Raw genomic sequence first — 125,889 nt, 5'->3', positions numbered from 1 at the left:
TATATATATATATATATATATATATATTATTTTTAGGATTAATATGTTTTTAATGGGATTTTATCTATGTGAATGGGTGTTATATTTTTATAATTAAAAAATTGGATCTCAATTGTTTCTAATTAATATTGATTGTCCTTTTATAGATAATTAATGTAATTAAAAAAATAAATATTATATATATATATATGATTTGTTAATTTATGTAGTTGACAAAAATATTCTATTTATAAAAAAAACATATTTTAAATATAATAATATTTTAATAATTTTTATTTTTAATTTAAAATAAAAATTAAAAAGAAATCATATATTATTTAAATACTTTTAATCTTAAAATTTAAAATTCATAACTTAATGTACTTCTATCAACTAAAATTTAATAAACTTTAAAAGAGTTATATAAGTTAGCAAATCCATATATATATATATATATATATTTATATATATATATAATATTTACGGAGAATAATTTTCTTTATTTAAGAGGTTGCAAGTTCACTTCACTGCTTCATAAACATTTTTGCATATCAATTAATGAACTAAAATATAGGTAACTAATGTATGAGTGATGCATGAGAGTTTCAAATTTGGATAATAAAAATGTAGAGGTTTTTTAAATTGGTTGTAAAGCATAACTAAATGTAAAACGTTTTTTTTTTTCAGTGTCATTTTTAAAATTTTCATGAATAAAAATTAAACTTTTTATATTTTCAAGCAATCACGGATTTTGAGATTATTAATACTGAAGGATCCAAAATAATATTATAAAAATTTATGTATTTAATCATTATTACTGAAATAATAAAAAACATAATTTAGTACCACTGTCACTATAAAAAAATCACTCTTGTTTTGATAATTTTGATTTCAAAATATGATTTTTATATTGTAAATGTATGAATAGGAAAAGTTAAAAAAGGTAAGATAAATTAAGTAATCAATAAAATAAAAAATGAGAAAAAAATTATGAACAAATTTATGTTTATTTTCTTTTAAAAACATAAAAGAACATACGAGATGTGAACACAGATAATAACTAAACCAAGAATTAGAAAATAAAATATAAAAAGTATCTCAATAATTTTTTAATTATATTTAATTTTATGTTTCACTATTTATTCATAGTATGACGTATTTTATAAAAAAAAATTAAAATATCCATCTTGCTCCAAAAACTTTAAAAGTTTGATTGGTTCAAAATACAACTAATAGATATGTGTTAGTAATGACTCATAATAAATGTCAACTTTAATTTATGAGGCTCTTCTCATATTTACAATTTTTTTCTTAATTGATGCCATTTTTACAACATAAACAATTTGAGTTTACGAAATTGATACTTATTAAAATAAATTTAGAGTGATTGATACACTCAATAGGTCATAGAAGAAATCAAGACATACAGAAGAAATCAAGGAGTTCAAATTAAAAAAGGAAATTTTTTGATATACATCAATATGAAAATACCTTTTCAACACTTAATAAAAAAATATTTTTTTTAATTTTCCTAGTTCATTTTAAATTATTAGTTAAATTAGTAGTTTGGTGGTTAAAAAAATTCAAGTAGGTAATTTTTTTTTGTCTCATAAGTAGTTTTTTTAAAATCAAATGATGTAATTAGGTAATTTCTATTAGTATTATACCAACTATGTTAAATACATATTATGTGTTAATTTAAGTTCATATGTTTATTCTTTGATTCAATTCAGTCATGTTTTTTTAAATAGACTAATGATTTCCTTATAAATCATGACCAAATTTATATTTTGTATAAATATTATATTGATATTTTATTAAAATTAACATTTTTATTAAATACTTTTGAAATATTTTTAAAACAACTCTAAGATATTATTAAATTCTATTTTCGTAAACTACTTTTTATCTTATAAAAAAAATGAATTAATAATATAATAGTTTTTAATACTTACTTACTCTTGAAACTTAAATTTATTTAATAAATATAATAATGTTTATAAATCATATTTACAAACATTTTTTATTAATAAAAGTATTTATTAATTAAAATGGAACAATTTGTTTTCAAACCTTTTTTTTCTTGAACTTAAAGTTTCGAATTTCTTCCTCCAAATTTCGAAAATATATATTTAGCTATTTTATATCTAAAATCTCAACTTTTTAATTAATAAAAACTTATTTAAAAATAATTTGCTTAAATAGAATCCAATAACAATATAGTTAGAGTTAATTTAAAAAATATTTAATAAAATTAAAAATACGAGGATAACATTTGTATAAAAAAAACTTTCAAAAACACATCAAATTATTATCCATCGATTATAATATATGTCATGCTCTTATTCAGATTTTATTGAATTAAATTAGATTTAAAATCTATTTACTAGTGTAAATAAAGTTTTTTCTACCTATTACGAGTAGGTATAAAGCAGTGGGTATAGAAAGTTTTCGCCTTTTCACACCTATTCTTGTTCTAATTTTTTACACTGGTTATATTTATAATAGGTATAAAAGTTGGTATTCATACCCGTCGTTCTGGGAGCAATATAAAAAAACATTAAAAAAAACTCATTTTTACACCTGATGGTTCGTTATTATAACAAGTATAAAAGTGCCGTTTTGTTTTTAAATATTTGATTTGTATGTGCTACTATCCATATTTAAACCGGTATAAAAATCAATTTCGTAATACAATCTAAACAATTAATAACTTGAAACGGTTATACATAGAAATGGAAAATTACATTCTTTGTAATCCAACTTAAAAAATTAACAATTACATTGTCTATAATTCAATAACTTGTCTTTCTAACAATTAATCACTTGGAGAATTTGATAAGCAATTTATCACCTAGACTCAGCTTCTTAAAGCGTGAATCATATTCTTCTAGTAGATCAAACTCAAATGCAGTCATGTTAATAGGTTCAACCAGGCTCTTATCACCCACTTTTCCATTTCCATTAGACCTTTAAATTGGAGGTAGAAATAAAATTATAAAAAAGCACCGAATGTTGATTCTATATATGCAAGAGGGTTAGAGTAATAAAACAAAACAGTAGAACAATATACGGAAAAAGAAAATTTAAAAAAGCATTATATTTTAATTATACATATTGAAAGTGTGAAGGTATTGACCTTTAAACCCTTCTGAAATGCACCAAAATATACATAGTCTTTTAACCAATTGACTATTTTATGTCGAACATCAGGCCATATAAGCTTCCTACAAGAAAAAGGATTGAGACATAAAATTAATAAACTAATATTATACTAAGGATGATAATTTTCCAAAAAGAAAGTATGACAAATTCCACTTGTTACATTTGTATTTGCAGTTAATGTATATGGTGAAATGTAAGGACCTAAATATTTTAAGGAGTTGTTGATAATTGGTGGTAGGGAAGGGTTCAGAGTGGGGCGGCTGCAGTTGAAGTAGTGGGCGGCTAGTGGAGCTTCAAGTGGGCAGCAGTGAATGGTAGTGAATCTCCCCACCTTGGAGTGTTCCAGCCACCAAGAAGTGCTCCAAGCACCATCATCACTTACCTCCATTAGTGGATTGGGCACTGAGGAAGGAGAGTGGGACGGCTGGGGTTTGATAGGCAGTGGAGTGCCCATTACTTTCTTTCTTAAGGGGAGAACCGTGAGTTTTGAAGAGGATTGGATTAGGCACTTGGAGATTCTGCAGAGGGAGAGAGAGAGCTTATTGCACGTGCGGGAGAAGGAGAAGAAGAAGCTTGCTGCATCCAGTGGTGAGGCAGAGAACGTTTGGAATTTCTACATTCTTGTTTGGCTAGGAGGTCTTCAAGAGGTAAGGGGAGTTGGATTTTTGGGATGTTGATAGTGGTTGCATGAGTAGAATGCTGGAAAATTGTGGTTGTATGTATGGTTGGACTGAAATTTATGTATTGATTCATGTATGTAATCGTATATGTTTTTGGAATTGAAGGAAATTGGAATTTCATAGCTTTTTAGTCTTTTGGAGAGAAAGTGAGGTAGTGATTTTGAGTATTTGGAGTCTAGAGAGTTATTGAGCCTTTGGAACAGTTTCATCCACTGTATTATGACTTGTTAGAGCCATCAAATTGATCAAAATAGGTGTAAAGTGGTAGAATTGGAGTTTGAGTATCTAAGTTGTTAAAATTGGTGTTTTATGGTTGAATTTGAGTATGAATCCCTTTAGAATTGAATAAGGAACGTTTATAATCAATTTGATAAGTCCAACCTAATATAAAACATGAATTTAGGGTGTTAGAAGTTAATAAAAAGGGTTGAAAATGGTAAAACGAGGTTCTGGCCTCAAATCTGCAGAATTCTGCATTCTGCAGAATTCTCGCCCGGGCGCCCCTGTCGCGCCCAGGCGCGAGTGGCACTGGAAACGCCGCGCCCAGTATGTCGCGCTCGAGCGCGAGATGCTGCGGAGCGCGTTCGTCCTTGAGTTGCAAGTTGAGCGTTCGTCCAAATAGTGAGTGAGCGTTCGTCCTTGAGTTGCAAGTTGAGCGTTCGTCCAAATAGTTGGCGTTCGTCCGAATAGTGAGCGTTCGTCCTTGAGTTGCAAGTTGAGCGTTCGTCCAAACAGTGAGTGAGCATTCGTCCGAATAGTTGGCGTTCGTCCGAATAGTTGAGCGTTCGTCCTTGAATTGCATGTGGAGCGTTCGTCCAAACAGTGAGTGAGCGTTCGTCCAAATAGTGTCCAGTGAATAGTGCTCGTCCAAATAGTATTTTACAAATATGTTGAATTTTAATTTTTCTTTGCTTTTGGATTGAATTATGTGTACCAATGTTTGGAATATTATCTATGACATGAATTATGTGAATGTATGAAATATGTTGGAATTGTTGGGATAATATGGTGGTTTATGAGGCACATGGTTCCAAAAGAAATATCATGAGTTTTAAATGGTGGGATTGAATCAGAAATTAAGATCTCTCGGTGGGATCGGTTACTGTATAGAATGAATGTAAGAGGCTTCCATATGGGGGGTTATCCCTACACTCCAACGGTCTTTCATTCTCACTTAGAGAGGATTGACGCGTGTGGTGGGAGTAGAGGGAGGTCCCAGGGTAGACGCTATCACTGGAGGTCTATTCCGCGGTAACGGACTAACCTTGTGTATGGTCGGGTGAAACCCCTCGGCAATGGCTTTGCAAAGCAGTAGGGACCATCACAAGTGCACAACCCGCCCCAGCTCTACATACATTCTAGTCCGGACGAGTCGGTTTATAAAGTAACAAGTCGGGGTATAAAGTAACAAGTATTGTAATGTTAGTCTACCTTGTTTGAATGACTTTTGCATGTCGTGTAAGTAGGTGAATTGTGGTTTAGTGAGTATGCTCTAATTGTTCTTTGATACGAATCTATGTATGATTACATGATTTACCTATGCCATATGTATAATATGTTTCTATATCTAGCTCACCCTTGCATTATTCTTGTTATGTGCTGTTTGGGTATTTTTTTTCTTTGGCGATGATCATCTACTTGGATGGGAGCAGACGTTGTCGAAGAGGTTTCCTTGGAGCAAGAGCTGGAGGTTGCTGATGTTGCGGAGTAGTCTTCTTAGAATTTCCCATCTGAACACGTCTAGTGTTCGACTCTTTAAACTATTTAAGTTTGAATTTCCGTTTTCTTTTATTTCTGGATGACTGTAATTTCACATTTTATTACACGTCATACTCCGACTGTTCTCTATATTTGGATGTTAACGTCTTTAATATATAATAATGGCTATTATATAGATGGGATGTTACATTAATGGTATCAGAGCAGTTCTTCCTTAGAAACCTGTAGGTTGTGGGTGTGATTCGTTTATGTTTGTGTACTCTGGTTTCGTGTTGGGAGTTGTGTTGGTTAAGTCGGACTGATAGTCTTTCTTTCTGAACAGCCGAGCCAGTCGTCATCTTTGAGTAACGTGAGATGCTATGAATGTGGCGGTCCGCACTACTGGTCTTCATGTCCCCAGAGGACTAATTTTCGGAGGTGCAACCGATGCCACAAGGAGGGCCACTATGAACGTGATTGCCCTATGGGTAGGAGAGCTACTTCCCAGCCGCAGCATGCAGGGAGATTTCAGCACAGAGGTGGCATCAGACCTCAGGCCACTGGACGCGTCTATGCACTGACAGGGACAGAAGCAGCTAACTCAGGTGATTTGATTTTCGGTAAATGTATTTTGGGTGGTCAATCTTGCATGGTATTGTTTGACTCTGGAGCGACACACTCTTTTGTGTCTGAGACTTGTGCTAGAGAGTTGGGGTTACCAGTGAGAGAGTTACAGTATGACTTGACTGTATCTACTCCTACTTCTGGGATAGTGAAGACATCTACAGTTTGTGTTAGATGTTCAGTAGTGGTTGAGGGGCGTCAGTACAAGGTAAACTTGATCTGTTTACCTTTGCAAGGTTTGGATGTCATCCTAGGGATGGATTGGCTGTCTGTTAATCGTATTCTCCTTGATTGTGGAGAGAAAAAGCTAGTATTTCCCAATGAGGAGGATTACACACCTCTGACTCCTGGTGTGTTGAGACAAGACCTAATAGAAGGTGCATGCTGTTTCCTGATACTATCACACATGGAAGTGAAGCAAGGAGATTCGAGCGTAGACCTCTCGGTAGTCAGTGAATTTCTAGATGTATTTCCTGAGGAGATTCCTGGCTTACCTCCTCCAAGAGAGGTAGAGTTTTCTATTGACCTTGTGTCTGGAGCAGGGCCTATCTCTATAGCCCCATATCGCATGGCGCCAGCCGAATTGGCCGAATTGAAAAAGCAGATTGAAGAGTTGTTGGAGAAGCAGTTCATCCGGCCTAGTGTTTCTCCTTGGGGTGCGCCTGTATTACTCGTAAAGAAGAAGGATGGCAGTTCAAGATTGTGTGTGGATTATAGGCAACTTAACAAATTAACCATCAAGAATAAGTATCCGTTGCCTAGAATTGATGATTTGATGGATCAGCTACATGGGGCAGTTGTGTTTTCCAAGATTGATCTACGGTCCGGCTATCACCAAATATTAGTTAAGGCTGACGATGTCCAGAAGACAGCCTTTAGATCTAGGTATGGCCATTATGAGTATGTGGTCATGCCCTTTGGTGTGACTAATGCCCCTGCCATATTCATGGATTACATGAATAGGATTTTTCGACCTTTCTTAGATAATTTCGTTGTCGTCTTCATAGATGACATTCTAATATATTCTAAGAGTGAGGAAGAACATGCCGATCATCTTAGAGCAGTGTTGAGGATATTGCGAGAAAGAAAGTTGTTTGCCAAGCTCTCAAAATGTGAGTTCTGGATGAGAGAAGTGCAGTTCCTTGGTCATATTATTTCAGCTGATGGGATTTCTGTAGATCCGGCCAAGATTCAAGCCGTGTTGCAATGGGAAAGACCAAAGTCAGTCACTGAGGTCAGAAGCTTTGTTGGGTTAGCAGGCTACTATCGTCGCTTTATTGAAGATTTTTCTAAGATTGTAACCTCTTTAACACAGCTGACTAGGAAAGACACTCCATTTGCATGGACAGACCGTTGTGAGGCTAGCTTTCAGGAGTTGAAGCAGAGATTGACTAGCGCTCCAGTATTGGCCATTCCTGACACAGGTAAACCTTTTGAGGTTTTCTGTGATGCTTCCTATCAGGGACTAGGATGTGTCTTGATGCAAGAAAGAAGAGTTGTTGCGTATGCCTCAAGACAACTAAAGATTCATGAGAGAAACTACCCTACACATGATTTGGAATTAGCTGCAGTGGTGTTTGCTCTCAAGATATGGAGACATTATTTGTATGGAGCTCAATTTCAGGTGTTCAGTGATCACAAGAGCCTGAAGTATCTGTTTGATCAAAAGGAGCTTAATATGAGACAAAGAAGGTGGATGGAGTTCTTGAAAGACTATGACTTTGATCTTCTCTACCATCCAGGGAAGGCCAATGTGGTTGCTGATGCTTTGAGCAGGAAGACCGTGCATATCTCAGCTTTGATGGTGAGAGAACTAGAGTTAGTAGAGAGCTTCAGTGATTTGAAGTTGAATGTGGAGTTTGAACCTGATGGTATAAGATGCTGCAAATTAGTGGTATCTAATGGACTCCTTGAGCGAATCAGAGCAGGGCAACTCTTAGACCCCGAGCTTCAGAAGTCAAGGGCGTTGATAGGTACTGAGCAAGGAAAAGACTTTAACACGGGTGCGGACGGTCTTCTACGATTCGGAGGAAGAACTTGTGTACCAAATAATGGAGAGCTGAAGAGATTGATATTGGAAGAAGGTCACCGGAGTCGCTTTAGCATGCATCCAGGCATGACTAAAATGTACCAAGATCTTAAGGAATCTTTTTGGTGGTCGGGTATGAAAGGTGATGTAGCTCGATTTGTTTCATCTTGCCTTACTTGTCAAAAGGCTAAGATAGAACACCAGAGGCCAGGTGGTATGTTACAACAACCTGATGTTCCTGAGTGGAAATGGGACAGCATTGCTATGGATTTCGTAACCCATTTGCCACACACTGTCAGAAAGCATGATGCCATCTGGGTAATAGTTGATAGATTGACCAAGAGTGCTCACTTCTTGGCAATTAATTTGAAGATGTCTATGCAGAAATTAGCTCAGTTGTACATCAAGGAAATTGTTAGATTGCATGGTGTGCCTTCCAGCATCATATCGGACAGAGACCCCCGCTTCACTTCTCGTTTCTGGCAGACTTTACAGAACGAGATGGGCAGTAAACTTCAGATGAGTTCTGCTTACCATCCTCAGACTGATGGTCAGTCAGAGCGGACTATACAGTCATTGGAGGATCTGCTTAGGACGTGTATACTTGATCATATGGGAGTCTGGGATGAAGTGTTGCCATTGGTGGAATTCTCATATAATAATAGCTTTCAGACCAGTATTGGAATGACACCGTTCGAAGCTCTTTATGGGAGGCGTTGCAGGACACCTTTATGTTGGTTCCAAGATGGGGAGTTTGTACTGACTGGGCCAGAAATAGTGCAACAAACGACTGAGAAAGTGAGAGTGATTCAGGAGAGGATGAGAGCCTCACAGAGTAGGCAAAAATCATATGCTGATAGGAGACGCAGGCCTTTGGAGTTTGAGGCCGGTGATCATGTGTTTCTTCGTGTGACGCCTACTACTGGAGTAGGAAAGGCTATTCGAGCTAAGAAGCTTTCTCCCAGATACCTTGGACCATATCAGATTTCTAGACGCATCGGACCAGTCGCATATGAGATAGCTATGCCGCCCCAACTAGCTAATCTCCATCCAGTCTTTCATGTTTCTCAGCTTCGGAGGTATGTCCCCGACCCTTCTTATGTGTTAGAAGCTGACACTGTACAAGTCAAGGAAGACCTCTCTATAGAGATGCAACCGGTCAAAGTAGACGAAAGGCTATCCAAACGACCAGATGGGAAAGCTACCAGACTGATCAAAGTCATTTGGGACGGTAGAACTGGCGATTCTACCTGGGAGAAGGAGGAAGAGATGAAGAAGTCATATCCTCACTTGTTTTCTGATATGTCCTAATTTTCGAGGACGAAAATTTTGTTGTTGGGGAGAATGTAAGGACCTAAATATTTTAAGGAGTTGTTGATAATTGGTGGTAGGGAAGGGTTCAGAGTGGGGCGGCTGCAGTTGAAGTAGTGGGCGGCTAGTGGAGCTTCAAGTGGGCAGCAGTGAATGGTAGTGAATCTCCCCACCTTGGAGTGTTCCAGCCACCAAGAAGTGCTCCAAGCACCATCATCACTTACCTCCATTAGTGGATTGGGCACCGAGGAAGGAGAGTGGGACGGCTGGGGTTTGATAGGCAGTGGAGTGCCCATTACTTTCTTTCTTAAGGGGAGAACCGTGAGTTTTGAAGAGGATTGGATTAGGCACTTGGAGATTCTGCAGAGGGAGAGAGAGAGCTTATTGCACGTGCGGGAGAAGGAGAAGAAGAAGCTTGCTGCATCCAGTGGTGAGGCAGAGAACGTTTGGAATTTCTACATTCTTGTTTGGCTAGGAGGTCTTCAAGAGGTAAGGGGAGTTGGATTTTTGGGATGTTGATAGTGGTTGCATGAGTAGAATGCTGGAAAATTGTGGTTGTATGTATGGTTGGACTGAAATTTATGTATTGATTCATGTATGTAATCGTATATGTTTTTGGAATTGAAGGAAATTGGAATTTCATAGCTTTTTAGTCTTTTGGAGAGAAAGTGAGGTAGTGATTTTGAGTATTTGGAGTCTAGAGAGTTATTGAGCCTTTGGAACAGTTTCATCCACTGTATTATGACTTGTTAGAGCCATCAAATTGATCAAAATAGGTGTAAAGTGGTAGAATTGGAGTTTGAGTATCTAAGTTGTTAAAATTGGTGTTTTATGGTTGAATTTGAGTATGAATCCCTTTAGAATTGAATAAGGAACGTTTATAATCAATTTGATAAGTCCAACCTAATATAAAACATGAATTTAGGGTGTTAGAAGTTAATAAAAAGGGTTGAAAATGGTAAAACGAGGTTCTGGCCTCAAATCTGCAGAATTCTGCATTCTGCAGAATTCTCGCCCGGGCGCCCCTGTCGCGCCCAGGCGCGAGTGGCACTGGAAACGCCGCGCCCAGTATGTCGCGCTCGAGCGCGAGATGCTGCGGAGCGCGTTCGTCCTTGAGTTGCAAGTTGAGCGTTCGTCCAAATAGTGAGTGAGCGTTCGTCCTTGAGTTGCAAGTTGAGCGTTCGTCCAAATAGTTGGCGTTCGTCCGAATAGTGAGCGTTCGTCCTTGAGTTGCAAGTTGAGCGTTCGTCCAAACAGTGAGTGAGCATTCGTCCGAATAGTTGGCGTTCGTCCGAATAGTTGAGCGTTCGTCCTTGAATTGCATGTGGAGCGTTCGTCCAAACAGTGAGTGAGCGTTCGTCCAAATAGTGTCCAGTGAATAGTGCTCGTCCAAATAGTATTTTACAAATATGTTGAATTTTAATTTTTCTTTGCTTTTGGATTGAATTATGTGTACCAATGTTTGGAATATTATCTATGACATGAATTATGTGAATGTATGAAATATGTTGGAATTGTTGGGATAATATGGTGGTTTATGAGGCACATGGTTCCAAAAGAAATATCATGAGTTTTAAATGGTGGGATTGAATCAGAAATTAAGATCTCTCGGTGGGATCGGTTACTGTATAGAATGAATGTAAGAGGCTTCCATATGGGGGGTTATCCCTACACTCCAACGGTCTTTCATTCTCACTTAGAGAGGATTGACGCGTGTGGTGGGAGTAGAGGGAGGTCCCAGGGTAGACGCTATCACTGGAGGTCTATTCCGCGGTAACGGACTAACCTTGTGTATGGTCGGGTGAAACCCCTCGGCAATGGCTTTGCAAAGCAGTAGGGACCATCACAAGTGCACAACCCGCCCCAGCTCTACATACATTCTAGTCCGGACGAGTCGGTTTATAAAGTAACAAGTCGGGGTATAAAGTAACAAGTATTGTAATGTTAGTCTACCTTGTTTGAATGACTTTTGCATGTCGTGTAAGTAGGTGAATTGTGGTTTAGTGAGTATGCTCTAATTGTTCTTTGATACGAATCTATGTATGATTACATGATTTACCTATGCCATATGTATAATATGTTTCTATATCTAGCTCACCCTTGCATTATTCTTGTTATGTGCTGTTTGGGTATTTTTTTTCTTTGGCGATGATCATCTACTTGGATGGGAGCAGACGTTGTCGAAGAGGTTTCCTTGGAGCAAGAGCTGGAGGTTGCTGATGTTGCGGAGTAGTCTTCTTAGAATTTCCCATCTGAACACGTCTAGTGTTCGACTCTTTAAACTATTTAAGTTTGAATTTCCGTTTTCTTTTATTTCTGGATGACTGTAATTTCACATTTTATTACACGTCATACTCCGACTGTTCTCTATATTTGGATGTTAACGTCTTTAATATATAATAATGGCTATTATATAGATGGGATGTTACATGAAATGCCAATCTCCAATGCTAAGGTGTTTCTTTCTACTTCAAGAAAATGTCCTAAGCTGTTATAAAATATTAGCTCGTTGCAGTTATCATCAAATACATGTTATCCAGGTAAATCCGAGGACAGTTTCAGTATCGATAGACACCAAGAGGAAAGGGGAAGTAACATTTTCATATTACTAATCAACCATAAAAAATTGGTTTAAATCATGAAAAGGATTATGAATATATATAGAGAATAAAAAGTTAATTATTGAGAGTGGTCTCTAACCAGGAAAGTGAAGGTGGATACATTTGGTGTTTGACATTTTTTTTTTAACTTTTAGAGATTGAACACATATATATTTTATAATAACTCACTTGTTCTATCTTACTGAATCCAATTTCATTGATAACTTTAAATAGCAGAAACTAGTGAACCCCAAGGAGATGTGAAATCTACATCAGATGTCATATTCAAGGTCAATAATATAGAACAAGTTAAAAATCCAGAACTATCATTAATCTTTTGGAATGTTAATAATCTCAGTGCTGCTTATTTTCTGATACTGCAGAAAAAACATCATTACTTCAGTTGCTCAACCTTACTTCCTCTACTTACTTTCTTTCTACCATTTGCGTGCTAAAAAAATTATTCTCAACAAATACCTTTATATGTATAAATTATTCTCAACCAATACCTTTATATGTAAACTATACAGATACATTAAACGAATGAAATTGTTGCAATATGTTATCATAATAATTTGTCTATCAAAAAGATGCAAAGTTTTCTTTACCTTAAATCAAGAAGATTAGTCTAAGCATACTTAAGATAGAAATGTGCAGATTTTTATGTGTAAATAAAATAATGGAAAATAAAAACAGAAAGAGAAATGAGACTAATTAATTGTCCAATTTCATGTGAAATATCTATTATGTTTTATTTAAAGATTAAAACAAGAATAGAAAAGAGGAAGGCCAGCTTTAGCCCATACGGTGGACAATGAAAGGAAAACCATGTACCAACTTAATTATATATTTTTTATACAAATTAGTACCTACATGCCAAGATCGTAATAACATCTTTAAATTATTTAAAAGTTTCAGAAGAACACTCATTTTATTTGGACCATGAACGATAGCAAGCCGTGTTCAATAAAAAAACTCTTCAGCATATACCACACGGCAGAAACCATTCAAATGCATCATAAGATGGAATGAAAAGACATCTTTTGCTAGCCTAGATAAACAACATATACACTTATCAAACAAAACTTCTAACAACAAAATGACTAAAGTTGTATGTTTGGAATAGAAGGAATAATACTCCACCAATTATTGCACCAAAAATATATTTTCTTAAACCATCATGGCTTAAATAAAATACGTTAATTAAACTTTTATGATTTAAGTTTACATAAACAATTACCAACAAAGAAGACTAACGTACTAAAATAACTAAATTAGATATTTAACAAATTATTATTAAAAACAAATACCCTCACGGCCCTCCCATGCCCTCCTTTTTATAACTTATCCAATTCTTTAAATACCAATCGTTTATAAACAAAAATATAAGGTGGTCTACCACTAACTTCTTATTTCCGTACCTAGTAAAATTTTCCAATAGCATCTAACTACGTCCCCACTATTTTACTCTAAATTCTATACCACTTAACTTTATCTCTTTATCTGCCTTTTCTAAAAGTAAGAAACCATATTCACGCTTCTGCAACTATCAAAAATTCCGAAATAAAACTCTTAGTCCCTACATCTTCTATAGGCAAATGAACTAGATGAAAACCATACATTACTTATTACATCTAGGTTCAACCAGCATTTATTTTTAAAGAGAAACATCTTCAAAAGTGAAAATACAAGTACCAAGACTGCTGAAATCAGAATATTCAAGCTTAAACTAATTGCTTTTTAGTAAGATTCAACAATTGAAGTAAAGATTTCAAGTACTCAATATCCTCCACATATTCAAGCAAAGAATGAACTATGAATCATACACAGACATGATTTGTAAAAAGATACAGACGACAATAATACAATGTAACTAAATAACAATTTTATACCAAATTAATCAGAGGAAAAACTATGGAAAGCAAGGAAAAAGGAACATACGGAAAAACTATGGAAAGCAGAGGAAAAAGGCCCCTGCTCCAGCTGCCGTTTTACATAATTTTTTCCACTATCACTAAACATCAAAGAATTTTAATTAGCCACAATTTTCAAATTAAAAGGAAAATAATAACATCTAGGCAGCAAAAATCAGTAATGTTACTATCACCACAGCATCATAATGAATTTCATTCACCTTAACATTCCAACCAACATTTCACGGCAAAAACCAGCGGCTTTAATTCCTTCTACTAGCAACATATTACCTGCTCTTCAAGCTTTACGAAACCATATTTCACAAAAAATGTTATTAAGATCATTGCTTCATATACCCAACTGAATCCCTCACAACACAATCACTGACCTAAAACCATTCACTCAGGGATTACAGTAAAAAAACATTCTAGTCATTTCGTAGCTTATAGCTAAGTAGATATCAAAATAAAGTCTACATCTTCCACAGCCATTGGCTACTTGATATTGCACGGAGAGTCACAGAATTACACAAATTCATTATAAAATCTCCAATTTTTACCGAAAGTCTTCATAAGCACATGAAAATAGCACACACAAAAAACCAAGTCAAGTAATTCGATTTCAACAAATCCAAACAATGTTGATAAATTATCTATGTGACTAAATTATCATGTGATAAAAAATTGAGGAAAAAATTCTTATATATATTACATACTAGTGCAAAATATATTTTGAGTCAACTTAACTGCCAAAGCTGCCACCTGTGAGGAATATATTGTTAAGTATGAATGTTTAGCATCATTAACATGAATTGAAGAGCTAGAATAATTATCTTCATGCATTATGAAATAGTTGTTAATCAGAGTAACAAACAATATTAAATATATCCATCCAGGGGAATGACCAAAACAAAAATTACAGAGCTAATTAAAAAAAAGTAGCATTAACTTTAGGCCACTTAGACATCATCACCAAAGAAAAAGACAAAATACAAGCCATGAATAACCAAACAAGATTTCCCAATGGATTTCGGTGTGCCATCAACAAGAATGAAAAGTAAGGCAAGCACACAAAGCTAATCCAACATCTTATACCCGACCCATGAATGGACCTGGATGTCCCCCAATATGTATTAGCTGCTCCATACAGCAATCAGTTCTTCAAAGTAAAACCATTTCCAACTGCAATTAGACAGGTAAGAAAAGGATCAGCAAAAAAACACAGAATATCATAGAGTTCACTTTTTTAATAAGATGTTCAATACAACATAACGAAAACAATATTAGGACCAACAATTGTCAAACTAATCCAAAAATAATTGACTCAATCAGAGTCTTATTCCTTTGTATAATCGCACACAACAAAATTAAAAATTTAAAGCAAAAATTGAAAATTGCATTATTATCTTCAACACATACCTTTTGGAAATAAGTTCCCAATAACTCTGGATAAATTACAACGTCCCAAACTCAATGTCCTAAAACCCCTTTGGCACACTCCTTCATATACCTGAGATTTATCCAAAATAAATCAACCAAACATAACAAAATTGCATCAAAGTAGGCAGAGAAAACGTATCAAAATTCGAAGTTGGATAATGAATGGCAAATCAAGGGGCGAGAGAGATGAAGGGTTGATCAATACAGGTTCGGCGTCGGCGTCACAGATGAATTTAGTGGGCAGCGATAGGAGGAGACTAACATCATCCTGAAGCTGCTTCATGCTCACGAGGATCCCGTCGATGGCGTCGCGGCACCAGAGGCGAAAGTCAGTCAAAACCTGATCGTTCCTACTTCGAGCGGTGTGAAGCTTCTTCGCAGGCTCACCGATGTTCATGTGCATGTCCTCTTTGTCAGCTCTCCAATTGAACTCTCCATTCTCAATGCGCCTCTCTATTTCCTCCAAACCTTCGAGAATGGAGTTTTTGTCGCTCGCGCTTTATCAAACCCTAAACAAAGAACAGTGAGTGTTTAGCTGAGCGTTGAATTGGAAGAGTGAAAGATTGTATGACTGACCTAGTGAGCGATCGACGCATGCGCTCTGCTTCCATTTTATGCCTTGCTTGTAGAGCTGCTTGTCGAAGGAGATCGACTCCGTAAACCTCTCCACGACGTCAGTTACACCTTCGTAGAACTACTTCCATCTCCACTACGAGAGCAACCACAACCCACCGGAGCAGCAAACGCAAACAGAACCTGATGCATCCATGAACATCGCCACAATTGCTGTAGAAGAGAGAGAAAGATGGAGAAGAGAAAAGTGAATCGAGAAACGGGATTTAAGATAGAATGTAAAATTTTTTATACAGATTATATTATCTGACCGGTGTAGAAAAAAGTTTTTCAACTTTAATTTTTGTACAGCATAACTTTTAAGTTTAATAGGTACAGAAAAAATAATTTTTTACAACTATTTCGAGTATAACCGGTACAAAATACTTATTTATTATTTTTTATTTCTGTTTTTAGTAAAATAGGTATAAAAAAATTTATTTTATTTACAATACTATCGCCGTATTAGTTTTTATAGCTGTGGATTTCAATTTAAAAAGTGAATATAAAATGCACTAATATTATTAATATGATTTCATAACCATATCAAAACAAATGATTAAGTTTTTATTTTAAAAAATACACTTATAAATTGAGAGGGAAAAAAAACTACTTAAACTATTTTAATAGATTTTGGCAGAAGGACGAACTTAAGTAAATTATTTAATATTTTAAAATGAAAATGTTATTTTGTTGACGTTGGATGAGTGTCGAATAAAAAATGGGATATTCGTATAACATACCTTAAAACAAATGTTCTGTTTCCTTTTTATACTTCCAAAATAGCATCAAAGTTTATAATCAATTGACAATGCTTGAATCATTAAAAGCTAAAGATTATGAAGAACCATAACCATAGTTTATTTCGAAGCCCTTAATTTGAATTTGAAGACTACCTACAAATTATACCATCCCCTTCACTTAATTCTTTTTTCCAGTTTTCTTCAATCCCAAAGACTTTTTTATCTTACCCATGACCGATTTGAATAATCCGCCGCCTTTGATTGGGGATTCCTCGGGATCGATGCGATCTTCATCGGCGTTATCGGACCGGAAATAAAAGTAATTCCTGATAATCGTTAAACCAGCCTCGTTCGAAGCTGAACCACCGTTCTGTCGAAGCGCTTGAACAAAGTCAGGGGAAAACTCCTTCATCCAGCGCTTGAAATCCCGAGAAACATGCACCCCCGACGAAGAAGACGGAGCCGACTTGCACGAGTAATACCCGATCCTCACGCGCCCACTCATGTACTCCCTGCCCGCCTTGATTATGCGATCCCCTCGCTCGCGAAAGTGGGAACTCACGAACCCTTCGAAGTTCCGAGGTGGCCTCCGAAGCAGTTGATACGAGGTTTTGCAAGTGCGAAAATACGCGGTCTCGTTGTATACGCACGATTTCTTCTCCACGTTTATCATGAAAAACGACAAACCCTCCACACCAGGTTCGTTGAAGTAGGGTTTCTCGTTCAGAACCAACGCTTGGATCGATAGCAACACTTGCAGGATCGAGGACTTGCATGGGTTCCACGTCTCCTCCTTTTTACCGTGCCACGTGTTCAGCAGGCTCAGGCACACCGTTCCGTTCCTGTACAGATTAGGGTTTAGTCTGTATCCGAAGGAGTAGTAATACAGCTTGGGTGGGTGGTTCGGGTAATCCGACGGGAACACGATGTCGAAGAAGAAGAGACCATCGTGGTACGGTGTGCCCTCGGCGCCTACGATCACAGCCCTCATTAGGTCAATGCGTCGCTCGTACACCCTCACGTAGATTGATTCCGGCAAGTTGTTCTGGAGAATCTTCCACTCTTTCATGATGGTTTTGTAAAGTGCACTCCTTGAATCGTTGAAGCGCTTCCCACCGTTTGAATCTCGAAAATGATGGTCTGTGTCGTCCTCAACACCGTCGAACCGCTCGAACTCCATGGTCTTTTTCGCCTCCATTGGTTTTTCGGGTCGCTCTTGAACCATTGCAGGAGCTTGTAAAGTGAGTGTGGTTTTAGGTTTTCTTTTAGGTCTTCTTGTAAGGTTTGGTTTTGAAAACAAACCATTTAAAAGGATTCTACTGTTACAACAGAACTCGCACATGTAGGGTTACAATACAACTATTTTAATTGTCGTAATTTTTTTTTAGTTATGATATGGGAAGTTTCATTTCGTTGATATTAGATTTATAGACGAGTTTAGCTAAAGAAATCTTATAACTTTATTTAATTTTGCCCAAATTTCAAATTTTTACAATATATTCTAGAAATATCTACTATTTGTAGCAATAATAAATTTATATAGTGTTGGAGATAGGGTTTGGTCAAAGGTCACGGATACAGTCTATAGTTAGATTTTAATCTAAGCATTTTATTATTTCCAATATTGATGAAATGATTTCAATGGATCATTTGTCGAGGATTTTTTTTTTTAAAGTGAACGATTTTTATAGAGTGAAAAAACAAACCTTTATCATTATATCTTGTTTTTAATATTTCAAATCTAAATAAAATGATATTAGACTTTTAAAAGAGTATATATGAATTTATAATAATTTTAGACATATGATATATGATTAATAACGTATTTGAAGTAGTTATGAAGGTTGTAAAGAGAATATAATCAGTACTTTAGTTAAATTGATTTTAATCCTACACAGTTGGATTAATTTAAATTATGATGATTTTATGTTGTTTTTAAGTCAAAAGTAATAATTTTGGAAGTACAGTTGTTTCGGTTGATATTCTTATGGGACCGAGACACGTGATTTTGTCGCTTTTGGATGACTATGTCGCTCGTTCTTCTACAATATAGACCGCACGCTCGTCCTTTGATGGGTCGCCTGAGCCATTTGCCTTTCTTCCGTCCTTTGATGGGTCGCCTGAGCCATTCGCCTTTCTTCCGTTTGGGTCGTTCGGTCACGCCAGTCTTGGCCGATCGGTTTTCTTCGACGCTCAAGTTAAATGTGTGATTTGAAGAGCCTCGGCTCTTGATTGATTATTTAGTGAATGATTATCACTATTGAATATTTAGAAGTGTGAGTCGAACGTAAGTAGAACGTACCTGGCTTTTAACCCTGTTAATGTATTTATAAGTGTTTCATAGATAAAATAAAATAAAAAAAAAGGGGATCCGATTAGTTACTCATAAACAGCTTTATCAATATCAGCTTTATCAATATTTGTAATCAGATATTATAAACAAACTTATCAATATCTTTGATTATTTTATCATCCATTGGACTATTGGCCCAGTAACAATTTAAGTCCAATTACCATTTGAAGTAACTTATTAACGCTATAGGTCCAATTACGACCCAAACCATTTGACCAGGTTGATCAATGGTGGATAGACCGATCGACCTTATTCAATAACCGATCGACCCATATTTCATACGATACAATAGTGATATATAATTTTTGACTTGAGTGTGCTAAATAAGCTTTATAAGTTACTCACATGACATGGTTATAATAGGATTGTATTTATCTGAGTTATTATATAATTATTTTTTCCTCATATTTTTACTCAAAAGGAAAATATGAAAGAGAGGAAACATATTTTTCTTATGTATTATTACTCGAACTAAAAAAATCCAGTTGAAGCTAATAATCCTCTCTCAAAGTTATAAAGATATGAATCATATAAATCATCGTATAGAAACCAAGTAACTTTTAAAATGTATGTATATATGTATATATAATACATTTTATATTGAATCCAATCTCTATATTTTCTTTAAAATAAAGTTAATTTGGTCCCATTTGTTAATAAGTTACATCATATATTTCTTGAATTTTTCTTGTTTTTCTTTTCTCCCTCTTCCTCTCTAGAACATACATTCTTCTTGTTCCTGCATCACTTTCTCCTTACTTAATAAATTTTAGGGTTTTATTAATAATTTTGTTTAAATATTATTTTATTAGTTTTGGATTTAATAATATTTGATTTGATTTTGATAGAGATAAAATAGATATAGGTAGTTTTGATTTTTCATTTATTTAGGAGAGTGTTATTTTATTTTATTGATATAAGATAGAGATAGGATAAGTTGATTTTATTTTGAGTCCATTGATATTTTATTGTGAGTTTTTTACTATTTGTATTTGGTTCAAGGTCTATTTGAAAGATTGTCAAAATTAAATGAAAAGTAACCTGAATAAATTGAAAATATTATTATCTGTGTGAGTCACTTTTTTTAACACAAACTACCTTAATAGACCCTTACACCACGCAACCAAAGTAAAAGGTGACTCATTTTTTGATAAGGCACCAGAGGCTTTATAAAATTTTGGGGTTGCACGGTGTTGAAATTCAAGAAAATTGATAAGAATTGACGATTCAAAATAAAATAGTGTAAAGTTATAATAGTAATAACCTTAGGAAAATAAATACATGATATTATATTTTGTGAAATTCGATGGAGGAAATGCAATGTATGAGAGTGAAGAGATTAGGGTTGGAGTTTTATTTGGAAATTCGATCGGATTGATGATGGTGTTGGGGATTTTTGATGTTGGTGGGATTGATGGTGGTGTTTAGGTTTCTAATGGTGTTGTGGGGGTTATGGAATGTTGGAATTGGTGGTGGTGGGGATTTATGATGACAACAACACTGACAAAGGTTGAGACAGGAGAGGCAAGGCCAAGTGGGACAAAGAAAGGAGATAGGAGGAATGAAGGTGCGCTATAAGACATTGACATATTTTCATTCATTTGATATTAATTTTTATAATAAAAAATGAAAAATAATATGTGAAATGAAAAATATTATGTGAAATAAGTGTATGTTATAGTATTTTTCTCCTTTTTGAGAAAAGTGGAAGAAGGAAAAAAAAAACTAAAAAAAAATTGATTATGCCGTTAACCAATTTAATATTATTAGCAAATTATACCAAATTAACTTTATTTAAAATATTGACAATATACGAGGATTAGATTAAATAAGAAATATAAAAATAAAAATGAAACATAAACATTAAAATATATAGGATCAAGTTATAAATTAAATCTTAAATCATAAATTTTAATCACATGATTGAGAATATGTATATATTAATATTCTATGTAATAATGATAAAGAAGAGGATGTATATTGATTAAATGCAGATTGAGATATCTTAATTTAGTAATGTGTTTAATAAAGGTATTATATATTATCACAAGTTATAGAGCACTTATCGACTTTTATCTTGCATTTCAAAAAATGACATAAATATATTATCAGTATTGAAAACTGGTTAAAAAATTTATTTAACCGACATTAAAAACCGATTAAGAAATTTATTTAATTGATTGGTTAAAAAAAATTAATTTATTTTTATTTTAATAATAATAATATTATTATTATTATTAATATTAATAATAATATCAGCAATAATAATATTATTAAAATAAATAAATTATATAACATTTTAAAAACCATTAAAACCTTATTTAATAAACAAAAATAAATAAAACATATAACAAAACTGAAAAATATATATATATTAATCGTATTTGGAAATATCTTGAATAATTCAAATTGAATAGGTTAACCGTATTTTTTTTAAGATTTTTTTTTATTTTGTAATATATTTTATTTATTTATTTTAATAAAAAGCATTTTATAAATTAAAATATTAATATATATATATATATATAATTATATGAAAAATATTAAATCAATTAAATATTTATTATATTAAAACAACAAATTTTTATTATTAAATTTAAATAAATAATTTTTAAATTTATTTTTCTAATTTAAAATATTAAATTTTTAATTTTTTAATATGTTTTATTATTATTATTATTATTAAATAAAAATAAAAAAGTAAGTTAAAAAAAAAACTTAACTAGGTTAAATTTACTTAATCGGTTCTCAAACGTTGGTTAAGTAAATTTCTTAATCGCTTTTCGAACGCTAATGAAGGTATTTTTGATATTTTGACATTTCGAAAATGCATGATGAAAATTATGAGATGTAAGAATAATTGTTCCAAGTTATATTATATCACGTGTGATGGAGAAACAAATAGTAATAGAATTGAAAACACTGAATACAACCTATTCACACAAAAGAAACTTGATATCTAAAAGGAGGGAAAAAAAAATTCCTTTGATTATAATTTTAGTAAGTTAAATCTGATCCCATAACATATATTAACAAGAACATTTTCTAATTGAGAAATTGATAAAAATAAGCCAATCATATATGTGTATTTTAAGTCAAGGTTATATCATATTATTTTCAATCTCTATGTATTTGTTTCATTTTTATCGTGACAAAGATTTTACTATAAATTATGACAATAGAACAAAAGGAGAAGGATACGTTATTTGCGTCAACATTCGACCTTACCAGATTTACTATTAACTATCTTTGAGTGTTTTTTCTTGCACCTCTTCACATTTTTCTTTTACCCAACGTTCTAAAAATAATATTTTTTTAACGAATTTCAAAATTTGTTAAAATTTTGGAAGAAATTTTAAATAGATTTCAAAATCCGTAGAAAAAAAAAAAGTGAGATGTAAGATTTTTGAAATACAAAACATAGTTTTGAAATTTTTTAAAAAATATGGAGATAAAAAAATATGGAATGTATAGGAAGAAATACTAATATTTTTTAATCGAGTTAGCATGTATCTAAAAATTGATCCAGAAAAATTGACCAGGAATTAGGTCTAGATTTTCCTTGTAAGTGGTTTAAATTTTATTAATTGGTATTGTTCTATAGAAAGAATTTGATATGCTATAATTATCTTTGTAAGCTTTATATTTTATTATTATTTCTTCTAATTGAAATATTCTACTCTTTTATGGAAAATTAAAATGATTTTTGTTTATAAATAAAATGCTAACTTTCATAGTCAGGATACATAACTAATTTGGTCTTAGTGCAGGATTTAAGAAACCTAACTTTTTTCCGTAACAAAAAATAAAAAATAAAAAAAATATATATATATATATAAATTCACTTTCATTACACAAATAAAAATTATGAACGATCATAATTTGTTTATAATTGATATAAATTTGTCGATAAAATAAATTTATAGTACTTATTAACAAATATTTTTATAAATCGATGATAAATTTGTCAATAAGACAATATTACTAACAGATAATACAATATTACTAACAGAATATGATTTATGGTTAACTATTGATCATTAAATAATATATGTCTTGTAGTGTCTGTTTTATATATGTTGTACAAATTATTATAATTGTAATTAATAAAAAAACATAATATTTGGTACTAGCCATTGATATATAATATACATTGAGTATATGCACGTAAGCAATTATAGTATTATTATATGTATGTCTATATTTATATTTATTTATTTTATTAAAAATAAATTTAATATTTTTTTTTTTACATTTGAGAATAATATATGTATGCATATATATTAAACATTTATTGAGTATAATTAATATATATATATATATATATATATATATATATACTATTATATTCAAAATTATTATTATTGTCATACTAAAAAAATTTAATAGATGTAAAATTATTATTATCTGTGTAGGTGGACTTGCCCTTATGAGATATCAGAACTTGCCCTTATGATATATATATATAATTTTATTGTGAATTTAGAATTTAGTTTTTATTGATTTTATTTCTCTTTTATCTAATACTGTTTCCGTTCTAATGATACATTATTTTGGCTTAAAATTCTTATATTATAATGAACCGTAAATTCCTATGCTAAAAGAGGTAGACAATTATAATGCACAATAAACAGAATCTTATTTAAACATACTGAATTTAAATATTATTGATGTTTGTGATGCACATTACTGTTTTATTATTTGTATTATTCATAATAATATAGGTTAATGCTTTTATTTGTGAATATGTATCTGGTGTCCTCAATTTAAATTCCGCAGGTGAATATTTAAATCTCAAGAAAATAAAATCTGTGTCAAGAGATTAGGTATTTAATGTCAATAGTTTTCTTACCATCTTATTCCAAAGAAACACTCAAATATATTAAAGATTCAAAATTTATTTAAGCCTTAATTTTAGCAACTTGACTCAAATATATTGAGGGAGTTATGCTGTGAGTAAGTTTAATCATGATTTAAGTATTTTATTTTAAATATAATTTTTCGGGCCTCTTTAATGTTCTGTTTGCTTCCAAAAATGTACCCTTGTAGAAAAGATTGGCAGGGAAAGCCACATCATAACATATTATTTTACAAATTTACCCCTAGTTTTTAATTAGTGTTGTGTTTGCTACTATAATCTCATTTACATATTTAAATTATAAAATATATTAAATACTTCAGTATTTAATTATAAATTAAACTAGTATACACATAAAATGCAACTATTTTTCATAATCAAAATTCTGGGCATCTCTATACTTTTAATGCATTACTTTTTTAAAAGTATTTATATGAATTTCACGTAACATTATGAATAATTAATAATAATAATTAAAATAACAATAATAATAATATTAATAGTAGTTGTAATAATAATATTTATATTTAAATTTATATCACATTTATCCTTAAAAATTATAATTATTTAATTTTATCCATTAAATCATTTTTTTAATCTATCACGTTCATCATGTTATAGACAAACTTATCCCAAATCCACTTAAATTACATCATTTTTTTCTCAATTCAAACAACATCACAATCTTTCATCTTTTCAAATCTATTCACTCAAACTCCTTCGAATCATCTCTTCAATCTAAACACACTTTAAATACTTTTACATTTTTTCTGGGTATTTTGTTTCATTCTGACTTTTGTCTCCATATCTTTTAATGGCATACTTAACTGTAAATGGTAAGTTAATTGCACGTATGCTTAATTGGATAGTACCTTCTTAAAAATATGTTTTAAGAAAACAAACTAATTGATGGGCATATTAGAGTTTCCTTTCTATTAGAGTTTGCATTGCTCTTTCTTCAGCATTTATGATTTAATGATAAAATTAAAAAAATGAAGAATAAAAACAAGACAATCCTATTTTTTATTCTTTTTGAATTTCACATTTGAATAAAAAAAACAAAAACAATATGAAGTGCAAAACTGATGAAAACGACATTGTTCCATCTCATTGGTTAATTTTTCTCCAAAAGGCACAAGTTTAAAATATCTGTCATTATATTTAACTAGTAATATTCTTAATTAGCAGACCACTCATTACTTTATAAATATAGATAAATGATAGGTATCATAACAATTTTTTTTATAAGGAACCAAATATTTCTTTTTTGTAATGAGAAGTAAAATACAAAAAAAAAATTAACAACAAAAACGATGAAAAAAACAACTTTATTGGTGACATAAATAAATAAATAAAATCACAAGTATTATTATAGATACGAAAATGTCAATTAACTTGGACGTAACAAAATTTTTATTCAAGTCTAAAACAGAAAAAATATAGGAAAAATTGATGAGAAATAAAAGTTATTTAAGCCCATTTTTCATTCGTATATATTAATATCAGCTAATTTAGAAACATTAAAATCTTAAGAGATGAGACTTGGAAACTTTCTTGATTTAGAAGTCACGTGGAGATAAGAAGAGAGAGGAGCGATGGAAAGAGATAAATGTTAAGTAATTAGAATGACTTGTTGTATACTTTTCTGAAGAAGTACAAACAAACCACAGAAAGATCAGAAGAGATAAAAGAGTGATAAAAACAAACATAAGAGTCAAGTAAATGAAACTATTTATGATGTAATAATTACTATAAAAGATAAACTCTAATAGGATTATCAATCATAAAATATATAAAGATTCTTGTGATAAAAAAATATATTTTATATGATCTTATCATTACAAGAGTTTGTTATGATTTAGAGACCAGAAACGCACATCACACCTTTAAAGTTCCTGCAACGGACTAGTCGAAAGAGTTTGTTAGACATTGAAAACCCATTCCTTCATCAAAAAGTTGAAAATTTTGAACTCTCTCTCCAAATTCGCATTTGAAAATTGAGTTTGAGAAAAAGGAGAGATGGAAAATACGACGGAGTTCGAGCACTTCGACGTGGTGTCAGACGATTCCGATCACCACTTTCTGGGTTCAAAGAAGGGAAAATGGTTCAGCGATTCAAAGAGCACAGTGTACAGAACCATCGTGAGAGAGTGGAAGATTCTCCAGCAGAACTTACCGGAATCAATCTATGTCAGAGTCTACGAGCAACGCATTGATCTAATGAGGGCTGTGATCGTAGGAGCTGCGGGCACACCGTATCACGATGGTCTCTTCTTCTTCGACATCGTGTTCCCTTCCGATTATCCGAGGAACCCTCCGAAGCTGTATTACCACTCCTTCGGGTACAGAATGAACCCGAACCTCTACACGAACGGGAAAGTGTGCCTGAGTCTGTTGAACACGTGGTACGGGAGAAAGAAGGAGAAGTGGGACCCGCGTGAGTCCACGGTGTTGCAAGTGTTGCTCTCGATTCAAGCTCTGGTTCTGAACGAGAAACCATTTTTCAACGAACCTGAGGCTGTGCCATCGGAGAAGAAGTCACGTGCGTACAACGAGAACGTCTTCCTTAGTACTTGCGTCACCTCCTTCCATCTGCTTAAGCGGCCGCCGCGGAGCTTCGAGGCCTTCGTCAGAGATCATTTTCGCCGGCGGGCGTTTTCGATTCTGGCGGCCTGCGGCGAATACGCGAGTGGGCGCGTGGGAGTTGGGTATTATAATTACCATGACTTGCGTTTTCCGATGGTTCAGGTTTCGAGGAGTTTCAAGGAGCGGATGGTGGTGCTTTACCCTCGGCTCTTCGAAGCGTTTCGTCAGAATGGTGCTTCTTTGGAGGGTTTGGCAGAACAATTGGAGGTGCAGAGCCAAGAATCAGAAAACAAAAGCAGTGGAGTCTTCAAAAAGATGGTGGAAAAGATAAAAAAGGCTTTCAGATTCAGGAAATTTGGTAAGAACAAAATTAGCCAGATGGAGGGGAGAAATCGTGGTCTTGAAAGTGTTTGAAAGTTAACCTAATATAATTGAAGTAGTGTGCATATCTTATTATCATGGCCTTTTCATAAGATTGAATTGTTGATTGGAAGAAAAAATAAAATCAGGTCATTGTAATAGTTCATGATGCAAGTTTAGATTGTGATCTTATCTCCAGTTAGACAGACTGCAATGTTCATGCAATTTAATTGTTTTTAAAATTTACGCACTCGTTTGATTTTTATCTCATTCTTGTTGCTTTTCATCGCAAAAATTATTGTTTTACGATTTCTCTCTCTCCTTTTATCTCTTTCTGCAGTATATTCCACTCACCATAACAATTGCAAATTCTTCTTTAAAATGAAATGAGAAGAATTTGAGTGTAATAAATGACCGTTTTTACATAATTTTTTTTATCAAATTTTCCATATTTTATTTCCTATCTACAAAATAGATCCTAAGAGCTTAGAGTCATAGAATTAAACGAAATTCCATATTTAAAAGGGGCTAATAACAGATAAGAAAACAAATCCATAAATAACTTGTACCATTTATTTTTATAATTAACAAGGAAGGAACTGCTACCATTTACATAATTCGTAAATAACAGTCGAAGTTCTCAGATATTGGATGGATTTATGCTAGTAAAACCTCGAATTTGTGGACCAGCAAAGTATCGTCCCAGAGAAATTAGTTCTTGGTTATCAAGATTAGGCTAGTGCGTGAACTTTGCCCAAGAAAAGAAAAATCATATACATTTACAGCACAAAAGATCAGCGCAAATAAAGAACCTACTACAGTTTGGACTGTTTCTTGGAACTTCGACCAGCTATGAATTCCTGCATCTTTCTGAATTGCTCCTTCGTCATTCCGTTATAATAATCATGAGCTCTCTCCTAAATTTTTTACACGGGTGGAGAATTTATATGTAAGAAGATTTGGGTAAAGCTAAAAATGTACACAAATGAGGAAAATAGAAAAATCCCCATCAAGGAAGATCATTGATTACATAGAAGAAGCATAAAATGGATAATGCAGACTGACAGACAATCAGGAAAGAAATAGTGCCAAATAGAGAGCAAACAAATCAATCCCCGGATACAATTTCGGTGTAACACAACTTTTCTCTTTTCTTTTCCAATGTTTACGAAAGATACAATACATTAATCTCAGGTTGATGGAAATTGCACTCGAGTCCGAGGCCCCTGAATAGCACTTCGTCAGACAAATTAACCATAAGGGTTGCAAACTAATTTCAATAAGTTTACACTTTCAAAGACAAATTTGATCAATAAAATGCTGTTTTCAGGATCTGGAACAACATTTCCATCATTAGGGGGACAATTTATTTGTGATAAATAAAATTAGATGGATAGGTCACTCATCTAGTTTGTGGGATATGAGTCTTTCTTTTCAACCAGACCATCTTATTGCTGTTATAAGTTTTCTCACAAATATTTTAAGGAGAGAAAAAAAATGATTTTTAATATAAACTACAATTAGTTTAGTTAATATAAAAGTTAAAAAGGGTTAATAAATTAATTTATACATAAAGTAAAAAATTCTACGGCAGTTATAGAAAAACTTTTGGTATACTGAGGTCTAACTCCATGTTAAGTTCACATCAACTACAGGGAACAACAATTAATGGATACACCCCACTCACCTTATGAGAAACTGAAACCATTCCATATACAGTAAAAATCTTCTAGCTATCTTAGAGAATTAGGCAACAATCGACATGTAATAACGGAGGCAGATAATTGTTGTGTTGCTCTAGACCAAAGCAAACCAATCTTTTTCGCTAAATCCGTGCCATATAATGGTAGAGACAAATTGTACAGAGTACTAACCTTTTCAAGGGAAAGTGCATGGCCAAGATCAAGTTTGATGCCATCATTGATGACCGCCTTGTACCTCAACACCAAGTCTTGGTTGTTTTTGACAATAGCATCAGCAATTTCCCTGCTTTTCTTCAACAATTCACCATCTTCAACCACATGGTTCACGAAACCCAGCTTTTCAGCCACCTCAGCGGTCAAAGGTGAGGCCGTGAGAGATACCTCGCGCGCTTTGTTGACCCCAATGATGCGCGAAAGCTTCTGAGACAAACCCCACGACGGAAATATCCCAAACCTGCACAAACAGATAAGGGGCGGGTTCAAAATCCGAAGAGTCGATTTGTATTAAGGATAAAGGGAATGAACCTAGCGTGAGTGTCCATGAACTTAGATCCCTTGGCAGCGACCAAGATGTCACAGGCGAGCGCAATCTCGAACCCAGCGGTGACGGCGAATCCTCTAACGGCTCCTATTATCGGTTTGCGGCAGAGCTCCATTTGCACCACTGGGTCGCTCTCCGGATCCTTCACGTCGCCCTTGAACACGTCCTCCGCCGCCGTGAGATCCACGCCAGAACAGAACGACCGGCCCGACCCGGTCAATATGATGACCCGCACCGACTCGTCCCGGTCCAGTTTCTTGAACGCCTGGGCCAGATCCACCATCATGGGCCGGGTCAGCGAGTTTAGAGAACCCGGACGATTGATCGTGATCAGTGCGTCGCCGTTTGAGTGGCGGTTCACGAGTATTAGTTTCTCCGGTGATTGCCGTTCCATGTTTGACCCGATTCGATGGTTGAAAATGTGAAGTTGGCTTAAGAAGAAAGGGAGGGAGTGGATCCTTCTTTGAGGATGCAGTCTTGAAGTGCGTGACGCAAAAGATGATCGGACGGAGAGATGACGTGTCAGATAATTATCTTTATCCACCACAAAACTAATATTTCTTATTATATGATCATGATTTATATGAAACTCAACTTATATTTAATAATTAATATTTTTAAAGAAATGTTAGAATTAATTTTATAAATAAAATGATAGATTTGATAGTAAGAGGCTGGGAAAAAGTGTTGAACACAAATAGTTGATTGAAATCATCTTAATCAATCATAATATTATTTGATTGTTGTGCTTAAATAAATCTAGAAAGAGGGATAATCCATACAAAGGCTTGATGGATAATATAATATTACTTTACTGTTAGTGCATTTTTTTAACTAATGTTATTTCTATATTTAAAAATTATCGTTTATGATTAAACTAAATTAAGTTTGTTAGTGTGATAATTTTCATTTATAATTTGTTTATGTCAATGAACATTCAACAATTTAGATAAAAAGTAAGATCTGGACAATATTGATATTTATCTATCTCAATAAATGTCAAGACCAACATTAATGTTTTAAAATTTTAAAATTTTGGGAGAATAAAAACTAAGAGAAACATTTTATAAAAAGTTCAAAATCAAATATTTTATAAATAAGTAAAATATATAGAGTATATAGAGATTATTGTGTGTATCAATTGTGTTTAGAGAGTATATAGAGTTTTCAAAAAATTATTACAAAATATATTACGCTTTGATGTTCTCACAAGGTGCAATTTCATATATATGATGAATAATATTTCAAAGTTGTATTTGAAAAGTTTGATAATGAATATTCTAGTGGTTTTTTTTGTTGTGATAATGGTCATCTTACCTTCTAATGATTGAAAACATGTCTAAGTTTTTGTTATTTTTTTTTAAATTATGAAGTTATTAAAGGTTTTTCTACGTCTTTCCATATGATTATACATATTTAATTTTACTAAATGGTTACTATTCATTTTGTACTTGACAAAACAATTATGAATCTAAATATATATCTGAATAGTATATTAGTTCAAATTTGTTTTGACTCGAGGATAAGGTACCATAGGCATTAAGGTAATGTTGATAACATCAATCACTTATTTTATTTTGGTGTCATTTTTTTTTTATTTGAACATGTTTTGCACCATACACACCCAAACAACTATACACAAGTTTGAGTATGTATTTTAGAATTTTCAACAAATGTATAAATATGATTTAAACAAAGTTGTGGAACCAACAAATTGTGTACAACAAAAATGTATTATTAGTACAAATAAGCTCATGATAAACAATAACATAAATATAAGTAGTCATATGTTAGTGCAACTGTATTTTCTTCTTAATCTGATACATGAACCATTGGTGAAATTCCTGGATATTTGATAATGGTTGATGCTTTTAATAGCATTTGAGAGAAAAAGATTCCATAGATAGAAAAAATTAATTATAAAGGTGTTTAAATAAGTTTTTTGTTGATGGTATGACCACTTAATATTTTGGTTTGGTGGAAAATAAATTATTTATGGTTTTCGAATCTATAAAAATGGTTATAAATGTCTTGGTTAGAGAGCATATTTAGTATTGGAGGTAGGGTTTTGGGTGCTTTGAAGCTTTTTAAATCCTGGCTTAGGCACTTATCTGTGTTCAAAATTGGTTGAAGAACACTATAACCTGATGGCATAAATATCAATTAAGAATCCGAGCTCTATCAGAATATTTTCATAAATACAAGTTAGATTTATTTTTCTTCTAAAACTCTTTTATAAATATGTTGTTGTGTATATTAATAATATTTAGTTTTAATTAATTTTTAGAATTTCATAGTTACATAATGGGAGGAGGAGATGAGACGTGTCGGATCGAACACGCATAGTGCCTAGTCACAACTCGACCTGCCCGATAAAACTGTACCAGCTATCCGTGTGGGTATTCATTTAGAAAATATTCGCAGGTACTTTAAAACTCGGGTACTAGCGGATACCCACAAAAAAAAAATATTTTATACATTTTTAAAATAAATTTTAAATAAAATTACAAAAAATATATAATATAATATAAATTAAATTAAATATAATTTTAATTTTAATTTTAATTAAATTTAACCTAATAAAATATATTTTTTTTTTATTATTAATTAAATTTAATTAAAAAATATATAAGTTAATTTTTTTTTTGCGGGTAACGGGTACCCGCAGGTCGAGTAGTATACTACCCATACTCGACCCGTGTAGAAGTGGGTATTAAAATACCTGCTACCCGTTATCCACGGTAGTAAATATCCGCGGATAATAACTAGCCGTCATGAATTTTAACCGCGGATACCCATGCCCCCAGATTATTTTGCCATCCCTAGAAGTAACATTCTAAAAAGTTGGGTCCAAGATAGGAGTCACTAGTACAAAAATAGCGTAGAACGTCACGCGTTCAACGTCTAGCCAAAGTTAAAAATGAGCGGTGACATTTTGTAAGTAAACTCAATTATTAAACGTCGTTTAAAATTGTAATTCGACGTAAAAGATATAAAAAGTTGAATGACTTTTAAATTCGACGTCAAAAGGTTAGTGAATTCAATAAAAATTTGAGCGAGAGATTGAAAATTCATTCACTTTATGTTAGCGCGCGATACCCTTTTCTCTTCTCAAATTCTTCTCGAACGAAATTTGACAAACATCACATGTAATCTTTCTTTCATTTGATACAAATGCATATTAATTAATTATTTTATGTATGTTTTTTGTTTGTTTTAATCGATTATTTTCGTGCTTTTGTCCTTTGTAGGCGCATTCTGCTTTCTCTCTCAATGGTGACGAAACTTTATTCCGACGAACCCACCTTTTAAAGGTTAGTTTTGGTTTTCGTTTTGAAGAACTTATTTGTTGAAATTGTTTGATGTTGTTGTTTGGTTGAACTTGTTTGTTGTTGTTTGATTGAACTTGTTATACTGAAATTTGTTAGTTTTTTTTTTTGCAGGTATGATAGAGTTGTAAAAAAGAATGATAGTTAATTAAAAAAATAAAATAAAAAATTATTAACATCGAATATTGACAAAGTCGATTTTTTAAAATTCGACATTCAACGTCAAACTTACGTCTCCCGCTATGACGTCAAACTCGAATGCGTCGTTAAAAGTCAAAAATAGTAATATTTTTTTAATGCATTTGTTAGAAACAAAATTTCTGTTTGAGGTCGACAACATACGACACCCTAACACTCAAATCAAATATGTTTCTAAAGGGATTTAGTAATGCTAGGTTATGGAATAAAAAATGTCATTTATCTCAATATAAAACCTATATTTATAAACTTCAAAATAATAATTAAATCAAACCCATTAATTACCCATTAATAACTATTATGATTTTCGTTAATTATCTATTAATGATCGTTTATCGTATTAATGGTCTTTTATCGGTATTGATTATCTCTTAATTCTTAATTATCTCAAGAACTATTCTTTCCAATCTGCTGTTACCTGACTACCTGCTGGCCCGATCAGTCAATCCACCAATTGGGTAATCATATAGTACAAATTTGAATATTTTTTGCTCGGAAGATATCTTTATTATATTTTAATTAAAAAAATATTATTACTATAATGCATGATTAGCTCCTAAATACTGTTTAGAATACCATCTTAATTTTTACTCTGTTATGAAATATTTTTCTTACATGACGAGTCTATATTGGCATAAAATTTTAATATAAACAATTCTTTCAAGCCAAATGTATCATTTAAAGGGTGATAATTTATAGAAACCGTAAGGATTAGCGGTTAAGTAAGTTACATCTCTTTAGCTCCTAAAATTTGAAATGCCATCTTAATTTTTAATCTCTCTTATGGAATACTCTTGCAGGATGAATCTATATTGACATAGAAGTTTAATGTAGACAACAACTCTTTCAAGCCTATCATCACTTAAAGATTGATGTTCTCTACAAACTGTAATCATTAACCAATAAGCTAGTTGAATGCCTTTAGCACTTAAACACAATATTTTTGGGAATACCATCTGAAGTTTTATTAATATCTTCTAGGAAATACTTTTCTTCCAGCATGAATCTATATTGGCATAAAAGTTTAATACAAGTAACAACTCTCCCAAGCAAGCTGAATCATTTGAAGGCTGATGGTGTCTACAATTCTTAGTTCTATATCATCAATTATGTATTATATTATACTCACAATTCTTAATTTAAAATGGTTAAGTTCAATTACTAGTTTTGTTGTTGCATAAATAATGACTTGATAAAAATATGGACATATATTGTAAACTTAGTGTTAAAATGAATTTACTCTTAATCTCATCATTCTTCCAACTCTTCTATCTTCCAGTTGCCCTTTTTAGCTGCTTGGTCTTTCTTTGAATGTGTCTCTTGGTAGAAATACATATAACATTAAAAGTAGTACACTAACTAAAAAAAGAAACAAAAAAAGAACTTCCTATATTTTATATTTTGAATTCTGATAAGTTGGATGTGTAATCTTTTTTTTTTCAAGGATCTCTTTACGATTGTTATGCAAAAAGATGAAAGATGGAGTCAAAAATCAAAGAAAAAATAAAGAAATTATTTTATAAAAAAGTTTAAAAGATAATAACTTTTATAAAATAAAACTTAATTAATTAAAATTATAATTATAGTATAACCTTTTAAATAATAAAGTAACAATTTGTATCTTTTTAGTCTTTACATAAGTTAATTTGTAATTTTCTGTGATATTATTGTTTTTAATCTATGTACAAACTAATTTTAATTAATATTTTTTTTTATTCTTTCAAAAGTTGTCATCAAGACCTTTGAACAAACATATTATAAGTCTAGTAATTTATTAAATTTTTTATTGTACTTATATACTCTAAACCCAAAGAAAAAATAAATGACATGTATCTTGTATATGTTGTCAAAGTGTTGTTAAAACATATATGTTAACATACCATTACCTCTATAAACACACGCTTTTAGGACGGATCATGATATTTTAACAATTTTTTGACAATAGATTACATGTCATTATTTTATTGGTCCGTATATTTTAAATGGACCAATCACGAATTACCACGTAATCTGTTGTAAAAAAGTTGTCAAAAAAAATTGTTAAAAAAACTTTTTCCAACTACATCAAAGCAATTTGAAAAATCAATAGATTTTGACACTTGAAAATTTTGGTTCCAACTATAGCAATTAGGTATGGCAACCCATCAGGTTGGGTACGGATAGTGTCTACCCGCAACCTGACCCATAAAATTAAAATCCAACCGTGTGGGGACCTACAAATATATTCGCGAGCATCCACGGATACCTACAAAAAATTTAAAAAATATATTTTATACATTTATAAAATAAAATTACAACAAATATATATAATATTAATATAAATTAAAATCCCATTTTAATTAAATTTAGCCTAATAAAATATAAATTAAAAATTAATTCTATTTTTAATTAAATTTAATTTAAAAAATATAATTTAAATTATTATTATTATTTTTTGCAAGAAGTACATGTGGGTGGAATAGTATAATACTCACATCTGAGTCATTGAGAAGAGTATTAAAATATCCTCTATCCATTATCAGGAGATAATAAATATCTACATGTAGTTAGTAACTACTTATAATGGATTTTATTGCGAATATACGTACGTACCCCGCAGTTTCTTTTTCTTTTCATCCTAATAACAATGTTGCTAGTTCAATCTTATTTATTACCACCTATGACATCATTAGATATTCTGTAATTGAGATATTTATATAATTAACCTTGAGTTTGGGTGTTTTTTCATCTGTATTACCTTTACTGTAAAGTAACAAACTAGAAGGATGAAATCCTTTTACAGCATTAATACGAGGAATTAATAGTACTATTTAATGTTTTTCCTAAAAAACACTATAAGAGTATGTTGGAGATATGTGACGTGACGTGAATTATTGGTGAATGGGTAGGAAGTAGAACATACTGACTTCAAATATCTATAATATCTTCTTCCATGGGGACATAGCACCTAACAGTTTGAGGCATCCAATTATGTCCTCAGCATGAAGTTTGAGGCATATCGAGATTTCCTAGGAGGAAATTAAGGAAATTGTCGTCATAAGCTTTGAAATCATGAAAACAGAACATTAGTAGTGGCTCATGATTTTCACTATCTCCTAATCTTTCTTTAATTTGTAAGTTTATAACATTTGTGCTGAAGCATTTAGTATGACGAAATAGGTATCCACACCAAATAAAAGGTCAAGTTTGAAGGAGTCCACGAATGTTGCGTGGCCAAATGTAGTTGGAACCTCCTTCTAAGAGATTCTTAGCTACGATAACATTTGCAGCATCAGTTGGATGATAGGGGTCCCAAAACACGTACTTTGATCTGTCATAGCAAACTTTCGATGTGGGACCACATGGAACCAGACCTCCATAGCGCCCAGCCACGCGACAACAAGCTGAAGTTGGATTAACAAAACCTGCCACATGTGTATACACACAACAAAATTTTTGTTCATAATAAACACCTTGCAAATGCAAATTCAAAGGTTCTATTCTGATAATCGATTATTTGCCAAACAATATAGACACGTACCGAGTGCTACATAATTCTTGAGAATATCATCTAAAATTTGATACACATCTGCATAAGCAAAAGCTGAACCCTCTAGATTTGAGTTGAGTTCTGTAACAAGGTCTTTTAGTTGGGAATTATATAGCTGTGCTAGCTGATTGGGGAAAGAAACACAGCTATCTCCAGCACCGATGTTTGAATCCCTCTGACTTGGTATACACCCTATAGGCCCCACATTCGCCACAACAACTTTTCTAGCCCCCAGATTGAACAACCTCTGCATGTGGTACATACGTTGTTGAAACATTAAACAATTTGTCGTAGAAATAGTCATCAGAATCAAAGATTTCATAAAATTATATATAATCATGAAAAACATTACAGTGAGCTGAAGTCTGAATTTTGATATCATTTTTGCGACAAAGGATTGTGGAGACTCCGATTCTCGTTCGGAAAATGAGAATGATGGTGTTAGGTAGTTATTTATGAAATCGTTTGAGCCTATCGACACGGAAAACAATGACCTATTTAATAGATTAAGAGCCGCAGGAAGACCAATGCTGGCTATGATGTCTTGTCTGGTATTTGCAAAATTATCTATCTGTGCATCGAAGTTGAGCCGACCACCCTGACAATCCATCAATGCATGCAAACTGTTATTAATGTATGATGATGTGAGATTATCACGGTCTTACAAACACGTAATAATCATGTAAAACTAATAGCTTCTTGACGATTATAGCATCTTAAACAAACATCAACAGAAGCAGAAACTCACAAAAACTTGTCCAGTAAAATTTAGAATTCCACCTCCACCAGAAGCATAATTGACACCTTTCAGAATCACTGGTCCAACTGTGGTGGGTGCCAAATAGGGTGGGGTTAAATCCATACCCAGTTCCTGACCTGATGGAGCAAGAAAAAGAAAAACTCATCAGACAAAAGATGTAATAAGATTAATATAAAAAGTAGAGAAAAACATAGGAAGTAATTAATATAAAAGGTGGTAAATCTTGCCAATGATGTCGACGATGGTTCTTCCATTAGTGAACCTTCCCGTTGGTCTTCCAAAATCAATGCCATTGGGTAAATAATTAGCCTTTGAGAAGGAAACAAGGTAGTTATTGTTTCCTACGTCAACAAGGGAATCTCCGAATACAAAATTTGCAGGGAGATCATCTGAGGTTGAAACGTTAAACAAAACCATGACTATGAAAATTAGAAGCAGATTCAAAAGGGCACCCATCACAGATTAAGAACAATAACTGATGACTGCAACGAAGTACTGAAGCAGTTCCTCCTATATAGTACTTATACCTGTGCCACATTGTACCAAAAACAATGGGCTTTATAATGTGCAAAAGACACTGCCACCGGCTCATGATAATGGAATTTTATAATAATAAATCATGTGAGGGATAAAATCATGCAGTGGGCCAACATTAATTGCTCTGCCTATAAACCTACTAGTCTTGACCGTGTAGTTGGAGGGAATAAATGACATTTCAAATTAAAACAAAACAGATACCATAATAAATATATATATTTTTTTTTGGTTTTCATCCACATATATGAGATGGTCTCTTAGTTAACAACTAATAATTAGGGTGTGTTTGGACTAGATTAAGGATTTGAGAGACTGAAAATGATTAGATTTGAGAGAGAAGTGAAGGGAAAGTGATGTTATTTAGATGAAGAAAAAGACAGTGAGAAATGAAATGAAAGTTTATTAAAGATTGCTAATGATTTAATGATTGATAAATAAATAAAAATATATAAAATTAATTAGTGAGAAGTTGTGATTTCTTTTTCTTTTTTTTGCATTTTAATGCATCGTTTTCCGAAAAATCATCGCTTCTTAACTTTCCGTTGCTGCATCCAAACACACTGCAAAGAACGTTAATAAATAACAAAAACTAAAATAAATAAAAAATTAATGCGAGATTAAAAAGAAAAAAATAGTGAGAACTAAAAATAAAATATAAAAGCTTAGTAGAAACTAAAATTAAAAAAGAACTATATACCTTAAGACAATTCTGTCACTTATAAAACATATTCTAATTTTACTTAAGAGATGAGTTATTATTTAACAAACATGTTATTTAACAAATCTTATAAAATAATATAATATCAAAATATTTTATATAATAAAGATCAAATTGAAATATATTTTTTCATCAATAGAAAATATAAAATCCATAAAATTGAGAAATGAAAATTTAAAAGAGTTATTCAAAGTATAATCTCAATAAACAAAATATATGAGTTTAATAAGTCTATTTTTTTAATATGGAGGAAGTACTGATTAAATTAACTAAATTGATTATTGCAAATTAACTGAAAATACTGTTTTTTTATGTCAAATTGTCTGGTGTTTTCGTATATTAAAATTTTATCTCCAAATAAATTCTATCGATTTATCGACTAGCGTTGCCAGTGGTCTAATAATGATATACAATACATTCACGGTGATTAAAACAATATTTTAATAAAATTATTTAAGCGAATAATTTGTTTATTACGATTACTTTTTAAGGTGTCTAAAAAACCTTAAAAAAAAACATTTTAGTACGAGTCTAGCATAAAATCCTTGTATTATCAGACCACAGGTTCTGCTATAGTTTGTGAAGCTTTTGAATTTATGTGCAACACAACGAAATGGTAGCTTTGGTTACCTGCTTCTCAATTTTAAATTCCTGTCTGTCTACAGTACTTTGCTAACAATGCCACAAGTTGTTCAAACTTCAAAGTTCAGAAGCACTGAATCTTCACGCTTTTTAATTAAATGCATCTCAATAAAAGAAAGGATACTATTTAATGTTTGCAGGGACTTCCTTCAATTCATATTTTCTTTTGCAACTTTAACTATCACAAAACCCACACTGTCGCTTTTTCTTGACTAATACTTTTTCCTTTCGTTTTCTGTGCACCCCCTTTCAATAATAATATTTAAAATATATATTATTATTTACACAAAACTTTGAATTAATATAGGCATGTGAAAAATTAACATGAAAATTAATTCTATATTGTGCAGTTTTTCTCTTTGTTAATAATTAATCTCCATGCAGTATCAAAATAACTCCGTTGCTCTGTTTCATGTTTTGGGTACGAGGTCGATGTAATAGTTTGAGGATACATCGTTGAAAGTCTAGATAATGTTTAGAAATACAAATGTTAAATTGAACCGTTTTAACTATTCAAATAAACGTATTTTGATGTGAAGATCAATTAATAATTAATGAAACAGTAATTATATAATTTTTTTTATTTTAAACTTTTATTTATAGATTTTTAATCAAGTTTAACTTAATTATTATCTAATTATATTTAATAGTATTTTATTTTTAAATTAATTAACAATAAAATTAATATATTTAGTTTAATTCATGATCAAACAATTTATTATATAATTCAAACTATAGTTGATTATTTAACCTATGTTGAAAATTACGTATTGAATAAAAATAAAACTAATTTATAGATGCAAACCTCTAATTTTGTAAGATTTTCGAATGTGGTGGAATTCTCACTAAATTAGTTGGTGAAACAATACAAAAAATCATCTCATATAAAAATTACAGGCTGGTTCTCTTTCATGGGGCCTTCTGATTATGCAGCACAAAATACATAATTCACCCATTACTTTTTTTTTTTCAGACAACTTTGCGCACATCACCATGACTACTTTTTTTGCATTTGTTATGGATCATAAATGGTGCAGGGTAGCTTATATGGAAGAATGGGGAACATGCATACGCTTAGAAGAGATTTTCTAAACTGAATTACAGCTACCAACAGTAAGAAAACAAAGGAAGTACCATACTTGGTTGTTGATGATGTGTAGCATCATGTTCATAACTGCTTAAACTACAATGGGAAGCCAAAGAGTTCCATCGACTTCAAACTTGCCTCATTTACTTTCATAATCAATGAAGGTCGACGTGATTCTGGCTTCATCTTTTTGACTTTTATCCATTTTTTTTTATTTTTTATTCATACTTTAAGCCAGTTGACTATAGTTAATTTATTATTGCCGTTCTTTAAAAAAAATGCATGTGTCATACTATTTTTTTATATCATTCTTCGTTTATGAATTATTATACAATGTATAAGTTTCTTGCTTTTTAAATAAGTTTCTGATTGATTTTACGGTCAAAACTTTAATTTGGATGTGTTGTGATTTCCTAATATTTTAAAAATCACCAAAGTCTCATTAATTTTCTCTCCAATAGATGACTTTATAATAATGAAAGTGCAGTTAATCAATTATTTTTTAGGATAACTTATAAAAAAGTTTACTCATTTGCTTAGGATAACTTATAAAGAAATTTTCCCAATATGTGGGCCACTCAAACAAAACATTAAGGTTAATGTATATTGAGGAACATTGAACACATGTTGGTTAATATATTTAAACTGAAAGGTTGTGATTTAATAACTCTTTGAGATTCACATTTCGTATTATATTTTAATAGAATATTAAATACAAATATATCTATACATCATTATTAGAATATTTTTTTAATGTAATTATCATTATAACAACCTTTCAAGACCCTCTGCGATGACAAATATCTGGAGGAGAATGTTCTTTTATGTTAGTTTAGTTAGATTCTCTATATATTTTTTATCATATATATGAAATTAAATAATAAGAAGGGAAAATAATAATAATATATATATATATATGGTTTGCTAACACGCGTACTCTTAGGGATTAAAAATCTCACTTAGGGTGTGTTCGGTTGAAGGGAATTCACTATTTACAGTGATTTGTGAGCGATGATGGAAAGAGCGAACATGTTCATTTGCAGCGATTGTCGAAGACGAAAAAGGATAGATTTGCGGGATGACACGGTTTGATCGATCTTTGCGTTACTAAGATGATTTGAGCGAATTGTTACCACATTTACACATTTGCCCTGAGTCATTTCCATAATACCCAGGGAGATGCACGATCAAAGGCCATGCGAGTGCACGTTATTAACTTTGGCACAGGGATGGCTGGTGAACACGTAACCTGTTACGCGAACACGTAAGCAATATATATTTTTTAGTTTTTTTTTATAATTATTTTAATATTATAATTTAAAAATATGTACATTTTAATAAAATTAGGTATATTATATTTTCTAATTTATTAAAAATAAGTTGATTATTTAATTTTTATAATTTTTAAACATTAATTTTATTAATTATTCATAATTTTTTTTTTCTTTATAAATATTTTTACAATTAAATATAACATTTTATGTTACTTTTATAACTAGGGGCATTTTGGTAATCTTTAATTTTTACCAATTAAACTAATTTTTAAAATCTATCACATCAATCAAATTCTAGACTAATTCTCACAAACTTTACTTCCAAATCCACTCTCAATTACCCACAAATCCACTCAAAAAAACAACTAAAAAGTTATCCTCAAATCCATTCAAATCATCTTCCCCAAATCTACCCAAAAAACACAGCCTTAGAGTTAGGAATGACAATAAATGAGATGAGCTTCATTATAATCTTTAGAATAAAAGTTTCTTTTAATTCTCATATTCAAGATAATATAAATTTTTTTGTCACGTACCTATTCTCATTTTTTGTTATTTCAATATCAGGTAACTGTATTCTCATACCTATTCTCATTTTTTGTTATTTTAATATCAATTGATTTTTATAAAAATAAAATAAAAATCACAACAAACACATAATATTATCATATGTTCATTACAAAAAAGGACAACATAATGTAAATTAAATTATCTTTACTTATTTATTTTGTTTTTATCTTTTTTATACAGATCCAAATTCAAAGATATTGTTTCTTTTATGTATTTTTGAATAAAAAAATACATTTTGATAATTTAAATAAAAATTAGTTAAGTATTTTAATTAACTTTATTAAAAAAAAGTCAAAGCATTTTAATTAAAAGTAAATTAAATTCTTTCTAAAATTTAATTAATTTTTTGTTGTTAGAATTAATGTTGGACCAACATTTTTTTATTTATTTATGAAGCTTTACTCGGCCTTTCAGACCTTTCATTAAAAAAACACGAAAATAGTATTATCCACCCTCTTTTTTCTATTAGGACACTTTCGTTCTTTCTTCTTTTCCCTTTCACTCCCTTTCTCCTATCTCTCATCATAGGTAGAAGGAGATTAAAATTTAAGACAGTTGTTTTGAGATTAAAAGCAATTATATTGAAAAACAGTAGAAAGAAAATTGACTATGAAGTCCAAAACAAAACCAAACTCAACCATAAATTTATTTCCATTTTCATTTTGATTAAAAGATGTAGTTGCATTCTGTGTTTGATAAAACACATGCAGAGAAAAAAAGATTAATTTTTTCATTGTATATCATCAACAGTTCTAAAAGATTGGGATTGTTGAAAATATTTTTTTATACTTTTATATATTTTGTTCTTTCTTTTATCTCTTCTATGTGATGTTTTCCCCTTCAATGATGGATGAAAGTTATTGTCATCCTTATACAAACAACGTAAAAGTTCATTTATTTATTTTTCTTTCTTTAAACTTTGAAGTATGGTTTGACTACAATATAAATGTTTTGTTCAACTTTTTTTATTCACCACCTAAGGTAGAATGCTAACGTATGTTTTGGTGGTTTTATTGTTATTATTCTTATTATATTTTGCTAAGAGTAATGTTAACAAGTTCTTGAATGAAGTTTATACTAACGAACATATTACTTACCGTGAAGATGATTTGGAGATGTTGAAAATCTCAATTTCCTAAAATTGAATATTATTCTGTAAAAAATATTTTTGAACTAATTAGAATGATATTAATGCATAGTAAATATTATAAAAATAATCTTCCCTGGTTGAAAATAAATACTATTTTTTTTTATTTTTTAAAAAGAACTTAATTAAATCAATTTTTAAAAAAGTTAGGACACAATGAAAAAAAAAAAGAAATTTTTTTAGCACAGATTAAGAAACTTTTCAATTAAATAGAGTTGAAACGAATAATTAAGTTTTATTTTTTAATTTGTAAATACAATGAGATGACATTTTTAGGGTTTTGGAATGATAAGAGAGGGGTCACACCCCTTCTTCCCCAATTTTCTTGTATTTCCTCTTCACACATACAACGGACGCAAACTCCATGATTGGCAACATTAAAGCCCTAGGTTGCTGATTCCGGTGAGACTCTCGCAAGATTCCTCCAATGCTAGTATCAACGACTTCTCTGCTGCCACCCTATGACGGAAGCCATTGCGCAACGCCTCTGCATCAATCACTCTCAGTCGTTCGTCGTTCCTGCGCGTGAGTGCTACTCGCACTGGCCTTCTGCCGTTAAACCCTCGCCAGACAGGGCACCTTCGATTTCGCCCATTAGCCACTTCAGCACGAGCTCGCCGTCATTGGAGATCGCATCTCCTAGCTGCACCTCGACGTTAGAACCCTAGGCCGCCACTGTTATCACGAGGTCGCCAATACTACGACGTGTTGTAGATATGCATCGTGGGTTACTCACGATGATACGTGGATATGTAGTGATTCCGGGTCTGGTTGGGTGTGCGACTTCCTCTTTTTCAGTGTTGTTGTTGTTTTGGTGGTGAAACGCAAGGAGGAGCTGCGTTTTCGTTGCCGAGATCCATGTCTACGACGCGTGTGCGAATGCTCGTTGTGCTATTTGTTGGCGCACGCAACGACTACGGTGAACTACTGGTTCGTTGCTGGCGTGCCCCTCTCATCATTTATCATCATTGAGGAAAAAATAGTTATAGCTTTAACCTGTATAAAAAATGAATATATATCGATTCTTAAACTAGCATAAAAATAAATAAAAATGAACTGCACTAGTGCTAGTTCTCACAATGGAGGGATTAACGGCAGTGGTAAATTTGATGTGTCACTATAATTAAACACTTAAACTAATGTGAAATGAATAATCTGGGACAAAATAGTTAGTTAACATCCTTTCTCTATGGTCATCAGAAGAAGATAGATTCAACATGACATGATTGCTTTGCTTCCAAGTTCACCCCTACTTGTCTGTTTCTTGTAAAATATAGTCAAGAGCTAAGACAAGTGATGTTTTTCCACTCAGCAGTGAAAATCAAGGCCTAGCCTTTTGAAGCTCTGTAAGGTACAACTTATTTATTGAATTAAAACATTCTGTATAGGTAATAGGTTTTTCATGACACGAATTTGGTTCTACTACCTCGATCACCAGTTTTATGTACAGCCTTGATAGAATCCAAGTTGTTAAATAACTGTTTCGAGATAATTTATATTTGTAAAGCTGATGAATTACAAGTCCCACATCCATGTAATATCTTTAATTTTAGCTTGTTAGTACAAAGCAAAATATGGCAGTTGTTTCATTAAAGGCTAATTGTTAACTATGATAAAATGAACTTGTGATGTAAAGGAGAAAAGAATCAGATGACCATGAACGAAAACTTTCGTTTATTTCGATAATGTATAAATATAGTGTACGTTATACGTACTTGGTTCCTTAAACGAGCATTGCATTGCATGGTATATAGTATACATACTATTAAGAATATATTTTAACTCAAAAACCCCGACCATCACTACCGAAGCCACCGCCTCCACCGGCCCCACCTCCAAACCCACCGCCACCACCTGCACCGCCTCCAATGCCACCGCCAGAACCCCCTCCAAAGCCTCCTCCGGCGCCTCCTCCGGCACCAATTCCTCCCCCTACTCCACCACCATGCCCACCACCAAAGCCTCCACCGGCACCTCCACCAGCGCCTCCACCGGCACCTCCACCAACTCCTCCTCCAAAACCACCACCTTTTCCACCTCCAAAACCACCACCAGCACCTCCACCTGCACCACCTCCTACACCACCTCCAGCTCCTCCACCTGCACCACCTCCAGCTCCTCCACCTGCACCACCTCCAATTCCTCCGCCTGCTCCTCCTCCTACACCACCACCAGCTCCTCCGCCTGCCCCTCCTCCTACACCACCTCCAGCTCCTCCACCTGCACCACCTCCAGCTCCTCCACCTGCACCACCTCCAGCTCCTCCACCTGCACCACCTCCTACACCACCTCCAGCTCCTCCGCCTGCCCCTCCTCCTACACCACCTCCAGCTCCTCCACCTGCCCCACCTCCAACTCCTCCGCCTGCCCCTCCTCCTAGTCCACCGCCAGCTCCTCCACCTGCCCCACCTCCAACGCCTCCACCTGCCCCTCCTCCACCACCTTTTCCACCTCCAAACCCACCCCCAGCTCCTCCACCTGCACCACCTCCAATGCCTCCTCCTGCCCCTCCTCCACCTCCAACTCCTCCTCCCACGCCTCCACCTTTTCCACCTCCAAAACCACCACCAGCACCTCCACCTGCACCTCCTCCTGCTCCTCCTCCACCACCAACGCCACCACCTTTTCCACCTCCAAAACCACCACCTGCACCTCCTCCAATGCCTCCTCCTGCCCCTCCTCCTGCTCCTCCTCCACCACCAACGCCACCACCTTTTCCACCTCCAAAACCACCACCTGCACCTCCTCCAATGCCTCCTCCTGCCCCTCCTCCACCACCAACTCCTCCTCCCACACCGCCGCCTTTGCCACCTCCAAAACCACCACCAGCACCTCCTCCAATGCCTCCTCCTGCTCCTCCGCCACCACCGTGCCCACCTCCGAATCCTCCTCCTAGACCACCACCTTTTCCACCTCCAAAGCCGCCACCAGCACCACCGCCACCACCAATTCCTGCCCCAAATCCACCACCGTGTCCACCTCCAATTCCACCCAAGCCACTTCCAAAACCGTCAACTAACTCATTTTCTTTAATTTTTCTGCACTCTGCTGCTCCTATCACTAATACAAATGCCACAGCAAGTACTGCAACATAGCTTTGTAACTTTCCCATCCTTACACAGATAGAGAAAATAGGGCAGAAAATGCTTTCTGTGGAGAAAGCTTGGGCAGAAAGGAGTTATTTATAGTGTGAACAAGCGCACACACACCATTAATACACGTAGACTTATCGAGATCTCAACTATCGAACACCGTCAAAAGTTCAAACTTTGTTTCTAAAGACAAATCCACGGGCCGGTGAAATCTTAATTGTCATGTCCCAACCATCAACTACTTTATTTAAGTACAACGTAGTTCGATTAATAGCTATTAACAAAAATGTTAATATCTCGATTAGAAAAAACACTACTGAAAGCAACTAGCTTGCTCCAGTCACTGTAGGAGTGTAAATAGTGAGTATCTTTTTGGGGTTTCTGCTGTGAATTATCTTATTCATTATCAGGTGCTAAATGGGACATTTTCGTTTATCAGGAAAGTGGTTGTTCATAATTTTCTGTGAAACATGTTCCCTCTTTGTATTGTCAAGAATCACTATCTACAAAATGAAGTTTGTACACGTACAAATTCTTATTTTGAAGTAAATTATTAGAATCTTGATAAAGAACTGAGAACTAATTTCTGAAATTGTTAAAATTTATTTATAGTACTAATATCTCGAAAAGAAAATTTGTATACACTGAAGATTCAATCTCTAACGATACACTTGAAAGAACACGGCTCTTGATCATGATGGAAATTGGTGTTATTTGGTATCCAACAGAACGACTTTAGTTGGTAAATATATTTAAGGCTGGATGTAACGGGTCGAGGTGAAGGATACAGAGTGATTAATTTTCTTCCATTTTCAGTGAGTAAAAAGTGAAGTTAGAAAAATTTTCTGGAAGTGACTGCGATTGGCAGATGGCAATTATGAAATGTTGAAGACCCTTACGTTTTTATACTGTTTTTCTCATTTATAGCTTGAAAACATGCCCTACTGCTATGTGTATTATCTGTCGGTTCAATGTCATATACATGGGATTGGCATGTGATGTGAGAAACATTTTCAGCCATCTCACTGAAATCAAATAATTAAAAAAACTTCACATGTTAATGTTTAGTCCAGTTTAAGAAATATATAGCATTTCTGGACGATTGGCCACCCCACCACATGTACAGCTTGCTTCATCAATACAAGTGACAGTCATATTATTTCATAATACTTTAATATTAAAATGTACTTTTAGTCAAAGAATGCTTGTTAAAAATAAAGTACCAGCATTTTCAATGGCTTTTATGTTTGAATGTGCTTCCGTCACTGTCTTTGAGTAAATAATATAAGGCTTAATTACCTACTTAGTTCCCATGTTCGGAGATAATTTACTGTTTAGTACCCGGTTTTAAAAATGTAGGCATTTGATACCTATGTTTTGAAATTTGTATCAATTGAATCTTACCCACTTAACATCGTTATAATTGATAACGTTTTTCTGACTGTGTATGTGATTTGTGCAATCGTGGCAATGAGGTGGCTTAAGTGACTTGACGTGGCAGGCTTCCTCCAAGACTGAACCTCCAACCTACCGCACGGCCAATTCTCATCCAGTCTTCCTCATGAGCGTTCGTCTTCCTCACGAGCGTTCGTCTCCAACAACTCACGGTCTGTGCCTAACGTCTTCATCTTCTTCAATCACCTCCAACACCCGTGATTTCCCTTCCACCGTCTCACAACCAACATCACAATCATCAACCAGCATCCAGTTCAACTTTACCCATTAACCAAACTTCCCTCCAGCAACAATCATTATCCCTCCGCCAACCACCCAGAATTCCAGAAAACCAAACCAGATACTGGGACTAAGCCATCAAGCTTCCTTTCATCTCTAATCACCACCAAAGGAGTTGAATCTTTGAACAGGAAACACGCGCACACAACAGAAACCCACCATTCCTAACTACCCAAACACAAAAACAGAAAATAGATAAAGGAGAAGGGGAGAGTCAATCGGCGGCGGCTTCCAAGGCTGACGGCGTCGCGGTTGGGAACGGATTCGGTGGTATTTGGGGTTTGCCGGCGACGCAAGAGGTGGTGGCACGGGTGGCTGGGTCGACGGTGAAAAGAGAAGGAGAGAGACCAGAAGCAACTTGCGGCGGTCTGCTTGGAGGAGGCGGCGGCCAGAACTGCTTCGATGGGCGTGAACGGCATCGCCGGCAGTGGTCCTGGTGGTGCTTAGCGTCGCCGGCGAAACTTCGGATAAGGTAGAGGATCCTCTCGCGGCGGCTGGGACGTGGGTGGCGTAGGTAGGTGTCTCAGGAGTCTCCCATTCAGAGGAGAAGATGAAATGTTGATGCAAATGAGTTGAACTTGGAGGAACCAATAATGGTTATTTGGCCGTGCGGAAAGGTATCCCCAATTTAAAAAAATGTAACCCCATTTCAAATTCCCAATTCAGCCTGCCATGTCATTGCCACGACGCAATTGATTGCACAAATCACATACACAGTCAGAAAAACGTTATCAATTATAACGGTGTTAAGTGGATAGGATTCAATTGATACAAATTTCAAAACATAAGTATCAAATGCCTACATTTTTAAAACTGGGTACTAAACAACAAATTACCTCCGAACATGGAGACTAAATAGGTAATTAAGCCATAATATAATCATAGAAAATTGTTGTAATAAGAAAATAAAAGAGTATGATTATCTAATCAGGGTATGTAAAATTAAAGAATGCCTGTCATAATTAATATACATAAGTTCTTAGAAAACTGACCTATACATGCAGTATTCCGTCTCATTTTGTATTAGATGAATACTTTTCATACTTTCTTAGTAACTGATTTTGTGTGAATTTGAACGTTTTTTAAATCAGTTATATTATTATAAGGTTAAATGTATTTTTCTGTTGGTTCTAATCTTAATATTAAATAATTTGTCTATTTCGTTCTTATAAATTTACATAACAATGATAATGATTCTGGTTTCGGGTGTGAGATCCAGAATCTCTATCAAACATTCCTCTACATTTTTTTTCCTGGTCCGTTCTTATAATTTTGCATGCACTTAGTTCAATTCTTCTGTTCTTCATGCAAACTGCATGGACGGTTAAAGACACGTTGACGCTCAAGTCAATGACTGATTGAGAGTCAATGTAAAATCTTAAATTCGTAATAAATACAATCACTTATCTCCTTTTCAATGACTGATTGAGAGTCAATGTAAAATCTTAAATTCGTAATAAATGCAATCACTTACCTCCTTTTCTCAATCTTATATTTGTAGATTTCAAGATGAGTCTTATGATTATCAAAACTGTAATCATGGTCCAATACCTAATGAGTAAGACTTATCAGTAAATTTGATTAGGAGCTCTGTTTATGAATGTATGGGGTTTGAGACTCTTCGTCTGCCTCTTGCTATGTTCGGTCAGCCTCTTTCTGGCCCGTATAGGTATACGGTACAATTCTCATTTACTTGTTAAATTTTTTTGTCTTTGTAGTTAATGTATATGACACAATTTTTTAAGTGAGTTTAATTTGAAGAATGGATAGAGTGTGAGAGAGTTCTCTGAATGTGTCTGGGCTCAACGTCCATTCTTGGCCTCTTCTATTCCTTAGTATGCATTTTGTTTGTTCTTCCTTTCATGCGAATTTTGTGGGGACTTAAATAGGTGGTGGATTGAGAGTAGGTATATATATTTGTATTTTGTAGCAATTTCTTCATAAGGTTAACTTATTATTAGGTAACTTTTCCCTTTATTTTGTTCTATTTTTTTAGATGCAATGGAGCTACTGAAAGGGAAATTATTTTTAAGATTTCAATTGGCTTCGGATAGAAATGTACCTACTTAACCAGTTAATTAGAGTTCCAATGTTTGTAGGTTTAATTTCATCTATTCAGAGATATTAAGGCTGATTTTTTTATCAGAAAAAAAAAATATATAAGAGCTATTAAGGTTGATGATTTATGTTTTATTAATTATAGGATGAATGTCTTGATGGTAGAAAATAGTGTTCTCTGTCACCAATAACATTGTTGGCAAAAGATATAAATTGCGTGCAGTTTTATTTTTTGTTTGTAATTTTAATAAAAAAAATTAGATTAATTTTAAAAATATTTGCTTTCTTTTTAAAACGCGTTCAAGTGGTCAAATAAATACTACTCATTTATAACAACTTTAGTATTTTTATATAAGAAAGTAACCAAAAAATTAGTAAGGAACAAGTCATCCAAAGTCATCAATAATAGAAAATAAACATAACAATAATGCAGAATAGAATTATTTTACATCGATTCATGAAGAAACGATATGATAAATTGCATAGTGACAGTTTCATAAATACTGAAAACCATATTATATCGTTTGTTAGGTTAAACCAATGCAATATCCTCTAAAAAAATAAAATAAAAATTTAAAAAGTATAATATTATTGATGGTCAAAATTGATAGGTAAACACAAAAATTTATTACTAAAGTAAAATTACTTGTAAGTTATACCGATGACCAAAAATTTGTTATTAAAATACTCACCTATTTGCATTTGATTTAAAACACTAATTTGGTGAGTTGGTGGGAATATTGAAACATATTTTATCAATGAATATATTGTTCGATTCTAAAAAATATAATTATCAACAAATTTTTTAATGAATTCTAACATGTTCAACTATCAACGAATTTATAGACAAATTTTCAAAAAATTACAACAACCCTTTAAAAAATTCATTTCCAACTGTATAACATGATCAAAATTGAAACAAAAACTTTTACACACATTTTATTAACAAAAATATCTATTAATAATAAAAATTTATATTACCAACAAATTTTATTTATATATCCATTATAGACATATATTACTGATACATTTATCAACTAAAATATTTATCAATAATTAAACTTTTTCTTAAATAAAATCCATCGATAATTTGTTTTATAAATTTTTTAGAGTAAAAAAAGTATTATTTTACCAACAAAATTTTTATTGTCAATGAAATTCTATCAACAGTATTTTATTTTTTTTTTCTAGTTTCAAATGTTATGAAATGAATTCGTACATCCGACTCGAAAATTGGAATCAATAAAATGAATTTTGAAGGGTCCTATATAAAATATAATGAATAATATTGTTTATACAATATGATAAGCATTTATTCTCATAATAACATCTAGATTCACATCTACCCCGCCATTATTTGTGAATCAAATTTAGATGAACAACTTCACTTTGGAGGAGAAAAAAAAAGCTACAGTCCATGCAACCAAGTTGAGAATGCAGGCTTCCACCGCCAACACTTGCAAGCAAACATCATCCTTGTCATATCAGTAAATAATTAGTTTGATTTTCAACAAGAAAGAAAAAATGAACTAACTACTTAATTAATTCGAATAGCTGGACCGCAGCATCATGTGATTCATCAACCACCACATTCTTGGGGATATCCCATTCCTTAATTGAGCTACCCGACCTAGCTGTTCACCATTTCAGAACCAACTCAATTCTAAGTGTAAAAGCACTACATACCATTATTACCTTTTTTTCCCACCACACACATGGTAAAACCTATTACACGGTCTATGCTTCTGTCTATATGTTTGTCTGTTTTTATTGAAATCACATTCAAAATCATAATTAAAATATACTAATGTTACTTTTAAAATCCTTAATCAATACTCTAATAAGATACTTATTTTTAGCATTGTGAAGTTACACACCTAAGAACAACAGTAACTCTGTATGTGTCTGCATCATCCCCAAACGAGTTTGTCTTTTGGAAGCACACAAACATAGAAGCGGCAAAATCAGAAAACAGAAGCAATAAAGAAAGAAAATAAATAAGGTGAAAATTTTCAACTGCAATTTAAAAATGAACAATCTAGCAGCTCAAAATAAATTTGTAATTTTAAATTATTTAATATAATTACAAACACCGGTATGAGTGAAATAGAAATGAGACCCTTAAGCGTAATATTAGGTTCAAAGTCTTGCATATGTAAAATTATAGCTAAAAAATATTTCATCCGAAATTAACAGTTAATAAATCAAAGAGATATTTCATGTTCATAATGTTATCAAGTAGACACGTGTTATAATGCATTAATTTCATCACATGCACGAACTATTTAATTGTATTGATTATGTGGATCATGTTCCTAAATTATTTAATTATTTGAGAAAGATTTTTGGTATACGTTGATATCTTCTCAAAAGAGAAATAATGTTAACAAAACAACTATACTTCATACTAAACTTAAATACGAATAATTTGGTTTTATTTTTTTAGTTGGTTTAATTCAGTTTTAATTTTTTTTCAAATTGTTTCTAATTTTCATTAACTTTTTTCAATTTAGTCATGTTTACTAATACTATTTAAATAATTAACAACTTTTATCTAGTATCATATCACGTTGGAAATAACAATGTTATGTGATAGTATATTAAAGTTACGTATGAGTGTTTTATATTAAATTTTATCATTATATTTGTTAAATTTCTAGATTCAGTTATGTTTTTTAATGGATAAATTTTGTCTTTTTTTAAATTGAGATTAAATTTAATTTTCCCACAAAAATTATATTCATAATTTTATTAAAATTTATATTTTTAATAAATATTTCTAAGTTAAGGTTAAAGTTGGTTTAAAATTAGAATGAAAACTTTAAAAATAGAGAATAACACCATTAATTTAAAATTTTAAGAAGTTAAAAATGACACAAAGTATTAAACATGACATCAACTATTAAATAAAAATGTCTCACAACATTATATTAAGGGTTAACTTGAAATTTGGAATTATGTAACTTTTAGTGAAAATTAAAATTAGTCCATCTTCAAAATTTTAAACTATCTTAGTATTTTATTTTTAAAACTGCATGGATTTAATCATTTTAATTAAATTTTATTAAATTTATACGATATTTCAAAGGCATTTCACAATTAACATTAAAGCAAAAATGTGTCAAACGGTATAAAACCCAAGTGCTATAACGAAATATGTATGAAAAGTCAAATAAACCTAACAAAATTTAGTTAAAAGAACTAAATTAACACATTTATAAAATTGGGAAACTAAATTGAGCAAAATTTTTGAAGAGAGACTATTTTTAATTTTAAATGAAAATTAAATGATCAAAAACATATTTAATCCTTATATTATAATCAATTATAAAATGAAAATTTCAAATTTAAATATATATATTTTATAAAAATAACTAGTTTTAGATTTTCATTTCTTTGTGTTTTTATGATAATAATAATTACAATTACTTCTTTTTATAAATTGTGTGAACTTTAATTTTTATTTTTATTTAATACTTTATTTGATTTTTAATTTTTAAAATTTCAAACCAATTATCTTGATCTCCACTGTTTAAGAGTTTCATTCTAATATTAAATCAACTAACTGTAAAAAAATATACATAATAAAAATGTAAATTTTAATAAATATAATATTTATATAAAAATTAAATTTGGTTTCAGTTGTAGAAGAACAAAATTAATCAATTTAAAAAAATTAAATTAAATTGAATAAAAATAATAAATATACCATTAAATTGTGATATGACATTACTATTTTCATATAGCATGATGTTTTATTGACACATGAACATTGTTTTTAAATTAAAAAAATAAAAAATAAGTAAAGAAAATTTAAAAATATTTTAGAAATAAAGCAAAACACAAAAAATTACATTTACACAATTCATTGTTTATTAATTATTTAAATGATGTTAAAAAATAATTAAATTGAAAAAAATGAATAAAAAATTAATTAAAAAAATATTATGACTTGAAATAACTCAACGAAAATAATAATTAGATTAATATTTAGGTCTTTATAGTAAATAATTATCTCATATCCATTTATCTATGCCCACGTGCTTAATAATTTAAAATGAAAAATACATTAATTAGAATAATTTTACACGTTAATATATAAATAAGAAAATTACTTCCACTTAAGATTAATCTTAATCATTTTCATACTATTAAAAGAAATTAAATATATGGAGTTATGATATAATAAAGTGTTTTACATTATTGTAAACTCAGGAATAACATTGTAGGATAAGATTATATTTTTTTTTGTTTTTGTAATCATTTCTTTAAAAGTTTTATACAAGACGATTTTCAATATTATAAATTAAAATATATCGGAGAATGAGACTCACTCCTCATGTTCTACCACTTACACATATCAATATTTTTTGTTCTATTTTCTTATTTTGTGTACATTTTTTAAATTGCACCTACAAAATTTTCCTTTCAGAAATATTTAATCCTATTGTTATTTGTAAATTAATTTTTAATTGCTATTTTTAAAATTATCAATAACTAAACACTATTTATTTTAATTGCAATATAGTTTATATTTTTTATTGGCACTGAAAAAATAATCTTTCTTATGTCAAAAAGTAGTTGGGTCTAACTTAGTGGGCTGATTGTGTTACAAAGAGAGAAGAATAGATGAATAATGTTGTAGATGAAGAATAAGATTAATGTGTTTTGGAAAGCTTTTTCTAGAATGCATTTCATGTTGTTTCAGAAAATTCCTTCTAGAAAAAATTGTATATTCGGAAATTTTATTCCAAAAAATCTGAAAAAATTATTTTGAATTTTTTTTAAACAAGAAGTCACTTTTTAATAAAGTAAAATCGTTATTTTGAAAAGTTTGGGTGCGTGAAGAAATTGTGGGGTGCAAGAGGTCAATCCTTTAGAGAAATGGATTCCACGTTGAGCCCAATAAGGCCCGAACAATGTTTCAGAAGGCACAAAGTAACAGTATGAGATGAAGCTCTTTCAGCTTTGCGCGTGGGTTGTTAGTTTTGTTGTAGAGTTTGATTTTGCAGCAGAAAGAGTGAAATTGGAGAGAGAGAGACAGAGAGACAGAGAGAAATGGAAGGTGCAGAGGATGGGATAGAGAGGGTGGTGGACTCAAAGGACATGCAGCAGCAGACCAAAGCTTTCGACAAGCTCACTGACCGTGTCGAGGATCGCCAACTCGATTCCTCTCGCGTTCAAGAGGTTCTCTTCTCTCTCTCATATTTTCTTGTAATCGTATTCGAAATTCAAAACACGTTCAGAAGCGCGTTTATCAGCTTCTCAAAATCGCGTCCTAAACTGAAATCAAACGCGCTGTTATCAAACGTTGCTACAAAATTCCACACAAGCGATTCGATTCTTGTTAAACTGAATTTTGCGGTATTTTCTAATGATCTTGCAGGCCATGGCATCAATTGCTGCATCCGCGGAAGCTGATTGGCAAGCCATGCGTTTGAGGTAAAATCATTATTAATTCTTTTTTCTGTCTTCTACATTTGATTAGTGATTAAGTAACTATTAATCTGTATTTTCCCCATGATTTTAGGGAGAAAGAATTAGCTGCTGTTAAGATAAATGCCGCCGATGTTGATATTATCGCTAATGAATTAGAGGTAACTTTTTCCGTACGTCGCATTTTTAAAATTTTCCAGTTTTTTTCAATCAATTGATATTTTTATGTGTAATTTGTTTTCAAAAGCTGGATAAAAAGGTTGCTGAAAGAACCTTACGCGAGCATAAAGGTGATGCTGTTGCTGCAATCCGGCACTTGCTTCGCTAGAGTTGTGGGAATTGAAGTGCCATAGTTAGCAAAATCATACTTATCTGAATGCAAAGACCTAATTTATTCAGAAATCATACGATCCACGTGCCAAAACATTCGTTTAGATGTTTACAAAATTTCTATATTCATAATCAAGTCCTGCAGCTCTTGAAAGCATAATAACTAACATAAAGGAACTAACAATAGATTAGCTTAGTTGTCTTGCATTGTTCTGCTCTTATGTTTGGTGCTGATATTAGACGAGACTTTGAGCAAATATTCTATGCCGATAGAACCAATCAATTAATGTTTCATGAAGGCTAGGGAACCTAGTGGCAGGGGTGGTATTTTGTTCTGGCGTAGATAGTTTCAAGTTAGAATTTCTAGCCTGAATTGGGCAAGTGGGGAGTGAGATTTGAACACAGGGTATCACCATAGGTAGCACCCGTTGGATCATGGAAATGCATCCCCTACAGTTTGAAGAACAAATCTCACCATTAAAACTATGTTTTCTTGAGAAATTATGTGGTACCCAAGGAAATTTAATGGTTTGGGTACTATTATTTTTTTAAAACTTAGTTAAATGAGTTGTTATCTATTGAAGTTTTATCCCTCCTTCCCTCTCTTTCTTCATGTGTTTAAACTCTTTCTACTACTGACTCAAACAATAAATGTATCAGAATTCTTAGATTTCTTCGGTTACCATGACAGTTCTGTTTTTTCTCTTTCATGCATCAAATTGACCAATTGGAACTAAACGAATGGCTAAGATGGCATACGATAGGATCTTCAGTTCTTGATCCTTGGATCATCTATGCATAGTTATGTTGGAGCGTGAGATAATTGGAGTCATGTATCTCCGTCTTTGTCACTAATATTAGCTCATTTGCATGTTCGACGTGAAGCTCCTACATCTTCAAGTTCAGTGCTTAATGCTTTGTCAACTACTGTGGTCAAATAGAAAACATTGTACTTAGTCCTATATCTCCATGCTTAATGCTCTTGTAAGGTATTGCTCGCAACAGTTTGTGCAAGTTGTTAGGACATATTTGCACTATTTTTACCACTTCCAAGTTGATAGAGGCTAGATTCTTGATGTAACTTGCTTGAAGTTGACATTGTCGTGTCGTGATGAAAGCATCCACTATGTTTTCACCTACTTTTTTCCGTATTAAAGAAAGATTCTAATAAATCATACAGCTGCAACAGTTCTTCATGCTGTCGTGTCTTTTCTTTTTTCTTTATTTCTAAGATGTCTTTAGAGCCATTAGTTTGTCATCTCATCCTTTTTTTTCTTGCTTGTTTGTCGGGGAATCCACTACTTTATTTATCTGAAAATTTAAACCCACTTCCTAAGTGATAAAAGCAACCTTAGTCCCGAAATAGGCTTTATAATTCCCCACCATGAAGTTGTTTCAGATTTCTACAAGTTGCATGAGATGTTTCCCCCTTTCTTGTCTCATAACTTACGTCACATTTTCACTAGTAAACAGGGAATTGTTAGGAAGGAGGAAAAGGGCTACGGCTGACCCAACTTGCTTTCTTATTGTTTAAAAGCTATTTTTAAGTTAAAGTTTTGAATGACTGTTGTTTTATCTGAAAAACTATTTGAAAGCTAACTTTATTTCGTAACATAAATTAGTTCAAAATGAAAGATAGCGTGTAATTTAATCTTGGAAGTTATTTTTTCCTTAAAACAAATTCTTTCTATCAATTTTAAAGTCAAGGTCCTTGTTTTTTTTTCAGGATTATTTCTTTAAATGTATTTGGTGCAACTTTTATAAAGAATGAAAACATAAAGCTAGGCTCAAAACTACCTAAATATAAATTATCAAATCAACATTCTCTTGAAAATCTCATACGATACCGTGTAATTTTTATTTTTTATTTTATTTTTATTTTGTTTAGTTTTCAAACCTGTGGTTAAGAAATATTACAATAGCAAAATTTTAACTAGGCGAGATCAATTTATAGATGAAATGATAGCATTAAACCATATCAAAGACCAAATATTCAAAGAGGTTATTTATAATGTGAAATTCTCGTAAGTTAATTAGTTTTTATAAAGAATTTGGAATATTTTTTGACAAAATATATTCTTTTGGATAGAGATATTTTTTTTTATAATTTATGAAAATAATATTATTATTTAATATTGTAAAATAAGTTTATCTTTTTTTTTTCTGTTAATATTAGAAGGACTATTTTTTAATTGATTTGTTTCATAGTTTCTTTTTTCTTTTTTTTCATAACTGCAGTATTCATTTTTTCAATCAATGTTTTTAGAGTTACTTTTGGTAAGAATTTGTCATGTGTTTTTTTTCTTATGTCAAATGAAAAAACATTAAATCTAACTTGATTATATTGTTTTGATCAAGGATGTTTCACTCTGCAACTCCAACCTCTCATTCTACACTTTCAAAAATTTCATTTTTAACTTTAATCAATATTTTTTTAATTTTTTCTCTTTCTTATTAAAATCATTTTACACTTCTTTAATAGATTTTGAAATCATTACAAATTTTGAAATTCAATTCATAAATTTTTTAAATTTTATTTTTAAATAAAATTTAATAATAATTTAAAATTTTAATACTATTTAATATACGTTTATATCTTAATAGTTTTTAAAATATAATTATTAAAAATAATAATAATTAAGGTTAAAGTGAAATTTATGGAGATGGAATGAGAGGTTGGAGGTGTAGCCCTTTAACCAATCTCAATTTAGTCAACATAGATATAAAAATATAAAAAATAAAAAAAACCGACAAAAAATTTATCACCAATAACGGAAAAAAAAATCTGGTTGATATTAATACAAATAATTGTAGTTTATATCAATTCAAAATTACTTCCATTGATTTTAATTGAAAAGAAAAAACATTGGTGTCATGGAAAAAGAATTTAAATGACTCCATCAAAGTCTAACTTTTTTGAGCTTGTTAGGAAACTACATAAAAAAAACTCTGCTCAAGTCCCATGTCTATGTGAATTGAGTATGATAATTGTATTAATTATATAAAATTATTTTATGACTCTTAAAATTACTTTTTGAATTGGTGATATGCTAACTTCGTATAAGCATCCAATTGAAATCAACATAAATAATCTAACATATGTCATAACTGAAGTTACTAATGGAATCCAAACATTGTTTGAATTTTGCCACATTGGAATTACTTGTTGAAACTAAAAGAAAGTGGAACAACACAAAAAATAATGCTATAGTATAACTTTTAATGTAAAAACTAACATACTTACCATGCATATTTGTTTGTTTTTAAATAATTATTTTATATTATCAGTATATAATATATTTTCTCTATATTACTGTAAACAGTTAAGTATAAATTACTTAATTCAAACTTCTCCGTTATATATAATCATTTAGTTTGATTTCTTATACAAATACTTGTAAATAAATTATGGGATTCAATTTTTTTTTTTAAAAAAGAATTCGATCTTTAAAGTTACAGTAACGAAATGAGAATTGTTAGAATGTTTTTCTTTATAATTTCATGTTTTTTCTCAAAACAAATTTCATTCTTTTATGCCATTTATTAAGGAAATAAAACATTACCATCGCCAAGGATGCAGAGTCGTAAGAAATTCAAATCGTAATAGCAATCTAATCATACCTCCGTCTACCATTACATCTAATCTTGAGAAAAATAAATATTTTGATCGTTATATCCCTTAGGAAATCAGCATTTTACAATTCGGTTAATATTCACAAAAAGGGACGGCCAATAGAAGCAGAAGCAATTGAAAATTAGTGTCTAATATAGGAATTATTGCCTATACTCATTCGATGAGTTGAATTGATGACAGCCAATCAAATTTTAAATGATTCCTTTAAAAGGCTGTCTGATGTGCTAAACTGAACTTTTTGGTTCGAGTGGATAATGATAGAGATCCAACATTAAGTAAAACATTGAAGCACACTGACTTTGTGATTCTAAAATCTATGTAGTCAAATGATTTCTTTTCCCCTTCTTTTCTCCACCTTCTGTACAACTTTGAAATAGTGGCGGCGCAAACATTTGCATAGAAAAGTACAACGTGGGTGGTAATCGATCCAATTGACAAGACTCCAAACATCCAAAACCACCAATCAATTGATGAAACTTAAAAGATGCCACAAGAGAAAAATAAGATGACTGACCCAATCACTATCAAAAGTTTGGCAATCCCACGTTTCTTTATCACCTTCTTCAAAATAACTTGGCAAATGTTGATGAAGGACTCAGATCAGCTATGCTACAAAGTTCCAAGACCAGTTGTTTGTTTGTACTAACTCATCTACTCCAGCAGCTTTGGTAAAATATATGCAAAAAAAATCATTAACCATCAGAAAAAAATGGCTCCAAGCTTTTCTACGACTCCTTTTGGGTGCTTTCCTTGCTGGCGGATCGTGTTGCCTGGAACTGGATGGCATACTGTTTTTGCAGCTCTCTAAGCCTTTCAAGCAGTTCCGGGAACGTTGGCCGGCATGCTGGATCGCTGGTAGGAACAGACAAATTTGTAAGTTGGAAAAACGTTTGCTAACTCCACTTATATGGCTTCAACATTCGTAAGTAAAACTACCAAAAGAAGGTAGAAAATATAAGGGATCTAGGATTTACATGAAAAAAAAAAAGTTGAGGAGCAAACGCAACAAACCAAGGTCAACTAAGAAACTAAGAATTTCTTATTCACTACAGTCCGAAAATGTAAAATGGGCTACATTAAGTAGGTAACCTAATGTTGAATAAATAAAAGGGCAAAATACTTCTTCCAGTTTGATGAAACAGCAAGAAAATACGAAGATTGTTTAGGTAAGCTAGCCAACTATTGGAGCACAAGTAAAGCAACTTCTATATTCCTTTGGGTGATAACTTTCATGCTGGGTATTCAAGGCATTTGGAGGGTTGGGATTGGCGTACAAAAGTTTTACAGATATTAGAACGCTTACGTGTGCCAGCAGCTCTCAATTATAGAAGCCCACCGTGGATCGACATTTTTTGGAATTTCTAGCCGTTGATTCATGAATCCTACAGCGCCAATCACCTGCAAGATTCCTAGAGGAAAAGTTGTTCATATATGCACTCACAGTGATCCATATTCCATAGTTCATAAAAGAAAATCTTCATATTGAACTGGGAAAACATTATGATATAATAATCTCCAGTCACCATGATCTTTAATAACATAGAATAAGCGTAATTCAAAAACTAAATAAGCTGCAGCCAAAGACAATTTAAACACCCAACTTTCACCCTTGATGGTATAATAGTTCACTTCCAAGTTTGAAAGCACTGGAATAACAAATAACTTCAAAAAAAGCAAAGGCTTGACCAACGATAAAGCCAAACTTTGCAATTCGATTAGATAAGCTTTACTACCAATTTCAGCTTCGTGCGTATATATTTTCGAAGGTTCATGTACTCATGAAAGCAATACCTGCATTGAGTTGAGATTATCCCAAGGTATCTTTTCAGTTGCAATTTCCCATAGTATCACTCCAAAGCTGTAAACGTCAGATCTGATGTTCCCAAGAAGCAGCAAAAACAGATATTCAAAGTCTGAAATTTGTTTAGAAACATCAGTGGAGAGAAAGTGTAAATGAAAGCACAGATAGGACATACTTCTCATCGGAGGGTTCATTACGAAGAACTTCGGGTGCCATCCATTGGGGCTATAAAGCAAAAAAAATGCTAGGATCAGTGAGATGTTTTGAGACTCTTTAGCATTGAAAAATATAAAGGGGACAATTGCAAAAATATAAGAAATATTATGTCCCACTAAAGAAAAAGAGTGTACCGTGCCCCTGCCAGTCTTAGTTGTGAGATATGTTTCATGCTTAACTCGTGAAAGACCAAAATCACCAACCTGTTCAGTTAAAACGTCATCAAGATATTTGTAGCACCACAGACAGTGTTAGAACCTTTAAGCAATCAAGGACAAGCTTCCAAACCAACATCGTAGAATAAATAGAAAACTGATAAGTGGCTGACCTTCACAGTCCAGTTCTTATCAACTAGAAGATTTGAAGACTTCAGATCTCTGTGGATGATAGGTGGGTTAGAATGATGAAGATAATTTACGCCCCGTGCCTGTAGAAAGAATATGTTGTAAGCATACAACAAGCTTCAAACAATGTGAGAGATGCTTTCTAAAATACTAATGGAATTTATATTTATACGAGCAAAGTCAGAATTACGTTATGCTCCAGGAGTAAAATCCGAAATAAATTAATAATGCCAAAAGGAAAGGGAAACAAAGTGAATGATCCACTAGTATACCAAATAAATAGCATCATAACAATGATCTTATTTGGAAGGAAAAGAGTTAAACACCATACGATCTATAGTTCTATTATTAAATACTCACAATATCCAAGGCCATATGAACTCGCCGTCTCCAGTCAAGTTTAGAAGTGTTTCTGTGTAACAAGCGGCACAAGCTTCCACTGAAGCAATAAAATACAAATGAACACATCAATGATTAACCCAGCTAAGTACTTCGTGATACATAGCATAGTAAAGTACAATCACATGCTCTTAATAGAAATGGGTCAAAAGAAAAGTCAGCAAACCGTGGGAGAAACTCTGTCACGATGCAGAGACGTTGAGGTGAAGTCACGGCCCCCATAAAGAGAAGAATATTTGGGTGTCGAAGTCTTTTCATTACAGACACCTTCATACGAGAAAAATGTTGTCAAATCGATGTAAGACAAGATATTGCAGGGGTCTGCCAAGGACTCGTGAGGTTTAGACGAAAAAAGTGATCAATACGGTAAAATAATCAAGTGGAAGAACAAGGCACAGCTCCATATTAGTTAAATTCTAGAAAGTACATTATATCAAATCCCTAGCGATCCTAATAGCCACGGCACTCAATAACTAATAGTTTCTGCACCGATCCAAATTCTTTCCGATTATTTTAAACATATTATGGGAAATTGTCAATCTTGAAAATATAATGCAATCTAGGCTGTGTAAGTGTGCACCCATATTACCATGGTAAATTGGAGTATAAAGTCGGATAATTAAAGGAATAGAATATATATGGGTCATATTAAATCAATATAAGCAGTTTATCGTATTTAAGGAAGAAAGATGTGGCTAATAACAAGATGCTGAGTAACCAAACAGTATTGAACTTGAAGGACAACTAATGAAGAGAAAAAAAAAGTCATCCAGTCACAAATGGGAAACCACATCACAAAAGCTAGCTGTTGTAGGTGTAGAGCCCAAAGCCTTATAAAACCCGCACTCTAGAAACCCTTGAGTTCATACGGGCTGGATGTACACACTAGCCCTTTTACTAGCCAAAGCGAATGCTGTAACGGCAGTGCACCACCCACTGCTTCTTCATAACTGAGACACTGTCGCGAAAAGATCTGATATCAATTGATACGAATCATGGAAGAGCTAGATCACAAAAGCTAGCCATTTCAATTGGAGCCAAAGGCTGTATAAATCCCACACTAGAACTCAGTACTCTCAGTATAGGTTGTCCCCTCCTAAACTCCTTTATCATTGGAGGAGATTAAGAGATAATGAGACTGAATTTTACTCAACCAGTCATGCTACATAAATCATACACTATTTTTTACGTTAAATGTGTGGCTTTATACTGTATTTGGCTATTTGCATCCACTCCACAATGCAGATGATGTTTATCTTTTACGCTAAATGTCTGGTTTTTCACTGCATTTGGCTAATTATATCCACTCTAAGGTAAATAATGTAACACCTCACCCCACCCCCTGCAACCAAAACAAAACAGAATAACAATGTAGGCCATCATTCACCTAAGCCATGTACGTATAAACATGGACCCCTTTCACAAGCTTAGCAAAGTCACAACGATGCCTATTAATCCTTATATAAAATAACCAAAAGTGATTAAGAAGCCCAACGCATGCTTAACAAATGAATCAAGTTCACTTAATAGAGACCAATGATGCCCAACATGCAGGTAGATTTGTTCTCGTAAAATCATGGTATTAAAAAGGTGAAAGCAACAAGTATGACATTTCCCTCCCAATTGTGCAATAATTGAGCAAACATCAAAGTAAGGAAAACTGTTTTGTTTTAGCCGATTTTCCTCTCCTAATTACATTGGCAACAATAGTTGTTTTTCTGAACCTTTGTCACTTCCTCACTAATAAGAAAATTAGGCTACAGGAAAGCATACCTCTTGTCTGAAGGACAATATCACATCATCTGAATATTCTTGCTTTGAGAAAACTTTAACGGCAACATCCTGCAAAATTCCAAATATAAGTTGACATCAGAACTTCAGTCAGCTTATAAAACTATAACAGGCACGTTCTAACTTTGTCTGGCTTAGAATTGCCATCCTCTTTTCGCAGGACAACCAGAAATTCTATGATGCCTTAACTCAAGAATGTTGAACTAGCACAATAAAGGACATCGGTATACTAAATGCTATTAATTTCCAGTTGCACCAATATATAAGCTTACGCCCCAAAAAGGCAAGGAAAAGAATGCATTAAAGAAACCTAAGCTAGAGTAAATTTCTTGGAAAATATCCTCTATAATGGAAGAAATTAAAATCAGAAATCGCAGCAAGAGAAAAGAACATACTGATCCATACCACAGAGCATGATATACAGTTCCACAAGAACCTGCAATTTGGAAAAGGAAACGGTTATGTGAATAGGAAATGAAGTCACGGGTATAGCATAAAAGGCATAATAACCATTGTTAACTTGATATTTGGGTTTGCAAGCATAGGCATAATAAATTATGAGAGCTCTAGAAAGAAACGAACAGAATTTCAAACATAGAGTAAATTTTTCTCTTAAGGCATAGATGTTTTCAAAAGATTATGTTCTCAAGTTTGCCCCACTAGTTAAGAGTGTCTCACCTTGCCCAATTTGTTCTCCAATTGTCAGGTCCTCCCACAAAATTTCATAATCCAAGCAATCAGTGTCCACATCCACTTTATTATTGACAGCACAACTGCCAGCACTCCCACAGCTGCTGGCACTGCTTGTGCTGTTAACATTAAAGGAGGACCAGGATCCTGAAACTTCACTGTTATTAGGGCGATTACTTTCACCTCCCTGGCTTTCTTGCTTCAAGCTAGAAGACAGAATCTTCTGATTAACTGATTCATTTTCTCGATCATTCTGTCTCCAGGGCCCAGTAACTCGAACATTGGTTCCCTCTGATCCATCTGAACCTTCTCGGTCCTTTGTTCTCCATGGCCATGATAATGTTTTCCTTTGAATCCAGGCTTCAGCCTTAGCAGGTATGATTTTGTGAATAGATTTTCCTTCACTCTCGTCACCAGACCCTCTCGAAGATTTTCCCTGGGATTTTTCTTCGACGTGAGAAAGCACACCAAAATGGGACGGTGCCACCTCACCTCTGGGGGTGCTAGCTCCACTGGAATTAGCATCCTCTCTCTGGTCCGAAAGAACAGATTCCGACAAACTATGCTCAGAATGATGACTTTCACCACTTCCAACTTCACGATCCACATTATTTTCTCCCGTCCAGATCCTTGACTTTACTTTGTTACTCACCTTTGAAGCCTGTTTAATGATTAAAGATGTCAAGAGTCGAGGCACACCACGGTATACTAAAATTACAGAATCAGAAAAGTTATGTCACAAACCAAATTTGAAATTTTCGACGCAAGAGCAACTTGAAGTGGCTGCTGAGTATCAATGCCAAGTTTATTCGTAATGCTACTTCTAGATCGAGTTCCGCCCGAGTCCAATTCTAACTCAGTGTTCCTTACACCAGACATCGGAACTTTCATTTCAAGAAAAGGCCGTGAATCACAAGAGACACAAATTATCCCAACTAAGCTTCCATCATCATCATAGAAAGGTGTATTAGTCGCTACAGCTATGAACTTCTCTCCCATCTTATTCTTGACCGGAAATTGCCCCGTCCAGTTCTCTCCCATCATTACACGGTTAACTGTATCATTGGCCATGCCCAAATCCCTAGGGTCTACAAGCAGCTCAATCCCATCCCGCCCTAAAGCTTCCTCTGCAGTATAACCATACAGATTTTCCGCACTACGGTTCCTGCAAAATTTTCCCCAACCACATTTTTGTTTTCTCAAAACAAGGTCTTAATATAGGTTCCCCGAATTAACGCAATCAGCACCATACAACATCACATGCTCAACAGTAAACAATATATATCAAACATTAAAACACAGCCAGCACATCCATTTTCCAGCAAAGAACTAATCACAAGTATTTATAGTAAGAAGCTTTTCCCTAAGTATTCACAGAAAAGGAAAATCATCCGACTTTCTCTCATGCACTAAAATTAACTCATGCATTTCATTTTGAAAAGGTTAAATGAGAAAGTTGCTATAAAAGTCAATACAATCATATATTCCACATCTTCGTTAACTATCACCGATACAGAATAGAAAAATTACACAGAATTTAATAGCAAAACAAATAAAAAAACGCGATACGCATTGAGACAAAGACTGACCAGTATATTATGCGACAGTTAAGATCCAATATATGAACAGACTGTCCCATTGACTGCAAAATATTAAGATACTGCCGTTCAGTGAAATTCACGGCGGAAGGGCCACGGCGCGGAGTAGCACCTTCTCCTTCTCCTTCTCCTCCACCTCCTCCGCCGCCGCCGTGAATTTGAGGATCGCCGCCGCCGCGGCTCTCTCTCTGCAGCGGCGAGGATTGTTTGAAGGAACACGAACCTCTCTTCCACGCAGCTGCCGGCGCATCAGTCCGCCTCCTCGGCGGAGCGCCCAATCTGGAACGCTGCGGAGAGACGGAGTGCGACCTCTGGCGATGTCCATGCCTCACATCGGAGAGTTTGAGCTTTGACATTTCTTGCTTCAAGTGCGCGTGTCCTTCTTCTAACTGTTGGATCTTCTTCACGAGTTCATCCGGTGGTGGAGTTCCCATTGCAACAACAATCACAATCACAATCGCAATCACAAACACAAACACACGCTATTGCTATCGTCCTCTTCAGATATGTTTATTTTATCCACTAACAACAAGCAACCGCAACAACAACATTCACCTCCCTTTTCTCTAGAAGCTACCAACACATATAGCTCATAAATAAATTGATTAGACACACAGATTGCAATAAATTTTCAATTCAAGTTCAAAGTCTTATCTCTCAACAGAGTCAATACAACATCAAAACAAAAAAAACAAACTCTTCCTTTCTCTATCTCTATTATCTCTACCTATATTCTTCACTCTTACTACTTTTTTTTTTTTCCTTCTCCTTTGCCTTTGCTTACTCTTACTTCAACTCTTTCTCTTTCCATTCTCTATCTCATCGTTAATATCTGAATCCAGCTATTTGGACCAAAAGAAAGTTATTCATTATTATTACATCATAAAAGTAGACCAAAAAATCCCACTCGCAATCCCGCGCGTGGTAGTAACAGCCCGTTCTCCTTTCGAGTTCTTAGTGTTAGACCAATCCAGGACGCACGTGTATCAACTCTCTCCTATGGGTGTGCTTTATGCTCCTAACGTACTCTGTCTTTTTGGTTTAAAAACTTTTGAGTCGCTTCATTCTTATTGGTTCATTCTCACACCAGCGCTTTTTTTTTTATTCCATGGAGCATGCTATTTTTTCTCTTCAGGAGGACTCCACTTGTTTTAATTTGGTTCAGACACAATACTGGACACATTTCTTACCTGTTTTTTCCTTGTTAGCAAAATTTGTGATTACTCATCATAAAGTAAAATGAAATGAGACCTCAAATGAGCAAGCAACAAGATATTTTTCTTTATACATTTTTGGGTATGTTCATTGGACTGACACATTATAATTTAATCTGTTTCTCAGTGTCCATAAAAATAATAACGTATATTTGATATTTTTAATATATTAAATATAATTTAATAAGTGTAAGTATAGTTACACCCATGCAATACACATATTATGATAACATAAAAAAATTAAAAGACAAAAACTATTTTTTCTAAGTTAAGACCCTATATTTTTATATTATTTATTTATTTTCAGTTGTGTTAGTAAAATAAAAGTATAAATCTTTTTAAGATATTAAAAATATATAGCCGTCACTGAACTAGTTAAGTATTATCAGAGCGTTCCTAAAAGTAAATCACCACTTTTTTGCCTTAAACAGTCTAAATCAGATATATTCTGTATTTACTTTCCAAAATCAAGATAGGAAAAACTAACCTTTGTTTTTCCAATTGAATGGTTTACTGTAACTTTTGTAAGAGTGGCCAAGAATTTTGTTTCTTATTATTGAATTTATATTCTTATATATTACTTTATAATTTTAATTATTCTTGTATGAGTTGCTTTACAACTCTTTTTTTTTCTCTTCTATTTTATTTTGGTTATTGGAGAAATTCTTTAAATTTTTGAACTTGTAAGAACTTCAAATTAGTATTTTTCTATTGTTAGTATGTGACAATAGATGGGTAAGTAGTCATTTTAAATGTTACACGTAAATAAAATTAATTTGATGAAGATAAAAATTAAAATTTAAAATAAAAAACATTAATTAGATCATAATTGAAGAATTAAGAATTAAAAATATGAAAAATTGAATGACATTTTATTAGAATTTGTAATAGTAAAAAATATTTCTGTATGAAAATCCTTATAACTTTATTATCTTCTTAATACTGTATGATTAAATTCTTAGACAATTGGTTTCTTGAATATTAATAAGTGCATACACACAACTTTAGGAGGCTTGAAAAATAGAAAGAATATAGAAGAATCAGGCTATCCTATCTCACGGAGGAGGGGAAATATAAGAATCATTATTTCAAATTTTGCATGTGTTCATTGTAATACGAAAATAAAATATATGAAAGAAAAAGAAAAGTGAAATATATCATTTGACCAATCAAAAATAAATATATAGAATAAAAATGCTATGAAAAGATAAAGTTAAAGTTACTTTTCAACAACGTTTGAAAGTTTGCTTTGGTGTAAAATAGAAAATAGAAAAATTTATGTGATTGAAATAAATTATTAAGATTAACAGTGTACTAATTAAAATAGTTTTTGACCTGCATCAGTGTAAGATTTAGAGCTTAAGACTAAAATTCAAAGCCAGGCTTTTGAAATACTGTTTGTTTATTTTCTTCAACTACATTTATTGGACCAAACAAATGTTGAAGTAAAAATAACTGGGGCATCTTTTCATGTTCTACTTAGAGTCGTTATTAGCATAAATAAACACACAAGATTACGATTATCAGAATTTTTAACAAAATAGCAGAGTGATGCACGAATGCACAAGGACTTGGTGACCAATTTTGTTTGGAGCCATGGTAGAATAGAGACCATCTTCATCAAGTGCAAGAAGAATAATTTTAATTTAACTAAGTTATTTCTTAAATTAATTTTTAATACAACTTATAAACAGCTAGATACCAATAAGCCCCCCGTACACTAGTCTAACAACTAAAAAACAAAATCATTCCAGCATTGATGCATGATTTCCCGAAAAACAGCTATCTGAAGCATAGCAAATTTCTTTCAGCAATACAGAACCCCTCATTTTGTGTACAGAACATCTTCCCATGGATGGCGGTAGAGTGGCTGTTTCAATCTCTTTTGGTCAAAGGTATGCCTGAAAAGATGAATTAATAAAAATGAATTAATTTTAAGTCTTGAATGCTGTATCTGTAACACAAACTTTAGATGTCAAAATCCAATGAAATTACGAGTTTTGACAGTGGGAATGGTTGAAATTTGTGTGTATACCCAAAAATGATATCTCTTATTTACTAGAAAAAAGAAATAATAAACGCTCTTACTGACAGATAAATACGATAAAAATGAAGCTCTTTCTGACAAATAAAGACAATCAAAACGAAACTCACCCTATCAGACCAATGGAGCGTGCCAAAACAAAAAGCCCATTCAGATAGCCAATTCCCACAATTTCGTCAACCTCTTGTTTGGTGAACATTCCGCTACCAGCTAGGAGATCCAAGAAAAGCGACCCAATTGCACCATCGACGTTTAAAACTAGATTATTTGCCTTGGTGAGGGTGTAGTTTTCAACTTCAACAGCATACTCCATGTATTTCACAGATGGAAAATGTGTGCGTGCAAACTTTTGTAGCAGCTCGACTCTCTTATCTTTGTTATCCCTATTCTTGATTCTAGTTTATAGAACAAAACCAAAATTTACATTTAGATCTTCATAGAAACAAAAACAAATAGAAAAAAATAGTAAATGAACACACTACCTGTGCCCTATTCCAGGAACACGGATGCCCTTCTTCTTCATACTTTCAACAAATTCATAAGGTGTAAGATTCTGTAACAAGAAAATGTGCGGTATGGCATGTTAAAACAATAACTGGATAGCTAGCTTCACGGGAAAAGCCTATTAATCATACCCTGTCATAAGCATCCTTGAAATACCGAGCAGCATCATCAATGGCACCCCCAAATCGAGGACCAATTGTAAGCAAGCCTGTTATGAACCAAGAATGCCAAATGAAAAATATTAGAGACGATCGAAAGGAAATATTAGTGCACAGACACGGTTACTCAGATAACAAACATACTTCGGCAGTAGAAAGACTAGAGGCCAGTATTTACCCGATACAAGACAGGAGACAAGGTCTTTTCCAGCCCTTGCTGTTACTATAGAATTGTGAGCACCAGAGACACAAGGACCGTGGTCAGCACACAGCATGATACATATCTGATATCACCAATGTAAAGCATCAGAAAAATATAAGCTAGAAGATGATATCAATATTTTACTCAAAAACCAATACCTATATGAAATGCGAATAGTGCAATAATAGTCTTAAAAAAGAGCATGAGCATAGACAGTTTCACATGCCTAAGGTAGACAACGCATAAAAAGAAAGGGAGAACTAGATTTTATGAAAGCTCAGCAAACTGGAATGTGAATAGTATACCTCAATAAATTGAGTACAGTAACGGGGAAGGCTACGTTTGAACCACAAAAGAGAGATAACATCCCCCACACCATAACCATTTTCAATAATGGTAGACATGGGTACACCAGCATAGCAGGGCTCCTCACCTTTGGAAAATAATGGAAGAGAAGTTTGATTTAGCTATCAAATGTGTCCTTGGGACACCTCATTTCCATGTTACAATTGACAAACTTGATGGATCCCAACATACCTCTGTCATCAGAGATGGTGGAAATAATGTGAGTTGGAGAACGTACTTTTCCACTCTTAATTGCAATGTTAAGGTCCTCAGGAATTGGTGGAGGAGTAAACTCTTTAATAGGTGCGATCTTACCTTCTCCAACCTAGCAAAAGAAAAACCAACCACGATAGTCAGGCTAATCTAGAAAACTGACAAAACTTCTTTAAAGCATTGCTCCTTATGGGAGATGGAACAAGGAAAAAAACAGTTACGAAGATAAAATTTTCAAGATAAACTAACCAATTTGTCATATGTTTCCTTTATTGCAGCTTCAAAAGCCTCATATGAAGTGGGAACAACAGCTCCAGCGTCTTTTAGTGCCTGATTCTTTGCTTGAGCAGACTCCATGTCACTGCCACTTTTTGCTCCCTAATTTATAAATTTGCCAATGGACATCAGGAATTTGCCTCCCATGTTATAAATAGAACTGAGAATTAGTCAAAAGTAACGAGCCAGTGACATACAGCATGACCAAATTGTACTTCAGATTTGAAGAGTCTTGCACAGGTTCCGCTAACCCAGGCAACGACTGGCTTTGTCACTTTCCCTTGTTTTAGGGCTTCCACCAGAGAATACTCATCTCGCCCACCAAGCTCACCAAGTACTACTATCATTTTAACCTAAGGTTTGATGTAAATACAGACTGATCATTCACAGGAAAATTATAGGCTCCAAATTCTTCACAGTTCTTTATGAGTTTCAGATGTTATGTACGGTAACCAAGATGAAAATGAAATTTTACCTGTGGTATGTTGTTAAACCGCAAAACATGGTCAGAGAGTGTGGAACCTGGGAAAACATCTCCGCCAATGGCAATGCCTGAAGCAAGACAAAAGATTAAAAATATAATTCAAAACTATCGTTAAAGAAATACAGCAACATACACCCTGGCAGTACCTTCATAAATTCCATCAGTCACACGGGCAATAGTGTTGTATAATTCATTTGACATCCCACCCTGCAATTCAATAGTTTTTTCTTAACCATTGGTGTATACATAATAAGACAACGCCAAAAGAAATAGAGCTCAAATTCCAAATTTCTTAGCTGTTTGGTAATCAAACATTGGATAACAGTAATTTTACTATCAAAATGCTAGCACATCATTTTAGCTGTACTAGCCGGTGCTATTACTTAACAACAGAAAGGGGGTCGTAGTGATGTTACAGAATCCTATCAAACAGGTTTACTACTACCAATTTTCACTGTTATGCAGAATTGCACTTCAATATTAATTGATTCATCACTCCACAACCATAATTTCCACTCTGAAATCTACAAGACTGTGCTCACGAATACATTGATAGAAAAGCATCTCCTCCTTTCAAAGTAGTACTAGATATAATATCATATCCTTAACAAGAGAAAAGTGAGATGGAACAACACTATGCCATGAACTGGAAAATAAAAAATCTACATACAGATTTAGAAACAAATCCAACAGATCCAGGCCGGTAGAGCTTGCACTGAATTATGTTCTCAATTGTTCCAGCAGTGTCACCTATCTTAAAACTACCAGCTTGAATTCCTCCGACAGTGGCTGGACCAATAACAACCTAGCACAACATCATCACTAAAATTAGTATTTCCAACCTATTCTATTTAGCTATGAAGTTTTCTTATTTAATTTGATTTCCATTTCTTCTCTCACCTTATTGTTTGCCCGAGCATACGCTATCAATTGCTTAGTGTCTGACTCAGGGACGCCTTCAGCAATAATAGCAATAACTCTAATTGTCGGCTGCTTTAAAGCAGACATGGATGATGCAGCCGCACTGCAAGTATATCAAACTATTATCGTGATACCATGCAATAAGATAGTCCTGGACTCAAAAAGAACAGCCATGAATACCAACCTTCTAAACGATGCAAAATTGATGAACACATCAGCAGTAGGGTGTGCAGCACAAGCTGCTTCAATACTGAAAAATAAGTCAAACATAAACTTACAGAAACGAGAATTTCCTTTCATTACAGGTTACTTGGTATTCCAGCGGCATGTCCAAGCAGTAAAGAGACCACAAAAATGAAGGGAGGAAAAGAAAACTCTTAACTATGTTTGGTTCACCAAGTCCAAATTTTAAGCCAAAAAGAGACAATTTGTGAATCATGAAACACATACTCAGCATGAACTGGGATTGCAATTTCCTCCTGACCAAAAAAGAGTTTTTGAAATCCCTCCGAACCAGGATTAATAATTCCAGCAACTGATGGTGTTTCTCTACCTGCGAATAAAATAATTGGAACTTTCATTAATAAAAAAAACACATTAATGTAGCTCCACAATTTGCTACTGTAAGTCTCGAATTGTAATAAGGAATTAAAATGATAAAATTGATGATGCACACCACAAAGAAAGTCAAAGTCAAGCATCCGTTGGATGGGAAGTTGCTTGTAGTTGTAAAACAAAGCTTGTGTAGTACGCGAGAATAGTTGTCCAGCGGCCATGACGAAGAAACAGATGGATCTGATAACATACACTAATGCATTATATTGCAGAAGAAGCTAGATACAATATAAACCAATATTTGACATGTGAAATTCCCTCAAAATCACCTATAGATATCGAAATCTCTCTCCAGGATTCAGTATCAATCAACTATTTAATTTTAAGCAGAAAGACAGATAAATTATTTAAGATAAATCGATTAAAAATAACCACAACCCTGGAATAACTTACTGACACTTCAGCCTAATAGTTATACTATATAACAGCTCTAGGATCACAGGACTGATTAACAAAACATAATAAGCAGATCAACCAGATTCGTGATGCGCAAAATTCCACGTGTCATGCATGTCATGAATTATCATCAAACACACGCACGGCAAAGGAATAGAGCAAACAAACCAGTATGTGAAACCTCTTAAACTTCAAAAGCAAGAAAAGAAACCACTGAGCTTACGAAGAAAAACAACACTCGTTCCTAACTCTAATATAACCTCAGAAAAGGAAACGCAACAATGCATCATTAAATTCCTAACTTACAAGAAAAGGAAACAGATTAACGAAGAACCAAATTTGTCAAAGGAGTGAGTAAATGAGACTGAAAACCTAACCGAGTCTTGAACCACCACCAAACAGCTACCCTGACAAGATGGACGTGACGTTAGGCATTAAGTTTGAATAAAAAAAGTATAAAATCTAATGCTGATCCAACGTAATTACTGCAACTCGCCAGATCCGAAATTCCGATTCCACAAAATTAGACAAAAAAATTAAAAACAAGATGATATCGTCATGTGCATGCTGTCGGTTTTGAAATTGGGGAAAGAAAGAACGAAGAGAGAAATGAAATTGAAGCAGAATGGGGAACAGCGAAGAGAGAAATATGATGAGATTGGTGAAGTGATAATGGAAGGAAATGATGAAAGGAGATCTGAGATTGAAAGAGAAAGTGTACCTGAATGGAGTAAGCTGCTAGAATTTAGGATGAATGCTGTGCAAGAGACGATATAAGTTTTATATATAATGAAATGAATGAGAGTGGTCACGTGAGAGTGATAGTTGGCTTAGCTCATGGGTCAGCATTATTATGATTTGTTAAAACCTCATCCACATACATACATTCTCATTGTCCAATTTCCATAACTCTCTCTCTCACAATCTGTGTTTTGCGAAACAGAAGGTGGGGTGAGCACTGGCAGTATTGGTCATTGGAGAAGGAGGCGGTAACCGGTTATGTTATCTTATGTTATCTAATGTGCGTGGTGAATCACACCCCCACTTTTATCTCTTCTTTTTTATTTTTTATTTTAGGTTTTAACTTTAAATAGAAACAACGTACATTGGAGTGACGAAACCTTTTTATATTACGAAGTTATCACATCAGTTTCGACTTTGATATTATTTTTAACTCATCTTCCTTTTTTAATAATGTTAGTTTAGAATCATCCAGTTTTGAAAAACTTTAGTATTCTTTTGAAAGAGTGTAATACTATATCTTATAATATGTATATTTATTTTTGGTATTATAGTTATATAACTCTAAAAGAATTATATATATATATATATATAAGTACATTTTTCAATCTATATATCAATTAAACAAAATAATTTTATTTTAGTTATTTATATTTTTTAAACAGGGAAATAATTTTAGCTTAAGTGATAGTTAATTATTTAAGTGAAAAACAAATTAGAAGAAAAAAAAAACTATCTTGGATGTTTTGTTTTTCAAGTCAAATTTATTTTTTCGGCTGAGAAAACAATGCAAAATTGTAAAAAATAGCAAGAAAAGAAAAATAAATACAAGAATTTCAAATAATTTCGTGTTACAAGTAATTATGAATTCTAATATTTCAAAACTAATCAATAAATCATATCACAACTTATTAAAAGAGAAAAAAAATTGAATGCAAAACTTAAATGTGCTTCAAAGATTTTTCATAAATAGGACATAAATAGACATAAAGCATTTTTAAAAAAGCTTAAACTTACTTCATATTTATAAACTTTATCTAAAAATATCAAACACTTATAATTAAATCAAGAAAATTCCTAATTAACTTGTCATATGTCATTAAATGAAATCATTTACTTTTGAATATTGAAAATTTTCAACACACAAAATAGAGAACTTATTATTCATATATTTCTTAAATTTATTTAAAGTTATATACATAAACATTTTAATTTAAAAAAATATAAACAAAAGCAATTAAAACCTACAATTTATTATAATATCTCATTTTCTAAACCATCCAAATAATAGTAATAATGATATTCACGGTAAATAAAAGATTGCAAAAAAAACTTTATAGACGGAACAATCAAATTCAAAAATGAAAATTGAAAATCAGATTCTATTTGTTCATAATCATCATCATCATCACCAAAATGAATTATTTTCATAGATAAGTTAACTCTTATTATCTCAAATTTTATGCTCTTTGGATAATTTAAAAAAAAATCTGCAAAGTTAGAGAAGTTTTAATTTCCTCGAAACAAGTCTCATTCACAAACTTGACACACCATTACATGCTGTATTTAGTTAGCTTGAATCTTACTTGCATCCTAAAAATCCAAAAAAAAAAAACTATTCAAGAAATTGGAACAAATACAAATAAAACTTAGTCCAGTGAGTCTGCTTCACAAACTATATACTGAGCTCAAAAGCTTCCAAAAAAATTATATAGCAAAATCTAAAGATCAGAGAAAGACAAAAACTTATTTAAGATGGATTTTATTTTACCGTCTCTTCGTGGTCTGAGCAAATAAATGATCTAGTCAGAGAAAATTTGAAACATCAATCTAGAAAATGAAAAAAGTATATAAAGCAAGAAAAAAGAATTTAATCCAGAAAGGAATATTAAATGAAAAAACAATTATATAATTATAAAAATATGTTAAAATTATTCTAAAATATTTGATCTCTCATTTATATAAAGTGAGATTTTCTTATATTTTTTAATATTAATAAATAGTTATATATATATATATATATATATATATATATACACACACACACACACATTTAACCAAACAATATAAACATATCCGGATATGTTATCATAAGACTTGTAAAAAGTTATATAATCGTCAAAAAATATTAAGAATATTAAAAAACGTTAATTATTTATTTATGTGTCATCCAAAATGAAGGAAACATTATTTTTTAACACTTATCTGCCAACAATAACAATTTAAAAACACACATGTTTTCTTTATTCAGATAATTTAATTATAACGTATTTCAAGTGTGTATATATAATTCAATTGTAAAATATTATATTATTAAAAAATATTTTGTTAACGACGATGTCAATAACATGTTAAAAGTCTTTTCATTATATCATGATTAAAAAGAAGTGTCATTAAAATTTTGATTTAGATTTTTGTATGTTGATAAAATTGATCTTCGAACCTAAAAATCATGATTATTTCTACCTATAGTGATATAGGAACCCTAATCGTATTAAGTAAAAATAGGTAAAGATTAAAAAAAAAACTAGAATAATTTATTCAAATTAATTAAAAAAAAACAGCATTTGTTAAACATGGGGTGATGGTCCAAAGTTGGAGCACAAGAAAATCCAAGTACTTAACCGAGAAGGAAAACAAAATCAAAATCCTGTACTTATAATTTTTCAACTCATCCAAATATCTTTAAATTCTGAAAAAATTGGTGTGGAAAATTTTAACGTATCTAAATATTTAGTTTAAGAAGAAAAAAAACCCAACATGTGAAAAAAAATATATATATATATATATATATATATATATATATATATAACACTCAGCTATCCCATGAAATTGGAACGATAAAGAGAAAATACACAACGAGAAGAAATTATATAACATCAATATGCAAATATTATTTTTAATAAATAAAATTATATATTTTTATAAGTATATTTATTTATATATTTAATTTTAGAATACTTATACAGAGACTTAGATAAATTTTAGATTTTTAGAATATTTGTGTATGACAGGTATATATCTTGAAAAATGTTTTTTTAATAATTTTTTTTATAACTTTTTTACAACCGTGTTTATATGATTGCAGTAGTTCGTTATTAATATTGACATATAATCTATAATGAAAAAGTTGTTAAAAAAAAAGTTCCAAAATGTTAATATATCTTATTGTAAATAAAAGGATTTGTTGATAGAAATGAAATTCTAGAAACCATAACAGTGAGTTTTCTCAGTAATGTTTGAGTGTTACATTGAGTTTAAGAGTGGCCCTAAGAGTAGCTATATCCATGAACTCAGTTTCCATAATCCCGTATCCTTTCACAAACCTGAAATAACCAGTGCCAGACACAACTCCGAACTCTCTTTCCTTCATTGTGAAGATATCAGATCCCTGAATCTCCAAGCTGCTACCTTTGAATTCCCCACCGCTGAAGATCACAGAGAAAACCATGTACAAGCCTTTCCCATCAAGTTGCGAATTTATGTACATACCCTGAGCTCTACCAATCAGTCTTGAATCGATGTTCGGTCCTTCTGTAACTGGGTCATCAACGATCGCCACAGTGCCAAAGTTTAGGATGTTGGAGACTGCTCCAGTCTTTCCGGCTACCGTAATCGCCGTGGAGTGGTCGCCGGTGAAGTGATCATGGACGTAGAATATGAGATTCGTTTGCTTTGGTTGGAATGTGGAGAATGTGTAGGCTGCGTATAGGATGGTCAAGTTGAAGATGAAGAAGAAGAGGTTCGAAGTTAGGTTCAGTGGATTGTTCATGATCCTGTTTTGTCTCTGGTCCCTTGTCCCTTGCTTGGTTTTCTACCTGATGTTAGTTTAATTAAGATGCTTTAGGGCTGATTAATCAAGGTTAGATAATTAATTAATTTAATTGTGGTGGTTCAAGATGCTTGTGTGTTGATAAACCAAGATTCCCAGAGGAAAGTGACAAAGGAATTTCATTGGGTTAGATTCCACTACGCGGCTACCACTTTCGCACCATGGTGCCCTTTTATGCTTTAGTTTGCATGGTTAGAAATTTAAGAAGACTTAAGTTATATATTGCACAAAAAATGGATAAAATGAATAATACATAAAATATAAAATTTCATAAATCTATTGTTTCAGTGTTTTAAAAATTATGTTTTGATATTTTATATAGGCTTATTGTTTACTAGTTAAAGATATCAATCTCTCTAATATCACTTGAAAATGACAAAATTATTCGTCTTCACAAATATTTTCAAGTAAACTATGTAAAAGATATTTTATAGATATTTTTAATGAATATCGTGGATAATGAGTATTAATATTTAATTACATGTTTCTTGATGAACCAAATATAAGTGTAATTTTTAATCCGTGTTTATTATCTGCAAATTTTATGTGTGCTTTAAAAAAAAATCAACTAACAAAAGTAAAAATATTAGTGAAAGATATATTAATAATAAAATAATATTTTAAAAATTAATTTTATATCTATTTTCATCTAGACATATGAAATTGTAGTTATTTGGTAAAATATTAATTTTTTAAAATTTATATTTTGACACAACTCATTTAAATTTATTTTTTAAAAATATTAAATTTATTTGTATTAATATCTTATTGACTTGGACTGTACTTACAAATTATTATTTGTTATCTAAATGTATATTTTAAATATTTTTTAAAAAATAATTTTATTTTGAATTATATATATATATATATATATATATATATATATATATATATATATATATATATATATAAAATATTCATTAGTATCACAGGTATTTATAAATATTTTTTCACAAATACTTGATAAGAAGCAAAACGAGTAATGTGATAGATTTTTTTTGGATAAGATGATAGCAGGTAAGCCCAATGGTAGAGCTTAGTATAAGGTCTAGGAGGCTTTGGCTCCCTAATTTTTTTTTCACATACATAAAATAATACATAAACAAAACTTTTTTTTTTTAATTTTAATACAATTTAACATTAATAAAGTATTTTTTGAAATTTGTTCACCGGTAGGTATTATTTATACCCGATTTAACCCATTGTCATATTTAATGTGGATTTATCTAGATGACAACTACAATATATATATATATATATATATATATATATATATATATATATATATATATATATATATATATATGATATAAAGTGAAAAACCTAAAAATTTTAAAGATTCTTTATTTTGAAAGTAATTTACAAAAGCTTGTCCCATACTAAAACGATGATGCAAATAAATTGTCACTACTAAAGTATTCGTGTTTGAGAATGAAGTGTTTTAATATGAAAAGACTCGCACGTGAGAGAAAGATGGATAAAAATTTAATGTGAGTTGAAAATCTCACCTTGTATGAAACACATGTTTAATTAAGCTGTATATTTAAATTTAAAAATTCAATTAAAATTGAATTTATTTGTTCATTTGGAAAAAGCTTTAGAACTTGCTGTATTGGGAAATCGACCTCTAACTATTTCTATAAGCATTTTTTTAAAAGTAGATTTTAAAACCGGAGTTTTAGCTTCTTAAGATGATCGAAGTGCTAGAAAAATATTTTTGTTTCAAAGACAACAAAGAAACAGTAAGTAAACAGTGTTAAAAGAAGATTCAATTGTGGAGAGAAGTAAAAATCAATTTAGAATTATCACTATAATATATGAAAAGTACAACTAAATTTTGGAGACAGGTTATTGACATTTGTAATTAATAATTTTCTACACCCATCACATTCGATTATTTCTCCCAGTTTACTCATCGTTTATGATTTATCCACGTTTGTAAAATCCGGAACCCGACCACACATGCCAATCACGAGTCCACACGTGTGGCTAAAATCTGCATTCAGGATGAAGGCCCAGCCACATAAGCCACATACTTATGTGGATAATTTCAGTCCACTGAGACGTAGCATGTACAACTACCAAACTACCCTTCCACTTGAATCATGAACCCGTCTTTGCGACTCCAACAGAGGGTAATAACGGTAATTCCATTCACTCTCTTCTTCTTCAACAATTGCCTGTACGTAGAAAACAGGAAACAGTTTAGACCGTTAACCAGAAATGAACGCCGTCCCTTCTTCTTCCTCTTCCGCCTTCGCTTTCGTAACTCAGTCCAAGAACCCTAATTATATCTTCAAGCTCACACATAAAGTACCCATTTTGCCCCTACACTCACATGCTCCGTGTTGCTCTCTCAGTGACTCATCCTCCTCGTACACCACGGTGCTGGACAAAAGTTCCCTTTCATCGGATCAGAATTACAGCAATGCAGTTTCGCCCGAAGACTCGGGCTCCGTGGATGCCCTTGCCGTCCGCCGGCCGTTGACTGATTTTTCCGGCGAAGAGGAAGAAGAGAAGGAGGTGGAGGAGGAGGAAGAGAAGGAGAATGAGGCGGATGACGGTGGTGACGCGAAGGCTTCCACGATCGACGCGGGGCTCGCGAAATTCGCGAAGAAGATGCCCATGTTTGAACCTGAGAGGGTGGAATCGAAAGAGAGACCCCTCAAAGTGAATTTGGACTTGGCGTTATACAGGGCGAAGCTTATGGCTAGAAGAAGCTTTCGATATGAAGAAGCAGAGGCATTGCTTCGAAAGGTGTGGTGTCACGTTTTTCCTTTTTTTTAAGTGACTAGTTTGTTTATGTGGAAATATTGTCAATTTCTTTTCTGATGGTTTTGAATGGGAATGGAAGTGTATAAGCTTTTGGCCTGAAGATGGTCGACCTTACGTGGTACTTGGAAAGATTTTGAGCAAGCAATCGAAAACAGGTGAAGCCAGAGAGATATACGAGAAGGGTTGCCAGGCTACGCAGGGTGAAAATGCTTACATTTGGCAGGTTAGTGTTCTAGTGTGTTTTGCATGTGGTGATCACGCTTCACACTCTCTAGCTGGCTACGTTTTGTTTACTGGTTGCTTTGCCTCCTTCAAATCATGTTTGTCCAATAACTCATTCTGGTGATATGTTTGATTTCCTAAGAGAACTACATTTAAAATTCTCTTAATTTCGTTTATGCATTAATTAAAATTCATCTTTTAGGGAAACTAATATAATTGAATTTTTATAAATTAAATTATGCATAAACTAATATTAGTTTGTAGAGAAACTTATTTCATTTTTTCTTTCTTAGAAGTTTTCCCAAATAGGCTCATCACACTCCTTAGACAATGAGTCAATTGTTAAAGATCGGAGTGATGCATGTTACCTCTGACTATATCTATATTTAGTATTCAATCAAGTTTTTTACTTAGTTGATAATAAATTGCCAACATCAAATCCCAACATGTTTTAAAGATGTCCCTTCATCGTACTTAAAATCTTAGATGGGCATAGATGTGACTATAATTTACCTGACCTGGCAGCCATATTTCCTTTGAGGCATGTAATAAACCTGACATTATTTTTTATTTTCAGCTACTAAAACATAGTGTTATTAGGAGGGAGGGTGATTGTTTCCGATACTCTGATACGCTGAATTTTAACCTCTGAAATTAATAAATGCAAGTTCTGTTTGGACAGTGCTGGGCTGTTCTTGAAATGCAAATGGGAAATTTCAGGAGGGCAAGAGAGTTGTTTGATGCTGCCACGGTTGCTGATAAGAAGCATGTTGCTGCTTGGCATGGGTGGGCAGTTCTAGAGTTAAAGCAGGGAAATATAAAGAAGGCAAGGAGTCTACTCGGTAAAGGTCTTCAATATGGTGGACAGAATGAGTACATATACCAAACACTTGCACTGCTTGAAGCTAGAGCAAAAAGATATCAGCAGGCTCGTTATTTATTCAATCAGGCCACAAAGTGTAATCCTAATAGCTGTGCTAGTTGGCTTGTAAGTCATGGTGATACGAGGGATATAGTTTATCAATTAAACCTGTATGTAGTGCTTGTTATCTCAAATCATGTTTATTCTTTCTAAAATAGAGTTGGGCTCAAATGGAGGTGGAACAAGAAAACTACCGTGCTGCTAGGAAATTGTTTGAGGTTGTATTTAACATTACGAGTTCCTCTTTTTGTTTTTTTTTGTTCTGATTCATCTGATTGGTTGAACTAGACAGACTATATGTTCATTACGAGTTGGGACATCTTTTTTCAGTCATTTGCTTTTATTATTTTGTCATTGCGTGACTTATGTGTTTTTTTTCTTCTTCTTTTTAATAGAAAGCAGTGCAGGCTAGTCCCAAAAATAGGTTTGCTTGGCATGTATGGGGCGTTTTTGAAGCAAACATTGGCAACATTGACAAGGGAAGAAAACTTTTAAAGATAGGCCACACTCTAAATCCGAGGGATGCTGTTCTACTTCAATCTCTTGCTTTATTAGAATACCAACACTCAACTGCAAACCTTGCTCGGGTTTTGTTCAGGAGAGCGTCAGAATTGAATCCAAGGCACCAACCTGTTTGGTTTGTAAGAAATTTCTTTTCTTGGATCATTTATCTTAAATATCATGATGTTCTGTAAACTAAGCTTGACATGATGAGGAATCTGTGCCATACATACTGTATTCATGATGTGGTGCTGACTACCAGGAAGTAAGATATTTTAGAAAGACTAAAGGGGATCAGAATATGCCACTTCTGTTTGTTTTTTATTAGTGCCATATATTTATTATGGCATTCTTCTTACTGTCCCTATCTAGTTCTGGATCCTAATTAATGTTTCAAAGAATATACTAATTCAACATGAAAAATAGTTTATCTTTCAGATTTAAAACACCTTGTTGCACGAATCATGACTTCTATTTTACTGCATACTTTTGATTCCCACCTACAGATATTTTCTTTTTACTTTTCGTATATAACAATTTGAAAAGAGAATGATTGACCAGAAAATTTGGGGGCATGTAGGCTTGGGGTTGGATGGAATGGAAGGAAGGAAACATGAATAAAGCCAGAGAATTCTACCAAAAAACACTCTCAATTGATCAGAACAGTGAAACTGCTGCCAGATGCCTTCAGGTGCGTGCATATGATGAATCATGTTACAACTTGAGTCTCTACATAGCTTAATGATCACTTGCTGTGACTATTGTCTCCAATGCAGGCTTGGGGTGTTCTGGAGCAGAGGCTTGGCAATCTTTCAACTGCACGTAGATTATTTAAATCCTCGCTGAATGTAAATTCTCAGAGTTATGTGACATGGATGACTTGGGCAACAATGGAGGAAGAACAAGGAAACTCCGTGCGTGCTGAAGAGATTCGTAATCTCTATTTCCAACAGGTAACTGTCGTATATTGGAAGAAATTTTTCATGATCCAGGGACCGTTATAATCTCAGACCAATTTCTACTTGACACATAATTTGACATCACTTATTGTTTCTTGTAAATTAAAGGATTGCACGGTGTAAAATGTAGATAATTTAACTTTTGATTCTCTGTAATAGATTGAGAAAATATCCTTGTGCGCTGCTAACATGAGAAACTTTATTTGTTGTATATGGTACAGCGCACAGAAGTTGTAGATGATGCTTCATGGGTGATGGGATTCTTAGATATTTTAGACCCGGCCATTGACACTTTAAAGACGCTCCTCAAGCTGAGTCCAAATTCCTACAATATGCCATTTAATTCTTTGAGAAATATTTCGGGAACAGATAAAAACAGTGACGATTTTTCTATTGAAGACGATGATGAGGATGATGCAAATGGTGAAAGTGACTTCGATTTGGATGCTTTCATTATGAAAAGACTATCCTTAGATTCCTCCAATCTGGAAGTTCAGTTGGAAGCACCCAAAACTTCTTCTGAGAAGAGAATTCCATCTGGTAGAAGGATATGGCGACCAAATAACAGAATTGCTAAAGTGCAAGTCTAAAGAAATGTTGTTTAGTTGTTGTCTTGTAAAAATTGTTTTGATTTTAATAGAGTGAGTGACCGTGGCATGTCATGACAGGTGTTTTGCCTTGTGTTGAACAAGGCCATAGAAACGGATATTTTTTAATACAATAGAAATATACTAATTTCTCATTTAAGTTTTTTTTTAATCAATCCCAGTCATGATATCTCTTAAATTTGATAAAAAATCTCGAACTTTCTCTACCTTTAATGGAAGATCGTATAGCAAAGATTAAACTCTTATAGCCTTCTAACTTTTGTTTTGGTATTCTATCTCTTTCTTATTGTTGTTTCAATTTTTTTCAGTTCATAATTTATTGCAATGAAGTAAACCATCAAAATTGAAATAAAATAGAACTTTACAGTTAAGTGAAAGAAATCTGCCAGTTTATAAATTAAATTAAGCTAAAACACAGGCATACAATTAAAGTGAATACTCATTCTGTATAGAACAACTACTTTTGACAGTTTACCACACGGAAAATGTATCCGAAATTTAAACGAACTTCCCATTGACAAAATGTCATTTTGTGGAATTTGGACGTTCCAATTCAGTAGCTGAAGTGAGCTTTGGATTCCAAGGAAAAATATTATTGATGCACTTTTATCAATGGTATACAATTAATTTAAATTATCAATTAATTAATTTTCATATCTGGATTTATAATTTGTTTAATGTCTGGATTTGTTATGCTTTGTTTTGGACTTACTTTGTGAAAAACATTTAACATGCATTTATATTTTTTTTTATAGAAACAACTAATGATATGTATATAAATTATTTTTACTTTACTTTAACAAACTCTTCAAGATAACATATAAAATTATATTGAAATAAGTTCAACCTTTAATAGTTAATTTTAAAATACTTAAACAAGTTCTTTTACAAATTAAAGTGTGTGTAGAGAGAGAGAGAGAGATTTATAATTTATCAGAATACGGTCTATATAAATATGTGATATCATAAATACAATTTACATAGATATTGTGTGAGTATTCTCCCTTGGATCTTGTACGTTTGACATCGTTTATTGATGTTCCAATACATAATTACTATATAATGAAAAATATATTAGATAGGTAAACTGATGAAATTTAATTTAATCACCAATAAAGTTAACTGTTAATATTTTAAATATTACATTACATTTTTTAATCTCATCTAAAAAACTATTGTTAGTTTATCTAGAGTTGTCAAAATGGATAATCCAGATCGAACCGGTCCAACTCATTACGGGTTGGTCATTTAGTGAACCAACCCAACTCGGCTCACTTATTAGCGAGCTGAAAATATTTGAACTCAACCCGACCCACCACGGATTGGTGGGTTAAATGGATTGACTCACTGACTCATTTAATTATAATTTTTTTTTAAATAAAAAAATTACAATTTGTTTTAATTCAAATCTAAATAAAGTCACACTAAAATGATGTTAAACTCCAAAGACAATTAAAAAAAATATATCATATAATCTAAACGTAATCCAAAAACATGTACAAAATAATAAATAATTAAATTAAATTAGGTGGGTTAGTGAGCCACTGGCTCATCACGGGTTCAACCCGGTGAACCGGGTTCTAAGTGAGCTGGGTTGAAAACTAATTTACATAAAAAAGTACATTTTTTTCAAACTCAAATCCGTGATAAACTGGATTGACCCACGAATTACAACCCATTTTGACAACACTAAATTTATATGTTAATTATGTTTTCAACTTCACTTAGAATTTTAGAAATTGAAGGAATTTGATTAAATTGACTTTCAGAAAATAAATATTGAATATACTCACTCTAACATCAAATTCAAAACATGAAACCTACCATAGGGTTACTTACAAGCAATCATTATAATTCCTTGCTAGATATAAAATCTGTTTGGATGAGATCATTTAAAAGGATAATTAATTTATTTGATCAATTTAAATTTTTTTAGAATTACATGGATTGTTTGGATAAAAAAAATCTAGAAACTTTTTGAAGATATTTTAAATGATTAAAACAATAAAATTTGAACTCACTTAAAATCGGAGAAGATTAAAATTTCACATAGTGACTTTCTTTTTATATACACATACATACATATTGAAAAACAAATTGTTAAATATTATTTAAATATTAAAATTTGACTAATATTTTATTGCACATTTTAATTTAAAAATTTTATATTTTAAAATAAATATTCCTAAAATATAATTTTTTGTTAAAAGAGAAATTTAATTACTTTATCTAAACAATATAATTGAAATACAAAATATTTTAATTACTCTGTCAAAATAAAATATTTGAAAAAAAAAATCAATTACAAACAATTCAAATAACAAGCCTTTCAATTACGAAGTAAAGGTATAGGAATTTTTTATGACTTCTCATCTAAAATATTCAATCTATGTGATTTTCTCTATTAAATAAAAAATAATGATACTTTGATAACATTGACAACATTTTAATATTTCATTTTATGATTATTCAAACTTAAATAGGAATACTTCCTTCACGTAATGACTTTTGTAATTCAACACACACATTCTAATACACTCTCCTTATAACTTCATATGTGATCATTTAAATCCATTCAATTAAATTAAATCTAAACAAAAATACATAATTTCACAAAATAACTATCAATGCAAATCATAAACGTTATATTAACTAACATAATTAATATCCTACAACGTAATTATACTAGTTGTAGTAAGTATAATCTTACTACATATTCAATTATAAAATTAAATTATACACAATAAATACAATTTATCGTAGAAGTACTTATTTAGGTTGTTTGTTTAATAACCCTTATTCATTTTAAAAAGTAAAAGATGGTGCCTTTAAAGAAATATTATCATGAATTAATTTAAAATATGTGAAGGAAAAAGAAAATTTATTTAAAAAAAAATTCTGATTAGTAAAACTAAATTGAATTATGCTTATTACTAACTAACTGAATATTTCACAAAGAAAACAAAATGATAAGGACTTTAGATATATTAGAGAGAATATTAAAAAAATTAAAAAATTATTAATATGATAAACTAATCAATTTCTAATAAATGAAAATGAAATATTTTTTCGTGTATAACCTTTTTAATTAAAAGTATAGTTTTTATTCTTCATTTATTTTTAAAACGTTATTCGTTAAGTTCCCTGAATTGGTTTTCATAAATACTCTTATTTCATATTCAATGTTTAGGTTGTTTGTGTAATCGAATATATACCCTTTATTTTAAAAATAAAAGCTAATAACTTTAAAGAAATATTATTACGAATTAATATATATATATATATATATATATATATATATATATATATATATATATATATATAACGTCATGTTTTTTTTTCTATAAAATAAAATAAAAATATCAAGATTTTTGGGTGCAGATACATTAATTTAATTAATAACTAATATGATATTATCTTAAGTAAGAAAAATGACAAATTTATGAACTAATGCACAAATTTATGATTGTATATATTTATACTTAATTTACCATACATGCTGTACTTATTAGCGTAAAGTTTATTAATTATATAATAATCATATTACAAACTATTGACAGTATAAAAAATACTTTTAGTTTTATATAATTTATATCTTCTAAATCTAATTATATATATACGTACACAAGTTATATACGTAGCTAAAGAGGAATTATATTTATACATCTTAATTATTTCTATTTTATTTTCTTTACTTATCTTTCTTCCTTTTAGATCATATATCACTTATATAGTCTCGTGTATGTACTAATTATTCTAATCTTTCCCACAACCGCTTAAATCCACCCAAGATACGGTGAATGTTTATACTTTTCCTTATGCAAATATTTCTCTCAGTAGATCTGCTACACCTTGAACTGTTGCATCAGCGTCTGTACAACTGATTTCAATTCCTCGGGTCACCAAAGATTCGATAAGCAAACCGCACCACTCTTACCTTTTCAGGTAACCCTATGATTCCATTGAGGGAAATGGTGTTGAATAGTAACAAACAGTATCACACACACATTAACGTAATAATAAAAAGGCCGAATTTTCAACGACTAATCTATTGGAAAATATGTTATAACTTTGAAAAAAAAAAAACTGTTATTTGAAACAGGGAACTGGGTATCTTTAAGTTCAGTCATGATTCATGAACCACGATCGATTCTTGAAGTGTAGTCTGTTTGAAATTTTGCATCGTAAATTTCAAGAAAAGCATGAAGGTATTTCGATTTTCTTTTATGTTCAACCAACAAATGATAAACAACAATTTAAGTCCATCTTTCGAGATATAAAACTGTTGCATCAATGATTCGTCTGTCTGGGTTGGAGAAAGAAAAGACCGAAAAGTAAAGAAAAAAAAAAGGGATACATGACGAATTGATGTTAATCATAAATGTAGTTCTTCAACTAAGAGATAATTTGAAGTCAATGGTATACATAATAATTCTCCATATGTTGAGATAATTAATGATGCTAGAAGCCATATCAGATGCAACAACAACAAAAGTAGCTGCGAAAAATTATTGACCTAAAAATCTCTAGGGTCAACAAACACATTCCCGATTTGTCTCTTAATCAGCAGTTCATCATCCTTTTCGTCACTGTGGCTTGAAATTCTTTTCGTGTACCAAATATCATCGATACACGACATGGAAGCTGTTTGAGGGATATGGTTTACAAGTGGATCACCAAACCCTAGCTCCGTTATAACCACTGTGCAGTCCTTCAAACTTTCTCCCATCCTTGATGTGAACCTCCATATGGATTCCATTAGCTCCCCAAGGTTCTCTCCCTCTCCGTGGAGCCCATAGAGGAAGAGAAACCCAAAGGGCCTGCACAGTGAGTCACTCACCGACATTCTCAGACAAGGGAAGATTTTGTCTCTTGCATGATTTAAAGCTGTGTGAAGAAACCTAAGTGGCTGAGACTTTTTAAGTTGAAGCTTGTAAGCCTCACAAGTATTCCATATGCTAAAGATGATCCATGAGCTTGTGATTTCATTGGTAATAATGTCTTCACTCTCTTCCTTTCTCTGCAAGTTGAGTAAGCCTCCCTCTTTGTAATAACTCACCCAGGTGCCCAAGCTGAGATTCTCCTTCAAAATACTATCCATGTCTAATGGGTAAAGCTCTTTGGCCATCAGGGTTCTTCTGTATAACGAAATTGCCTGGTCTATGTTTACCTTCTCAATTTCTATATCCTTGGAAATCTGCTTTGCAGGGAAACTAATTGGATGCACAAATATGAAAAGTGAGCTGAGGCTCACATATTTGCATTTGTTGGTAAATAGGTTTCTAGAGGCATCGTTGTTCTTTTCAGTTGCCAGGAATGCATATTCAGCCCCATTTCTCAGCATCCATTCTTCAACTGAGGTGACAAGTTTCAGTCCAATCCCCTTTCTCCTGCATAGATGAGTAAACGTCGGTAACACTAACCATATTGCAATGTGATTCTTCATACCAAGCTCAAAGTTTTACATCCTTATAAATCAAACAGATTGGGTGCATTCTATGGTGGCATTAATCAAGTACCTGTGTGAAGGAGAGACTCTAAGGCCTAGTATGCAACCAATCTTCAGCAATGATTCAGAAGGAGTTCTCATACTCTTAATGCACCCTCGAACCACACCCACAAGCTCCTTGCTTTCAAGCAGCTCAGCCACCTTATGAAACACATATATGATTAGTACAGTCATCTGCTGCATATAATAGTAATGTGGTATATGCATGTATTTGAAACAGACAAAACTTTCATATAGTAGAGTTTAAGTATAGAAATGGAGTATATATATATACATATATATGAAGATGATTGTTGGATAATGCATATTCATGATTAACTAATTGAACCCAAGTTTCCAAGTTTGGATTTGGAGAGATAATCGTGTAAAGGGGAAAAAGATATAGGGTATTAGCTACCCACCAACATAACATGAAGGGGATATAACCTAATCCTAGATAAAGGGTCACCCATCATGTTGGTGAAAATGGAGACCCCCTTTTTAGTCCCAATCTCACACTTCCTCTCAAGCTTCCCCACCACCTTAACATCTCTACCTTCATCAAACTCTCTTATATGAAGCCTACTCTCTACACTGAAAGTGTCAACCATTTCTACTCTTCCTAAGCTAAAAGAAGCAAGTGATGTACTGGTGTGAACTGAAATTAGGAAAACTTTGTGTGATTGTCCCAACCATTCAACTCTTGCTGCATCCTTATATATATGTGGTGAAAAACCATTGGTTGTTTGTTCACGATGTTCTATGATCGGTATCATCTCGATCAAAATATTCCGTTAATAACTATTTTATCACAACACGCAACTTGATGCATCCGTTGAAAATAGCATTCATGTGTTAGTTTTTATTATTAAAGGCTGACACTATTTATCACAGTCGTTGCCATTAGGACAAATACAAGTACACAATCTACACGGGTTGCACCACAAAACTGAAACAGTAACCTTTCAAAATGATCCACTGAATCTACTTATAAAGATTTTCACAACTTTCTTCAAGCTTTGTCACTTAAAAAATGTGTACGTAGCAAATGATAATGACATACCAATGTCGTTTGCGATACACCTAAGAAATCATTTGTTATGTGTCCAAACTCTTCCAAGTCCTTCGACATAAAGCTCCACGAACTTAATTGCTATTCAACACACAGAGTGTTGATTCTAATGTTAATGCTGATGATCGTTTACTCAGGTGTGGCCAGACTTGTGAGTTGTCACATATACGTTGGGGGACCCGGGTTTAGTTTGGGTACTGCATGCTTGTTCATTTTTTTCAACGGATTTTAATATCTTCCTAATACAAAATCAGCGTGGTATGATAATTTTTGCTGACGGTATTTTGAAACCACAACTTTTTTACTATTATTTCACATTATCACTTAGTACTGTTCCCTCTTTCTTTCTTTTAAAAATATAAAAGTTAATTTTTATCGATATAAAAGTTGTCAAATTGTCGAATAACTTTTTTCAATAAATTTCAGATATCTGTTTTTATATTTCTTCAAAATTTAAAGTGTGTTATTTCTTATTCATAATGATGCCAATTTACTTTATATATTAAAAATAAATAAACCATTGTTTAAAAGAGGCGAATCTGAACACTAATACTATGATATAATGTATGCATATGTTATTACAAGACATTTTTAGATTTTCAAAATAAAGGTAATGCATCATCTTAAAATGATTATCATATACAAAAAATAATTATTAAAATTAAAATTTAACTATTCTATATAAGTATTAAAAAATAATTTTAAATTTTACATGAAAAAAAATTACAATGAAAATTTACAATTTTATTGTATAGATTAAAAATATGTTCTAGTATAATTTTTATTTTAAGTGTTTATATATAGTTTTCTTTACCTTAAATTATATAAGAGAAATAAAATAAAAATGTACACATTTATTGGAAAATATCATAAATAGCATTATATTACCTGTGCTTATAATTATTGGCAAGAGGTTTATGAAATGATGATTTCATGAATACATTGAAAAAAAAATGTATATAAATTATGGTTTGAGGAATACATTGGTGAAAGAAAATGTTATAAATGATGGTTTACTGAATACATTATTGAAACAAAATGTATATAAGTGAGTTTTGTAAGACTGAAATTGATTTAAACCTCTAAACATATATGAAAATCATGAATTAGTCAAAATATATGAAAATCATGAATTAGTCAAAATGTATGTCTTGACGTGAAAAAATACGTTGGAAGTCATGAGTTATAGTTATTTATTTATTTCTTATTACACTATTTTATACTCATATATTCCTTTCACCTATGTTATTGTCTTTTACCCTTCACAATAATAAATTAATATTTTAGTGTTTTTACTCATTAATTATAATATACTTGAATACTTATTATTTATATATATATATATATATATATATATATATATATATATATATATAATTATCAAAACAGGTTACCTTATTCGATGAGTTAACTTAACCAAACTCATTTTAAAATATTTGAGTTCGATTAACAAGACGAGTTAAAGTGGTTTGATTCACTTAATTAAATTAAATTACAACTTTTTTTCTTTTCAATCTCATATTTTTTAATATATAACCAAAATTTAAATAATTTTTTTTTTCATTTTATACAATAAATAAATTATCTTAAAAACTAAATCATAATTCTAAATAAAATATAAATAAAATATCATGGGTATGAATCTCTCTTCTAAAATAAAAGAACAAAATTGCTTATTTGGTTAGACTCGACTATTAAAGTAAGAATGAGGTGAATTTTTTTATGTCTAGGTTAATAATCCGAAACTCATCACGTATTCAATTAGAGTGAGTTGAATTCTTAATGAGCTAAGCCCAATTTTGACACATATTAAAATTTATTTATTTTTAATCCAACTCAAATTAATTTACGAGTTATAACTATTTAGATAATTTTGTCTTTCTCTTTCTATACACAACATTTAACTTTATATTATAATTTCTACAGTTAACAGCCATTCAAAATTTTTTTTTTCAAAATTTACAGAATGTTTTAACGACGTAAATAAATTTTTTTATTAGACCTTTACAGATGTGTTTCTTTAATTTATAAATGTTAAAATTATAATATGATATAATTTTTTATTTGACATTGAAAATCTTACATTAATTAGAAATAATTTAATTTTAATATACAGTTAAGTGTAAACGTTACTCTAATTTAAAAAATTGTGTTATACTCAAAGTTTGTCTCTCTTTTAATATATATACATTAGTGTAGAATTGAGCTTTAACGTCATCCCGTAAACGTCGTACCACAAAATAATCAACGTAAATTATTGACCGGTGACATTTTCATAAATAAGTGAACATATAAACGTCTGTTAGGAGGGGTCTGGACGTCTATAATATTATAGACGTTGGGGCCTCTCCTAACAAACGTCTTAATGCCTGGCAGGTAGGTGAAAAGTTATTATAGACGTTGGGGCCTCTCCTAACAAACGTCTTAATGCCTGGCAGGTAGGTGAAAAGTTATTTTTTTCTGGGCTTAGAGATGTCTGATCCCGTCACCTCGACGTCTATATTCAATTATAAACGTCGGTGCCCCTCCTAACAGACGTGTATATGTCTGACAGGTAGATGAAAAGTTATTTTTTTCCGTCAGACGTCGGATTACGCCATCCGACGTCTAAATGTCCGGATGAAAAGTTGTTTTGGACATCATATTAGTGAGGGCCCCGACGTCTAGGCCAGAATAGACGTCGGTTCACTTGGGGAACCGACGTCTAGTTTGTTGTTAAATCAGACATCAAACCCGTTGTTATGAGCACTTTATCGTCTTCCTTCTCGCCTTTTCACTCCGCGACATTGCTTTTCCAGGTGTGTTTTTGTCTCTTTTGAACTATTTAAACGTACTTTTATTCTGATTATATTAGTCTTTGGTTGATTATCTTTCATTTGAACCGATTAAAATGAGTTTTTGTTGTGTTTTGGTGTAGTTTTTCTCATGTCTTTGGGTAGCATTGTACCACATTCTCCCTTTGCTAGTTCCCTCGTAAGAAAAGTTTGCGTCTTTTGGATGTCTTATAGCGTTTCAACCCAAAACCGAACTTCGGTCCTTGCCTAGTTCTATTGTCACCGTTTGTTTTCATTGGTGGTTTTAATGGAACTAGACAAGGACCCAGATTCAGTTTTCGATTGAAATGTCATAAGAGATCCAAAAGAAGCAACATTTTCTATGACGAAACTAGCAAAGGAAGAAGGTCCTACTACGCTACCCAAAGACACAAGCTGTAGTAGACGTTAGTTAATGCAATGTCCGATGTCTATGGAGCCCTTTAGACGTCGGACATTGCATTGTCCGACGTCTGTGAAGCCCTTTAGACGTCGGGATCATGCAGTAACCGACATCTATAAAGACGTCGGGCCTGTTTGAGTCCGACGTTTGATTAACGTCACCCACAAAGACGTTGGTTCTGGAGCTGACGTTAAAAGGCCAAAATGACCGATGTCTTTTCTGCACTATATATATATATATATATATATATATATATATATATATATATATATATATATATATATATATATATATATATATATATATATATATATATATATATATATATATATATTATTAAGAGTTTAAATTGTTAATCATAAACCTGAATATGGCAATGTGAGAACCTCGGATTCTATACATATTTTACATGCCACCATATATAGATTTAAGCATAAGCTTTATCTAGATCATCACCTTAACTTACACCTCAATCCTGTTATATCGTCTTGCATAAAATCATTGCTCATAAACTCATATGTAATCATCAATCACTCCTCTATGTTGCAAGAAAGAAGAAAAGAGAAAAATGGTGGCATTGTTTTTTGAAGATGAAAAAACAATTGATATGTTGTATCTCTTAAACTATATAAAATTAAACAAATATGGATTTGATCAATAAGAATATATATATATATATTAGCTCAAACCTAAAAGTTTTAATTTTATACACCTTTACTTAATCTAAGACTTTTATCTTAATTTTATTTTATTTTTTAAATTGTTACAACGTCGGATTTTTTTATTCAAAAAATATGTCAAAGATAAAACGTAACCTTCAATTTGAAACCTAATGGAATCAAGCTCAACATGTTATAGATACATATATATTTTATTTTCCTGAAAGTACATACAAGTGTTTATTTAACGACACGACAGACGAATTGAAGTGATATTGAAATTATTTTCTTAAGTATATTCTTAAAGTTGAATTATGTTAAATGATTGTGGTTATTGCAAGTACTTCCTCTCAAGGAGGCAAACTAGGAAGCTTTTGTTGAAGAAAGCACGTGAAGAGGCAGCTACTGGCAAAGAAGGAATATAGTTAAATGTCTATATATTCGCTCGTTTCTTATCACTACTGTTGGTTTTACGTTTAGTCATTCAGCTTATAATTGCTTTGTCCTTCTATGTCTCATGGAGAAAACACTGCCACAACCCTACTTTAGACGTGTAAAAACCCTACTGATGGAAAATATCGAGAAACATGAGGGCATGGGAGTGTCAGATTCCATTACTGTTTATTTCATTTTCCTTTTTCCTTTTAAGAATTTTCCCTTTCCATTTTTTCATATGGTTTCCAGAAAGGAAAAGGGTTTTCTAAACCATTTATAAGGACTTTGACTATTGTGCATTCTAATCAAGACTTTGTAGAAATTTTCCATGTATTTCTGAATATACATCTATCGACTACTGCATTATATCCGAATATTTCAGCGTCTTGTCTATTTCTATCTGTCGTTCCAATCGCAAATCGAAACGTTTTAACACCAGTATTATACAGTACAAAGTCTTTTCTATGCTTTTCTAAAACAACATTAACAGTTTTGTATTATATTTCTAACACTATGTACCACATACAATGTTAATGTGTTTTTATTAGGCTATTCATTGCATAATATTAAGTAATTTTATGTATAAGTTTACATAATTAGGGGTAATAAAGATACGTATATAATCATAATGCTACTTCTTTTTTTCAATTTTCTAAGTAGAGTTTTTTTCTCTCGCCTGTTGAGAAAAATGGAAAGATATAGGATATTCCATTTCCTAATTTTAAACTTAAAAGGCTTATTCAAGGCTAAAAAAGATACAATTTTGAGTTCTAAACATTATTTTTTTTCATGGCAGTATTCATCACTATATATTACTTTTTTCTTTCATATGTACTTCTTTCCTCATACATTCAAAAAGTATATATACACAATCATCAGATTCCGTTAGAGGCTTAGAGCACCAGATAAGATATGATATATAAGACGAAAACATGACATGACAAGTAATGATAAAAATAAAGTGTTATATCGTCGACTATTATTGATGCATACATTAATTATATAAATAATATAAACAGTGAGAATAAATTATATAGATGATTAATGATGGGAAATTTCAATTTAGATAAAAAAATAGTTTAGTGATGAACCACTGATTTGTTTTTTTTTTTTTAGTTTCGATGTGTGTTTTTAATCCATGACTAAAAAAGCCTAGACAAATAGTATGACTATCGCTTTAAAAAAAATTAAAAATCGTATCATAATAGTATGAAGGAATTATATCAAATTAATTATACTTAATGGTTATTTTTACATTAATTTGTATGATTTCATGCACAATATTCTTCTAATCAGAGAATTGTTACAAGAGAGAAAGTACTAACTAAATTTTTATAACAACTAAATTTAAGAATAATTGCTATAGAAAGTATATTCAAGAATTATTGTCTGAAACAACTGACGATAAAACTTTGTTAAACTTGGCTAGATCGAATCAGGTAAAAAATAGTCGAAATAACGGATCAATTTTAGTTTAAAAAAGGGTGCATAATGAGTTTTACGAGGTGTATAAAGAAACACCTAACAAAAAGACAAGAGCCCATTAATGCCAAACCAACTCTTTGGGAGTTGCTCCCTCCACCCCCACACATCTCTTCCTCCACCTCCCTTTTACCTTTTTGCCCCTTCCTCCACCTTTCCTTTACTATTTTGCCCCTCAGTAAAATTTTATTTTTAAAATTATTGTTTTTTAATTTTATTCATTTATAACATATTTCACTGATAACCTACGTAGTTCCTTGTATGAGTAAAATATTTTTCTGCAAAGCTTGGTGATCGTGAAAAGAATTATCAAGCAATCTTCCTCTTGTTCTCGGTGCAATACGTGGTGCAGTGCGTTTATGGTGTAGTGTCCTTGTCGTGGTTCCTCTCCAGGTACGTAGTCATAATCCTTCCTATAATTCTAAACCCTAAACCCTTCCCATACTTCCAATAATCCTTTGAATATCCAAGCCTATAATCCTTGCATGAGCCGCAAAACGTAGTAAAATAAAAACGAAACCTAAAAGGAACACTGCCTCTGGACGGATGACATCCGTTGCAGAGATAGTGTTCCTTTTAACTTTTGAGGATATAATTGTCATTTTAGAAGGATATAATTGGCATTTTAGAAAATTGGGGAGGTGGAGGAAGAGACGTGTGGGGGTGGAGGGAGCAACTCCCCAACTCTTTGTTGATTTTTTGGGCCAGACTGTATTGTACTTGGGCAATAAGCCGTACGTTAGCCCAACAAACTGTTGCCCGCCAAAAAGTGGAAGACCTATTTACAAAAGGGGCATTTTCAATTGAAAACCGCGCCAAGCCCGCGAATAAAGCATTCCAAGTGACCTTTCTGCATCTGAAAACTCAGTAACTCGAGAATGGAGCATCGCGATCACCATTGCTTCAGCAGAAAGCTAGATTCCGCCATGGACGTAGACTGTTGCCTAGAAGATCAAGAAAAGGAAGAGGAAGAACTTGATCCCTTTCTAAAATTCGTGGAATACGCAAGATCTGAACTGTTATCACTAGAAGGCGATGCAAACGGAGACGATGACGGTTCTACTGGACTTGGATGGAGTTGGATCGCGTCTCGTATTCTGAAGACTTGCATTGCTTATTCAAGCGGCGTCACTCCCGCGATCTTGCTCTCTGAACTCTCTCAGGTACATCAACCTCTCTCGTCCATTTCTTCTCTGTTTAAATGCGATCTCCTCAGTGCACGGACTGCGGAGTGGATTAGTTAGGGTTTTGTAGTCGGTTACGTTCTTTTCTTTTGGAATTAGATAGGTTATGTAGCAATTACTGTTTTCTATGAGAGTTTGGCTGTTACTTTTTCGCGGTGTTGAGTTTAGTTAGGTTTTTTGCTGTTTTTCGCTATTTTTCTTATTGTTGATCTACTTTGAAGGCGTGGAGTGAGCAACGCAGGGTTGGGGCTCCGAAGAAGCGGCTCGAAGTAATCAACCAACTCAAGAAGAATCATCGGAGGACTAAGCTTCCGAACACAGTTACAGTTGATTCCATATTCGAAAAGAACTTCCTGTCCTTGAGCAGTGTTCTAGAAGCTGTTATCGTTGATGCATTTGTGCTCCCAGGTACTTTGGAATTAAAGCACTTTTTTCCTGTGTATATTTTAATGACGGGAACGAACGAATGTGAAGATTGATGTTCTTGCAGTCCGAGTCACGAACTCAGAGTGATCAAGAACAAAGTTAACTGATGTGCGTGAACTTACTTTGTTTCCGAGGAATTCTTAGTGCGATGTACACGTCTCCATGATATGATATGTTCTTCCTAATTATAGTTTTAGACAACAAAACTAGCTAGTTTTTAATGAAAATAACTCAAGAAAGAGCGGGAAAAAAGTGGGAGAGAACTCTGCGAATACATTCTCTAATTTAAATATTTATAATAACGAAGAATGTTCCTTAAACCAAGTCAGATTAAGAATAAGGAGGTACCAAATTTAAATGACCAAGTTAAGAAGTCCAAATCTAAGAATGATATCAGTTTTTAATAAATTCTAATATTAATTTAAAATAAATTTGTAGATAACTAAATAAAAATGTTAACCTTTTGAAATACTAATAGAACATACAAAAAACTTTACCATTTGCTTAATTTAAGTATTGTTTGAACGAACGTAATTCGTTAAATATTTACAAACAGGCATCGGTTTTGTTATTCTACCCCACTTTAACTGCAGTGGAAAGTTATTTGGTTTAAGTCTTTTGGAGAAGTCAGTCAAATGGAACCCACTCTTAGTTGTTATATTCAAAGTTGATTTCTGATAGAGCTCACAGTCATCCATTGATTCTTGTATGTGTTAATTTTTGTTTTGTAATGATTGATGCTTGCCATCTGCAGGCACAAACATCCACATGCTCATATTAGGGGATTATTGGAGCTCCAATACCATAGATCTCTACCTACACCGCAGGTAATTGAATTTAACAAGTCAGGTGTCTGACTCAATTTTGTAATTTGATGCATTGTTAATAAAAAAATTTACGCTATGCCTGCACTGACAGCTGCCTTTTCTTTTTCGTTCACTTTACATGGCTTGTTTCTCTTGCTACTGAAAGCAATGGAAACCTGAAAGTTCTTAAAGCTTTGGAACTTTATTTATATTTATTTAAGTGAGTTCTTTCTTGAGGAGAAAAACAAGGTAGGATCGTTCTAATCAATTTGGGAAAGATATTGATTTCACATCCAGTAAAGATGAAAATGTTAGTGATAAGATCAAAATTGGACTCTTATAAATTATAACTTCAAAAGGTTTTTACAAAGAAAAATCTCATTTTCTTTCAAATTCATATGTTATTTGTATTAGAAGTTTATCTTTTTATAAGATAACTTACAAGATCCTTTACATATTAATTCTCAATAACTAATATTTAATACTTACCAATGATGTATTTAATTCCTATTATATGAATCATCATTTCTTATATTTAATTAAAAGATAAATATTACAAAGAAAATTCAGAAGACTTCTTAAAATCATATCATTTTCTCATTTTTTTCTCTAAGTACATTTGTCTATTTCTTTATTTTTTCAAGTATATTGGTCCTCTAGTGTCATGAGTATATTTGTTCCAAGTAAAAAACATAATACTAGGATCAAATAATAGGTTGTTGCAAATCTCACTAAAACATTTTTATCAAAATTGTTGAATGGACAAAACTATAATATCTGGATAAAAAACACTATCTTTATCATTATATTCTCGTTTCTCTTTGCTTGCCACTTGTTTTTTTGTTTATTTTTCTTTTTCTCTGTTCTATATTTTTTTTTTCTTTGTTTTCTTTTTCTCTCAACTCTTTTACTTTAATTTCTTCTCTCAACTCCTTATCTTGAATTTTTCTTGCTCTCAACTCATTCTCTTGAATTTATTTTTCTCTCAACTTCACTTTAATTTCTTTTTCTTTATACTTTTCTTCTTCAATTTCTTTTTCTTTATACTCTTCCTCTTCAATTTCTTTCTTTCTCAACTCAATATCTTTAATTTCTTTTTCTTTCAACTCCTTTTCTTTAATTTCTTTTTCTTACATTTTCCTTGTCTCTCCCTATTTGATCATAATTTGTCATATCTTTTTCAATATTTATCAAACATTTTTTCTTTATCTCTATATCTTTGCTCTTTAGTTTCTTTTTTTTTTCTTCTCAAAATTTTCTTTCAATTTCCTTTCCATATGTGAAGCAAATTCATTAACAAATAATTTGTGATAGCATTGAATTGAAGGGAATTTTAGCACCCATACCTGTTATAATTATGAAAATATCAATTAAAATTGGAAGCATACATATATGTGTGTGTATATATATATATATATATATATATATGTATGTATGTATATGTTATTTGTTTTACAAGTGTACATATAAGTGTATCTTTTTTATAAGATATGTAAATCTCAATAACTAATATTTAGTACCTGCTAATACTTCGTTTAATCTCATGAATGATTATTTCCTACATCTAATTAAAAGATAAAAAAAATTATATTATTTTCTTCAACTTGTTAGACAATATGATGGTAATGATGTTTAAGAAGATATTTTGTCTTTTACTGTTTGCTCTTCAATTGTTTACCGGTTTAAAAGCTTTTAAAGTTTCCAATGGCTTACATTTTTTAAATATTTGCACAAAATGCAAGTATTGAGTATGGATTTAGCTCCTCTTTTCAGTTTGAAATATGTAGCCAGTAATTTGAAATCAAAACCTTGTCATATTTATTTGCAATTTCATTTAATATTGTATCATATGTTTTCCAGCAGATTCTATGACTTGGCAGGCCTGCAAAACGGAATTCTGAAGCGAGGGAGGGAGATTTTTCTCACCGGTTGCTACCTCCGAACTGCCACTGGAGGTTCTGGACGTGCACGTCTTTTGCCAACAGAGTATCTTGTGATTCTATTGGATGAGGTAACGTTCAAAGTTTGTCCAAATACGAATTTGTGGTAATTTTATTGGATCATTGTAGTTGCATATGCAAGTAGTTCGAGTTTGGAACACATGTGCTTCTGTAGACTAGTTCTTCCTTTTCGGTGTTTGTGCTACACCTAAAAGATGAGATTCAGGTCAAGTTTTCGTGATGGTTACTCTTTCATTTTCTTCGAAACCGTAGAATCAGGATGATGATGCAATGCTACTAGGAGCTCAGTTTTGTTCAGACTCTTTCTCTTCAATTTCTCTTGATGCAGTGAACGGAGGGGCTTCGTATTCCCTTTATGCCCGGTAAACTACGTGCGGTTATTGATGTGCTTATACAAAAAACAAGTGGTGTTATCTTTTCACATTGTGGGATGATAAAATACCATGCTTGATTTTACTTTTTGTACAAATATGCAGGTGGAGCTTAACGTTTCAAAGTGTGTACTATCCATTAATATTTCCTTATTTTGATTTATAGGATTAAAAAGATCGAGTCTTCGGAAGTTCAAGGGAAGTTTGGAATCTTACAAAGAAAACAGATTACTCTTGTTGACGGCGATGGTGTTGTAATAAAGTTTTTCTTGTGGGGTGAGCAGATTCTCCTGGCCAATCTTTTCAGGTGAGTTCTTGCGGTGATCAGACTTCTGAAGCTGAATAATTCTTTTCATGTTTGTATGACATTCATTTTTGGGGATTATACAGAGTGGGAAGCATGCTTGCCCTGGACAAACCGTATGTTGCTAGTTCAGAGGACTGTGATGGCGAGACAAGTGAAGGTTTTTGTCTCGAATACGGAAGCGAAACACAGTTATATTTGGTGCCTTATATTCAACACGAAGAACAGGTGATTTGTTGATTTCTGATTGACATAAACTATTGTAGTTGTCAAATGGAGAAATTATTAACAGCTCTGCCAATTAGGTGTGCGTAACATTGACTCCAAATCGACGTCACGGTTCACGGCCCTTGGGTTCTTGTAATCCCAGTCAGGATCTCAAGGTTTCTCAAGTTAGCTTGCCCCGTGATTCTCAGGGGACCATTGATTTCAGTAATTATCCTTTTAGGGTGAGTTCTTTCTCTACCTCCCCTCCAAAGAAAATTCAAGGATAGTTTTTCGTTATTTTCTCATGTTAAGTATTTATTTAATTATATTGGAAGCCTGCCAATAACCGGTGTTTGGTTTTATTATTGGCTTTAGTTTAGCAACACAATTCTGATACCCTTTATTGCGTGACATTTGTGTTGCCCGATAACTTATGTAGGTCTCTATTGATTCAGTATTCAATGGAACGTATTTAAATTTGCCCTGTATGGACCAATAATACTAAAGGATGCACTGAAAAAGTGTTATTGACTGTTCTCTTTTATATTTAATATGTACACACTATCTTATGTGCACTGCTTCCAAAGGTGTGCTTGTGTGTCTTATGATTTATTACCTAACTTTGTTACCTGTGTGAAGTTTTGCAGTCATTTGTGGTCGACCTTCGTGACAAGATGACGGGCATCAGTCTCTATGGTGTTGTTACAGATATTATCAAAGAAGAAAATATCAAAGAAGCTGTTTTCTCTTTAAGAATCGCGGATGCTAGCGGAGAAATTTGGACAAAGCTTCATTTTGCGGGATTTTGGTACTAAACAGTATAAGAAACCAGTTAACATGTTTCTTTGCAGTTGTAAATATTCTTTTCTTAGTGCTCTCCGTCCTCATATTCTTATAATATATACCGCAGGTCCTTAGGAAGAGTGAGTCTCGGTCACACTGTATTCATATCTGGCTTGACATGCTCAATGTCGAAACAAACATGGTGAGCGCATCCAAGTTCAAAGTTAACATTAAAAACTGATGCACATGACCAATCACCACATGAGAAAGACAATTGTGAAAATTGACAAAAAAATGAAAGTCTTTGAATACATCAAATTGTTGCATTGTGCTCCTTTCCATCATACCGCCTGCTCTACCTATTTTATCTGCCTGTATTAATCCCTTTTTGTGGTTAATGTATCCGCATAATCACTCAATACAATTGAATGTTTCTCATTGACAGTCTGGAAGTATTATGGTTTGAGAATGGTACTGGAGCTTCTTTCATCAATCTCAGTTGCTTACCAGCATTGATCTACTCATCTTGCCTTCATAAGCTATCGCGACTCTCTGATATTTCTGACCAGACTAGCTACGCACAAGTAAGAATAACGTATCAGTATGCATTATTTGAGTGTCTACTTGACTTTTTTCTTTTATGTTTCAATTATGAAGGCGTCATCTTCTTGTCACTAGTGTCTTCTGTTTACAATTTTCTGACTAATCATTAATTATAGCTGATGCAACATGATACTATATACAGAAATTTTTTTATTTACTTATATAAGACATCTTGCCTTAGCTACTTTTTTTATTGTTCGAACTCAATATTCCTTGTTACTTTGCTTCATTCACGTGCTCAACCATAATGAGTGAAACACGAGAGGTTATTGACATGTTCCTCGAGTGTTCGTAGTTCGATGGTGTTCACGAATTATTGTTCTCTAAAAAAATAGAGCCAGACATTTAAAATAGTAGGATTACATAAATAATATATCGCTTTATTATTATAGCTAAAAAAATTGAGCTCGAGTACAGTTCCGAAACTTTCCATGCCTATTCTTTTTACAGTATCTCCGTTATTTTATTGTTTATTTACAAGTTCTGATAATTTTCCGACTTTATTGTTGAAGGTATGTCGAGTCTCGCTTGATCCAATTCGGTATTATTACGTTAATACACGATTTTCACATTCTCTATGTGGTCATTTTGTGAACAAGATGCCTGATGGGTCGATGAAATGCTGCTTTTGTCATACAATTTCTGATGCTACGTTAGTACGCACTTTTCATCTGAAAATTACTCTTGTGGATGAGGGTACGAAAGTTTTGGCATGGTGTACAGGTCAAACTGCTATGGATTTGTTGCAGATAGCTCCTGAGGAGTTTTATGAACTTCCCGAGGTAACATCTTAAACATGATATCCCTTTGCCATTGCAAGCAAAATTGTGTTTAGATAATGTAAGAAATCGCGAATTGTGAGCTTAAGCAATGCTTACTAATATCACTTCTATAGAAAAAAACTTGGTTCTCAAAGAACACATTATTTTTTATTTCAGGAAGAGCAATTAATGTATCCTTCGTCGTTAGAAAATGAGAGGTTTATGGTTGCATTGGTAAAGTGTAAGCGAGATGGTTGTGTGATAGATGGCCTCTCGCCAGACGGTTCAATTTCGTGGGAAATCACTCGTGCATACAAGTGTGAATAATTGTTGAATGCAGTGTTGTACAAATGAAGGTGGCACTGGGATTGTAGTGAAACTGTAGTCGTTCCTTGCACTATCATAATGAAGGCCTGAAAGGTATTTCGTTAAGAACCCACTTCATGCGTCCTGTCTAAAGGAAAGTCTAATGATCCATAGTTCAGCCTGAGTATTGCTGTATATTTTGAGTGAATGTTTCAAAATATTTATATTACATCAATTAATTAATTAAAAATTTGATTGAGTGATTATTTAAATTAAATATTTGCTTTCGACTTATTCTCATACCATTCTTTCATTATAGAAGTTTGAAGAATTGAGTTATAACTCCTCCGTCATTCTCATTCTCTTTTCCTCTGTAACTTTTTACTTTAATTTTGTTCCAAAATTTTATTGGGGGAGTTATGTTTTGAAGAAATTGTGTATTACTGGATAAAGATCTTCTAAAGCAGTGATCAAGGGGCCAGGTTAATTTTGTCACTATGATTTTGGTTTGCGATTACGGATAACATCATGGACTAGATTTTATTTTAAAACCATGCGCTTCTGAATTATGAGTGGATAAAGTATTGTACTAATTTTATTTGGAACGATCAAACACTTGTAATTTTAAAATTTGGGTAGGATTGTTAGCATTTAGATGTAGGTTCTGTTTTTTATTAAATAGAGTGCATTTTTCTGGTTAATAATAGGTCAACTGACCTATTATTGATATGATGCCCAAATTTAGCCTGATTTTAGCAAACCATCCATGATTTTATGCATGAAATTAGTGGGTGTTGAGTTTTTTTTTGGTTGTAAGGCCAAATGTTTGCTGTTTGAATTGAATAACACAAGATTACATAAAATAGAGAAACAATAGCCCGACATAAGATTGTAACGTTGTGTACCTTGAGGCTTGAGGCCTTTTAGGCTAATCTTCATCCCATAGTTCATTCAATTGTTGGGCTCAAAACTAGAGAACTATATTAAAATCACACCACGGACAGTTTCTTACTACACTTCCGTAACTTTCTTCCTCCACCAGCACTTAAATAAATTTTCTATTTTACCATTTTGGTTTGTATGATCAGAAATTTTTCAGTAATTTGAAAACTTTTCGAATTGTGCAATAAAATAATATTTTTTCAAAGGGAAAAATGATTTTCATATTACACAATTCAAAAGTTATTTTTATTTTACTTTTGAATGTAATAAAAAATTCAAAAAATACTTTCGAATTATACAGTAAAAGTAAAAATGACTTCCAAATTATATAATCTAAAAAGAACAATGAAAAAAATTGTATGCAAGGTTATGGAAGTGCATGAAAAAACTGCCCACACTCCGTTATCTCCCGCAGTTCAGATAACACATCTAAATATTCTGTTTAAATCTCCTTTAACATTTGAAAAGAAAGACAAAAAACATGCTTAAATGGGCATATAATCATGGGTAATTTTTAGATGACTGCAGAGAAAATTTTCTTTGATAAAGAGAGAAAGGTAAGTTTGATTTGGATGGCAGGAGCATTTAAAAATAATATTAAACTAAAACCAAAGCTCCACAAAAAGGAGGGAACAGAACGGGAAGCAGATGTACAAAAATAGTAGTTAGAGAGATAAATATGAGAAGCAAGAGCAATCATCCAATTATTTATTTCTTCTTTCACAGCAAATAGCATCATCGGGATTTCAGTATAATATCAGCCGTCTAGCACATTACCCGAACAGACAATCAGTCATTTCTTCTTTTATTGCTGCTGCTAGCAGGGTTCTGCTCCGTAAGCATTTTTAAAACGTTTACCAATGCTCGCAAACGATCCCTTATGCCAAGACCATAAAGCGCTTCAACAAGTGACTCCTGAAATTCGAAGCCATTCTCTGCAAGCGGATACTGTGGACAGACAAAAGGCCCATTAAAGTTTATATTCACAGTGAAGTAACAAATACTACCCATTCCCTTATATATGGAAATCTTAAGCATCTAAAGATACGGGAAGGAAATAGTATTATGTTATGACAAAAAGCGTTTCTGACTGACCTGAATAGGCTTAGGTATCTTGGTTTTAACAAATGGCCACCATCTATCTTCAACAACTGCTTTAACAAGACAGCAAGCTCGCAAACCTTCTACACCACCAAATCGTCCAAATCCACTGTGCTTCACACCCCCAAATGGAAGGGACTGCAAAATAAAAAATGCACAATTACTTCAGTGAAAATTGAATGATAACCTAGGCTGAGTTAAACAGGTTATCCACTTTCAATTTCTATTTTCCACCAGGAATTTTAATCATTTGTAGTTTATTAATTTTATCAGTCTTCCTTTTGCATTTTTAATATCAAACATGTCATTGTGTTTATGAAATTGAACTCATGACCTTACAGGGAGTCCACGTTCAACTTTCATCAAGTTACCATGCTCCAACCGACGGACAAACTAAGGTGGCTAATCGGTGCCTCAAAACTTATTTAAGGTGTATGTGTGCCAATGTTCCACACGTGTGGTCAAGGTGGCTTCCTCTAACTGAGTGGTGGTATAATAGCACTTGTCAGACTACCACCAAGGCCACTTTGTATGAGATCATGTATAGGTAGTAGGGACCCGTGCATCTCCCCTACCTTCCGAGGGAATCTAATGTGGAATTGGTGGATAGGAGTCTTACCAAGCAAGAAGAGATGAAAAAACTAAAATTCCATTTAAAGAGAGCCCAAAAAAGGATGAAACAGGTAGCTGACGCACATAGGAGTGATCGCAAATTTGACATTGGTGATTATGTTTATGTTACGCTACATCCGTGTAGGCAGGCAGGTTTCCATGGCATTCCGAAGCAATGCGGGACTAAGTTCTAAATATTTTGGGCCATTTAAAGTGTTGGACTGCATTGGTACTCTAGCTTGTAAGTTGGATCTTCCAGCTCAGAGCAGGGTCCATACGTTTTCTATGTTTCTCAGCTCAAGAAACATGTAGGAAACTTTGTGGCCACCACTAATTTACCATATCAGCAGGATGATGCATTTGCTGAAAAAGAACCTGAATCCGTCTTAGAAGAAAGGGGTTCCTTGTGACCAAGGTGTTGATAAAATGGAAGCATCATCTATCAGAAGATGTCACATGGGAATACTAATATGATCTAAAGATGTTTCCAAACTTCCATCCTTGAGAGAAACGATGCTATTAAGGGGAGGGAAGTGTTACAAAATTGTTTGTTAGTAGTTAGTTGGTTTAGTAGCCATGTGGGAAGGAGTTAGTTTTTCTGTTGTAACGGTTTATTAGCAATTATATATTAAGATAACTGCTAATGTTTTGAATAATTTTGTTATTATTCTCATTCAAACTCTTCATTATATCTTCTTTCTGGAATAATATTCAGATTGGGATTATTCTTGATTAAATCCCCTACATTTTTGTAATTCTTCGAGTTGGTATTCCTAGAATTACCTCGTTTGCATAAAAGAGAAGACTAATACAGATGTTATTTTTAAGTTTGAGAACCAGATTCGTCTATATGAAAGTATAAGGACTTTGACCACATTTAACCAAAAGTGTAGAAACTAAAAACACAACTTTCCCAAATAAAAATAACATATCCTTCTCTTAAACATGCGTCTTTATGTGATTCGAAACTTCACATGATGTCAAATACGTTATTTCCTACACAAGTAGGACATAACGAAATGGATGTAACTGTAAATTAGCAAAAGCATATAAATATTATTTTCACATAATATAAAGTGATAAGCTCATTAACAAGCCTGTGGAATTTCTCTGTACCTTTATATGTTGTTACCTTTTGAACTATAATCCAGTAGTAGGTTGTTCAGCCTAATTTTATGACTCAACTGTTTCAAACCTTGCTTATGCAGCTGCCTTTTTCATCTTCCTAGCAAACACTTGCACAGTAAACTATATATATATATATATATCTCTCTCTCAACCTAATTAAGTGGCTTAATAGTATTTGCCAGAGCATCTCTAATATAATTCTCATGATCAGAGAAATTTTGCAGTCAGCCTACTTGTTGCACGATCAGGAGATCAACACACATAGAAGTTAAAATGAAAGATAGACAAGATAAATCACATCATCACACAAATTTACCTGGCACATGTATGTTGATGCAAAATCATTAACAGCAGCTACCCCAGCATGTATCTGTGAAGCTATCTCTCTCGCACGACTCTGATTGCCTGAGAAAACAGCACAGCCCAGCCCATACTTTGAGTCATTTGCAAGTTTGACAACCTCCTCATCAGAGCTGAATTTCATTATTGGCATGATTGGTCCAAATGCCTAGTTAATCAATGAATTTGGTAAGCAGTTGCTGAAGGATACAACATAGAATATAAATTCTTGAATGTAAAAGCACAAATGAGATGCATGCCTATCACAGGATGTGTACCTAAATTTAATAAACTCTCAATTGGCATGTTTTGTTACCTCTTCTTGCATCAATCTCATTGAGTGGTTCACATTCACAATCACAGTAGGGGGGAAATATTGATCAACTGCGTCTTCACCTATATTTCCAAGACTCCCACGGGCAACAATCTCGGCTCCTTTGTCTAAAGCATCATTTAATAGGCCCTCAAGCTTTTCAGAATGTTCATGCATGCATAAAGCTCCCATATCATACTTTCCACCAAGCGGTGGGCCCTGCAAGAAATCAATAGCCAACAAATTAAAAAAAATATTGACTTCTTTATACTCTAGTTCTACAACAGAAGTCTACTCATAACCAATTAGCACCAAGCTCTTATTTTATTGTGGGATGTTAAAGCACTCTGAATGAACCTAAATTTCTAATTCTTTTGCCCTCGTCTCAAACAGTATATAATCATAAAATCCAGATTTCAGTACTTTCTGTTTCAGGGGAAAACATCATCTCAGAAGAGAGTTGGAGCATGCTAGTGATGGTATGCAAATGTAATTTGTTCATCACTACATTCTATTTCTTAGCTATACATCAACGATTCACATATACTATTTATTTTGAAGAGTTCCAAACACACAAGAACACACACACAATGCTAACATTTTTTCAGAAGTTTATGCATCAAGTGGTTGCACTGGTAAAGAAGAGGAGAAACGAGAAAAAAAAATGCATAAGTTCAACAAAATATAGATGACAAATGCAACATATTCTGAATGAAATAGATGACTGTTTCTCATAGTTTTCGACAATGAATGAGAACAAAAACAACATCTGTATAAACACTACGATAGATTTCTGAAAAGAACAATCTTGTGGAATTGAAGTGCAAACATAAATGATTTTATGCATCAGAAGCCCATTGTGAAAGTTACACAGAGTAAAGATTTATTTTATCAACAACATTTTATTAAAACACTTACAGCTGTAACAGATTTCACAATTTTGGTGACTTTACTGACAAAAGAAGAATAAATTTCCCTGTGGACATAAAATCGCTCTGCCCCAGCACAGTTCTGTCCACTTGACTGAAGAACAGCCCTGACAGCAATTTGTGCGACCTATATTCAGCAGATCAAAGCCTGTTAAAACTAAGGTAGTCATGAAGCTTTTATGATTAATAATTACATCCAAGCTTTGGGGAATCCAAACAGGTAGAAAGGATTCATACATGATCCAGATCTACATCTTCACAGACAATAAATGCATCTTTGCCACCAAGCTCCAGTGTCACTGGTATAAGTGTGTTGGCAGCATTGCTCATTATCTGCATAAAAAGACAGTGTATTGGCATAGCACAATTTATGGGAAATAGGATGCCATCATAAAAATGAATGGAATGATTGAAAATAATGAATTATGACCCAATTCTAGGCAAGAAAACATTCAACTGGCCAGAAGAATCGTACCATCTTACCAACACCAGGCGATCCAACAAATATGACTTTATCAACAGAAGATACTAATGCTTCTCCTGTTTCGGAAAACCTGGGAGAAGGTCCAATCAGTGCCATAGCTGAATAAAAACAATCAAAGAACAAAAAGGAAAAACAAATGGTAAGACAAATGGCCATACCCTGTTATCACCTCAACAAGGTCCTCTGGAGCTCCTATGGCAGCTAGGGCTGATTGGATGATCCGGAAGTAAAAGCATCCAGACCAACTTGCATGTTCTGATATCTAACATTAAGAAGTATATAATTTTCAGTCAAATTGAAAAACATAAAAGCAATTTATACAGTTAAATACCAATTCTCCTGAAAGCTCAAGAGAGTAGTAGGTGGAAGATCAAAAGTGGTTTCATGTCTCCAACTCTAGCATGATCCTTGTGCAATAGCCTTTTTGGGCTTAATGCATAGATAGTGCACAGAACCATTTTAACTTGAGCTGAAATTCAGCTTAATTGTATTAGCAGAAACCGTATCAATCTTCTAAATGGTTATTAGATGAAGTTCATCATAAGTTTTATATCTCTTAAAGCAAGAGTGAGTATTGCACCATGCACAATATTTTCATTTTTTAATATATTTTTAGCGAGGAATATAACCTAATTGCAATTAAGTACAAATGTAAGCAATGTATAAAACAACATAAAATACACACAGCGTGAAGAATAATTGTGGATAGGTAGACAACAACATACTTTATACCTTAATCACAATACCATTTCCAGAAAAAATTGCCACCAACATAGGATTAAAAATATTGTGGAAAGGATAATTCCATGAAACAATTGCTCCGATAACACCGAGAGGATGAAACTCTACTTTAGCTCTTTTGTGGAGCATTGATCTCCCGGAAGACCTACAAAGATTTTTTATTTATCAAATGCTGGAGAGAAAAAGAAAGTGATAGTAGAAGTCACTTTAGATAATTTGATATTTTATAGTAGAGATTTAAATGAATACATAAGGAAGAAATTATAACTATTTTTTTATAAAACAAAGGATGTCTTATAAGTTATAAGGCTTGATTTTGTGTACAAAAGGCACAGGAAGAACAGAAAATATAATGAAACAGATAATACATGATGATAAGTTTAAGGAAAGAAATTAATTAACTACTGGCAGAAGAAGGTACCGATATTCAGGCTTTAACCATTGCTCGCCCTCTGACAGTAGCCAATTGATCTTCTCACATGTTGTCATTATTTCTCCTAAAGAGGCATCGACCATTGTCTTTCCGGTATCTCGAGAAGATATTCTAATTAAAGAACATAAACTAGAGCATGCTATAACTTTCTCATGCAATAACCACTATGTACATCTACTTCAGACAAAATGAATTAAGAATAGGATAACTAAAAACAGCGGATGGCTACAGAAGATTCATATATTTCCTAAAATGTCACAAAAGTGATACAATAAGTTTAAGTTTATACCAAAAATGCTTTCAAGCAGTGTAAATAGAATGATAAAAACTTCCCTCACAACCATGCAAAAATAAGTGCTCTTACTCGCATATAAGTGCTTGATGCTTAATTATATACTTCAAAAGTATACGCAAAAATAAGCGCCTTTGCTTGAAGCTGGACTTTGCCCACATTTTCTGTGCCTTCCTTACTTTTGTCACTCGATCCTTGACCTATCCATAAATGGAAAAAGCAGTTATAGTCAATCTGGCAATGTTTTGCTTGCAAAAAAAACTTACTGAAAAACTAGGAACCAGTATTTTAAGGTGCATGCTCTGCAATAACTGGTATTCACATCAATATTGTCATCTTGGTACCTCTGGATGCCTTGTCATTAATGTTTCCACATGTATAATGACCAATAAGAATGCTATTGGTAAATGTTAGAATAATTATATTTATGTATCATCATTAAGCCAAGAAAGGGAGTAGTCTGATATATCATTTATTAGTTGTACCTAGTTCTGCACCTAGGAGTCTAGTGCAGTCCCTTGCTATTCCATGTACTCTTGTATTATCATTATATATAGAAGATAGTGAGAGGGATCTTCTAAGCCCTCTAGAAATATATTTTCTGTTTTAATCTCAAGTGTAAATAACTTTTTATAAATAAGTGCAAACATTCATAAAGAAGAAAAAAATGGATGAAAACCAAAATATGGTCATCAGAAAAAATTGTGACAAAAAAGGTATAAAAGGAATAACATAAAACTTGTTCCTCAACTGGACAACAAAATGAATGGTCAGTAATCACATTAAAACTGACCAACGATGTGCTAATGCCAATCATCAACAATTTGGCTTCCCACTCAAATGGTGGTATTCTGGTAAATATTATTGTAGAGTAGAAAATTCTATTTGGACCGTGCTGTCTCTATTTGCACATGCACACAAGCGCTGCTCTAGTTTAGTACAAAATTTTATCCACAAGGCAGAATATATGATCTGTCAGATTTTCTTCAGCACAACCACCATATTTCTTGCATAGAAATGATGCCCTAGTAGATTTCTAGTGTGCTTGAAACCAGTTTGCACCACTTTAAATGGAAGATTGCTTGAATTGAAAACTAGATGTGCTTCCTAGTCTATGATGAGATACGATGTGAATATCCAGTACCGCAATGCAACACATATCTAGATATATATAAAACTCATAACACATAATAAATATATAATTGCCATTACGCAAGTTCAAATTAGGAATAGTAACATACTTCTAGGACAATACTAAACAAAAAAAAAGAGGTTGTCATCATTGTCATCATTAATCACTTTGTATTCTCTACATATAAGACCAGTATCAATCTTATTCCTTTCTTGAAATCATTCCTAACGAGGACAAACTTCAAATTTTGGTTCATCAAGTGACGATGATTTCTATCTTTGCACATGCTTCTATCTCATGTACAACTAAAATGGATTTTAATAACTTTTGTTAAAAGGCTTGTATGCTTCACATATATGTATTGGTAAAGTATCCAAGAATATCATTATAGAATACATTTTGGATACAAATACTTTTAGCAACTAAGTTATTGCTGCTTGAAAGTTCCTTTTTAAACCATTATTACGAGCTTCGGTAACATAGACAAATACTCACTGACCTCATCATGCGTCAATGCAGGAACGTATCCCAAATATTTCATAGTTGCTGGTTCATAGCACTGAACTATTTTCCCTGATTGCTGCGACGTTCCCCTCGGAGGTACCTGGATTTGAAACAACGATAAATCCCAGCGATTGTGAAAAATAAACGCCATACTTTACCACGCAACAATTAGCAAGATTCTTTCCATCATACACAACTTGTACCAAAGCAGAGAGAAAGAGAGAGAGAGACTCACATATATGAAACTATTCTCCTGCTGCTGGTTTCCATCGTCCAGAACTGTCATTATCACAATTTCAGCATCACAACATCGTAGGTATGAATAGATTGATTGATAGATAGATAGATAGATAGATAGAGATAGAGTACCATCGGAAGTGTCAACGTCGATGGAAGGAACCTTAGGAGGAATGAGCATGAGAAGGAACCTACAGATACCGTAAGCGAACGCTAAAACGAGCAATGGCCACCAAAACGCCATTGGAAATTCGGAGATTCAATACGAAATGAAAAGTCGCAGATTCGATCGGAAGAAAACCAGTAACACCTAGGGCTTGGAGTTCGATCGATGCTCTCTAGCTTGAAGGCTCTGCAGAGTGTTTTTACAGAACAACGCCCTCACTCACTCACTCACTCAGTGTAAGTGTAAGCGTCGTGAAGATGATGATGATGGCATTGGTGGTAACGATAACGATCTTTATGAGCAAAACGAAGCGGAAAATTCAGTTGATAGCACGAAATGAGGGAAAAGGAAACCAGATTCCATTCGAAGCGTGATGCGTCTTGTCGTTTTTAATGTACTTTACTTCTCTCCTGGGTCTCCTTTTTGATCTCTATCTGCATTCTTTATCATTTTTTTCTCGTGAAAGGAAGGAGTGATTAAAATAAATCCATTCAAAAAATAGAAAAATAAAATAAATAGTATGTATCTTGGAGTACTTTTAGTAAAACTGGCCTAAGAAGAGACCAAACTCACAATTTTCGTGTCTCTCTCTGTCCCAGGACCCGCGTGCGTGGCTGTGTTGGATGAGTCAAGTTTGAACAGCTAGCAGAGTGTTTTTTTTTCCTTAAATTATTATTATTATTATAATTACAATTAAACATGTTTGTAGTTTTATGTGAAATTATAATTTTTTTTTGCTTCAATATATTTTTTGATAACTAAATTATAAAATGTAATGAATATAGTTTTTTTAAATTAATAATATTATATTCTTTTACACGTTAAATTTATTTTAGATTCACATCTAAACTAAAACGTGTTTAATATTATAAACAATTCAAAAGTTATTCTCTTTGATCGGTAAAAAAATTAAAATTTTTAAGATAATTGTATTAAGGAGATCTCATTTATTTATTTTTAAAATTTAAAAATTAATATCAAAATTTAGAAGCAATTTCACATTACTAAAATCATTTATAACATCTCTTATTATTATTATAAATGTATTTGATCTTAATAACCCTTTAATAATATTAAATAAAATATAAGTTCGTAAAATAAAACTCTAATATTAATTAAAGTATAACACTAATTATACCATATATTACCTTATGTAAGTTTTTTCTTATAAGGAAATGCTTTACTAAATTAAAAGCTATTTCTTATAAAAAAATATTAATAATTTGTTTCGCTTTATTATCATTGAATATTTTAAATATTTTTCATTGTTTTTAAAGATCTTTCTATTTTTATATTTTATAAAAAATAATCAATGCAATTATTCTTGTAAAATTAGAAGAAACATTAAATGTGGCATTAACATTACCTTGTGTCAATACCCAATTTCGTCCGGGTAAATATAATTCATCACAAAAATAAATAAAAAAAAAAACATAAAAAAAAAAAAACCAAAATGAAAAATACTATTTATTTTACTTTTTGCACCCCCAAATTTTCTTTTAAACACTTAATCCAATGGCCCAAAATAATCTCACTTTTTTTACTTCCTCACCACCCATCTTTTCTTATCACACCCCATTCTCCACATCACCATCCACCTCACCCTCCACATCATCTACCTTTTTCATTTACTTTTTCCACATCATTTCCATATTAATTTTATATATCAACTTTTCTAATTATTCCACTTACATTTTTTAATTATATCTTCTCCATCAACATTTTTTATTATCCATTTTTCTCCACCTTATTTTTCCACCCACTTTTTATATTATTTCTTTCACTTATTTTCCACATTAACTTTTACTATTCACTATATTTTATTTCACCTAATTTCTCCACCAACTTTTTATATTATTTCTTCCACTTAATTTTCACACCTAATTTCTCCACCAACTTTTTATATTATTTCTTTCACTTATTTTCCACATTAACTTTTACTATTCACTATATTTTATTTTACCTACTTTCTCCACCAACTTTTTATATTATTTCTTTCACTTAATTTCCATACCTAATTTCTCCACCACCTTTTTATATTATTTCTTTCACTTAATTTCCACACCTAATTTCTCCACCAACTTTTTATATTATTTCTTTCACTTATTTTCTACATTAACTTTTACTATTCACTATATTTTATTTCACCTAATTTTTCCACAAACTTTTTATATTATTTCTTTCACTTATTTTCCACATTAACTTTTTCTATTCATCTTTTTTTTATTATATTTTATTTCATCTAAATTTTCCACCAACTTATTATATTATTTTTATTCATCAACTTTCTTCATCCTTAACTCTATAAATACCTACATTCTCTTCACTTCACACACACAAAAAAATTACATAATACTCATCTCTTCTCTCTCAAAACCTCTTCATTCCATCCCAAAACTCTACTTCATTTTTCTCTCACATTTTACTATTTCCTAATCCCTCTATACATAGTAAATCCCATACCACATTTCTACTATAAATTCATCTTCTTCGCCATCAACCTATCTCTCCTTACAACTTATTACAAGCAAAGTTTTGCTTCATCTTTCAAATCTTCAACGAGGTACACATTTTCTTTTCATTCTATTTATATGCATTTTGATCATTTTTTTTTAAAATTTATCCAATTTTCTACCACAATTTTATCTTATGTTTTTTTTTCTTTCACAATTTTATGTCATAGACATTTCAACTCATCTCTCTTCTTAATAAAAAGAAAACTAAAATATAAAAATTAAAGATAAAAAGAAAAATACAAAATAAAAAAATTAAAAACTAAAAAAATACGTTTCAAAGGTTTAGGCACATGTGTGATCGCACGCATCGTCCTTGTGCTAAAAACCTTTTCTCTTTCTTCAAAAATTACAAAAAAATATGTTTTAAAGGTTTAGGCACATGTGTGATCGCACGCATCGTCCTTGTGCCAAAAACCTTTTCATTCTCCTAAATAAAAAATACCAAAAAAAATATAAAATCTTCAAAAACTAAAAAAACATCTATTTTTCAAACTTCAAACAATATCACCTTGCCAGAACTACGTGATCCTTGATTCTCCATCAAAAGCGGAGATACGTAGGAGCAAGGCCAGTCCTTGTCAGGTTCATTTCCCCAAAAATCCAAAATCAATTTTTTCAAGCAAATTTCTCAAACAATTTCATAATGAACTACGAAACTCTGATTTCTCATTCTAAATGAGAATACGTAGGAGCAAGGTCAATCCTTGTCGGGCCCAAAAAAACTAAAAAATATTGTTTGTTTCTTTAGAGTTTTATTTTAAGGGAAAGTTAAACATTTCGAAAACCACATCATATTCGCATATTTAATTAAAGGTACTGCCTTAAGGCAGGCGTTGTAGGGTGCTAATACCTTCCCTACACGTAACCGACTCCCGAACCAAGAATCTGGTTCTAATAGACCATGCCTTATCATTTTATGGTTTTTCCGTAGTTTTCCAGAATAAACTATGGTGTCGACTCCAATCTCTTTTTCAAAAAACCGTTTTTATTTTTCGGATCGTCGTCCCGTCGCGATTCCGGTTGCGACAGATGGCGACTCCACTGGGGACACCAGAGAGTCAGGCCATTTAATTAGATAAGCGAATTCGATGTGGTTTTTCTTTGTGTTTTTATTCCCTTTGTCTTTATCTATGTTTAATATTTGGAATAATTGCATGTGAGTTTCTTTTACTTTTTATTTATGTTTGAAATAATTGTTTCTACTTATCTGTGTTTATTTTTGCAATTGTTGTTTTACATTATAATCTCCCTCCACACGATATGCATATCATGAGTGAGGCCCTATACCCGGGTCTAAGCGCAACTTAGAAATAGAGGGGTTGTGTAGCGGTGTCACTCTGGGATGTACTTCCTGTCTGGCTATCGTGAGAACTCCAGCTAGAGTCTGTTCTCTTCATTTGTGTCACCACATCTAGTTGATTACTCTGACTGTTGTGGAGAAACAGTGAAAAGAGTCATAGCTCTAGTGGCCTTGATTTAAGGATTAGGAAGCTATCCGTGTGAGTGCATATCTTTGGCCTTAGAACTTTAAGTTATTCAACCTCTGATACGGCACAAAAGGGAGACTATTTTGTTTTAGTTTGTCTGTCATTTCCTATTTTAAAAATTTTTTTGTCATGTTTCTTTTAAATAAAAAAAAGAGAAAAATATGAAAATAAAAGATAAAATTAATGTTCTCGGAATCATTCAAAAAAAAAAAGAAAAAAATTAGAATTTCTTAAAATATTTTTAGGGCATGAAAAATCTTAAAAAAAAATTAATTAATTAATAAAGTGTACATATTTTGGGGCAATATAGATCATTATTTTGAATTTCTGGACCTCATTTTTCATTCAAATAAAATGCGAATTGTTATCCTTCAAACAAAAAAAAAAATCTTTTTGATAGAATATTTTGTTTTAAGCGTGTAATATCTTTCCTTTCAATTAAAATTTAATTGTTCTGAGATGTACATATATTTATTTTTCGTAAGTCAAAAAATAAAAATTAACTTAAAAATAAAAATAATGAATGAAACCATATTTTCTTAAGCTTCGAGAATAATTCTTGGGTTCGTGCATGCTTTTGTTTGAGTACGATTTTAAAAAAAAAAAGGGTCACCAAACCCAATTTTCTCTAAAAAAAAAATAAAAAAAAAACTTTCATTTTTCAGTTATTATCATTATTTTACTTCATATTACATTTCTTCATTCATAAAACCAAAAAGAATATGCATATCATATCAAATGTTGAGTCAATTATTTTCAATGAAAATCATCCATTTTATGAGATTTCAAAAAAAAATGTGTAATGGATGTCAGAATCTTCTATAGTCAAATGATTAAATCACATTTCCTAAAGGAATATTTTTGTGTGCATTGCTTGAAATCATCATCCTTCAGCCCTCGCTATACCAAGAAATTGACCCAATCATGTTCTTGAGCCCAAATAATAAACACAAAGTTTTACACTGGCTTTCATTTGGGAGATCCTGGAATCCGTTAGGAAAAAAAAATAATAAAAATAAAATAAAATAAAATAAAAAAGGAAAAGGAAATTGACTCTTATTGAGATCATTTAATCTTGTCTCCTAATTAATCTTGTGAAAATAAATCAATCAAAATTTGAAATGATGTGTGGCCATCTTTCTTCATCCAAAAGAAAAAAAAATATATCCTTTGATACCAAATTTGAGCCAATAAGAAATTTCTTTTCAAATTTACCTAAACAAGGGTTACCGTCAGCATAGAAGTCAACTCAAATTGCAAACAATGAAAAACACACTTAGTGATCAAATGAAGAGAATTCATCAAAAAAAATAGAAAGAATCACAAAGTGATGACAAACAAAGAATGAAGTTTGCAAATTAGCAAAGAAAGTCAAAACAGATTTGGCGAATAGCTGATACAAAGTGTAGATGGAAACTCTTGTTCAAAAAAAACAAATAACCCACAAACATTTATTTGGGCCTTTATATCTTTTCTTTCAATACCCTTTAGCCCAAGCCACATTACAAGCCCAATAAAAGTCCACACAGATTGAATAATGGTTGCTTAATTTTTCATAAAGCTTAATTTTGAGACAAGACAAAATGACTAACAATGCAGTTGTAAAAAAAAAATGATGAAAAATACATGTCCTCGGAAGAAGGGAACTCCCTATTTTGATTAAGATTATATGAAGGAAAATCAAGCCGATTGGGGCAATCCTTTCAAGCCAATCATTTCCATATCCATCACAAAATTTTGAATAAATCCCATTCAAACTCTTCCCCCGATTCCCAAAATAGGGGGCAATTTTGGGCAACTTTATTTCATATGTTTTGGCCCATTCAAAATATGGGACAACTTTGTTAGTCTCACATTTGTTTCATCTGTATATTCAAAGTTCGTACCAAGACCGGGGCATCCCTTGTTGGGCCTCTCAGATTTGTCCGCACTGAAATTCATAAATCCACCCTCAAAACAGGTGCAGACACTTTGGGGCTTTATATGATTTTGAGTCCATCTTACCATTTGTAAACCCAAAGTGGGGGCAACCTCTTTTTGAACCTCGCTTAATGGACTCTTACCCAAAACTAGGGACAACTCTGTGAGTGTCATGTGTTTTGGCCCATTCGTTAATCTTTCATCTGAATATTCAAAGCTCAGGGCATCCCTTGTTGGGCCTCGCATGATTTTGGTTCGCCCCGAACTTCAAAAATCCATCACCACCAAAATTGGGGCAATTTGTAAATCTCACACTCCCTGATTCCCTCATAATTCACAGATACAGTTGTCCATACCTATCTTTTTACCATACCCTCAAACTGGGGCAGCTTCTGAGTATCTACTACCTTACATTGGCATTTGTAACTGTTTTAAGGAGTAAGAGGCCCAAGTAGCCAACCCGGTACTATCCAAATCCTTCCACATATTTGTCCCAACCCTTGATATCAAGCATGTACGCACTAATATTTCATCAAGAAATTTCTAGCACAGAAGCTTCATTTTGAACATTTAACTTTAGAATTTGACATCCAATAATATGAAGGTCTTCATAAATTCGATGATTTCAAAGAAAACAAATTGACTAAAAAAAAAGTGTCATAGTTTCATAACCTTCCACAAAAATATAAAAAAAAAAATCATCAAAATCAAAATTCAACATCATGTACATATTTTCATGAATGTTTATCAAATTGTCTTCCTTCAAAAATCAATATGCATCATAAATTTCTCTTTACAAAAATCACATTAATCATGTTTCTCTTGCATATTAGGGTTTTAACATCTTAATTCCTGTACAAAGTTTTCCATCAAAATTTTTCTTCATTTACAAAATTCAAAAAAAAAATCATCAACATGCATCAAAAGTTTTCTCCTCCAATTTCGAAATTACATTAAATTTTCTTCATTCAAAAAGACAAAAAAAAATACATCAAAGTTTGCTTCTCCAAATTTCAAAATTTACAACTCCTGGTTCATTGATTTCAACATTATGCAAAATTTTTAAAGCCTTGTTTGCTCATTTCATAAACATGGACACTCATTGCTGTCTAAAAATCATCAATCAAAAAATTCAACATCTCAAAATTTCAAAAACAAATTCAAAAATTTCAAATTCAAATCAACCAAGCAATTTTAATTTTCAGTCATTGGTATCTCGGCCCCCAAAATGAAAGGTTTCAACACCCCTACGCTTTTTCAAAAATCAAATTTCTATCAAAATTACAAGACATTTCACAAATTACAAATTTCAAGAATTTCAAAATCTGAAAGCCCAGTTTCCATACTGGTCCCTAAGCCCAGTTTCCACACTGGCCAACATTTCTCAAATTACAAATTTCAAGAATTTCAAAATTAGAAAGCCCAGTTTCCATACTGGCCCCTAAGCCCAGTTTCCACACTGGCCAACATTTCACAAATTACAAATTTCAAGAATTTCAAAATCAGAAAGCCCAGTTTCCATACTGGCCCCTAAGCCCAGTTTCCACACTGGCCAACATTTCACAAATTACAAATTTCACGAATTTCAAAATCAGAAAGCCCAGTTTCCATACTGGCCCCTAAGCCCAGTCTCCACACTGGCCAACATTTCTCAAATTACAAGTCTCAAGAATTTCAAAAATTGAAAGCCCAGTTTCCATACTGGCCCACAAAGCCCAATTATCACATTGGCCCCAAGCCCAGTTTCCATACTGGCCCCTAAGCCTAGTTTCCACACTGGCCAACATTTCTCAAATTACAAGTTTCAAGAATTTCAAAATTTTAAAGCCCAGTTTCCGCACTGGCCCCTAAGCCTAGTTTTCACACTGGCTAACATTTCTCAAATTACAAGTTTCAAGAACTTCAAAATTTGAAAGCCTAGTTTCCATACTGGCCCACAAAACCCAATTATCATATTGGCCCCCAAGCCCAGTTTCCACACTGGCCCCAAGCCCAGTTTTCAGACTGGCCCACAAAGCCCAATTATCATATTGGCCCCCAAGCCCAGTTTCCACACTGGCCCCAAGCCCAGTTTTCACACTGGCCCCAAAGCCCAGTTTCCACACTGGCTCCAAGCCCAGTTTTCACACTAGCCCCAAGCCCAGTTTTCACACTGGCCCTAAAGTCCAGTTTCCACACTGGCCCCCAAGCCCAGTTTCCACATTGGCCCCAAAAGCTCAGTTTTCACACTGGCCCCCAAGCCCAGTTTCCACACTGGCCCCTAAGCCCAGTTTTCCACACTGGCCCCAAGCCCAGTTTCCACACTGGCCCCAAAAGCCCAGTTTTCACACTGGCCCCAAAAGCCCAGTTTTCACACTAGCCCCCAAGCCCAGTTTTCACATTGGCCCCCAAGCCCAGTTTCCATACTGGCCCCCAAGCCCAGTTTCCACACTGGCCCCCAAGCCCAGTTTTCACATTGGCCCCCAAAGCCCAGTTTCCACACTGGCCCCAAAAGCCCAGTTTTCACACTGGCCCCAAAAGCCCAGTTTTCACACTGGCCCCCAAGCCCAGTTTTCACACTGGCCCCCAAGCCCAGTTTTCACACTGGCCCCCAAAGCCCAGTTTCCACACTGGCCCCCAAGCCCAGTTTTCACACTGGCCCCCAAAGCCCAGTTTTCACACTGGCTCTTAAGTTCAATTTTTTCCTAGCCCTTAAGTTCAATTTTTGTATGGCACCTTTAGTTTCTCTTTGGGATATCGATCCTCTGCTAGGCAATGGTCGAACCCTTTTTATTGCATCGTGATTCTCTTCATCTTATGTACTTGAATCGATTGTTATTCTCCTCTTTTCTCTTTGAAACCCAGACGAAATTAGTATTTCTATCTTTACTTATCTTTTACTCTAATAATATAAAAACGTTGTTTGTCATATTATCTAGTAAAATCTAAGTAAAGAGGGGCAGCTGTCAATACCCAATTTCGTCCGGGTAAATATAATTCATCACAAAAATAAATAAAAAAAAAACATAAAAAAAAAAAACCAAAATGAAAAATACTATTTATTTTACTTTTTGCACCCCCAAATTTTCTTTTAAACACTTAATCCAATGGCCCAAAATAATCTCACTTTTTTTACTTCCTCACCACCCATCTTTTCTTATCACACCCCATTCTCCACATCACCATCCACCTCACCCTCCACATCATCTACCTTTTTCATTTACTTTTTCCACATCATTTCCATATTAATTTTATATATCAACTTTTCTAATTATTCCACTTACATTTTTTAATTATATCTTCTCCATCAACATTTTTTATTATCCATTTTTCTCCACCTTATTTTTCCACCCACTTTTTATATTATTTCTTTCACTTATTTTCCACATTAACTTTTACTATTCACTATATTTTATTTCACCTAATTTCTCCACCAACTTTTTATATTATTTCTTCCACTTAATTTTCACACCTAATTTCTCCACCAACTTTTTATATTATTTCTTTCACTTATTTTCCACATTAACTTTTACTATTCACTATATTTTATTTTACCTACTTTCTCCACCAACTTTTTATATTATTTCTTTCACTTAATTTCCATACCTAATTTCTCCACCACCTTTTTATATTATTTCTTTCACTTAATTTCCACACCTAATTTCTCCACCAACTTTTTATATTATTTCTTTCACTTATTTTCTACATTAACTTTTACTATTCACTATATTTTATTTCACCTAATTTTTCCACAAACTTTTTATATTATTTCTTTCACTTATTTTCCACATTAACTTTTTCTATTCATCTTTTTTTTATTATATTTTATTTCATCTAAATTTTCCACCAACTTATTATATTATTTTTATTCATCAACTTTCTTCATCCTTAACTCTATAAATACCTACATTCTCTTCACTTCACACACACAAAAAAATTACATAATACTCATCTCTTCTCTCTCAAAACCTCTTCATTCCATCCCAAAACTCTACTTCATTTTTCTCTCACATTTTACTATTTCCTAATCCCTCTATACATAGTAAATCCCATACCACATTTCTACTATAAATTCATCTTCTTCGCCATCAACCTATCTCTCCTTACAACTTATTACAAGCAAAGTTTTGCTTCATCTTTCAAATCTTCAACGAGGTACACATTTTCTTTTCATTCTATTTATATGCATTTTGATCATTTTTTTTTAAAATTTATCCAATTTTCTACCACAATTTTATCTTATGTTTTTTTTTCTTTCACAATTTTATGTCATAGACATTTCAACTCATCTCTCTTCTTAATAAAAAGAAAACTAAAATATAAAAATTAAAGATAAAAAGAAAAATACAAAATAAAAAAATTAAAAACTAAAAAAATACGTTTCAAAGGTTTAGGCACATGTGTGATCGCACGCATCGTCCTTGTGCTAAAAACCTTTTCTCTTTCTTCAAAAATTACAAAAAAATATGTTTTAAAGGTTTAGGCACATGTGTGATCGCACGCATCGTCCTTGTGCCAAAAACCTTTTCATTCTCCTAAATAAAAAATACCAAAAAAAATATAAAATCTTCAAAAACTAAAAAAACATCTATTTTTCAAACTTCAAACAATATCACCTTGCCAGAACTACGTGATCCTTGATTCTCCATCAAAAGCGGAGATACGTAGGAGCAAGGCCAGTCCTTGTCAGGTTCATTTCCCCAAAAATCCAAAATCAATTTTTTCAAGCAAATTTCTCAAACAATTTCATAATGAACTACGAAACCCTGATTTCTCATTCTAAATGAGAATACGTAGGAGCAAGGTCAATCCTTGTCGGGCCCAAAAAAACTAAAAAATATTGTTTGTTTCTTTAGAGTTTTATTTTAAGGGAAAGTTAAACATTTCGAAAACCACATCATATTCGCATATTTAATTAAAGGTACTGCCTTAAGGCAGGCGTTGTAGGGTGCTAATACCTTCCCTACACGTAACCGACTCCCGAACCAAGAATCTGGTTCTAATAGACCATGCCTTATCATTTTATGGTTTTTCCGTAGTTTTCCAGAATAAACTATGGTGGCGACTCCAATCTCTTTTTCAAAAAACCGTTTTTATTTTTCGGATCGTCGTCCCGTCGCGATTCCGGTTGCGACACCTTGTTATTGTCTTGTCGTGCCACACCAAAATTAAAAGAGGTGAAAATGATTTTGATGAAGTAAATTTATCCGAAAAGGGAGAGAGACACCATTTGTAGAAGAGATGAGAGGATTGAGGTAAAAAACTACAATCTATAAATTATTTTTATTTATATTTGGTATTAGATTGATAGCTGTAAATAAATTAAGTTATTCTAAATATTTAAATTAAAAAATTTGTTTTCAATAATTATTAATGTTCATTTAATTTTGTAAAACATGTTTGATCTTAGAATAGTAATGGTGAGTTCTTTTTCTTAAGGTTCATAACTGTGATCTTAGTGTTAAAATAAACACTTAAATACTATTATGATTTATATTTTCATCTAGTTTATTTAATATGATTTCTTTTAAGGGTTCACGTTTCAGTTTTTTATTTTTATTTTTGGTAGTTTGTCAGTATCATGTCACCTAACAAAGTCAATGTCATGTATAAGTATCAATGCTAATATTACGTGTCAATGTCATATATTCAATTTGGTCTTTATATTTATTATTTTGATTCAACTTCGTCTTTATATTTGTTATTTTGATTCAATTCACAGTTCAATTTTTTTTTTAAATTATTTATTTTCAAATTGAAACCAAATTTAATTTTAAATAAATGTTATACTTATATTTTTATTAAAACTCACATTTTATTAAATATTTCTATAATCATTTTTAAATAATTATTAGAATATAACTATTAAGTTTATGTTTGATTGTTGCTACATGTAAAAAAAATAAGGTTAGAGTTGGTTTTAATAAAAATATCAGTATAATATTTATATAAAAATTAAATTTGGTCTTAATTTAGAGAGAGAAACAAAATTACTCTATTTTTTTAAAAATGACTAAGTTAAATAAAAATAAAAACTATAAAGATTAAATTGAATCAAAATAATAAATATGTGGACTAAATTAATATAAACTAATGACACGTGACACTAATTCAAGACACTGATGATACTGTCACGTGACACTACCATGTGACACTAATATTGCCACGTGTGATAATGCTAATTTGAAACATAAAGAATTATTTTTTAAATTAAGAAAAAATAAAAAAATCAACAAGTGAAATGCAACAAATAACCAAATTCATCAAAATTAACGAAACTTGAGGTCTTATTGAAATTATAAAAAAAAACTACATTGAATAAACTTGATGAAAATTGAGGCCAAAATCACAAGCATAAAATAAATTATGTTGATGACGGGAAAAATGAAGTAATATGAGGTTGAAATGGGAAAATTTTTACTCAATTAACACTCTTTGAAAATGTATATGTAAATATAGCCTATTGTGTTCCATAATTACAAAAATTAAAGTAATGAGACATTTCATCAATTTACATAAGAAATTGACA

The 125,889-nt window shown here is 32.5% G+C and overlaps 14 protein-coding genes across 26 annotated transcripts; 4 read left to right on the top strand and 10 right to left on the bottom strand.

Annotated features, from left to right (window-relative positions):
• Positions 1 to 14,812: 14,812 nt before the first annotated feature.
• Positions 14,813 to 16,293, bottom strand: LOC108339215 (uncharacterized). The gene is made up of 4 exons (XM_017576357.2): positions 16,016 to 16,293; positions 15,645 to 15,948; positions 15,419 to 15,509; positions 14,813 to 15,181 (listed from the first exon to the last, which is right to left on the bottom strand). The coding sequence occupies exons 2-4, from the start codon at positions 15,840 to 15,842 to the stop codon at positions 15,153 to 15,155; spliced, it is 318 nt and encodes a 105-aa protein (XP_017431846.1). The 5' UTR covers positions 15,843 to 15,948; positions 16,016 to 16,293; the 3' UTR covers positions 14,813 to 15,152.
• A 504-nt stretch (positions 16,294 to 16,797) lies between these two features.
• On the bottom strand, positions 16,798 to 18,052 carry LOC108329974 (putative ubiquitin-conjugating enzyme E2 38). The gene has a single exon (XM_052871748.1). It carries the CDS (start codon positions 18,017 to 18,019, stop codon positions 16,973 to 16,975), a length of 1,047 nt encoding a protein of 348 aa, XP_052727708.1. The 5' UTR covers positions 18,020 to 18,052; the 3' UTR covers positions 16,798 to 16,972.
• A 7,795-nt stretch (positions 18,053 to 25,847) lies between these two features.
• Positions 25,848 to 27,197, top strand: LOC108335074 (putative ubiquitin-conjugating enzyme E2 38). Its single transcript, XM_017571013.2, has one exon. The coding sequence runs from the start codon at positions 26,025 to 26,027 to the stop codon at positions 27,003 to 27,005; it is 981 nt and encodes a 326-aa protein (XP_017426502.1). The 5' UTR covers positions 25,848 to 26,024; the 3' UTR covers positions 27,006 to 27,197.
• A 305-nt stretch (positions 27,198 to 27,502) lies between these two features.
• Positions 27,503 to 29,739, bottom strand: LOC108331591 (probable enoyl-CoA hydratase 1, peroxisomal). 3 transcript variants are annotated; one of them, XM_017566386.2, is made up of 3 exons: positions 29,180 to 29,739; positions 28,826 to 29,108; positions 27,503 to 27,868 (listed from the first exon to the last, which is right to left on the bottom strand). In XM_017566386.2, exons 1-3 carry the CDS (start codon positions 29,587 to 29,589, stop codon positions 27,767 to 27,769), a joined length of 795 nt encoding a protein of 264 aa, XP_017421875.1. In that variant the 5' UTR covers positions 29,590 to 29,739; the 3' UTR covers positions 27,503 to 27,766. The 3 variants fall into 3 exon arrangements, with proteins under 3 accessions (XP_017421875.1, XP_052727707.1, XP_052727706.1); XM_052871747.1 differs by lacking the exon at positions 27,503 to 27,868 and adding an exon at positions 28,022 to 28,177 and having other exon boundaries at positions 29,180 to 29,737; XM_052871746.1 differs by lacking the exon at positions 27,503 to 27,868 and having other exon boundaries at positions 28,022 to 29,108; positions 29,180 to 29,737.
• Positions 29,740 to 35,614: 5,875 nt separating this feature from the next.
• Positions 35,615 to 37,545, bottom strand: LOC108329982 (GDSL esterase/lipase At4g16230). Of its 2 annotated transcripts, none has more exons than XM_017564414.2 (5): positions 37,239 to 37,545; positions 37,000 to 37,127; positions 36,604 to 36,849; positions 36,243 to 36,498; positions 35,615 to 36,126 (listed from the first exon to the last, which is right to left on the bottom strand). In XM_017564414.2, exons 1-5 carry the CDS (start codon positions 37,465 to 37,467, stop codon positions 35,903 to 35,905), a joined length of 1,083 nt encoding a protein of 360 aa, XP_017419903.1. In that variant the 5' UTR covers positions 37,468 to 37,545; the 3' UTR covers positions 35,615 to 35,902. The 2 variants fall into 2 exon arrangements, with proteins under 2 accessions (XP_017419903.1, XP_052727705.1); XM_052871745.1 differs by having other exon boundaries at positions 37,032 to 37,127; positions 37,239 to 37,377.
• Positions 37,546 to 43,196: 5,651 nt separating this feature from the next.
• LOC108329991 (glycine-rich cell wall structural protein) lies at positions 43,197 to 46,264 on the bottom strand. The gene is made up of 2 exons (XM_017564426.2): positions 44,702 to 46,264; positions 43,197 to 43,982 (listed from the first exon to the last, which is right to left on the bottom strand). The coding sequence occupies exon 1, from the start codon at positions 46,096 to 46,098 to the stop codon at positions 44,770 to 44,772; it is 1,329 nt and encodes a 442-aa protein (XP_017419915.2). The 5' UTR covers positions 46,099 to 46,264; the 3' UTR covers positions 43,197 to 43,982; positions 44,702 to 44,769.
• Positions 46,265 to 54,828: 8,564 nt separating this feature from the next.
• LOC108333390 (uncharacterized) lies at positions 54,829 to 56,832 on the top strand. 2 transcript variants are annotated; one of them, XM_052871744.1, is made up of 4 exons: positions 54,829 to 55,057; positions 55,257 to 55,312; positions 55,401 to 55,467; positions 56,328 to 56,832. In XM_052871744.1, the coding sequence occupies exons 1-4, from the start codon at positions 54,929 to 54,931 to the stop codon at positions 56,436 to 56,438; spliced, it is 363 nt and encodes a 120-aa protein (XP_052727704.1). In that variant the 5' UTR covers positions 54,829 to 54,928; the 3' UTR covers positions 56,439 to 56,832. The 2 variants fall into 2 exon arrangements, with proteins under 2 accessions (XP_052727704.1, XP_017424316.1); XM_017568827.2 differs by having other exon boundaries at positions 54,832 to 55,057; positions 55,554 to 56,832.
• Positions 56,833 to 59,384: 2,552 nt separating this feature from the next.
• On the bottom strand, positions 59,385 to 67,233 carry LOC108346984 (serine/threonine-protein kinase STY8). 3 transcript variants are annotated; one of them, XM_017586066.2, is made up of 13 exons: positions 66,101 to 67,224; positions 65,256 to 65,676; positions 64,500 to 65,172; positions 64,217 to 64,257; positions 63,804 to 63,872; positions 62,197 to 62,297; positions 61,992 to 62,070; positions 61,616 to 61,714; positions 61,422 to 61,490; positions 61,247 to 61,296; positions 61,062 to 61,143; positions 60,574 to 60,668; positions 59,385 to 60,122 (listed from the first exon to the last, which is right to left on the bottom strand). In XM_017586066.2, exons 1-13 carry the CDS (start codon positions 66,541 to 66,543, stop codon positions 59,996 to 59,998), a joined length of 2,349 nt encoding a protein of 782 aa, XP_017441555.1. In that variant the 5' UTR covers positions 66,544 to 67,224; the 3' UTR covers positions 59,385 to 59,995. The 3 variants fall into 3 exon arrangements, 2 of the variants coding, with proteins under 2 accessions (XP_017441555.1, XP_052727703.1); XR_008246516.1 differs by having other exon boundaries at positions 60,069 to 60,122; positions 60,574 to 60,679; positions 66,101 to 67,232; XM_052871743.1 differs by lacking the exons at positions 59,385 to 60,122; positions 60,574 to 60,668 and having other exon boundaries at positions 61,062 to 61,183; positions 66,101 to 67,233.
• A 1,706-nt stretch (positions 67,234 to 68,939) lies between these two features.
• LOC108322423 (ATP-citrate synthase beta chain protein 1) lies at positions 68,940 to 74,476 on the bottom strand. Of its 5 annotated transcripts, none has more exons than XM_017554509.2 (18): positions 74,203 to 74,476; positions 73,854 to 73,888; positions 73,147 to 73,265; positions 72,921 to 73,023; positions 72,655 to 72,720; positions 72,450 to 72,573; positions 72,220 to 72,354; positions 71,696 to 71,756; positions 71,541 to 71,617; positions 71,263 to 71,418; positions 71,039 to 71,167; positions 70,769 to 70,901; positions 70,537 to 70,664; positions 70,208 to 70,313; positions 70,003 to 70,079; positions 69,850 to 69,920; positions 69,478 to 69,762; positions 68,940 to 69,224 (listed from the first exon to the last, which is right to left on the bottom strand). In XM_017554509.2, the coding sequence occupies exons 3-18, from the start codon at positions 73,244 to 73,246 to the stop codon at positions 69,149 to 69,151; spliced, it is 1,827 nt and encodes a 608-aa protein (XP_017409998.1). In that variant the 5' UTR covers positions 73,247 to 73,265; positions 73,854 to 73,888; positions 74,203 to 74,476; the 3' UTR covers positions 68,940 to 69,148. The 5 variants fall into 5 exon arrangements, with proteins under 5 accessions (XP_017409998.1, XP_052727702.1, XP_017409991.1 ...); XM_052871742.1 differs by having other exon boundaries at positions 73,859 to 73,888; XM_017554502.2 differs by having other exon boundaries at positions 73,788 to 73,888; positions 74,203 to 74,475.
• Positions 74,477 to 77,424: 2,948 nt separating this feature from the next.
• On the bottom strand, positions 77,425 to 78,115 carry LOC108341025 (dirigent protein 11). Its single transcript, XM_017578632.2, has one exon. The coding sequence runs from the start codon at positions 77,992 to 77,994 to the stop codon at positions 77,452 to 77,454; it is 543 nt and encodes a 180-aa protein (XP_017434121.1). The 5' UTR covers positions 77,995 to 78,115; the 3' UTR covers positions 77,425 to 77,451.
• A 2,124-nt stretch (positions 78,116 to 80,239) lies between these two features.
• LOC108326063 (protein high chlorophyll fluorescent 107) lies at positions 80,240 to 84,192 on the top strand. The gene is made up of 8 exons (XM_017559715.2): positions 80,240 to 80,811; positions 80,909 to 81,052; positions 81,734 to 82,039; positions 82,132 to 82,191; positions 82,369 to 82,614; positions 83,055 to 83,165; positions 83,251 to 83,427; positions 83,655 to 84,192. The coding sequence occupies exons 1-8, from the start codon at positions 80,278 to 80,280 to the stop codon at positions 84,021 to 84,023; spliced, it is 1,947 nt and encodes a 648-aa protein (XP_017415204.1). The 5' UTR covers positions 80,240 to 80,277; the 3' UTR covers positions 84,024 to 84,192.
• Positions 84,193 to 88,481: 4,289 nt separating this feature from the next.
• On the bottom strand, positions 88,482 to 90,164 carry LOC108329999 (probable N-acetyltransferase HLS1-like). Its single transcript, XM_017564438.2, has 3 exons — positions 89,952 to 90,164; positions 89,561 to 89,691; positions 88,482 to 89,431 (listed from the first exon to the last, which is right to left on the bottom strand). The coding sequence occupies exons 1-3, from the start codon at positions 90,138 to 90,140 to the stop codon at positions 88,558 to 88,560; spliced, it is 1,194 nt and encodes a 397-aa protein (XP_017419927.1). The 5' UTR covers positions 90,141 to 90,164; the 3' UTR covers positions 88,482 to 88,557.
• A 7,057-nt stretch (positions 90,165 to 97,221) lies between these two features.
• On the top strand, positions 97,222 to 104,396 carry LOC108334664 (uncharacterized). 2 transcript variants are annotated; one of them, XM_017570572.2, is made up of 13 exons: positions 97,222 to 97,556; positions 97,799 to 97,985; positions 98,758 to 98,830; positions 100,673 to 100,820; positions 101,023 to 101,132; positions 101,308 to 101,448; positions 101,532 to 101,673; positions 101,751 to 101,894; positions 102,300 to 102,460; positions 102,563 to 102,637; positions 102,881 to 103,019; positions 103,551 to 103,820; positions 103,977 to 104,396. In XM_017570572.2, the coding sequence occupies exons 1-13, from the start codon at positions 97,272 to 97,274 to the stop codon at positions 104,124 to 104,126; spliced, it is 2,025 nt and encodes a 674-aa protein (XP_017426061.1). In that variant the 5' UTR covers positions 97,222 to 97,271; the 3' UTR covers positions 104,127 to 104,396. The 2 variants fall into 2 exon arrangements, with proteins under 2 accessions (XP_017426061.1, XP_017426053.1); XM_017570564.2 differs by having other exon boundaries at positions 100,670 to 100,820.
• A 1,231-nt stretch (positions 104,397 to 105,627) lies between these two features.
• Positions 105,628 to 113,959, bottom strand: LOC108320424 (aldehyde dehydrogenase 22A1). 2 transcript variants are annotated; one of them, XM_017551843.2, is made up of 14 exons: positions 113,425 to 113,959; positions 113,291 to 113,334; positions 113,051 to 113,155; positions 111,492 to 111,619; positions 111,116 to 111,256; positions 110,686 to 110,839; positions 110,112 to 110,215; positions 109,945 to 110,023; positions 109,707 to 109,802; positions 109,459 to 109,596; positions 108,544 to 108,759; positions 108,205 to 108,396; positions 106,143 to 106,286; positions 105,628 to 105,995 (listed from the first exon to the last, which is right to left on the bottom strand). In XM_017551843.2, exons 1-14 carry the CDS (start codon positions 113,534 to 113,536, stop codon positions 105,837 to 105,839), a joined length of 1,812 nt encoding a protein of 603 aa, XP_017407332.1. In that variant the 5' UTR covers positions 113,537 to 113,959; the 3' UTR covers positions 105,628 to 105,836. The 2 variants fall into 2 exon arrangements, with proteins under 2 accessions (XP_017407332.1, XP_017407341.1); XM_017551852.2 differs by having other exon boundaries at positions 111,116 to 111,238; positions 113,425 to 113,958.
• Between the last annotated feature and the right edge of the window lie 11,930 nt (positions 113,960 to 125,889).

The sequence above is a fragment of the Vigna angularis genome, chromosome 1 (genome assembly GCF_016808095.1).
Source record: "Vigna angularis cultivar LongXiaoDou No.4 chromosome 1, ASM1680809v1, whole genome shotgun sequence".
NCBI classification, from domain to species: domain Eukaryota; kingdom Viridiplantae; phylum Streptophyta; class Magnoliopsida; order Fabales; family Fabaceae; genus Vigna; species Vigna angularis.
This window is presented reverse-complemented; position numbering and strand designations above follow the sequence as displayed.

What these genes read in the sequence shown, in the direction of transcription:
- LOC108335074 (XM_017571013.2), top strand. Translation starts at nt 26,025, where the DNA reads ATGGAAAATACGACGGAGTTCGAGCACTTCGACGTGGTGTCAGACGAT.
- LOC108329974 (XM_052871748.1), bottom strand. Translation starts at nt 18,019, where the DNA reads ATGGTTCAAGAGCGACCCGAAAAACCAATGGAGGCGAAAAAGACCATG.
- LOC108333390 (XM_052871744.1), top strand. Translation starts at nt 54,929, where the DNA reads ATGGAAGGTGCAGAGGATGGGATAGAGAGGGTGGTGGACTCAAAGGAC. An exon ending in ATTCCTCTCGCGTTCAAGAG is followed by an intron (nt 55,058 to 55,256) that starts GTTCTCTTCTCT and finishes ATGATCTTGCAG; the next exon opens with GCCATGGCATCAATTGCTGC. An exon ending in TTATCGCTAATGAATTAGAG is followed by an intron (nt 55,468 to 56,327) that starts GTAACTTTTTCC and finishes TTACCATGACAG; the next exon opens with TTCTGTTTTTTCTCTTTCAT.
- LOC108329999 (XM_017564438.2), bottom strand. Translation starts at nt 90,140, where the DNA reads ATGGTTGACACTTTCAGTGTAGAGAGTAGGCTTCATATAAGAGAGTTT. An exon ending in ATCCCCTTCATGTTATGTTG is followed by an intron (nt 89,692 to 89,951) that starts GTGGGTAGCTAA and finishes GTGTTTCATAAG; the next exon opens with GTGGCTGAGCTGCTTGAAAG. An exon ending in AGAGTCTCTCCTTCACACAG is followed by an intron (nt 89,432 to 89,560) that starts GTACTTGATTAA and finishes TCATCTATGCAG; the next exon opens with GAGAAAGGGGATTGGACTGA.
- LOC108339215 (XM_017576357.2), bottom strand. Translation starts at nt 15,842, where the DNA reads ATGCACATGAACATCGGTGAGCCTGCGAAGAAGCTTCACACCGCTCGA. An exon ending in GTGACGCCGACGCCGAACCT is followed by an intron (nt 15,510 to 15,644) that starts GTATTGATCAAC and finishes GATAAATCTCAG; the next exon opens with GTATATGAAGGAGTGTGCCA. An exon ending in TGGGAACTTATTTCCAAAAG is followed by an intron (nt 15,182 to 15,418) that starts GTATGTGTTGAA and finishes GTCTAATTGCAG; the next exon opens with TTGGAAATGGTTTTACTTTG.
- LOC108341025 (XM_017578632.2), bottom strand. Translation starts at nt 77,994, where the DNA reads ATGAACAATCCACTGAACCTAACTTCGAACCTCTTCTTCTTCATCTTC.
- LOC108331591 (XM_052871746.1), bottom strand. Translation starts at nt 29,589, where the DNA reads ATGGAACGGCAATCACCGGAGAAACTAATACTCGTGAACCGCCACTCA. An exon ending in TTCATGGACACTCACGCTAG is followed by an intron (nt 29,109 to 29,179) that starts GTTCATTCCCTT and finishes CTGTTTGTGCAG; the next exon opens with GTTTGGGATATTTCCGTCGT.
- LOC108329982 (XM_017564414.2), bottom strand. Translation starts at nt 37,467, where the DNA reads ATGGGTGCCCTTTTGAATCTGCTTCTAATTTTCATAGTCATGGTTTTG. An exon ending in AACCATCGTCGACATCATTG is followed by an intron (nt 37,128 to 37,238) that starts GCAAGATTTACC and finishes TTGCTCCATCAG; the next exon opens with GTCAGGAACTGGGTATGGAT. An exon ending in AATTCAGACTTCAGCTCACT is followed by an intron (nt 36,499 to 36,603) that starts GTAATGTTTTTC and finishes TACCACATGCAG; the next exon opens with AGGTTGTTCAATCTGGGGGC.
- LOC108334664 (XM_017570564.2), top strand. Translation starts at nt 97,272, where the DNA reads ATGGAGCATCGCGATCACCATTGCTTCAGCAGAAAGCTAGATTCCGCC. An exon ending in TCGTATTCCCTTTATGCCCG is followed by an intron (nt 101,133 to 101,307) that starts GTAAACTACGTG and finishes TTTGATTTATAG; the next exon opens with GATTAAAAAGATCGAGTCTT. An exon ending in ATATTCAACACGAAGAACAG is followed by an intron (nt 101,674 to 101,750) that starts GTGATTTGTTGA and finishes TCTGCCAATTAG; the next exon opens with GTGTGCGTAACATTGACTCC.
- LOC108322423 (XM_017554509.2), bottom strand. Translation starts at nt 73,246, where the DNA reads ATGGCCGCTGGACAACTATTCTCGCGTACTACACAAGCTTTGTTTTAC. An exon ending in AAGTACAATTTGGTCATGCT is followed by an intron (nt 71,168 to 71,262) that starts GTATGTCACTGG and finishes TTTATAAATTAG; the next exon opens with GGAGCAAAAAGTGGCAGTGA. An exon ending in CGCTCCATTGGTCTGATAGG is followed by an intron (nt 69,225 to 69,477) that starts GTGAGTTTCGTT and finishes TCATCTTTTCAG; the next exon opens with GCATACCTTTGACCAAAAGA.
- LOC108329991 (XM_017564426.2), bottom strand. Translation starts at nt 46,098, where the DNA reads ATGGGAAAGTTACAAAGCTATGTTGCAGTACTTGCTGTGGCATTTGTA.
- LOC108326063 (XM_017559715.2), top strand. Translation starts at nt 80,278, where the DNA reads ATGAACGCCGTCCCTTCTTCTTCCTCTTCCGCCTTCGCTTTCGTAACT. An exon ending in CAGAGGCATTGCTTCGAAAG is followed by an intron (nt 80,812 to 80,908) that starts GTGTGGTGTCAC and finishes TGGGAATGGAAG; the next exon opens with TGTATAAGCTTTTGGCCTGA. An exon ending in GTAATCTCTATTTCCAACAG is followed by an intron (nt 83,428 to 83,654) that starts GTAACTGTCGTA and finishes TATATGGTACAG; the next exon opens with CGCACAGAAGTTGTAGATGA.
- LOC108346984 (XM_017586066.2), bottom strand. Translation starts at nt 66,543, where the DNA reads ATGGGAACTCCACCACCGGATGAACTCGTGAAGAAGATCCAACAGTTA. An exon ending in CGTCGAAAATTTCAAATTTG is followed by an intron (nt 65,173 to 65,255) that starts GTTTGTGACATA and finishes ATCATTAAACAG; the next exon opens with GCTTCAAAGGTGAGTAACAA. An exon ending in TGGAGAACAAATTGGGCAAG is followed by an intron (nt 64,258 to 64,499) that starts GTGAGACACTCT and finishes TCCAAATTGCAG; the next exon opens with GTTCTTGTGGAACTGTATAT.
- LOC108320424 (XM_017551843.2), bottom strand. Translation starts at nt 113,536, where the DNA reads ATGGCGTTTTGGTGGCCATTGCTCGTTTTAGCGTTCGCTTACGGTATC. An exon ending in CTTGTTGAGGTGATAACAGG is followed by an intron (nt 110,024 to 110,111) that starts GTATGGCCATTT and finishes ACCTTCTCCCAG; the next exon opens with GTTTTCCGAAACAGGAGAAG. An exon ending in TTGTGAAATCTGTTACAGCT is followed by an intron (nt 108,760 to 109,458) that starts GTAAGTGTTTTA and finishes GATTTCTTGCAG; the next exon opens with GGCCCACCGCTTGGTGGAAA.